General features: G+C 44.7%; 1 protein-coding gene and 2 long non-coding RNA genes across 12 annotated transcripts; 2 read left to right on the top strand and 1 right to left on the bottom strand.

The window, feature by feature from the left end:
* Window positions 1-1,916: 1,916 nt before the first annotated feature.
* On the bottom strand, window positions 1,917-52,233 carry LOC135910254 (uncharacterized). 5 transcript variants are annotated; one of them, XM_065442323.2, is made up of 12 exons: window positions 51,780-51,917; window positions 51,614-51,698; window positions 49,422-49,508; window positions 49,197-49,345; window positions 45,579-45,765; window positions 41,711-41,788; window positions 31,760-31,850; window positions 28,163-28,584; window positions 16,435-16,628; window positions 9,450-9,609; window positions 8,343-8,451; window positions 1,917-2,203 (listed from the first exon to the last, which is right to left on the bottom strand). In XM_065442323.2, the coding sequence occupies exons 2-12, from the start codon at window positions 51,618-51,620 to the stop codon at window positions 2,161-2,163; spliced, it is 1,527 nt and encodes a 508-aa protein (XP_065298395.1). In that variant the 5' UTR covers window positions 51,621-51,698; window positions 51,780-51,917; the 3' UTR covers window positions 1,917-2,160. The 5 variants fall into 5 exon arrangements, 4 of the variants coding, with proteins under 4 accessions (XP_065298395.1, XP_065298393.1, XP_065298392.1 ...); XM_065442321.2 differs by lacking the exon at window positions 51,614-51,698 and having other exon boundaries at window positions 41,717-41,788; window positions 51,780-52,231; XM_065442320.2 differs by lacking the exon at window positions 51,614-51,698 and having other exon boundaries at window positions 51,780-52,231.
* Window positions 52,234-70,502: 18,269 nt separating this feature from the next.
* LOC135910223 (uncharacterized) lies at window positions 70,503-71,716 on the top strand. Its single transcript, XR_010566947.1, has 2 exons — window positions 70,503-70,968; window positions 71,594-71,716. It is a non-coding gene; the product is annotated as an uncharacterized lncRNA (long non-coding RNA).
* A 6,547-nt stretch (window positions 71,717-78,263) lies between these two features.
* On the top strand, window positions 78,264-103,329 carry LOC135910252 (uncharacterized). 6 transcript variants are annotated; one of them, XR_011509176.1, is made up of 5 exons: window positions 78,264-78,637; window positions 86,097-86,351; window positions 91,664-91,750; window positions 96,949-96,980; window positions 102,426-103,329. It is a non-coding gene; the product is annotated as an uncharacterized lncRNA (long non-coding RNA). The 6 variants fall into 6 exon arrangements; XR_011509175.1 differs by lacking the exon at window positions 96,949-96,980 and having other exon boundaries at window positions 78,266-78,637; XR_011509174.1 differs by lacking the exon at window positions 91,664-91,750 and having other exon boundaries at window positions 78,269-78,637.
* The last annotated feature ends 40,850 nt before the right edge of the window (window positions 103,330-144,179 follow it).

A 144,179-nucleotide genomic window follows, 5' to 3' on the forward strand; every position in this document is an offset into this window, starting at 1 on the left:
TGTGCCATGTTAAGCTTGGCTGTGCGTTTAGATTTGAGGCAGAGATGTGCACAATGCAGGCTAGAACCCAGTTCCAGAAAAACACTAACAGGTGCAATGTTAGCGTGCAAATGCAGCACACACAAATATTACATAAATATTATACAGTATATAAAGTATATAGTGTACAGTATATGCATTAGCCCAAGCTCGCTCCCCTCCTCCCTGTTACATTGCTCATGGAGTGAGGCAGCACTTGTGTGTGAAGCCGCTATCTTTCTTACCCTCGCAGAATTTCACTCGCCCCTAAAGCGCCAGATGCGCAGGGTGTGACAGAATTTTATTGCACTGGGACTTTATACAGAACATGATGCAGTTTGACCTCGGCGGTCGCTCTTGTCATGCCGCGCACGATTTGGGAGGTGCGTTTTGTAGTTCAATCATTTGACCATCTGCATCCACGGAAGCTTAAATTTACTGTCTCGGCATTCCTTTGCTGCGGGAGCGAAATTTTGTTATACTGGGATTGCTTACAAACATACTTTGTTATACTGACGTTCTAATTACACAATATTCTATGGACAAGAGGTTATGAAGGGGAACGAAGTTAAATACTTCGTTATATTGAAGTATGTTATATCGAGGTTTATCTGTACCCTCACCTATTTCCGAATAAGTAGACTACATGCTTCACACATCCTTTTGTGTTGTGCCCATCTCACTATGCTGCATGGATATCACTTCTGGCGTAATTAACTCTTGCACTCAATACTATGGTGGTGCGAGTGAACAATTCCTCTTATATTATCTCCACTTCCTTCAGCCGTCACTTTTGCAACAACTTCTGGTACACCAAGCCTCTGGTATGCCTACAAACAATGTACTCCATGTATGGTTTACTGATTCTGTACAACACTTTTGCAAAATGGTTGATAACCAGGGTATGATGATATAGTTCTGCATTTTTGCCGTCTGCTTTTTCTTCTACATTTCATTTACATTTTCCTTTGGAAATTGGCCTCATGTCAGAACTGGCCTGCAGCTAAGTCTTCATCTTAACACAACTGTTCTCTACCATCAAAGAAAGACAGAAGGAAATGAAAATGGCAACTTTGAAACCAGTTGCTTAGGTGTTGGTCACCAGACAAGAGCTGCAACATGACCTGGAGGTGGCACTGCTATACCTAGTGTTGTTTAGCTGTTGCTTAGTGGCAACTGCTCCGGAGCGCATGGTTGCTTCTTGAACCATTTTACTGCACTCTATGAACAGAATTGCAACTGGCGGACAGAAAACAAATTCGCAGCTCTGCTTACTTTGGGACTACATGCAATAACTCCATCTGCTCATGACAGTCGATTTCTAACGGAATCGCCTCTGAAGTGAAGTGATGACGAATAGGCAGTCACCTAGCTTGCTTCAGGTTATCAAGTTTAACTATATCTGCTGCAGTCTCGCATTTTGCCTATCTCTTGAAGTTATCTGCGCCAGCAGTGACCCTGTTTTATCTCTTCCCTGCTTTTTCTTTTCTTTCAAATACTCTAAATGTGTCTTGACTACCTTGATTGCACTGATCAGTTAATGCTCCGATCAGCTCTGCACCCCATCATTAGTGGAAAGTGAATGTTCCTTAGGGTTCTCCTGCTCAATATTTTGACATTGCATTGCAGTGTGCCAAGTCTGGATATTTGCTGCAGCTTGCTTGATATGGTGGTGGTGCCATCTGGTGTGGCAAAGAATGATACTGATTTCTGTGAATGAACGAAGTTTACAGAGCATGATTATGTAGAAAAAAAAGGCTATCGTAACGACTGGCAGAGCACGGTTGGCATTGTTTCGTGCGACCGAAGCTTCGAGCTCTGTAGAACAGAGAAATGAAGCATTAGTGCCGTGAGTGCCCGGAAGCGGCAGCATTTCATATTCAATAACACCACTCGTAAAAGGCGCAATCTTTATTTGAAAACAATTTGCGAGAGTGCCTCCTTCATACCTAACACACTCCACATTTTTTTTTTTTTTCTACAGGCATTGTGGGGCCCCTATGAGGCGAAATGCATGCAAATGCACGGACAAATTTGCCTCAATACAGAATTGTGAAAGTGTGCTGTCAAAACTCTGAGCTATAGCACAGCCATAACTTTGAGAGTAGATGATAAAAAAAATTGAGTTGCTACTCTGAATGCTTAGTCACAGGAGCTTGAGTCATTGGGATCTTCGCCAAGTTTCCTGGAAGTTAAGAAAAAAAGATGGATTACAAAGTTTTCTAGCACAGTTGAGAAAAAATTATTACTTAAGAATTCTCTTTTATTTTCTATCAAATTCACAAGCTACATAGAAAAAGAAAAAGCTAGCAATAAAGGTACACTGCAACACTTTTGGAACATGTTCCAGATTAACCGATGGGAGCCGCGCGTCTTCCACAAAGTACTACACTATTCGCGTCGCGCATACATGCAATCAGATTACACAAGTTGCGGTGAAAGACAGTGGAGGGAACCATCGATAACATTCCAGAAATTTCTTTTACATGCAGGCGCGTCCTGCACTGCACGATAACATTTGTTAGGCAGCCAAACGTGGTCGCCCGATAAAGATAAGTATACGTGTCAATATTCCGCTGCACGCAGGAGGGAGCACCCATCACCTTGCATAGACGATTGGTCACTTTCTCCTGTGGCTTTCAAGGCTTTGTCTATTCTTTCTCTTCTACAGTGTCATAGACCTGCGTGACAGCCCACAGGTGCCAGTCATAGAGCAATTTGTTCAAGTTAGTGTGTTATTCCCACGCGCAAGCATGCACGCTTTTTTTTATCGACCTTGAAGTTTGCTGACATTGAAATGAGTGCTTTTGGAGTGTTTTGCTACATCAAGGACGATGGCAAATTTTTATTACCTAGATCTCCCACCTTGTAATTTCCACAATCCTTATCAGAAAAATTAACTGATTACTTTAACAATAGTTTAATCACGCTTACCAAGAGCACATAAAAGACCAACTACACAGGCCTATGCTCCATACATACCCAGGCCTATGGACCAGGGACATGACGTAATGTGAGCCAGCCTTTGCAACCCAACACTCCGTGAAACCACCCCCTTAACCTTTTCTCTTTTGCAAACCTCTAAAGGGCAACCAGACATGTGACCCTGTGCTCAGTGTACTTGACCCAGTGCGCTTTATTCCCAGCAGATTTTCATCAATGTACACCTTGTCCATCTTGCCACCTTGGTGGGTGCCTTGCCAACGACTCTGTGTGCATTTTCTCCCAATATGGTTGTGCCACTTCAGTAGTTTGTTGCAACATATTGCAGTCATTGCTTGCAATGGGCTCAGCTGCCAGTCATTTGGCAGAACATTGTAAAAAATGTGGTGGTAAGAGATATCTTGAAGACTGCGTGTTTTTGGAATGCTACAAAGAGCAACGTGCCTATTAGACTTAACGAAGCTTTTCACATATACCAACATGGCAGTTCTTGTCTTCACGTGCCTTCTGTATCTGTACATTGTAGTGAAATATGCTACTCCTCGAATGTGTGATAGCATGTCGACAAAACCGTGGTAAGTGATGAATTGATGTTCCTTTGATCTCTGCACAGATTCTCTTTTATAGCAATGCAGTTGATAAGCAATTAACACTGGTTGCTGGTCAGTGTTGTCTTCACTGTGTCCCGTCATTTGTGCTGTTCGATTCCCATCTCAACATAAACATTCGTCATCCACATCACTAGATGCGTGTGTGGCAACCGCACATTGCAGTCGTGCATGTTGTTTTTCCAGAACAGCGTGCTCTCAGTGCGGAGTTGGAAGACACTTAGTTTCACTCATACCTCAAGGGTCGCAGAGGGACATATTTACATGAGGGGTGGCCAATGAACACTGCAGTTCTCATTTAAAATGTTAAATTGGGTATGATCTGTTAACATGGCAATGTGTGTGGGAAGGTCGTCCCAGCCCTCTAGCAAATGTAGAAAAAGGACAACTGGAAAGTCTTTGTAAGGGCTCATTTGCAACATACAGAATTTGATTGGAAATGGAGTCTAGTCGGATGAATACATATCTCCTGATGACAAGGAATAGAAAAATTTATGGTAAAGACACAGACGTGCAATTGTACAATGGCAGACAATAGGGTGAAGGCCAAGCTGAGATTTTATTGCAGATAAACTAATGTTGTTAGAGTAATTAAAGTTAATGAATATGAAAGCATGGTTATGGCCGGATTCAAGCATATTTGTAAGGTTAGTTTGATGGTTCATAAAAGTGGCATTAGGAAAGTCAAGTTCAGGTCTCACAAGTGTTCTACAAGCTATTAGTTTTGTGGTGGTGGTTGCCAATGCTAGATTACGACGAAGGTAACCCAAGACTCAATTAGCAGAATTAGTAATGTTGATAACATGTTCCGACCATGTTATATCACAGGAAAATCTTGTTACAATGAAATTGAAGGGAAAGCCAGAGTCACTTTGCTATATTCATTGCTTTGTTATGTCCATTACTGTATGTACTGCAATATAAACCTCAATAAGGATAACGAGGGGAATTTTACTTCGTTACATCTATTATTTCATTATAGCAAGGTTTGGCTGTACCAACATATTTAATGGTGTTAGTAGTGGTTAAAAGAGCTTTATGGGAGTGTGTAAGTGGAGGCTGTGTAATTACGATGCCAATGAAAAGACATTACGAAGGTCTTGTTAATATTGATGGACATTGACTAGTTGCTGCAGCAGTCCTGTATTTTAACGTCATTCTTCAAGTGGGAAAGACTGAGACGGTAGAACCACGGGCTGCACAGAACAAAGCCGTTGGCAAAAAGTCTTATGTTAGAATTGATGTTGAGCGGGAAGTCATTAATATAAATTGAAAAGAGGAGGAGGGCCTAATGCAGTACTTTGGGAAAAGCCAGAGGCTACACAAGAGAATGGAGACCTACAAGAATTAGCAACAAAACCTGCTGCCTATCAGCTAAAGAGTTGAAAATCTAGTTGAACACAGGCAGGTCTAAGACATGATAGCTTGAGCAATAAGTGATGGTAAGGAACTTTATCAAGTGTCTTTTCAAAATCGAGAAACGAGTGAATTTCATGAAGTAAAATAGCAGGCCATGCTTACTTGGGTGACAAAAGTTGTTAGAAGACAGGAAATGCGTTACTTCAGAATGCACAATACTCTCCATTATTTTGCAGCGTACATTGCACTCTTGTTGCACCCTGTATATTTGCCACACAACAATAATCGTCATCTGTCTTGTCCGTATTTCCTTTGTTTAACGTGGTGACCCCGGTACTTTCCAGTAACGAACGGCATGCACATTATCAGCATGACATAGCATTCCCGACAGGAAGGTAACGAGCGCAGCGTTTTGAAGAAAGGAAACGCAGGCAAGACAGATGACGATTATTGTTGTGTGGCAAATATACACTACAAAGGGTGTAAACATTTCTTAGAATGTGGTGGTGGATATGGGGTGACAATTAACTGGTGATGTCCAGTTACCTTTCTTAAAGACAAGAATGACCTTCCCAATTGGCCAGTCAATGGGAACTGAAGCTCTATTGAGTGAGAAAATGAAACTAGTTATACTGTAGTGTTTTTTCAGTACTTTAGCATTTATACTGTCAATTACAGGTGATAACAACTTTTTAGTTTATCAATGTCATTAGCAATGCTAATCGGGCAAAAGATAATACAGCACATGAGGGAATGCACACAGGATGGCAAAAAAGAAAGGTTCTGAGTAGATTTGTGGGTGAAGACAGAGCTTAATTTAGTATTTGATATTTAGGTAGGGCAGAACTTAGTATTACATCAGGAAATTACGCTTGTGTCCTCAGGTTTAATGGTTTTCTAAAACCATTTGGGATTCCTGTAGCATAGATGATAGAGTGTTATAGTAAATGCTATTTTTGGCTTGCATAATTAATGCAATGTAGTCGTTTACGGCAGAGTAGTAATTAGTGCATGCGAAGTTGTATTTAAGATGTTTCGTTGAAATAAATAAAGTCAAACCCACTTATAACGATACTAATTTTAACAATATATTGTTTATAAAAATGAGAAGCTGCTGCACTGTCAACTTTTGTAGGTTTTCGATGGTGAAATAACCCACTTACTAAAATGCCCCCATGCCACATTATTGCTAATAACATTGAAGTCTGGCTTCTGGGTGTCCTTGCCAAAAGGGGATGAAATTCAAGATTTTTGAAAAAAGAAAAAAAAAATGAAAAAGAGAAATTCAATCTGTCGCACGATCGCCCACTGCCCCGATGGCAGCCGCGCACACCTCTGCCGTCGCCCTTCCACCCCTCCGAACAGGAATGGACTGTGCCACTGCACTGCTCTGCTCCTAGATTGCTCACTGGCCCCTTACTCTGCACAGTTCCGGCAACAGATTAAGTTACTTGTGCTTGTCTTTGTTGGTTGTGTCAAAGTCGATCCTGGCCATGTGGTTTTTTAGCCTCGTTTGACTCATCGTTGAAACAGAAGATGGCTGATGCACGACGTTGCTGGTGAAAAGAAAGTGCGCCGCTATAGACTTGGAAACGAAGTGCTTCCGAACGATGAGACAATTGTCGCAAACTAATTTGCATCAGATAGCGACAATGGTAGCGAAGATGCCGTAGGTCAGGCTGCCTAAAAATTGTCCTCGCAGGAGGCCTTGCACCAGATTCAGTCCCTCTGAGGCTCTGTTTTTGCGAGCGACCTTCCGCTGAACTATGTGGAACTTGGAGAAGGATGAAAGCAAACTTCGTGTAAAGCGAGCAAGGTTGGTGGACATGGGGTTTTCTAGTGCAAGCTCGTGAGAAGTACGTGGCAAGATGCTTGTGGCAATCTCACCCCAGCATTTCTTCTAGATTTCTCAAGCTGACAGGCTGCTGCGTAAACCTTCTTGCATATTTCAAAAGACCCCTTTGGGGCCACAAAAGCCATGCCCTGGTGAAGCTCGCATGTCGCTTGCCGCCTGTGATCCCTCTCTGCACTTGTTACAGCAGTGACATTCTTGAACGCTGACCGCCATGGCTTGTTAAAAGCGCTCGGAGTGTGCAGGAAAGAGAGTTAAACAGTTAAACAAGTGAACACGATCAGCAGCCAGATGGACGAAGGTGGTGGGGACAGTCACTGGCCTCCCCACCCTTAGAGTTTTCTCACAACAGCTAAGCCATCCCCCTATATTTTAGAGTGAATCTGTATACGGCGACGATCTTGAGATTCCTTTATGCCTGTCGACAGAAAACTTTCATCATCAATGGCTTATACCCCCATAATCAAGCTAAACATGGAAAGGCTTCTAGCCCCGTAAAGTAGAGGCTACAAGCACTGAGCCATGTAATAGTGGTTACATTCTGTGCAATCACGCATACAACATACAGAACAGCACGTCAAAAATTATCATCACCAATGGCTCAAAGCCCACTAAGCAAACAAAAAATGCAACGGCTCTTACCCTTGTATGGCAGACGCTCCACACACTCAGCAAAGTGCAGCGAACAGTGCATACATTCTTTTGAATCATGCATACAACATACAGAGCAAGCTCAAAACAAACATCCGAACCACATTATCGATAAGGTGCTCGTGATAGCAATGTGAAGCACGTAGCACTCCCCGCTTATATTTCCCTGTAAAGACTACTGCTGCACAAGCTTCTGCGGCGGCGCCAACTTGAGGCATGGGCCATGACGCCCCTAGCCCTTCGTATTTAAAATAACCAGCCTAGCTACTGCTTTCAGTGTTGTTGCAGCACTGCTGTGGACGGTGGTGCACTGTCAAAGTTATGATCACTCCCGTTCATACCATTACGCTAAAACTGCACCACTACCATTACTGTAAAGGCATAAAGCATTGCCTACCACGCTAAGCAGTTGTATTGGTGGTTTTCAGCAGCTTCAGTGGTCATTCACTTTCGCAGGGCCAGGACGGCGAGTTTTTCCTCTCTTTCTTCTTTTTTTCGTGCAGCCCAGTTATATTAATTATCAGGTATAACAATGCAATTTTCGTGGAACTTGAATATTGTTATAAGTGGGTTTGACTAGTTTTTGCTTATTAATTGGGTGTTTTCAGTTATCATTAAACCACAGAAACTATGCTTGCTCATTAACAGTATAATAACTGGAACAAATATTGCTGCGAGTGGTTGCATTTCATTTTTAAACAGCATCCACTTTGTCTCGATGGAGTGCGAGTGTGAAGATGAACAAAAATCTGTCGTAAAAACAGGTATTTCTACTGACATAGGAACTGTGACATGAACATGTGTTGGGCCAACTTATTCTGGCTTCACTTTCATCATGTGATGCTACCTGCTATTTTCTTGCTTTCCTTTCTCCAAAACTAAGGGACATCGATAACATGCATAAGAATTACTTTTTAGCAGCCATCATCCTCGAAGCGCAGTTCTTGAGCCAGGATCCCGCCGCAATACGAATCGCATAGGATGTTGCATTGTCATATGTAGAGTTGCTCCTAATGGCCTCTGAAACATTGGATCACCTTCTGAGTCTTGCATGTTGGAGCACCAAGAATTATTAATTAAGCATTGCATGCAATGAGGGGATGGGGAGCTTCGAAGATTTCTTGAAAAGCGGCATTTTAACATTATACAACATTTCAGAATCTGACACACTTAACAAAACCAAAGTGAGAAGCAACAAATTATGTGATCAGTACTATACATGTTTTAGCTGGTGCCACCGCCGACGGTGGTGCCAGCTTTTCCAGTGGTGGAGCTCGAGGCCAATAGCGATGAACTGCACCCACACTATGAGACAAGCCGCTAAGTTATCAAGGATGCTTTTGCATATTTGTCATGCATGTTCTGCGCATCCAGTATTTGCATCCAGTCAAGTTGCAACAGAGTTACGGGTGATTTTGTTGCATGGTGTTGGAAATCCTTATCGCTCAGAAATACTAAGTGGCTCATGATGGCGCCAACACTACCCTCGATGTCAGTGCCCACGTGGCCTGTGATGAAGCGAGCAAAGTGTAAGATATTTATTTGGCCAAGAGCATATTGTAGTCAACCTCTATTTAGTTACAAGGGCACACATTAACCATACTCTATTAGTAGTGACAGCATGAAAGTGGCCGCAATAGAGACTGACCATTTGACTCCTTCACGTGCTGTGTACGCAACTGTGGTACACAACATTTTACATGTCCTGTATCCACCCCCTTTTTCTTTCATGCCATGTTTTTTTCTTGCATTCCTCGCTTACGACAGAATGAACAGGTTGCAAGCAAGCATACATGCATGCAGCAATGTACTGAAAAGCTTGGCTTGTCATCTGTGGAATAAAGTCACTTCTGATGAATGCATTTCTTTAAACTCGCAATAATTCATACTTTTAAGTGGTCCCTGATATATCTGAAATATTGGTCGGCGACTGTAGCGAGGTGCTACTGAACATGAAAACTTGAGAAATGTAGCGTAGCTGTTTCTTCAAAATGACTGCTGCATGGATATAAACTTACGTTCAATGACGCTGTAAATAACCATATCTTTCAATCTTCTCTTCTTGCGTTGCCCAAGCATGCTGAACTGCTGCCCCACGGCATCACTGAACAGGAAGCGAAGGACACCGGCTACGAACGCCCGTAAATTGGAGCCTCCAACAAGTGAAAGTTGGTGTGTCTGAAAAAAGATACACGACAAAGAGAAAAGGAAAACATACTAGCAGAGCAAACCTGAAAGTACTGTTTGATGCATAACCCTAATGATTCATAAAGGATAATTCACTAGGCACATTTAGAAACATCACCATCATTATTCCTATTTTATGTCCACTGCCCAGGGCAACAGCTTTTCCCAGTAATCGTTACTTCACCTTGTCTTGTTTTAGCCGACTTTAGTTACCTAGCTGACTCTATTCCATGCCTGCGAATTCCATGCCTAATCACTTGCCACCGTCTAGTAAGATTGTCTTCCCTTGGCCCCTATTCTATTACTCTGATGGACCACCAGTTATTTGCCACATCCATCACATGACCTGCCCAACTCTGCTCCTTCCTCTTAACCTTATATAGAACACCACTGACTCACTTTTTCTTTTTAATCCATATCATATTATGCAGCTGAATCTAGTTAATAATGAAGTCGCACTCGACACCTAAAAATAGCTTCATATATTCCGTACTTACTCGATTCTAAGCACCCCCTTTTTTTCGCGATCGCAATGCCCAAAGTGAGGAAGGGTGCTTAGATTCGAAAAATCTAGAATGACCCCCCTCTTTTCGCTGCGACATCATGACGAGAGGGGTGCGAGAAATAACATTTTATTTTGCAAACATTCAAAAGAAAAATCGCTGCAGAGTGTGAAACCACCGCTTGTGTCGGATGCTCAGTCACTATTACTGCCACTCGAGTTCGTCGCACCGCTTGAACCGCCGCTCTCGGTATCCCGTAGCAGGTTATCTTCCATTCCGTCGAAGTGGTTTGTGATCGAGCACTTCTTAAATGATTTGACCACAACGTCCACTTGGACCCGCTTCCAAGCGTCCGAAATTCGCTTTGCGATGGTTGATGGGTATGCTTTCTGCAGCTTTCGCCGTACAGCCGTACAGTCCGGCTGTACGGCGTACATCGCGCCTACTCGCGCCGCGGCCGCTGTGCTACCTTGGGACTCCGACGGCTCCGGCTTGAGATAGAGTGAGCAAGCGCGCTTGGCGGCCTTGGCTACGCGCTCTTCCTAACAAATAGGGGGTGCTTAGATTCGCATGCAAACTTTATTCCCAATTTTCTCGCGAATATAGAGGGGGGGTGCTTAGAATCAGGGGGTGATTAGAATCGCGAAAATACGGTAAGTAAGCATTCCATAAGTAAGCATTCGTTACGCTCAAAGATTGAGAAGAAAGTGTGTAGATTTGCTTTTTTATATTCGAACTTGTTACGCAATAGAGGTCCAGTATAGAGTCTTTAGCAACCCTTGAATTTCATTGATATATATTGTCCAAGGTTTGGCCCCATGAGTTATTATTAGTAAGATAGAGTAATTATGCACTTTCTTTTGCTGACAGAAAACATTAAGGTGCATTCAAGGCTTGAGTGTGCTTGCAGAATGAACTTGTACCCATTTTTATCTTTCTGCAAATTTCACTCCCATGACTAGGGTGCATTGACTACTTGGCCAAGATAAATACATTCTTTCACAACTTTTACACTAAGACTGTGAGAGTCATGTCAAGCATAGGGACACATATTTAGTTGAACCTCCTTGGTATGAATTTATACAGTACTACAAAGAATAGACCGTTTTGAAAAGTGGTGTGCACCACCAAGTAGCTGCAGCAATGCATTTTGGGAATCTTTAGGGACAGTGGTTCATCATCTACTTCTCACATCACCCAGCACATAAGTGCAGTAGCAAGACCAGCTTTTCACCTACTATCATAATCGATCGTCCAGTAGTGACAGGATATGTGGTGACACATGCATAAAGGGCTCAAATGCATGCTTTTGGAATATGGAGAAAGTTTAATTGTCATAGTCTTTTCTTTCTCTTGCATGGCTTCTGCAATAATAAGTTGCCTGATGGTGCAGCCACCAGCCTGTAGCTGCATGCAAACAAAGTGCCTCTGCACCATCTCACTGTGGTATGCATACTTCCCCTACAAGTATGAGTTTTCTGTTTGAATGCTGCGGTATTGAAAACTTCTAATGGTGCGTCAGCACCGCATCAGGTCTGGCAGGGGCTGAGAAGCAGTAGAAAAACAATTTCACCAGAACTCGTCTCACGATGACTATCGATGGTAATCCAGTTAGCATTCGAGGAGTGTAGCGACCCACCGTATTTCTGAGGAGACGTTTATTTACCATCTGTAGTGGTCATTCACTGAAGTAATGAAAATTGTAAAAGGACAGCATAACAAAAACGGTACGACAACAAACGTGTGATGACGATGGCACAATGAGACACAGATTTCTATATTAGAATGACGACGATAGAATGACTGTGACGGTACAGTCGGCTCTTCTTATAACGGACCCTGATAATCAGACAAAAAAACGTAAGTTTTATCCAAAGTCCATAATATCCAAAACGCCTCACTTCCGAAACTTTGGTCGAGATGTCTAGCAACATTATTGCAAAGAGCGAGTGACAAACCTCCAAAAAAAAGTTCAAGTCACAGTTTTGCCCAAAAGGCGAAGCATCGATTGCGATAGCAAATTAGTAGACAGCTACGCGAAGTAATTTTATCTCACTCAATGACCGCAGAAAGTAGCTGTCAAAATGTTGGAGTAGAAGCGCAGTAACAGCAGCAAGTGAATTGACTTTCATGCTGTCTCTCGCATCAGTGCAAACTAAACATCAAAAGAACCGTGCATACGAAGCTACCGGCACTGGGTGCACTTTGTCCACATCGCAGATCGCTTGGGCTACCGAGTATGTGGCAATATGTTCATACATCCCACTCTTTAATGAACCTCTATTGCGCCGACATGGGTCACTGTAGATGCAGGAATGGTTATGCGCCACTCAGTCCGTGCTGGTCTTCAATGAACCTCTTTGATGCCAACTTTGGTCAGTGTATACGTACCAGTGAGTGTGTGCCACTCCTTATTGAACATATTTGATGCCAACTTGTGTAATTAGGTATGCGCCACTTGGAACGTGCCGCTCTGAAATGATGAAAAGATTCCTTAAGTTTTCTTTAATGTTGAACCAATGTAATGTACTCCAATGTAATGGACTCCATGTTGCAAGGGTTCCTCAATACATTAGCAGGCTGTGCCACGAATGTGCTGGGTATGTGCTGCTCTTCGATGAACCTCTCGCCAGCTTAAGCCACTGAGTATATGCCACTGTGTGCGCGGCAAGTAAGGGAACAATTCTCAGCATTCACAGGCATCGGTGTGCCATGCCTCTCGTCTTGGAGGCCACACGATGACTTCTCGACAGTGCCACTAGATGGTGCACTGTGTCCATAAAGAAGCACGAGAGAGGAGCCTGGTTGCCACATGATGCGTTTCTCAGTGTTCGCATGTGCTGGCGCGACATGCATTTCGGAGGTCAAGTGCAGGCTTTGTGGCGGCGGTGTCTCATGGCACTGAGTGTTTTTAGGGAAGTGTGAAAGCGGTCTCCCACTGCTGTACACACCTCATACACAACTTGTTTCGATAGCGACAATATATTGTGTCGCTATACTGATTCAATGCCAACCCATTACTGTAGATGGTCATTGTGAAATGGGTTCCGCCACTTTTATTTTGCATTCCAATAGCTGAAAGCCCTATGGCTTGAAAGAAAAGTTTTCCATACACCTGACCGTAGAATGAAGTTACGAAGGAGATCATTCCATGAACTTTCCTCCTTCTTGCAGGCTTCCTAGAACTGATATGCCATATTCAGCATCCCTGTTCTTCGCATTGTCAAGTAATCTGCCCTTGCTCTATGATCTACTGGTATCCTGATTAGCTCAGATGGTAGAAGTACTGCCCCAGAACAACATTGGTCCTGGGTTTGATCCCAGAATGAGGACAAATCTTTCAACACTGAAGCTTTCTTTCTAAGAAACCCATTTGGGTTTCCTTCGTAGCTTCATGGGACCCTGAAATGATTTTGCCGATGTTATACAAACGTACTGAGTCATTAGAGTAGGTCCTTCTGATCATTAATTGACGCATCTACGTGCTCCGCATAAAGCGTATAATTTATTATAAGGTTTCAAAAATGTACATCGCTGCCGATCCCAGCACACTGCTCAGTGGACTTTTCAGCCACCCCTACCCACATGATGTAAATCACCCAATTGACGTCAGTAGGGCAAGCTATCCGAATGGCTGCCCACGGCAAGTCATCGATAATTTTTCCACCTTTATAGCCAATAAGTGATGATCCTAATAGTTAGAATGTGAGTTAATTTGTTTCTATAAAAAGTAACAGAAAGAAAGCGCACAAGAATGAGTTCTTACTACTCACTACACTTAGGCACTTCCGGCACACAGCAAGCGTCGTCTGCTTGTGTTACAATGTGCTCCATTTTGACGAGAGCTCTGCGGTCAGAATTGGTCTCAGTATTTTCGCGAACACTATGATTCGACTGTTTCATTGTGGACTGCAAGCATAGCGACTAGAAATATGTCAAGCTGCGGCATTGTGTCCCTCTGAAAGGCAGCAGACGAGCGGACTGGCTGCAGCACATCGGACTGCCGCTATCCAGTCGGCGCCAGGATTTGCACATTTACGGCCGTCACATTACACAGGAAGCTTACTAACGCAATCGTGTTTCGCAAGTCCGGTATTAGGGTATATACAAACGCAAGGGAACAGGGCCTGGCAGTTCGACCGTGTTGTTCACGGGATGAGCAGAAGCGCAAACGTGAATGGTCTGCACAGTGCAGCCACCTGGTGGCACAGAGCTGAACCACATACAGTAGCAATAGCGAAATGTATTCTTCTTTGCTGCTGGTGTAAATTTTTCACAGGAGTGTAATCGTTAACACATTGTTTTTGTAAATGTTTAAGATGTTTTACACTTTGTTAGAACAATATTAGCTCATTGTTTGGTTGGTTAAGCTCTGCGCCAGCAGGTGGCTGGACCCTGAAGACTGATCAGGCAGCTCACGTACATCTACGTTAAAGTTCCTTCATCAGCTTCAGTTTATGCCTCCACCGTTCTGTCGAAATGCCCAGCTTGCCTGCGGTTACTGGAATGCCAGACACGTTCGGCGCTGTGACAGAATGCTCGCAACGCACGCTGCTTCGATAGCTCTCGCTTGGGGTCGACTGCCAAGCACCTGGCGCAGTGTTTGGAGAGGCTTTGCACGCTTGCTCCTAGTGAACCGGAAGTCGACGACACGACATGCCACCATGACGTGGAGCCAGTGAAGGCAGAGCTTAGCCCCGATCACTCAGCGAACGAGTTGAGGAGAAAATGCATCGCTATGAAGGAGGGTAACTTGTAATCGTCCGTAGCTCTCTTAATATGAGACGTTTCACACAAATTGTGGTGCGAATGATAAACTTTAGCTGTACCTTATGCACCTACAAAATTTGTCCGAACCGTTTAAGGAGCTCTTTCATGCTATATTTGGGTGGATGACAATTTTCCCTTTCATGAACCTCTTTCCCCCAATGGGCTTCTGCAGAATGGTTTGTTATGCCTTGAGACTTGTGTATACGCACAGAAACGAGCACACACTTTCTCTATCAATGACTTCGTTCTAACAAGCAAAGGGTAGTGCTCCCCTACCCTCTTCTCAAGCTGGACAACTGTCCACTCTCTGATCTCAAGATTCTTGAACATTGGCTTTGACTGAAATTAGCGCGAGCGGCTTCAAGGATACTGCTGTTCTCTTATACACGGGATGATGTGGAGAGACTGAAGGTGTTACTGTATTACTTCAAAGAGAACAGATTGTGCACCAGACTATGGCTACGTGATACTGTGCATTGTATGTCATAAGCAGCCAACAAACAGTGTCACGAAGGACAACATAGGGGAAATTACTTGTGGTTAATAATGAAATAAACAAAAGATAAATTAATGGAAATGAAAGTGGATGAAAAGACAACTTGTCGCAGGTGGGGAATGATCCCACAACCTTGGCATTTCGCGTGCTATGCTCTACCAATTGAGCTACCGCGGCACTGTTTCCCCTTCCACTTTCTTGGGTATTTATGTTTCTTATTGTAGAACCTTGGGAGTTTTAGCCAACGCCACCACTCACAAACCTTGGCGGCGGATGCAGAACATATTTTCTGGTGCAGGCGCCATGAGAACACGATCTTTTTGGGTGAAGGCATCAGTGTTGCCGGATTCGAGACCCTCGTTTCGGTCAGTGTTTGTTGGCCTCTTATGATATGACTAATAAAATCGGGCCCCTCGGTAAACCCCTTCTCGTTTTGTGCATTGTATGATAACATAGGCCTCTGTGTCACAAAACTATCACTGTATGGCTGTGTGACACTTTGACAGAGAATGTGTGACAGTGCTCGAACATAGTGTTAGCCAGTCCCTTGTGTGTACTCCTTTTTTCTTCTCTCATTTTTAGTACCATTTCCCAAAATAGGATAACCAACCAGAGGGACCTTCTGATTACATTGCAGCATACCTTTAAAGATGGTACGCTACAAATGTTTAACAGAGAAGGTATAGGCGCTCAATATACTGAAATGGCTTTTTTCTCTTGCTGGGAGAACTGCCATTTATTGTCTGGCGTCACTGCGGATGACACACAAGGACTTCAGATTTATTCTGAACAAAAAGGGCAGGCACTCTATATAAACCCACTTATAAACAAAATAGACTTCGAAATGCAAAGTATGAGCATGAATAAGGGAGTGGTTTAGTCAAAGTAGTCATATATACGTGTCTTCTTTATGTACGGCATCCTGTATGTTAAATGCTGGAAGCCTAGTTGGAACAAGCACACAATGTCCCAAGTGCTGCTGTTAAACAGGATCACAGTGCAGACTTGCTTGCTCAACATTGAAAATAATATGAACCATGTACTTACAAGGCAAGCCCGAAAGACTGGATCTGTTGCCAACTTTAATTCCAAGGCATCCAGGCTGTCTATGTCAGCTACAGGCAGCTTCATTTTGCCAAGTTCCATATTCTTGTTTTGGTTGGGTACACCAAGGGCTGCCAGGATTTGTTCATTTTGCTGCTTGATTGTCTTGAGCTCTCTCAATATCATACTTGCTATATCTGTAAAGAATGTACCGAACACACTTAAAGCAGATGACGCACGCTGCCTTATAAATTCATTATGTATGGGTCAAGGGCAAACAGATGTAGAACAAAGCTTGTCCTTGAACCCATACTAGCGGTAAAAGGCCATCTATTAGTACTACGCTATCAATGGTGCTTTAACAGTTACAGATGGCACCACTATTTCCTTGTTGAAAGAAAGCTTTTAGTATGGCTGTGCTACTGATGACGCACAGGTCATTATCATCATCAGCAGCAGACAATTTTTATGTTCACTGCAGCACCAAGGCGTTTCCCAGCGATCTCCAATTACCCTTGTCTTGTGCTAGCCAATTCTATCCGATGCCTACAAATTTACTAGATTTTTCGCATTGTCTAAGATTTTGTTTGTCATTGATCGCACTTCCGTTCTCTTGGTAATCATTCTGTAGCTCTAGCAGACCACTGGTTATCTGCCCGACACATTACATGACCTGCCCAGCTCCATCTCTGCCTCTTAATGTCAACTAGAATATATTCGCTCTAATCCACATCACTGTCTTCTTGCCTCTTAACATTATGCCTAGCATTTCTCGTTCCATTGCTTGTTGTACAGTCTAACTTCTTCTCAGGATTCTTCTCAGTTTCTGCAAGAACTGGTAGAATGGAATCATTGTACACTTTTATTTTCAAAGATAGTGGTAAGCTGCCAGTCATGATTTGGTAATGCCTGCTGTATGCATTCCAAATCATGATCAGAGTCCTGTGTGAGTAATTGACCTAGATAAATATAATTTTGCACAGATACTACACGCTCATCGCAAGTCATGAAAGACAATGAGTCTACTTGAGCAACACCTACTTTGTCTTCAATTAAGAATTGGGTTGGAGTGCATACGGCTGACACTTCCGGATCCTGACTGGAAGTTGACCAATATCATTGAAAAGAAAGGTTTACAATCAGTGCATTCTACCGGTGCTAACATATGGGGCAGAAACTAGGAGGTTGACAAAGAAGCTCGAGAAAAAGTTGAGAACTGTGCAAAGAGCGATCGAACGAGGAATTTTGAGCGTAACATTATGAGATGGGAAGAGAGCAGTCTTGATCAGAAAGCAAACGAGGATAGCTGATATTCTAATTGACATCAAGAGGAAAAAATGGAGCTGGGCAGACCATGTAATGTGTAGGTTAGATAACCAACCGGTGGACCATTCCAGTTACAGAACGGATGCCAAGAAAAGGGAAGCACAGTCGAGAATGGCAGAAAGCTACGTGGGGTGATGGAATTAGGAAACTCACAGGCACTAGTTGGAATTGATTGGTGCTGGACAGGGGTAATTGGAGATCGCAGGGAGAGGCCTTCATCCTACAGTGGACATAAAACAGGCTGATGATGATGAATTTACACGCAAGTTCTTGGCACAGCCATGTCTCAATTACCTGTGCCAACATAGCCCTGGAAACCGCAGAGAGCACAGCTGTGACTACATTTGGGCATCCACCGAAGTTCTCCGTATGCTGCGTAGATTACTGTTTTGGTGTGGTGCTCCGCTGTGACGCGTTGCCTTTCATTGATAGCCTAAACTCCATTCAACCAAGCATTCAGTTTATGTTCGAGGAGGAGGAGGGCAATGGTTGTATTATATTCCTGGACATTGCTTGTGGAGTACACACCAGCCATCTTTGGCACATCTGTGTACTGGAAGCGTAAGCACACAGGCAGAAACCTCAGCTTCAACTCGTAACAACCCATGGGCCACAAGCACACCGTGGCGGCGTTCTTATTTAACCAAGCATTTCGACTGTGCCCAAAGCATAATTCTCAGAAAAAAGAATTGCAGAGGATAAGGAAGGATCTCGCAGGCAGCGGTTACACCTGTCAACTTCTGGGGAAATAAGTATGCCAGTTAGCCCTCATTTAGGGAGACAAAGCCCTGGAAAAATAAAAAGAACAGCGTGTGCCCATTCCATACGCACCTGGAACAAGCAAAATGCTGGAAAGAATATTTAAAGATCCTTTTGTTCAAATTGCACATGTGCCTTCAAGTAAATTGAGGGCAGTCTTGCTTGCACAGACTATGATTTGGAACAGACACATTTCCCGGGAGTTGTTTACGAGATAGAGTGCAGAGACTGTAGGGCATCATAAATCGGTGAATCGGGAAATATAATGCTGTGTCTCAGACAACGCATTGGTTGAACATGTTGCTGACACGGGCTGCACCAGAGACTGGAAATCAGCACAAATCATTGCCACCGAAAAATCTAGAATCTAGATTGCCTTTTACTAGAACTCGTCTACATACCATCTACTGACCATACACTAAACCGGACATGTGGCTATATGTCAGAAGGAACATGCACATTCTTGTCACTACTTAAAGGACGGCATTCTGTGCTTTCACTCCATTGTGTACGAGACCCACATGGGTCTAGAAACGTCAACTTCTTGAAATGTTTCTTTTCTGCTTTTAGCAAGTGTTCATTTTTTCTGATTTGGAGCAAAAAATTTCTGTCACCGAAACATTCTCTAAAAACTTTCAGCAAGTTCTATCAGCACTGAGTTAAAAATAATTTATGTATGAGCTGATTGTGCTACAAATTGTGAATTAGATTTTTTTTCTTGTTTTATTGTGCAGCTTTGGCATGGCTACCAGTGCACCGCTGGTTCATAATGTGAAACAAGTAAAACTCTCAATGGCTGTTGGAAACTGCCAAGTGGCAGCAACACAGCTCCTTTGAGTTTAACAGAATTTGGTAGTTTCAAAGGCTTTCGACTCAAGGGCCTTTGAAACGTGCCCATGTGGCTCAGGTGTAAGGTCCTCAATAATTTGATGCAATTCATCCCTGGTGTTGCTAAACAGAACAATGTCATCTGCAAACTACAGGTTGCCGAGATATTTGCTGTTGATGCTAACTCCCAATCCTTCCCACCCTAACAGCTTGAATACTCCTGAGCATGTAGTGAATAGTGTTGGAGAGATTGTCTCTATCCTTGACCCCTTTCTTGATAGGTATTTTTTTACTTTTCTTGTGGAGAATTAAGGTAGCTCTGAAGATTTTGTAAATATTTGCTAACATATTCACGTATGCTCTGTGTACTCCTTGATTATGCAATGCCTCAATGACGGTTGGTACCTTTACTGAATCAAGTGCCTTTTTCATATTCTACGAAAGCCTGATAGAGAGGTTGCTTGTACGCTGTAGAATTCTCAGTCACCCGACTGATGACATGGTGGGAGCCGTCGCATGCAAACACTGTAGCATTAAACAAAATAGACACCTTGAAATTCTACCTGTGTGCTGAGATATTGGCACGAGTAAGCTAACGGTTTGGCTGAAGAAGACATTTATAGATGCCTTCGTTATTTATGCAGCATCCTGAATATTGTGCGCTGGCCAATCCACGAGCCGAAGCAATCCACAAGCCGAAGCAAGGAAAGCGCATCGCCTCTACACGTGCGGTGCCCAGCTGACCACCTTGTCACGACAGTGACTGGTCTGCTACGTCTGCCCTCTACCGGCCAAGCTCCCACATATAAGCAGGCATCGCTGACGCTGTCGCTCACTTTTGGCAGCGGCGGTTGCGGTCGCGAGCAAGTCGCTAATCTACTTCTACTTTTGCCACAGGTCGGTCTTTTTTTTTTCCTTTGCCTTCCAACCATATTTTTCTCTGTGTATACTGCTGCCGCTGCTGCCAAATTTCGTGTTGTTTACACAATGCCGACCAATGCTGAGTTGGCAAAAGAAATGGACGCTTTACGGGCTGAGGTTGCTGTGATGCGTGACAGCCTGAACATGTTTAATGAACTTTTCGAGACGGTTAAGAAGCAGAATATAGATCTTGCTGTTGAAAACAGGGCTCTGAAAGATGAAAATGTCGACTTGGCGCGCAGGGTTCCTGAACTGGAACAGTACTCCCGACTAAGTAACGTAGAAATAAAAGGTGTCCCTGCAACCAAAGGTGAAAGCTGTCTTGCGGTTGTTCAGTCTATGGGTGATGCTATAGGATGCAAAATCGCTCCTGAGGATGTCGATACTGCACATCGTGTACCAGCTAAAAAAGAAACAAATATTATTGCACGCTTTTGCTCCCGAGAAAAAAAAACTGAGTTCGTGAAAAAGGCACGCAAGGCTCGCTTGACCACTGTGAACCTTGGGTTTCCACAAAAGGATCAGAAGCCCTTATACGTAAATGAACATCTTACGCAAGAAAGAAAGCGGCTGTTTGCACAAACTCTTGAGCTGCAAAAGGCAAGAGGCTGGAAACACCTCTGGACAGACCACTGCGTAATCAAGGCGCAGAAGACAGACGACAGCCGTGTGTACCGGATCTCTAGTGCGGGTGATCTTACTGTTTTCACCTAGCTTACTAGTGTTTGCGACTGCGTATCTTAAACCTGCGCAAGAATGCTTTCTTGTCAGGATCTTAAAAAACATTTCAGTGATAAAACTCCCAAGTTATCGCTAATACATTTCAATATTCGTAGTCTACGAAAAAACTATGACAGCCTCATAGCATTTCTTTCCATAATTAATCACAACTTCTCTTTTATCTGTCTATCTGAGACATGGTTGTCACCGGACGATAGAAATTTATATGCGCTACCAGAGTACAATGCAGAGTACTGCTATCGTGCTACGCCACGTGGCGGCGGACCTGCCATATTTATTAAATCATCATTGCCATACAAACGCCGCAATATACTTGCCTTTTCTAATCTGATCTGCGAACCTATATGGTTAGAATTTGATCAGAGTGTTTTTTCAATTGATGGCCGGAACACAGTGTTAGCGTGCATTTATCGTTCGCCATCTTCGTCATACTCTGAGTTTTGTCTGCAGTTTGAAAAGTTGTTGCACACTGTTGCGAACGAAAACAAAAATGTCATTATCTGCGGAGACATCAACATAAACATTATCGACCCTAATAGTCCATCATGTTCTGATTATCTTGCGTCTTTTCTTAGCTATGGCCTTGCTTCTCTAATCACTTCTCCAACTAGATGTGAAATGACAGGATCTAATACGTTAATTGATCACATATTAACCAACTTTACTACAGATCATACGGCAGGAGTCATCGAGCACAGCATAACCGACCACTACCCTGTATTTTTGACTTTAGGTAGAGAAAATTCTAAAGCGATTGAAAAGAAAGAGAAAGCACATTTCGACTCTCAAAAATTTATCTCTGTGATACAGTCAAATGACTGGACTGCAGTACTCTGTGAATCTTCCGCGGAAGAGGCTTATCAGTTGTTCTTGGCTGAAGTTACACGCTGCATTCATGAATGCACTACTACATCTATCCTAACTCTTCAGTTCCCCTCGAAAACCTTGGGTCACGAAAGCGCTACTTCGATGTATATTGAAGAAAAATCGGCTCCACATAAAGGTAATTTGTGAACCATTTAACTGTGAACTTAAATCTCGTTTCAAAAAATATTCTAACACGCTTGCAGCAGAACTTAAATGTGCTAAACGAGATTACTTTCAGAACAAGATTTTGAATAATGGCAATAATACGAGGCGCAACTGGCAGGTCATTAACGAATTCTTAAATAATAAATGCCGTGAGCATTTAACAAAAATAAAAACTGAGACACATACATACTGCCACCCAGCTGATATGAATGCCTTCAGCGAGTATTTTAGCAGTACTTGCAATTCTCAAACAGATCCCCCATTACCGACATTGCCTCGTCATCTTCATTCTTTCTACTTGCGACCTACGAATGCAAAGGAAGTTCTTCATGTTATATCTTCGCTTAGGTCTACTGGACCTGGCCTAGACTCTGTTCACCCATCACGTATCAAGTTAGTTTCTAATGAACTGTCTCCTATCATAGCCAATATTGTTAACAAAATGTTTAAAGCAGGCATATTTCCCAGTTCTCTGAAAGTTGGTAAAATAACACCTGTTTACAAAAAAGGCAATCATGAACTTTTGAATAACTACAGGCCTATTTGTATTCTTTCATTTTTCAGTAAAATCATTGACCGACTAGTTCATACACGTTTATCATCCTACCTAGCAAAATTTAATCTACTATCGGCAGGGTTGCTCAACTGAGCTTACGCTTCTAACCTTTGCTGACAAAGTCAAGAAGGCAATCGACCAAGTCTTGCTGGTTGGAAGTGTATTCATAGATTTAACAAAAGCCTTTGACACCATTAATCACAAAATTCTAATACATAAACTTGAATCTTACGGCATTACTGGCCCAGCACTTCAGCTTATTTCTAGCTACCTAACTAATCGTACTCAAGTTGTTCAGATTGACGGCAAACTTTCATCTGCTAAGAACATATATCAAGGCGTTCCTCAGGGCTCGATCCTTGGCCCGCTGCTGTTTCTGCTATTTATCAACGACCTACCTAATGTTCTAACCACTACGGACTGTATATTATATGCAGATGACACCACTATTTTTACTTGTGCTAACGATGTCGACGAGCTACAGCAAAATGTTAACGTTGATCTGCATAACATAACTTCCTGGTGTCAAAAGAACATGTTGTGCATCAATTCTCTAAAAATGGTTTTTATGGTTTTTCATTCCTTCCCGACACTAATTTCGAACTCTATATCGGTGCGTCTTGAAAACAACTTAATACCAATATCTGTTAGCACTAAGTTTCTTGGCGTAGTTTTAGACAGGCATCTGAAATTCAATCTTCATGCGCAGTCACTTGTCCGTAAGATATCGTTTGGAATACGCGCCATAATCAAAACCCGCTCGTACTTTCAGCCACACATTATCCATTCCCTTTATCATGCACACATTCACAGCCATTTATCTTACTGCATATCAGCCTGGGGAAACACATACCTCGCTCACCTCAGCCAACTTCAACGCATGCAGAATCAGGCGATTCGCTTCATGACTTTCAGCCATTTCCTATCAAATGCAACGCCACTTTATTGCAGTTTAAACATTCATCCTCTTCATCAGCTCTTTCAGTTAAAGTTAACAATCGTGATCTATAAGTTATTTCGTAATATTGCACACATAGATGGCTTTGTTATTGAAACTTTTGTAAATACTAACACTACTAGGTTCTCTGAACTCGATAATCGTCTTTTGCCTAAAGTGCACACAAACTATGGTAGGTTCACTACCACATTTGCGGGAATAAAATTATGGAATTCTATTCCACATACCATTAAATCATCCCCCACAGAGCATATATTCAAGAATCAGGTTAAGAAATACTTTATGCAGCAACTCTCTTCATCCTAACCACTGCTTTTGTGATTGTAATCATAATTGACTTAGCTATTAGACTACACGTTTATTACTCATATTTTTATTGTATTTTACATTTGTATTGCTTGTTCACTACAGAAGTCTTCTTCGCAATTTTTTGTCTTACTAAACAGTTTTGAGTTCTTTTTTTCGCGCTGTTTCTTATTTAGTCTGTAATGCCACCGTAACCAATGCTTGATCTGTATTGTCTTTTTTTTATTTTTTCATGTATGGGAGTCCCCCTGACAGTTTGTAACTTTGGGACTCCCTGTGTAGTGCTCATTTTGCATACAATTCTTGTAAATCTGACATCGTTGATGAATAAACTTGAACTTTAACTTGAATAAGCCTGTGAAGTGCAGAGGCACGTACCCTGGTGGCGGTAATGCACCCCGTATGTCACCATATTCCACCTCTGGGCCCTGCGTACTGGCTAACCAGCTTACATTACTGTTAAAAGAAACAGTCAAGGCATAACTGTTCATAAATGAGCTTTGTCAACAGACTACCTAAATAGGTTGTACCTTTGGGCAAGTTGGTAACACATAAATAGCACAAGTTTCAGTGTAGAACAAGGAGAGTTGGGGACAAAGTCGAGAAGGCACGCAGGGACTTATACTATTTCACTGTTTATGAACAGATTATTTGGACTGATTGGTTGCTGGGGTTTGACAGCTCAAACCAACAGGTGCACAATGAGAGATGACGTAGAGGAGGGCTCCTGGTAGGTTTTGAACATCTGGCGTTCTTGAACACGTACAGAAGGTATGGCACACAAGCACATTTGCACACAAGCACATTTATACCCAAGCCCAGTTGAAACACAAGTTGCTCAGGGATCAGAATTGAACTCACGACATCATACTCAGCATCAAAGTGCCAGAGCCACGGAGGAACCTCGACATGTACCCTGCTTTCAGATGGCTCATGACAAAATGTCCATCATGCATCCTAATCCTATGTAGTACTATAGTAGCTCCCGGCTTCTGCAGCCTGCAGAAGCCTACAGAGTAACCAATAAATGAACATCTTTCTCTGATGTTGCAAGACCTGTGCCCGTTGATGCATTCATTAAATATGTATTAACACTATAGTTCTCCTTTGCAGTTAGATTTAGTGATACATTTACCTTTTCATTCATGTCTTATGTCTAGTATTCTGAAACATTCTGGCCTCAAGAGAGTTCGATCAGATTTAAATATAGTGCAGACGTATGGTCCTATATTCCCCTCCACCTAGGCCATGCACGAACCGCTCAATGAATGCGGACACTGATTCAACCGAATGGTCACAAATCCTACAATTATGTCTTACACAGAAAAAAGAACAAAAGCAGTGCACATCTCAGTGCATCTGCGTTCCTATAATTAAGCACAGAATTTATGTGCAGCTGACAGCCACTAAGGGTTTATCTTAATTATACCTGTTAGCAGAACTGAAAAACAATTCATCAGAGTTGCACTTGGCACTTCAACAGGTTCATTAGGTCGACAGCTTATCTAAATCGAGGCTTCCATCCTCCATGATTTACTTGTGCAAGTGATTTTCGAAGCTCCAGCAACATCCCAACCAGCGTGTTGTGAACAAAATGGCTTCAAGTAAGGACAACTTCAGCTCACAAACCTCAAGTAATTCTGAGTGCATGTAGGTGCTTTGTGGACAATTATATTCAATTATATCATCAAGAGCAACTGCACTGGTGAAAATAGTGATATTTTAAAAGTGTTGCATATATCTTCAAACACTTCTGATTGGACATGTGCTGCAAGTTTGAATAATATGTGTGAAGTCTTATAGCAAGGTGAGTTAGGTGCTAGATGGCTGGGTGTTTGATCACAGTGTGAGTACATCGCCACATAGTGGGTTCCTTTCCTTCATCGTTTTTAACAATGTTTTACATCAGGCATATTAGTCAAATGGCTGGACAGGGTCTTCCCAAGTATGCCAGCTACAAGATAGCAGCCGTTTTCATATCTGATGTTGCTGTGGAGAGTTCTCACATGTGAACATGTCATTTTGTGAACTTAAAAAAGCTCGCTAAAGAACTGAAAATTTCCAATCTGTTCAGCATAATCTGCAAGCTTGTCATGATCCTGAAGGTGTGTGAAATGTGATAAAACTAAATTTTCAATATACAGAATTAGCTGCCTGAATGGTTTTATTCTTTTAAGCTAATTTTGGGTATCGGTCATCGCATATCTTTTGCTCCCGATTGTCCATGCCTGTTATACTTGGCTGCGGACAAGAAAGGCTTACAGTAAGATGGAGACAATATGACCAAGAGTAGTCGAAGAAGAGATGTCGCGGACTGGAGCCAATGACCTGACGAAGAGAAGTCTGCATGCCGAAATGTTTGCTACAGATTGAGAAATCCTTTGTTTGAACACTATTGCCTTCTGTATATAGTGCTGGAAGTTATAGATGGATAAAAGATAAAATTAACATTAATGCTAGAGTAAATCCATTACAAGACAGCTGCTATAGCCTGTTGGAAGTTTGTTCATCTGGCAAAAATTTCGTCATCACCCAGTCTGGGGTGCAGTTGCTACGCCTTTCATTGGCTGAGCCCAGAGCGCAAGGTAACGAGTTCGAATCTGGACTATGGCCGCTGCATTTCAATGAAAGTAAAGCGCAAACACCCTCGCGCATTCAGACGCAGCTGCTCACGAAAGAAACCCAGTCAGTCATTCAATCAACAAGTCAACTATATCAGTAAAATTTCAAGCTTTACAGAAGACAACTGCAACTGAAGGAACACATACAAAGGTTTGAAAGCTGTGCAGCTCATATCAGAAATTGTCCTTAAAATTGGCTTTGGCCCTTATTTAGGCCACATGAAATGATGCAAATCCTACCAAATTGCCCAGAACGTTCTCAGACCTCTGGTGCATAGGCAGCCATCTTTAAATAGCCCCTTTACAGGCCCCATTGCAAATTTTGGTTACGCACTAGAAGCTGTAAAACGCCATCAAGAAATGTTTTACCACAACAATTTTTCAACTTCGTTCGTTACTGAAGAGATCGAAGACATTAACTGTCCTGTTAACCCGCTGTCAGAAGGCGGGCGTCACTGCCAACGGAGACACTCTCTCCCTCTCCCTCTGGTAATGTCCCAAGCAATGTTTCTTCCCTGCCTCCTCCCATACCCCGAAGCCGAGGAATGTACCGCGGTGTCAAGCCCCGCCTCATTTCTTGCGGAGTTGCACCTCCCGCATTGGATGATTAATCATAATCAGTGACGAAACAAGCACTATAAAGAGCCATTTGTGCATGTGACCATGACCCTCTGGTTGGGAGCAGGCTTCCTTGAGAGGAGAGGAGCGTGGTGTTCGGTTCTGAAATTTCGACTGTTTTCTGGGGGACACGCAATTCCGTAATACTTTGTAGACACAATCGACAGGGCGCCATGCGTTTGCTATGCTTGTTTGTTAAATAAAGCCAAACTTGGTAGAGGCCTTCTAATGCGTTGCATTCAAGCCACCCATAATAAAGAGAAAAACTATGCACACAATGCCACGAACACTGACAAGCACCACCAGTTAGTGTTGAAAACTACAAATATAAGCAAGCTGACGGATATACATCTCATCATCAGTTCACACTGCAAAGTGTTTTCTCATGACTTGTCATCGACTAATCAGTAGGAATTCCGGTGACAACTCTACTCTTCAGCGGCAAAGAAAGGGTCAAAAGAGACCTTGTACACGCTGCAAGGAGTGCAACCTTCTAAGTGTCACACTATAATACAGTAGTACAAGCCTGGCCGTCAATGTACACTCCTGGCAAAGCCCAAGATAATTTGTGAACCTTAGACATCTATACACTGGTTGCGACAATCTACTCAGAAGTTGATTTAAGCAAGATTTTATAGTTTTTTTTAAAACAAATGGCATGACAAAGCTTATTGTGTTTGTACTGCTTGAGTCTCTTATTTTTCAACATTGCAAACCAGTGCAAAGAGCCCGCGTGCTTTTTAAACGATGCAGAAACTTGAGAACTCCTAGTGAACTCTGATTTAGAAGACTTCAATGATGATGACAAGGCCTTAAGGGACAAATGATAATGATGAAGAGGCTATGCTTCCTGAGGAACATTAATAAGCCTATTTAAAGTTGTTACATTCCTTTTAGTTTCAGCATGAGATTTCATATGCAGAAACTGTGCAAGATGCTTAGCAACGTATCACCACTAACATTGCATTTGAAATTATAGCGTGCTAATGTGTTACTTAGACAGAAATTGAATTTGTGGCACCTAGAAAGAACACATGGCACCCAAAGGGGTAAAAAAGTGCAAACCTTGTTCTTCAAGACTGGAACTATTCGCTGTTTTGTCTGCTTCCTCAAGCTCCACACTTTCCACAGCCTCAAAGTTCCATATTGATTTTCGAGAACACCTGTCAACATTCTCTTCCAACCTTGGACTAGTGTCCTTGCTCAAGGTGGTGCTGGAGTCGTCAACACTTTCTGGCGATTGGACGCTTTCACTCTCACTGCACGCAACAATCCTCGACTTGCAGACGTTCAAAATGGATGGGCTGCGACAGCTCTGTGAATCCTCTTCGCGGGCATTTCCCGCAGTGTGGCTTCCTTCGACCACTGTGTCCATTTGTTGGCTACACCTGTCGTAGCCTGCCAGGCGGTGAAGCCTAACTGTGGGTTGGATATTCAAGGCTTTGTTCCTTGGGGTAGACGTGACACCCTGGGCAGTTTTCCCCGAGCTTCAAATTGGAATAATAGAGACAGTGACATGTAGTATCAAGTCACGAAAATGTATTGCAAAAGAATCGAGCAACAGTATGCAGTGTAACCTTGATTATACATCCCCCGGTCATGCGACGACCTTTCGAATTGTGACGAAGAATTGGTTTGGTCTTGGCAAAGCCCTTATAGAAATGATGTACTAAAAGCTTCGATTATACTAAGCAATTTTATGCCAACCCCGCCTCATACAACTGTCTGAGAAGAAAAAAAAAAGGGCCTAAGCAGATGCAGGCTGGCAAATGAGCACACGGCAGCTGGCTGATAACCGGTATACAATGCCATATTTAGTTTGTTGTAATGCGAGTTATTTTTTCATGATTTTCGTTGCTTGAGCTCGACCCATGTGTTACACTCGAATAACGTTAAAATTCACAATTTTAGAACAAATATTCTAAATACCACGGTTTTCAGCATAATGTTGGCAATCTCGTACCTTTACATCTTGATCTAATCCATAGACACTTTTAAAGAAGTCGAAACTTGTTTTGCAGCTGCTCCTATAATTAGATAACTGCAATGTCAGCCACGAACTGCCTGCCCTTCCCTTTCCCTTTCCGCCTTTCCAATTGGTAGGGCCACTAACGCCTCTTACGGTGGATGCTTGCCACACACCAGCCCCTGTGCTGCCGCTACCACTAAAATTCGAGCAGACGACGACCACACTTTGTGGTCTATGCATAAGTACACATAATTCATGCTACTCCTCGTTCACTCAGTTCACCACCGTACATTTTACTCAGTAATGTACTACTGCAGTGTGCTGCAATGCTCACACAGTCGGAGAAAAACAGACCCGGGTGTGTCTTTCCACGAGATACCTCCCACAGCAGTTTGAGTGACAAGTGACTAAGGCAATATTGAGTAAGGAGTGAGTGCTACCAAGTTAACCTGTAGTCCTCTGCAGTGTGCAGTCAGCACTTCCATACTGTAGACTTCAGGAAAAACTATTAAAGAGGCAGCTGAAGCCAGTTAATGTGCCCAGTGCTTTGACAGTTTTCGATCAACTCAGGCCTCACTAGACTGCGGCCTCTTATGTCGGCCATGAGCACAGAAGCTACCAATCTAAATGCGAGCGATTAAGCTGTTTGCGGAACTTCACCAAATGAGGAGGCAGCAAGCAATCTGGGAGCAGCGCAGTTGGCATGGTCCAGTTGGCAGCGTAGAGCTATGGGCACAGCCCATTCGTGTTTGGAGGGGCAGAAGGGCGACGGGAGAGAGGTGTGCGCAGAAGGCTGTAAAATGAGCGCACGGCGGCTGGCAGGGCCATTGTTCAGAGGCTCGAATTTCTCGTTCGTTCTTTCTTTTTTGAAGGATTTTGCATTTCAATACCTTTCGCACGGACACCCAGCAACCAGATTTCATCATTATAACCGATAACGCAGCATTGAGGTATTGTAGTAAGTGGGTTATTTCACCATGGAAAACATACAAAAGTTGACGGTGCAGCAGCTTCTCATTGTTATAACCAATATAATGTTAATACTGGTATCGTTATAAGTGAGTTCGACTGCATGTTAAAGATAATTTGTACATTATGTTTCATGGACATCATTACAGTCACAAGCAGCACTCTGAAAGGAAATATCTTCCTGGTTTTCCTCTTTAGTTCTATCTCTCTTGAAAGGATATGCTACCCATTAGAACAGTAGCACTCAGCTGGCAAGTATCTGGGCAATGTTGCCCAGATACTTCTGTATCTGGGCAACATTGTACAAAACTATTTAACCAAGGCTTTCCTTGCTTGATGCAAATATTTATGCAGTATGCTTTCATTGCTCCTGCACCACCTGAAAGGCATGCAGGCGTTACTGACTGCATCATTTCTCTCACATTTCACACTAAAACCTCAGCAAGCTTTTTGTTGTTGTTGTTGTTTGTTCATTGCCAAGGCCATCCAGGTCCATGTCTGAGGGTGGCTTGACCTATAAACAGTGAGGTATTTGTACGGTGCATTGAGAGGTGTATTGGTTATTTTTAGAACTGACAGTTCAAGGAAACTTGATCAGTTAAGCATCACTGTATGTTCCATGAAATTCAAATTCTGATGCACTGTAGCTTGTCTCGTCATGCTCTATCTCATTCTCTCGCTTATGCAATGTATGTAGACCACTTCCTGTAGACAGAACTGTCTATGACATCCCACACTGAGTGCTTACACAAAGTCCACACTTCGTACATGCTGTATGCATTAATGCAGTGAGGTAATGTTACTCCTGGAGCATGCTCGACCAGGATGCCAAGTGTGGTATATCCGCAAACGGCTGTGTGTAATTGAACTATTGGACTGACCACTAGTGTCCATGGTACCACTTCCATGGAATGCCTTGATCTTCTTTTGCAGCAGCAACAAAATTTCGTTACATTGAAATCATAGACAAATACACTGCATTACAATGCAGTTAAAAATAGATGCCGTTCTATGCTCATAAAGTTATGAATGGAGATCCTTTACACTTTGGATTTCATCACGTTGAAGATCATTATATGCATTAAGGTTTAATTATATTTGCTCCGGAAGAGTGTTGTTCATTCTTCAACGAAGCCCTCAAACACTAATTCACAAATTATATGTAGTTTCTCTGTGTATGTTACAGTACATACACAATGTTACACTGTTTGATTACACACTGTTTGAGTACACTGTTTTGATTGTGCCAAATGTTTGGTAGCTTTTGTTCCGATCAGGCAGCATTTTAGTTGCTGCAGGTCATATCCTAGGCAACAATAAGTGGTACTGGAGATGTGTATTTATAGTTTTGGCATTTTGCATTTTGTGGGCAAATAAGATGATCTCACATTTGAAAGTGTTTTCCAGGGAAGTTCTGGTGCCTGCAAGCACAAACCTACTGGACTCATCATTGCTCGATTTATGCCCCAGGTTTTGTACACAATTTTAGCTTACGTCTGATAGCCACGTCTGATAGACACCACACTTTTGCACATCGCTACAGATGAACATACCGGTGAAATGCCAAATGCACCTGTACACCCCATGTCGTTGCCTAAAAATCAGGCATACGAATACCACGTGTTGGTTTTGTTAACATGTTGACAACTTGCAATGGTGGCACTCAAGTGAGCCTTTGAAAGTGGCTACAGAGCACACTAACTATACTGCAACAAGACAGATACCTTGACTGCTTATGTGGCAAGTCTTTCAACCTGTGCTCTTCACCTCTGCCACCTGATAAGGCAATCCTGGGGTACTTGCTATGGCTCACACCTGCAAAACAGGACGATGAGAAATAATGATGAAAAATCAGCAGCAGTAACTCTGCCGCTACCAAGTGGAGAGAAGCTATAGAAACTTGAAGATATTTCAGGAATTTTCGTACTTTCAGTGCAATTTGCACTGCAGTACCAATCGCTACAACATTTACGAAAAAAATTGTTAGCATGCACACTATAAAAACAAAACATTAGGCCCTCTTTTTTCGTGCTGTTGGCATGGATAAAGAACTTGCAAGTGTTAGCCATGAGGTGATGACATGACGAAAACCTTGCAAAATTTGATGAGCACTTGATGAGCATTTGATAAGCATCTGCCAAGCACATTCGGCAAGCGTAAACAATGACATTAGAGTATGACACGCAAATTTCACACCTGCTGCTGCAGTTGTTTGTGGATGGTTAAGGAGACTCTCAGATGCTTGCTTAACGAGTTCTTCATACACCTCCCATCGCCACGTATCACAACCACTCTGTATCTATGTGTCTTACATATTGTAGGTGCCTATTTTTGTTCGTGTTGCTCTTCTTGGCATAGCAAAAACAGAGTTCATTGGAGAGGCTAAGGGAGGCCGTACAAGATCTTTCAAACTTTTCATCACAACAGTATTACTATAAAGGTAACATGTACAGTACTCAGTGGTTAAAATGTGACACACGAACTGCATGTCTGCTGGCAATTTTTTTGCGCCACCAGTGAGTGCTAGGCGATCGCTGAGGAGCTTAATGCCGTCACAATGCATTACGATGGTTCTTGCCCCGACGCCACCACGGCAGGTCGTGCTGACATTGTCACACCAGTATAGGCATTCCTTACCAGAGTGCACCTACTAGACCGTCACAGAAAAGGCTTGAATTTCAGCAGCAGCGCTAACAGAAAGATGGGCAAGGCAGCACCCGAAGGATGCAGTCACGGCTAAACCTGTTCGTCTTTTTCATGCAGGTCTTTGCCTCGTGCATCGACACTGCTTCTTTTCATCCCGTCGACTGTCAGTGTGCTGCGCCGTGGAATGAACGACATCACCATGTGCCAGTGACGATGCTCTTCCATGCCAACACTGGATTTCGCAACGAGACCGATGGCTGCTGCAATGAACGTTGTCGGCATTCGCCATGGCTATCCCAAGTAACATCGACATCATCAAATTTCATGGAAACCGCCCCTCAAGATTTCTTCGCCAGTGGGCAAGGCAGCACCCGAAGGATGCAGGCACGGCTAAACCTGTTCGTCTTTTTCATGCAGGTCTTTGCCTCGTGCATCGACACTGCTTCTTTTCATCCCGTCGACTGTCAGTGTGCTGCGCCGTGGAATGAACGACATCACCATGTGCCAGTGACGATGCTCTTCCATGCCAACACTGGATTTCGCAACGACACCGATGGCTGCTGCAATGAACGTTGTCGGCATTCGCCATGGCTATCCCAAGTAACATCGACATCATCAAATTTCATGGAAACCGCCCCTCAAGATTTCTTCACCAGTGGGCAAGGCAGCACCCGAAGGATGCAGGCACGGCTAAACCTGTTCGTCTTTTTCATGCAGGTCTTTGCCTCGTGCATCGACACTGCTTCTTTTCATCCCGTCGACTGTCAGTATGCTGCGCCGTGGAATGAACGACATCACCATGTGCCAGTGACGATGCTCTTCCATGCCAACACTGGATTTCGCAACGACACCGATGGCTGCTGCAATGAACGTTGTCGGCATTCGCCATGGCTATCCCAAGTACCATCGACATCATCAAATTTCATGGAAACCGCCCCTCAAGATTTCTTCGCCAGTGGGCAAGGCAGCACCCGAAGGATGCAGTCACGGCTAAACCTGTTCGTCTTTTTCATGCAGGTCTTTGCCTCGTGCATCGACACTGCTTCTTTTCATCCCGTCGACTGTCAGTGTGCTGCGCCGTGGAATGAACGACATCACCATGTGCCAGTGACGATGCTCTTCCATGCCAACACTGGATTTCGCAACGACACCGATGGCTGCTGCAATGAACGTTGTCGGCATTCGCCATGGCTATCCCAAGTAACATCGACATCATCAAATTTCATGGAAACCGCCCCTCAAGATTTCTTCGCCAGTGGGCAAGGCAGCACCCGAAGGATGCAGTCACGGCTAAACCTGTTCGTCTTTTTCATGCAGGTCTTTGCCTCGTGCATCGACACTGCTTCTTTTCATCCCGTCGACTGTCAGTGTGCTGCGCCGTGGAATGAACGGCATCACCATGTGCCAGTGACGATGCTCTTCCATGCCAACACTGGATTTCGCAACGACACCGATGGCTGCTGCAATGAACGTTGTCGGCATTCGCCATGGCTATCCCAAGTAACATCGACATCATCAAATTTCATGGAAACCGCCCCTCAAGATTTCTTCGCCAGTGGGCAAGGCAGCACCCGAAGGATGCAGTCACGGCTAAACCTGTTCGTCTTTTTCATGCAGGTTAGTAGATATCGCAATTCCTGTGAATTTAAAAGCGATTCCCTCTGTTTGGTTGTGCTGCCTTGCCGAGGCGTCTTGCTTGAATGTTTTGCTGAGTGTTTTGACTCATTTTGTCTGCTTGCACTGTTGTTAAGCGGGGACGTTGAGCTTAATCCAGGCCCAGGGATAGCAGATCAACTCGAAGAAATTCTCCGAAATCAAAAAGCTTCTTCATGTGAACTAAAGGCTATCGGAGTTAAGCTAGACTCGCACATTACCTCGACAAACGTGAGATTGTCTTCCATTGAAGGTAAACTGGAAGTGCTTTCACAGACAGCTAAAAGGATGGAGACATGCGAGCAAACGCTTGTGGAACTAAACGAAGAGATTGCTTCACTAAGGAGAAATGTGGACAACATTGAAAATTATTCTCGACGAAACAATCTGCTCGTGTATGGGATTCAGGAGTCTGAAGCAGAGACGGTAAATAGTCCTAAGGAACATATTCTAACAGAAATTTTTGAACGTAAACTTGAAATAAAAGTAGAGAGCCTAGAAAGTTTACACCGCCTAGGAAGAAAAGCGGTAGGGAAAGCGCGTCTGGTGATTATAAGGTTTTTTGACTTCACTGAAAAAGCGGAACTTCTCAGAAATGCTTCGAAGCTGAAGGGAACTCAAACGTACATTTCGGAAGACTTCTCACCTAGGCTAAGAACAATTAGAAAGCTGCTCTGGGCTACTGCTAAAGATAAGGCGCCTGAGGATAAAGTGTACCTTAAGTATGATAAATTAGTCATTAACAAAGAGGTCTACGCGTGGGACGAAAAGAAAAATCAAAGGTTTAAAGTACCTGAAGCCGCTTCACGCGGTATTGATCACAGTTATGAGAGCGGTGTAACGCAAGCCTCACAACCAGGGAAAAATGCAGGTCGTCCGCGAAGGAAACGCGCCAATGCTTCTAGTACTTGACAAGCCACAGGTTCAGAATCACTGTCTTTTTTTTACGCACATGGTTCTTCGAATCAAGCGAAGCATAAACCACCATCGATTAATATTAATGCCGGTAGTTGTCGTGACGTCAAGACGACCCCATCGCCAGATACGTGCCAGTTACGTGTGATATCCCTGAATGCTAGAAGCATTGTTAACAAAATAGATAGCCTTGAAGTTCTGCTCATTTCTTACGATCCTCACCTACTGGTGATTTCCGAGACATGGTTACATAGCGGTATTCTTGATGAAGAAATTGTGCCACCGGACTACGTCATATACAGACGCGATCGCGGCTCACGTGGTGGAGGCGTTGCTGTGATTGCGAAACGTGCAGTAAGCGTAACGCTGCTTGAACAAATTGATCAGCATGAAAGTTTGTTGTTGCACGTTACTGCGCATGGTCTCACTTTTCTTCTTTGTGCTGTGTATCGTGCCCCTGATGCAGCGGATTCTTTCATGTATAGTTTATTTGACCGCTTACTGCCTTACCAAAACAGGAACTTAATTATTACCGGTGATTTTAATTTCCCTGCTATTGATTGGGATAAACCGTATTATGGCCTGTCTGCCTTATGTGATATTATTCTTGATCTGATGTTTTCTTTAAACCTTAAGCAAACCGTTCATGCATACACCAGAGAGACATCTGTCTTAGACCTTTTCTTTGTTAGTCAAACCTTTTTTGATGGAGTGCTTAGTGTTGAAGCTGGAATCTCGGACCATCGTCTCTTGTTCTTCTGTTGTGTTTCGTCAGTTGTTGCCGGGATGCGACCGATTAAAATGATCAAGGACTACGCACGCGCTGACGATAACGCAATCATCGACTCTTTACAATCACAGTTAGATAACACTAGCAGCGATGACCTTCATAGTTTATGGCAGCACTTTAAGAATACAGTACAGTATACTATAGAACATTTTGTTCCCCTTAGAAAGGTTTGTATTAATCGCCGCAATCCTTGGATAAGTCGCGAAATTATTCAAATGAAACGTAAAGTAAGGCGCTGTAGGAAGAAAAAATTACCTTGTCCGCAACACTTCCAGGTTCTAAAAGAGGAACTTGCCTATAAGTTAAAACTAGCAAAGTCACGTTATTTTGACACGACGCTCCCCGAATTTATCAGAAGTGATCCCCAAAAATTTTGGAATTTCCTAGGTCGCAGGACTGACCACTTGACCAAAATTCAAGTTAATAACAGCGTTGTAACCGACTCCACGATCATAGCGCAAAGTTTTAACTCGTATTTTCAAAGCGTGTTCCTTGTGGAACGGGCAACCACAGCAAGAATTCCAGTTGAAGATCCTGGTGACGTACCAACTATCTCTGTGGACGGTGTTGTGTGTATGCTGCGTAAACTCGCAGATAAAAAATCCGCGGGTCCCGATGGGCTTCCAAATGCCTTTTTGAAGCGTTTTGCAGCACAGGTATCTGTTTTCTTAACGAGGATCTTTCAAGTCTCGTTACTATCGGGAGATGTACCGGAGGACTGGAGGATGGCCCGCGTTGTGCCAATTCTAAAAAAAGGGGACAAGCTAACCATTTCTAATTATCGGCCAATCTCAATCACTTCCTCTTGTTGCAAGCTGCTTGAACACATAGTATCGGGTTATCTTAACTCTTATCTTGCTGAAAATAACATTTTATCACCTGCACAACATGGCTTTCGGAAAGAAATGTCCACTGTGACACAGTTAGTTACAACAATTCATGATTTTTCTGTTGTGCTTGATAAATCGGGGCAGATTGATGTACTTATTTTAGATTTCCGCAAGGCATTTGACACAGTTCCCCACAGTAAACTTATTTATAAACTGGAAAGTATTGGCGTCCCTACTTACCTTGTTAATTGGATTAATGCTTATTTAAAACACAGGACACAGTACGTGGAGGTTAACGGTTGTAAATCTGAAGTGCTTCCAGTTACGTCAGGTGTACCCCAAGGAAGCGTTTTAGGCCCACTGCTATTCTTAATTTATATTAATGATTTGCCGGCTGCTATTTCCGAAAATGTCTCTGTCAAGCTTTTTGCAGATGACTGCATTCTCTTCAAGAGCATAAACGAGCGTAATGATCATTACCTCTTACAAAATTCACTATTAGCTGTTCATCAATGGTGCCTTAAATGGAATATGCAACTTAACCTAGATAAAACTGTCCTCTTGCGAATTTCGCGCAAAAAACAGGTTTCTCCTTTCTCTTACAGCCTTCTAAATCATTCTATTATGGAGGTCACACATCATAAATACTTAGGGGTTACAATAACAAACGATTTAACTTGGTCTGAGCATATTTCAGACATTTGTTCCTCATCATTTTCCAAGCTGTGCTTTCTGAGGCGGAAGCTTAGAGGCGCTCCAAGTAAGCTTAAACGTCTTGCATACATAACATTCATCAGATCAAAATTAGAGTACGCGTCGGTCTTATGGGACCCGTTCATAAAGAAGGACATTTACCAGCTTGAGATGGTGCAAAGGAAAGCGATTAGGTTTATTTATAACAAATACAGAAGGCTTGATTCACCTACGACACTAATGAAAACAAATAACATCCAACTACTTCAAGTACGTAGGAAAATGTCCCGTTTGTTGTTTTTGCATAACCTTTTAGCACATAAACTAAACATTTCGCATCCCACAGAACTTAAACAGTTATCGTCTAGACGAACACACCACACAGGAAGTCATTTACTGGAACCAATTTTTGCAAGAACTGAAACATTCAAACACAGTTTTTTTCCGAGGACCGTTTCCGACTGGAACTGTCTTCCAGGGGCCATCTTCCAGTCCGCTAATTTTGTTAAAGCTCTAGAAGAGCATTTGTTTGAGTGAATGAGAGCTGCATATGTGCGAAAGCATATATATATATGAATATGTACATGTGTATACATATTTTTCTGCTTGTCTGTTAGCGGCAATCTGTTAAACTGCCGTTCTTTCTTTTTATTTTTTGATGTTCCAGTGTATTTACATGCCTTGTATAGCCCCTCCTGCATGGGCCATAACTGTTGGCCTGCAGTATTCTGAAATAAATAAATAAATAAATAAATGGTATACAGATTGCACTTGTGGGAAACACGTGAGATCACAGGTTACCGAGAAAAATAAATAGTACTCATTAATGCAACAGATTACGTGTCGAGGATGGCACTTAGGGTCATAAATTCAGAGTTTGACACAAAGTATGCATCCCTACAAGAACCCTGTGCACTTCCAAATTCCCCCCTTTACCGGCATGGCATTGCCATTATGTCCAGTAATCTTTGCTGCGGGTGTACGTGCACTGTCAAGAGACCACAGATACAGAAAGACTGTTTGAAAAATTTCTACTTCCTTTCAAAGAAACCACTGGGGCTTTACATTGCGCTACAAAACATGAGATCCTAGAAAAAACGCCAGACAGTCTCTGTAAAGGGCCCCTCACCAGGTATGGCCATATTGAGCTGAGAAGCGCAGAGCATACAATGTGTGCTAACAACCATGTTTGCAAAGGATTACATCGCTATGCGCCGTGGAAGTACCCGATATTTCAATCCGAACATCGTTTTCCCTTTCCCTTGCAGCGACCGCACTCCAAGCTGGACGGTGACGTAGTCGTGTCTCTGCGCCTACGTAATCGTGTCCGCAGTGCGACATCGCTCGTGGTGACACGTGACTTCGAGAATTATTCAAGGCAACATCTGTTATTTGGGTGATCTGTTCCTTGAATTGACGAACTGAAGTTTAGAGAAATAATAAAACACATATATTGGAGAACACAGGGAAGAAATTTCACTTGCGGAGGCTAGACGGGTAAATGGAGAGTGTACTTCGCCATGCAGTGGAGCTCGCCTTATGAAATCATGGATTCGCGGCACTGAAATATTTCTACGTTGGCTATTAATGAGCCGATTTAAAGATATTTTTTCGGCAGAACACTTCCTAGAGGACACGTAACAACTTCCAGTGTATAACCAACATTTGCTATGGGGCCTGGTGAGGAGCCCTTTAGAGACACCTTGCGCCTAGCGAGGTCTCCTGCTTTGGTTGCGACCTTGTTTCCACATGCTGACTTCTTTTTTTTGTTCTTTCCCTACTTTTGTTGTTTTCAACTTTTGTGTTTTTTCAGGTTGCAGCTCGCAAGTATGAATGTTGCACACGGTAAACATAACAGGAAAGCACAGCAACAAATGGCAAGAAGAAAACAGTTCACCCCAAAACTTTGTGGACCACAAGCACTGAGAAAATGTTGAGTTTCTAAGCAGTTTGCGACTGTAGCCAATAAAACAGTGCAACAGTATGTTGTTTGCATTTACTAATTCGAATACTACTAGACTTTCTGCGCAGTCTGCAGAAATATACAGCTTTTCCTCCGTTGTCTGTAAACTTTACAAATGACTGATGTTGTTGCATGCTGATATGGTATTACGATGGAAGACAAAGTGTGCAACACGTGTGAGGAAACATCGAAATGGGATAGAGATGCACCAGCTGCGAGAACTGCTTGTGCACTACAGATGCATACACTACAGCATGACTCGATTGCACCGACTTGTACTCACTTCAACCTTTTCACACGTGTAACATAGAGAGTTGGTGAGTGATGAAGAGTGACAGTAGATGTGAGTACAGCATGAACGGGAGTGAGTGCCAGCTAATGCGAGTATGGACGAAAGTCACTGGATGCACGTTTGAGTGCATGCAAGCACGAACCTGAGTGACTGCCTGTGGGGGTGAAGGGACGCGAGTATTTATGAGAGTTAATGCCAGCAAGTGGATACGACTATGACTGAATGCGAGTGATGGTGAGAGCCTGAATGTGAGTAGGTACCAACGAGCATGAGTGAGTACATAGCCTGCATAAATATTGGTAAGTGAGAGCGAGTGGGTATCCACTTACTCTGATGACCTGTGGCGTAACGTGTCTTGTGCTGCCATAATACAGCTGCACAGCATGCACATCAATCATGGTTATAACAGACAAATCCCCACACAGGTCACAAAGTAAAAGCCTATAATTTTTAAAGCGGGGATTTTCTTGCCTCTTCCTTCGAGTTTCCGACTGCTGCTGCTGTCTGGCACATCGCGTTGGGGAGGTGGTCAGTGTGTGTATAGATGACAGGAACAAGTCAGAGAGGAAAGGCGATGCAAGAAACTCATTTTGACCCTACGGCGTCGAATGTGCACAATGCCCTCTGGAGCTCCCTGGGTGTCGCCACATTAGCCTCTTGACAGCTGTGACTATATGTAACCCCAATAAAACTTGGTGCTGGGCTAGTTGGTGATGCATTCTTTAAAACTAATGGTAGCGCTAAAAAGGAACGGACACACGAAGAAAAAAAGTTTCTTCGTCGTCGTGTCGTCTTTTCTTCGTGTGTCCGTTCCTTTTTAGCGCTACCATTAGTTTTATATGTAACCCCTTCTCAAAAGCATTGCAGAAATTTCAGTGCTCCCCTTTCCGCTAACGTACGAGTACAGAGGGCACGTAGATATAATTTTAGAGAGGAGGGGGGAGAAGAGGCAGTTTTCATACAAGGGGGGGGGGGGGGCGGCGGAATGTGACGTAAGGCACTACTATACAAGAGCAATTGCAGGGAAACTGGACAAGCTGAAGTTCAAGGTACGGTACAGTACGTTCCTGCGATTTCTGAAAAATAAACATTCAAATATGTCAATCGAACAAATTATGCAGGGCGTGCAGAAGCAGAGCCGCATGAATTAAAGTGCACCGCAGGGTCCAGGCGATACTACGGAAGCAGTCAACCACCAAATCAACACTTCTGTGCCCGCCGCAGTAGCTTTGCGGCTATGGCATTGCTAGAGGTCATGGATTTGGTCCCGACCGCGGCAGCCACATTTCGACAGGGGCGAAATAGAAAACTCACGTGCACTTAGATATTGGAACACGTTAAAGAACACCATGGTGTCAAAATTAATCCATAATCCGCCACTACAGCGTGTCTTATAAACTGATTGTTGTATTGGCACGTAAAGCCCCAATTCAAGTTTAGTACTTCCGCTATGATGCGATGTCCCATGTGATGCAATGACTCAACCTTCTCAGAGGTTATGAAATATGGCACAACACAATGCCTCAAGCAAACACCTCTCCCTGTGTATTCTGTGTACTACGCAGACAAACAGCAATGGTGCACGGAAGGTAACATTTAACATCAACTCGCCGCTCTCATGCTAGACTAAACATTGAAGGAAGTAAGCTTTCACCGTCAACATCACTGCTACTTATCATTAATCAAAGCAACCAGCACAGAAAGCTTTGCTTACATCGATTCCCACAGTTCACGGGATCTGCATAATTCTTTTTCTACTCCCAACTCCCACTGGCACATCGCTAGGCAAAAAAAAAAAAGTTATAGAAAAGAATAACCAAATTTATAATAAACAATCAATGGCGTTTTTCTTTCATTTCATAGCTATAACAGAAGTGTATAAAAAGTCAGTACCGTCACCTTTGTCAGTGGATGCTTCAACCTTGTCTGCGTCCTGCTCAGCCAACCAGGTGCGTGCCTTGTCATATGAAGCTGCACAATTGTTCAGGAAAACCATTGGGTAACACTAAACACATAGGTTCCCCCAAACAGCAAATGTGATGTGTTGAGGTGCATGTCTGAAGTAGACACACTGACAATTTGCCCACATTATCAACCTTCTTCACATGCATTAGTGCGACAACATGAATCATTATCCTCATCAGCCTATGCATTTTTGTCCACTGCTTGGTTATGAAGGCCTTTCCCAGTGAACTCAAATCACTCTTGTCCTACATCAGATGAATCCATGGTAGGCCTATAAATTTCCTTACCTACTGGCTCCACCTAACCCTCTTGCAGTCTTGACGGCAGTTCCCTTGCTCTTACACTCATTGCATTGAGAAATGACCAGCGATGTCTGATCTCCAGTAATACCTGATCATGTGACGTGCCAGGCTATTAACCTTTAATCTTGTCTAGGATATCAGTTGCTTGCATTAGCTATGTAATGCATTTTTGTCTTTCAGCTTGTCATTTTCTGTACCATCACTCAAAACATCTAATTAAATTGCGGAGTTTAACGTCTAAAATGAACTCGTGGATTAAAAGGAATGCAGCAGTTAGGGGGCACAAGATTAACTTTGAACACCTGGGGTTGCTTTTCTATTGTGCACCTAAACCTAAATAAAAGAAATACTGGGCAAGAACTTAGCATTGTTAACTCTCTAAGAATGTGACAGCATGTTTAGGTTGTGACATCTTGGCAGCCGCACCAACGTGCCTAACAAGCTACCTTGCACACTCATTTGTCAAAGTGGCGTTTATATACTTTGTACCTCTTACAAACTTGCGAGTCCATGTACACCATGATGTGCTTGTGTATGCTCAACACAGCTAGACTTTTCTGTTAGATACACAATCAAAACGGGGAAAGTCCGCCTTTCCCCGTTTGATTTGTCTTCCATCACAGCAGTTTGTCTTCCATCACAGCAGCCCAATGCTCTGTTAGTCCACGATCGCACGCATACTGCTCTCATGCCAAAGTTGCTCTTTAACACGTCTGGCGCGTGCCTCACCTGCCAGGTTGCCACATTATTCCCTTGTGATAGCTATCACTTTGAGACACTGCGTTAGACTGCAATGCCTTGAGATTCGACCCATATTTTTTAGTCAAAGGAATATGATACCTCCAAAACGGATGCAGTCCACCTATAGTGCTATTAGAAGAGCTTTTGCATTCTACTCCCATTGGAATATGGCTGCAGTGGCCGGGAATTGAACCCTCAACCTTGCGCTCAGCAGCATCACCATAGCCACCGAAATACCTTGTGGGGGCTTCATCATTTGCTGCACCGTCATTAGCTTTTTGAGTTTTATCTTTTGGTCCCGCAGATTAATACAGGCACAATGCAATGACTATATATTTTAACAGTACTTAGGCAGCCCTTTATGGTTAGGCAACGCCTTATCAACCCAGCTTTAGCTCCATCATTAAAAATGATGATGGCAGCTTTCTGAGTCACACATGCGCCATGTTATTGATGACTGTCTAGCTTTGTCAGTCTAGAAGGGACACCAAAGGCACACCTAATCTAAAGTAATGCTACAGTGACAAACTACTGCTCCAAAATGCCACTTCTGCAAAGAATGCATGCTTCGTATGCAAAGGAATGATGTTCATATGGGATGGGAAAGGCACTGGCGCTTTGAAAATAAGCTACCGGCTACCATGATCACGATTAGCAGTGACGAAACAAGGAATGCCTCAGGGAATAGAGCCAACATTTCAACGAGACCTGTCTTCGTTAGGATGAAGACAACAAGCCTTCTAACTGAAATATTGGCATTGGCGTGTGACACATATGCCTTGTCTGACCTCTGCTGACTACATGAAATCTCCATCATCCCATGAACCTGTCTCGTTCATGGGATGGTTCAAAGCTGGTCTGCCGACAATAAATGAGCGAAATCATTCTGCAAGACTTAAATTCATGTACCAATTAATTAAAGGACACTACAGAACTGAAATCACCAATTTAGTTCATTTTTCGTCAGGGTATGCGACCCGACAACGACATCAGCTAACTCCTTTTCGCATCCGTAATAACTGTTTTAAATACTCATTTCTTCCACGAACTATTACCGATTGGAATACCCTCACTAACATTGAAGTGTTGCAACCGTCACTGACGTTATTCGCTCAACATATTGCCTAGTCTGTGTTACTGCATTTCATCACTTTACTGTTCTATTGTGTATTTTATTTTTTTACTGTTTGATATCTCGTTCAAATGTATTGCTGATGCTGGCTGCAGAGCTCCAACTTGCACCCTTATCTCTTTCGTTTACATTTTGCTATTTTTGTGAAACTGCTTAATTCTTTTTCCCACCCTGCTATAATCCCGATACCGGGATTGCAGGATCAATAAATAAATAAATTTACAATTGGTAAACCATATTCCATATATGACTGGCGAATCGTTCTCAACCAAGTGATACAAAAGAAAATAATGTTTACTACAGCTTAACCCTTTAAGGATGGTGAAATTTTTTTAAAAAGACAACAACACCTTGCAATAAAGACGTTTTCTTTTTTCCTTTTGCAAACGATTTTTTTTATCATATAAAGCAAGAGCAAGTGATAAGTTTTTTGGCAGAAAGGCAAATTTTACAAGAGAAAAAGTGTTGTAGACTGAAACATACGTGGGCTTCGCTGCAGAAAGACAGGTTTCAATGCAAGTTGTGGCTTTTCTCGTTTACATGTTTCAACACAATGTACTGCATCGCAAGATCATTCTAATTTGAAGTAGCTAAGCTCTCCAAATCATCTGGCTGTGGTTTTTTTCCAACGTGACTCTAAGAATTTACTCATCACTTAGAAGACGCCATTTTGAAATGCATGGCTGGCAACACAACAGCTAAACAAACCAGGTCAATGTTCACAACTTCGCCCTTCAGCAGCTTCCTTGCACTATATGGTTTTGTCTACAACAAGCACAGAGCAACAAACGAGGTCAAATCATTGTGAGGGTTGGAGGAAAAATACATCAGACGAGTGCGGTTCGTCTGTCATTTTTGCACGTACATGCTTGACACATTCACGTCATCCTCCATATAGAAATGTTTAACAAGAGAAGTTAAATGCAGTGTGCCAAATACTCTTGGCTTTTTCTGCAAATACACTCGACATGACCACGTTGACACACAACAATGTTGGCACTATTTGCAGGAATGGGGTGCCCTCTGCGTGAAGCCGTCCGACCGAAAACAGTGGGCAGTGCTAAGCAGAGCATGAGCTCTGAAACTGCTAGTGAAGAACGGGCTTCTCATGTAAAGGACACCATGCATTGAACACAATTTGGGTTGCAGAAGAACTTGGCAACCTCTTCAGCTGCCATTTTCTCTGCAACAAAGTCGGCTCCACTGTCATGAAACAAACATTAAGAGGTTTTAGAACGGTGGTAATTTAGCAATCCAATTTGATTCTCTGTTTTCCTTTTAGTGTATCTTTAGGCTGAACTTGTGGACTAATGCATATCTACTCCTCTGTGCCCATCTTAAAGGTTTTCCAGTGTTTTAATAATTACTCTAAAACTGTACAATCCTTTATGACCACTTCAAAAAAATAGAAATTGCATAATTTGAAGTTACTGCTATCAGCAGCGTGTCAATAAAATTACTACTTTTGACAAGTACTGCAGACTTCAGGCTGCAGTGCAGTGTGGTAAGAGTGAAGTCAACACAGCCAGCATACTTATCTGATAGGAAATGAATCCTAATATGGTATTATCTAACAGGAATGCCACCCCCCTTTGAAAATCACCAAACCAAATGTACGTACACTCAATTCTAAGGATGTGGATGTTGCGGCGCATAAAAGAGGAATCTGGGATGTCGGCATGTTCAGCAGCCTCAGCAATGTCTTGAGGCGCCAGTAGGTGTGGCCACAAGCACTTGCTTCCGTCTATCCAGTCCACTGGAACCACAGCAACTGATTTGTCCTTTAAGAAGCGCACTGCTGCAAACATCTACAACATTGGAAGATAACACGCAGTTTGTAGAACTTTCTGTGGAACAAATTCGAGCGTGTTCACAGCCTTCGAAATTGATTACAAGCTACATTCAAGGGCTACAGACACTGCCTTCAACAATGAGTAAGCTATTTTTTATCATAAACAAGAGCAGCACAATAAAAATCTTTTGTGAAAGAACCAGCCATGACAAAGTTGGTAAACGAATTGGATTGGCTACTAAGAGTTAAAGAAAACTTAACTTTTAAAAAGATATCTCATAACAATTTCTGAAAATGTTCTAGAAGGCCCATGATTATTTTTATTATAACATTGCACTGTCAGAGCAGGGCTACACTTTAAAAGCTGGATAACAAACAATAAAACTTGGTACTGGGCTAGTTGGTGATAGCGCGAAAAGGGACGAACACACGGTGAAAAGACGACACAACGACGAGGGAACGCTAGCATACCCTCTTCGTCGTGTCACCTTTTTTACGCTACTATCAGTTTTAAAGAATGGATATCTAACTGATATCTAACTTAAAATGGCTTCAGGACAGGTTTTTCATGAGTAGACATTCACTAGACATACTTAGGTTCTTCAGTTGATGCTCCTAAATAATAAACTGAGGGTAAGGCGGCAGTAGAACATGCCATAGACTAGCATGCTTGTCTAAAAATAACTGTGCGGACACTTATCACAATATTACTTGATAGTTACAACACTGCACCGATTGCAACAAAACAAAGAAAGTGCGGCATCTGGTACGTATAAATGGCTGCCTAAATCCAGAGTGACCTCATGTCGTACGGGATTTTTATACAAGACAACAAAGCACCGTAGTTATAGCTGCTGTAGCACTACCTAATAATACATGACGTTGCAGTATTTTGAATGGCATAGACTGCTGCATTTTTAATGCCAGAGTCATAAGATAGCACATGTTTAGCAGCTCGAAATCTTGCTTCTGTAGACAAATGACAGTAGCAAACTACATAATATCGTCGCTCAATGTTTTTTTTTTTATATTGTCAGGCTCTGTGCACATCTAAAAGAGAAATGCTCTCACGTTCTGGGCATGCCATTTAAAAACAGGCTGCTACCATATTACAAAGTTCTTGAAATGCCTGATGAAAGAAAGTGCTGCAATGTAACTGTCACCTACGGAGCTGGTGAAGAAGCTGATGCCTGCATGTAGCAACATGTGGAGGAATATTAAGAACAGGCTAGTGCGCTCAGCCTGAGTGGCTGCGCTTATGTGTCTTTCTCGAGAGCCATCGGTACCATGGCTAGGTGGCTTAACTAAACCGTGGCCCCGGCAGCTGCCCCTTCATGCAGCCTCCCACAGCTGTGGTAGCAAATTTATTCAGTGTGTGTGCAGTATTCCCAGATGATGTGGCTGACTGTCTTCCACATGTGGTCACTGATAGCTGAATCTTGCAGCATTGGCATGAGTCCTCACCGATATATCATCTCAATATACCATTTTCCCCCACTTAGCTCACTATGTATAGCTGTGAATGAACTCTTAGGTAAAGATAGCAGTGGGTGCAGATTATCTGAGAAGACGAAATACAGCTGACAATGATAAACGCAGCATCTGTCACAGCTAATTCCCACTGAAACCCAGAAATAAAAATAACCTTAATAGAATCAGTATATTGCTGATTGCTGCGAGATGATGTAGGAAGATGCTAGTTTCTGTAATACTGTAACTATAGTTGCCGACAACTTTCTGTAGCAATGGAGGGAAAGCTACAGGGGTGTAGCTTCTGCCCCTGTATTATTGTGCCAAGTAGTGAGGCAGAGTTTGACACCATTATGCTGTCAGGTAGCGTGGAAGAGATAGTGAATCAGAGTAGCTTGCACAAGTGATGATTTTGCATATGCCCAATTGTGTCAGAGAAAAAAAAGATAAGTCAAATTTAACACTCAGTGGTGTACTGGGTACATGAGGTAGTTAAGGACATAATGACAACTTCACGATTAATTTACAATACTTTAAACAAAAAAAATCCATTAAAAATGTAAGATGTAAAAATTTTCACACTATTTTACCTCTATTTTCTAAGGGTGTTGTATAAACCCTTTTGACGCTCAATTGTTGACAGAATTCTGTTTCGATAACAGCTGTATGTTCGGATCAGATAGTATGTGTTGATGTTGAGTACTGCTTCTATAGTAGAAGCCTTTACAGAGTTTTCAGGACCCTGTGGGTGTTTGTTACGCTCCCTCTTAGTGACGGCCTACATACACATCGACGTAAAAGGTTTATATTCAGAATAAGGATGCCACATTGAGGGTGACGTGGCCAGAGACATTCACGGCCACCCACTCTTGGTTGGCATAGGCCATGTGGGAGCAAGCAAATCAATTACTTAGGAGTAGCACCTGGTGACATCGGGTACAGAAGTCATGGCTGTTGGCCTTGCCAAATTAAGCTGCTCTGCAATTATTTGATTTGGCTTTTCATGGTTCCCACTAATCATGGCCTCCATTTGCTGAAGAAACAGCTGCCTGAATGGCATCTGACCACTGGCAGCACTTAATTTCTCCCCTATTTCTCTTAGTCTTAGGTGATAATTGGCCGTAAACTGTTTCACCCCATAATGAAAGGACTTGGAAGCATCCACAAAGGCGACAGTCTCAGAGTTGCTGTGGTCAGCGAGAAAAGCAACTAGGACAGCATACGGATTCATCTCCTAGCTGTGTCCAGCTGGAAGCTCATACCCCGTATTTAGATGTGCTAGATTGGTGACAGAGGGGTTGTGGAAGACAAAGTCAAGCGTCTAGGCAGATAAAATGAGAATGTCAGTATCTGTGGCGATCCGAAGCTGTTCGCTCAAATACCCCATGCACCCGGTATATTGTCTCATTTCACTGTTGTAAACAAGATTATGTTTTCTCTGCCCCAGCTTAAACTATATATAGCATGAGTGAGAATGTGGGACATTTTCAAGGAACTTCCTTTCTTGTGCACATTTTGCTTCCCTAGCTTTCCCTCTGTTACCACAGAAAGCTGTCCGCCAGTGTACTTGCAGATAAAAGCTCTAACCTGTGACTTGCACAGTGCTTAGCGAATTCAATTTGATACTCAGAATGTGTGGCTGCCGTCACCTTTACCAGCACTGGTGGAGGCTGGAGATGATGAGCTGTTGCATTTTTGTACTACATATCACATGAAAGTGAGAGCCTTTGTGATGCAGCATGACTATGTTCACGCCCTCAGCGATCCCATAGCACTCATCGGTGGTGCAAAAAGAGGGCCACCTGGCATGCAGTTCGAGTAATGTGCTTGAATCGCTGCGCACTGTACATGCAATAAAGAGAACAGGAGACATGCCCAAGTTTTGTGACACGTAAAATTGAGAAAATGCAAGCCCGCAGCAAGTCAGAAAAAAATTGGGGGCAGCTATTTCAAGGTGAACTCCACTGGGCAGCTTACGTTCTGAGCACGTCTCTTCGAGGCCACCACCTGGCCTAGCCGTGGTTGCAGGATTTCTCTGGATACCATTCCTGGCTCTGTTTTAACGTTCTCAGCTTCCACTGCTGGTGCATCATCTGACACAGGCTGTTCCAGGAGACTCTCTACCCCTGAAATTTTTCATACAGCTAGGTAAGGCTGTGAGATGCGCACTCAGATAGGTGATGGTGATCTACAACTGCTTACCATCGATTGAAAACGGGAGAGACGATAGTGGTTGAGCAGCCTCCAAACTGATGTGAGCAGGCTCCACCTGACTACAGTCCATGCCATCTAGGTCAATCAGAATGCAATTCAAGTTTATTAGTTTCATAACAGAAAACAATATGCAAATGTATATACGAAAGAAGGTCCAAGGGTACACAGATGAAAGGGGTTTCCTGTGTCAAGCCTAATTGAGACAGCCAAAAAACAATAGTGCCCCAAATTATATGAACCATCTACAAAACAAGGTAGTCAATTCACTTTATATCTACAAAATCCAAGAGGAAGGCAACAGGACTACATGCTCAACAAGAAATGACTGCAACGTAGGCCTACAACTCGCCTGCCAAGACAGTTTCATGACGGCATCCTTTCACGGCGCTCAATTGCAGAGGTGCCAACTTGACAGTTCTCCCACTAAATTCGACAACCTCCCCCCCCCCCCTTCTTTTTGCAGGCTTTAATGAGAATGTTCTTTTGTGGGCAGTGGCTGTCTTGGATCTTTGCAGGCCATATTAGTTTCTCTTTTGGTGGTAAGGCAATTCTTTATACTTACTGATACTTCATATGTTGCAAAGATGCTGTTTCACTCATGCCCTCTTTAAAGTAATTGTCAATGTAGCCATTAAATAGTAATTTATTTGTCTCATTGCTTCCTCTATATGTCGACACATTACAAAAAGAAGTGCACCAGCTATTCCTGCAGTTTATAACGTTTAGGTCAGGAGCGCTTGCCCTTGCTGCTATTTCCAAACGCACACCCTATGCAATTCATCCTAACATCAGCATAAATGTGACAGTGACCCAGAGAAGAGAAACATATAGGACAAGTGCTTGACCTGTGTGTTTCTCCTCTCTGTTTCGCCATCCCAGTTTGCACTGACATTAAAATAAAGGTCAACCAAGTCAACCATTTGTATACTATACCTCAAGCAAGTTTCAAATGGAAGAATAAAGTGAAATACATACATAATTTAGAACAAGAATGACTGCAATAACACACTGGACACTGGTTCTTGGAAGCTCCAAGTGAACTGAGATGAGTCAAGTCATGCATTGTCAAGCAGAACATTTTGAAGAGCAAGGGATAACACGTTTTCGCGGCTTGTAGTGAGATGAAAAAGTATGCTTACTAACATTATTATTTTGTAAGATTACCATGTAACATGGTGACTGTGCAGGAATAAAGTCACACACATGAGAATATACATACAGCATATTTACACTTAAATAAGCACTGGCTAGAATAAGAAGGTCAGCTAGCATTAGGCTCAAGTACAGTACTTCGCCTTCTAGATGCTATAGAACATCCTTATTGTCGACTACGCCATGAAATATTCCTAGCCAAATTGCCATGCCTATTGCTTATTGTTTTCTGATGAGGAGACAGCTAGCTTCTGAGCATCACTTCTTCAGTTGCATGCTATGCATGTGCAATATCACAGCTTGAGTGCAGATTTCTTTTCTATATTAATATTTCGGGAGCCCCAAACTGTGAGCTTTAGCGGCCTTCACAGACTCAACATGCGTGTCTTAAAATTTTCTGTTGGCACTAAAGTTTATTTGAACAGCCTTAGACCCATATTCAGAAGCTGCTAACAAAGCTAGTTAGCAACTTGCCATAATGGTAGGGATGTGTAATGTGCTCCTAAAAGTTGGCTTCTATACAAATAAAGCAGCGCTGCAAATGAACACATTGATAAAACGTACGATTCCTGTGTTGGTCATGTATGTAACAGCAAGAGCCGAGTTTTATGTGAATGTGGAATAGGTATAGTTTTTCAAACTCCAACATCGAATGGATCATTTGCTCTGTCCACATACGGTACCTTAGGTGCAATAAAGTGCTCCTGAATACACCTCAATCTCCAGCGGATATACAAAAAGGAGGCACAGATGTTGGACTGCTAAGACATTGATTACCGTTTGAAACGCTGCCCTTTGGGCAAACTGTGCAACTAAGAAATTGCGCAATTGTGGAAGAACAGCATGCATCAAAAAAAGGTATCGTGAATCATGTGAAAGTGGGCACACATGGCATGAACAAAAATATTTTGTTGGTTAATTGCATAACAGATCCCATATGCAAGCAAAACTATACCTCTTTTCTGCCGTCGTAAATTATGAGCCAATTCAGCTTACATATTTGTGCAATGCAATTCAAAATTAGTTACCGGCCATTCCTTCAAAAGTTGAGTTGCCTATAAGCTATGCACACACGCTGCAGTGGTTCGATCCATCCAGTGCCTAGCTTAGCGCCTGCACATATATATAGTAAGTAACCAATTAGAACGCTGAACAGCTCTTGGGAATGAACAGGTTGTATAAAGGGCAACTCACCAATACGACTGTGGGAGACTGGCGGGTGGCTGCAGTAGCAGCACCAACCGCACTGGAGCGTCGCATTCTGCGAAGTGCACACCTCGGAGGACTGCGAGCGCGCGTAGCCATCGCACTCACAGTTACTGACGGAACACGGTCCCCGTGCCACGCCACGGAAGTCGAAGTTTGTGAACATTGTTCAGGCGAGCGCGAGTGCGAACCAAATCGTCACTGCGAGCGTCAGAGAACTATACATCAAATGCGCGCAAGTCTTCGTGAGCGTAAACCACACACGAAACCACACGCGCGCTTCACGAGCTAAGTAAGTGACCGAAAATCGTCCACACGATGTAGCTTTACACCGCTGCTTCACAACTTCTGGGGGACAACGCTATGCGCGGAGTACAAGACGTCCTCACGACGTAGCCATACTTGCGCGCGATCGAACGACCATGTGTTTTACGCCAGTGTTGCCAACTTCTATGCTACGCCTCTCCAGATTTGAGGCACTCGAATAAAAAAAAAAAAACAGCACAGTGCAGCCACAACATGCGTTTGTTTGCTGTGCACGTTATTATATTCTCGGATATACCCCCACGAAACACAATCACGACGCAGAGCGCGAAAGTGATTATTGTGAAAACGCAGGATTGGGAGAACAGTCGTCTAGAAGTCATCTTAGCTGAGGCACTATTTAGACGTCGCACTTCAGTTTCAATCGTTTGAATACATCCTGCGGATGCCTTGGTTTGTCATCTTTCCTTTACTAAAGCTGCCGTTTACTTGAGTCTTGCACTCTGTGTTCAGTTGAAGCTTAAGACTATGTGTGTTTTTTGCCATTACGTAATTTCTGCCGTCCGGGCAGGGGGTCGGCAGCAGGCGTGCGCGTTTTAGAAATATTGTTCGAGTAGAGGCTGAGAGTATGCCGCCTCCGCAATGACTTTGCTCTACATACGTGTACGACGTCTCTATATCTAATAAACTTTACTTTACTTTTGCACACATGCTGTTTAAGCAAGCGCGCAAATATTGGATAACACTCTTTGTACTTGCAAAAGCACTGACATTGCATTATGAACTTTGCACTGATTTTGCGGTAATGAACGCACGGCCACGAAACACTACAAAAATGTTTGGCAAGTTTCAGATCATCACAAACAATTTGCCATAATAGCGCTTTACGAACCAGTTTCGGTTTCATTTCCCATTATTTGCATGTCTCATGACGCCATGACGCATGACTGGTCACGTGAGAGTAGGAACTCCGACATTCGTTTCGGCAGGGCTCTAGTCACCCTAGCAGGGCCTCGAGCTCCACCACTGGAAAAGCTGGCGCCACCGTCGAAAGACGTGGAATTAGGGATCACGTGGCCATAGCGGCCGCGTCGGCTGCTTCGGGAGCGCCGAAGCGAGCTAAAAACGAGACTTTTAAGTTCCCTCGTACGCTGCAGTCCTCATTTAGTGGCGAGATTTTCCCGCTTGGAGTGTCTCCTTTACAACGCTTGAAAGCACTACGATATGTAGTGGCTGCCTCTGAAGGAGCGCAACATGGTAGGGTATACTGCTCGGTGCCGCAATGCCGGACGTATACGCAACGGAGCCCGATGTCAGCCTTATTCACACGTAGCCGCAGGACAAGAAGCTGCGTGAAGCTTGGCTCGCGAAACATGAAACCGGCAAACAGTCATCGGCTATAACTCGGGTATGCAGCAAGCACAGACGCGAGGAAGATTTCTACTACGGTGCCGGGTCTGCGATGTTCGGAAAACGCGCACTGAGACGCTCGCCCGAGTCCACTGCCCTACTAATGTCATGACGGTTTGGTCTATGAACTTGTCGATGCTATTGATACTGGCAAGTTCACTGGAGTGGGAGTGGAAAGAAGCACATTATAAAAAAGCATGACAGTGCGACGCAACTTGAGAAATAATATTGAAATGTCCAAGAATTTAGAAGAAAAAAAAAAGATTGAATCGTCGCGACGGCACATCACAGTCCCCGTAGGCGTCGACGTCTCTACAATGAAATGATTTTTGAACAGCTCTGATAGCGCTCATGCAACAATGGTTGCTTGTATACTGTCAAATTCTCGTATTCTGCGGGCTAAAACTCATGGCACGGTGCGAAAACGCGCACGCGGCGAAAGCGAAACAGTGCGCGGACAAGCATGCAGACGCGCAGTCGGTCGCTGCGAGTTTGTGCGATCGCTGCATTGAGGCTTCATTCTATTACGCTCCCTTTAGTTATACAAACACTATAAGAACATATTTCACATAGTTTGCTCTCAGCGTTTACCTACCTTTCACTCAAGAAGCCGGTTCGGGAGACTCCATCGCGGCGACCGCGCGCAGGTGCGTTCACTGTACGTATTCGGTAAAGAGATCGCATCTGTAAACGATTCTGTGCTTTCAGTTTGCCCAAGATTATTATTTAGACAGTAAAAACTTCTTTCCTTTTGAAAGTACTTACAGAAATGCCCGGGAGAGCTCGCGCGTGGTGTTTTCAGTGAGCGCTGACAGCAAAACCTATGAGGAGCGCGCCACGTGATCCCTCATACTACGCCAGCGAGGCGCTTCCGATAGATGGTGACACCGTAACTCCTCGCCGCACGCGGCGAGGAGTTACGCGCAGTTGCCACAGGATGAAGTAACCAGTAAATGGGAAATATACCGGGAGAAAAGTCTATGGTTCAAATACTGGTGCATGCAAAATTAAAAGGTGAAAGTGAACGTTGGTTGTCAGAAATACGTGAGAAAAAGAAGGCCGCACCTAGAATATTTTGGAATCACATAAAATTATTAGGCAGGAAGTCAGCAACAATACAACAACATATCCTAGACGAAGGTGAAAACAGACTGGAAGGAGAAGCGGCAATAAATTACATCCGAAACGCAACAGCCGAATCCTTCCAAGGCAATGACGAGGTTGTGTACAGTGTACTTGAGGAAAAAAATAGCATGAAAGAGACCCATGTGGAAAAGGAGCTGGTGCTGACAAATTTAAACTGGAAGAAAGCGGAAGAGAAAATTCCCAAGCGCACAGCCACAGGGCAAGACGAGGTTCCCGTTAGGCTGATAAATGAACTGGGACCAAAAAGTAAGGAAGCTCTCGTGAAAGCAGTGGAAAAAAATTTAAGAGATAAACGAATACCAGACAGTTGGCGACAAAGTAGAATGAATTTAATTTATAAAGGTAAGGAGGAGAAAGACAGAATTCATTCGTATAGACCGTTGACCATTACATCGGTAATATACAGGCTAGCAATGCAGGCAATCAAATTAAAGCTTCAAGCATGGGCAGAGAATAATGGCATTTTGGGAGAGCTTCAGAATGGCTTTAGAATAGGTAGGCGTTTGGATGATAACTTGTTTGTTCTTACTCAGTGTATCGAAATATCCAAAGCAGAAAGCAGACCGTTGTATGTAGCCTTTTTGGACATTACAGGAGCATACGACAACGTAGACCGCAACATTTTCTGGGATATTCTGGAAGAGGAAGGCTTAGGTAACGATTGTCTACAGCTTTTGAGAGAGATTTACCTAGAAAATACCGTTTGCGTTGAATGGGAAGGGATGATAAGCGCGGAGAATGTTCAAATCAACAAGGGACTGAGGCAGGGGTGCCCTTTATCGCCGCAGCTGTTTATGATGTACATGATGAGGATGGAGAGGGAGCTAGAAGGAAGTAATATCGGGTTTAATCTCTCATACAAACAGGCAGGTACAGTAATAGAGCAGCAACTCCCAGGTTTATTTTATGCGGACGACATTGTGTTGCTCGCTAACAATTAAGCAAAGTGATTTGCAACGTCTGGCTAATATCTGTGGACAGGAAGGCAACAATTTAGGTTTGAAATTTAGTGTTAGAAAATCAGGTGTTATGGTATTCAATGAAAACAGTGAACAGACAGTGGAGATACAGGGCCAAGAAATACCTCGGGTAACAGAATATAAATACCTTCGTATATGGATAAACGAAGGCAATGGATATATGGAAGCACAGGAAAAAATCATAAGAGTCAAGAGGAAGAGAAATGCAGCCATAATGAAGCACAGAGCGCTATGGGGATACAATAGGTACGAGGTCCTACGAGGTATGTGGAAAGGGGTAATGGTTCCAGAACTTACTTTTGGAAATGCGGTTGTTTGCTTTAAACCAGGGGTACAATCCGGGCTCGACGGGAACCAAAGGTCAGTGAGTCGCCTCGCATTGGGCGCTCACGGGAAGACTACAAATGAAGCTCTGCGGGGGGATATAGGCTGGACTAGTTTTGAAGTGAGGGAAGCTCGCAGTAAAATTGAGTATGAAGAACGGCTGAGGAATATGGAAGAAAGTAAATGGGCTGGGAGAGTGTTCAGGTATCTGTACAGGCAAAACATTGATTCACAGTGGAGGAAAAGAACTAGGAAGCTTACCAGCAAGTATGCGGCCTGTGGGGTGGGCAACACAGCCAAAGAAGGTCAAGCGGAAAGTTAGAGAGGCTAAATTAATCTCATGGGTGGCGGATTAATCTCATGAGTGGCGCAATGGAAAAGAAACCTGCCATGAGTAACTACTTAAGAGGAAAAAACGAAATCAGGAAAGAAACCATTTATGATAACTCAAAGGGAAGCTCATTACTTTTCGAAGCGAGATCGGGATGAACACGTACCTATAAAGCGAGATATAAGAAGGAAGAAGATACATGTGCTTGCTGCGGTAAAGCTAGGGAAACGACGGAGCATATTTTATTAGAATGTGAGGACGTCTACCCAGCGGTCGATTTAGGCACCACTGGTCTCCTTGAAACCCTTGGGTTCAGCGGGAGCAGTGGTAAAGCAAAAAGGTCCGCAATAGTATGAGGCGATTGGAGGATTGGTGGAAGAAAAGTAGGGAAACGACAAAATACGGAGACGTACAAAAACACAGTTCGCAATAGGGGATCAGAAAATTTGGACGTGTTAGTTCTTGATGTGTTTTTTTCTTTTCTTTTTTCATTCGTTAACCTAGGTAGGATATCAGGCAGCATAGTAGCAAGAGCTTGGTGACGCAACCCACCGCCCCGTTCCAAAGGGACGCTCATAACATTCATCCATCCAGCCGCCAATCTGGCCTCGAGCTCCACCACTGTATCCTTCTAGCCACCATAACCACTGGAAAGCTGGCGCCACCGTCGGCGTGACGTGCTAGGAGGGATCACGTGGGCATAGCGGCCGCGTCGGCTGCTTCGGGAGCGCCGAAGCGAGCTGAAAACGAGTTTAAATTCCCTCGTACGCTGCGGTACTCATTTAGTGGCGAAATTTTCCCGCTTTGAGTGTCCCCTTTACAACGCTTGTAAGCACTACAATAGGTAGTGGCTGCCTTTGAAGGCGCGCAACATGGTAGGCTACTGCTCGGTGCCGCAAGGCCGGACGCACGTAACGGAGGTCGATGTCAGCCTTGTTCACACGTAGCCGCAGAACAAGAAGCTGCGTGAAGCTTGGCTCGCGAAACATAAAACCGGCACACAGTCATCGGCTACAACTCGGGTATGCAGCAAGCACAGACGCGAGGAAGGTTTCTGCTACGGTGCCGGGTCTGCGATGTTTGGAAAACGCGCACTGAGACGCTCGCCCGATTCCGCTGCCCGACTAATGTCATAACGGTTTGGTCTATGAACTTGTCGATGCTATAGATACTGACAGCGCAGCCTTGCTGACCAGCGTCAATGCTCCACTTCCATTAAGGCCCGCCACAGATGCATGGCTTGGAAGAATGAAAATTCCGCAGAAACTGTGCTGGAAAGACCATGCCACCTCCTCCAGCACTAAGACCAAGCTCACTGAGTTGTGCTCTCTTGACTCCTTGTCAAAGTCCAAGTTCTCCCTTGTAGAGACAATGCGAAGATTATCTATCATTACATTAAAATGGGTCGGCGAATATTTCCCCTAGCTCTTTGCTAGGGCCTGTGGCTTTAGCATCTGGTGTATCAGCCTTGGGACCGAGAGAACAGCAAGCTCCCGAGCGTGCCAACACAGACAGGCCGCAATGAACTCTTCCAGATAATTCTTCCGCTTAGTCTGAGTACAAGCCATGTATGACACTTACTTTTAATTTTCTCACACCTTTCATTGGCAACGTGAATATCACAATAGAATGTTACAAGTCGGAAGTCTTTGTGAGACTTACCTCAACCTAAAACTTACTAATTTATTAAAAATTATCGCATCGCATGCCCATTCCACAGGTGGAGTGGCACAATTGCTCTATGAAGTTTTATATGTGAACCTCCATATGTCATTGTGCTATAGTAACTTGAGTGATTTTTGATAATGGTGATAACAGTGTGCTCGTTATTCTTTAGAAGAGTTAACTGCTGGGCTAGTTGGTGTTCTTGCATACTGGAAAGATACTGGAAGATGGTAAACATCAGACATCGCGTGAAACACTGGAAGCATTCTACATCAAGAAAGCGGGTCCTAACTGTGTTAGTGATACATCGGTTTTTCTTTACGAGGCTGAGCTGAAGTTTCTATCACGCCTACTTTGATAAAAAAATATGTACTCCATGTTGCCTTGTACGCATGCGCGGTGTTTTGGTTGGCTATATATGTCGAGTGCTTTCACTCTCATTAAACAGTTGAAGTAGCGCCCGTGGTGTTGTCTTCTTTCTTGTGTGTGTTGTGTTTTTTGGCGCAAAATCTTTCCAGTATGCTCGTTATTCATACCACCAGATCACCAGCTTGTAGGCTGTTTCGGAAACCACCTTGATTGGCTTCCTTCCCCATCTGTTCTTGTCAGAGTCGTAAACACTTGCATCTCGTAGGTTGGGTGAGCATTCGATACTAGAGGCAAATTTATTGAGACTTTTGAAATGTCCTCCTGTTCAAGAATATTTAATATAAAGGAGCCTAGTTTTGCATTGGCTGTATTTCTGTTTAGACAAAGACCTTTTCACTGTATCATAGTGTAAACGGTGTTGAAGGTCTCCTCTTGGAGAGAGATCTCTTAAACGGCAAAAACACCGACATTCTAGATACACTGCATGGCCAAGTGGGTACTGCCGTTTTGCGCATAACGATGAAAAGCCAAGAAAAAAATGAACACTACACGCAGTCCTCACATTTAACTGAATGTGTCTGTCCACGAAACACATTGGAGCATTCCTCAGCATTCAGTGACACTGGACATTTCAAACCCATGTTCCAAATCTCTACAGACTGTGCACAGCTCACATTCTTCTCATGGTAAACTAGCGTGTGTGCTAAGTGCAGTGAACATGAACACAACTCTCACAACTGTGCGATCGCATTCGTCAAGTGCCTTAACTCGCCGTGGTCCACATGCTGACTGATTCCGTACACTTGTCATTTTCAGAAAAGGAAAGGAGATAATCCAGGTACAAGTTTGAACAAAAAATATATTTCTACAAAGTGTGCACAAGGCACGTACAGTTTTCAGGAATTAACTGTGCCGATGTAGCTCGCAGGGTTGCGAGGTGCCATCTGGTGTCCACAGGATGACAGTGAAGCTTTGCTGACCTGGCCCAATTCTACAGCCACTGTAAGCCCCACTGCATATGCGTGGTTTCAAATAGCGAAAATTCGACAGAAACTGTTGTAGCCATTTCCCCCAGCTCCAAACTATGCAACTGGTCTACCCAAGTCCATGGAGGTAAGCTGTGTTGAGTAATGCGAAACCGCAAGACCCCTCTTGTAGAGATAAGGTGAAGATCATCTAGCACTGCCTATTGAAGTACAGTGAGACCTCGTTACTACGAACACCGCATCAGGAACTTTTCAAAAATCCCTTGCTGACTTTTCAGAATAACGATCGTTATTCAGTTTCCCTGTGATAACGACACCTCAGTACTACAAACTAATATTACGAAATCTGGGAATTCTTTGATTTCTATGTGTCTTTCACAGCAGCCAAAACCGTGAGCTATCAGACGACAAGGTGCAGAGAGCGAACGTCGTGTTGCATCAGGTTTTTCGTGTGCATGCTCCACCCAGAAAAATGGTCGCCTATCAATGGTGGCGCGTCTCTTCCTTTTTTCACCCTTCTTTCTGTGCATGCGAGTTTCTTTTGCGCTTCTTTCTTTGTCCGCTTTAGCTACGCGTGTGGGAAAACGTAACCTCCGTACTCGTGGGGATGCCATATGGTCGCACTTTGCACTTTTGCTAAACATTTTCTATAACAAATGTTTATCAGCAGTTTGCGTTTTGAACCAAGTGTTAAGGTCCATGTGCTTACTCCATTTCTACATTGGTACAACTACAGTACTGACAGTTCTGCTAGCACTAGCGCTTCAGCTTTCTCTAGTAATATTTCTTTGAAATGCCTCAAAGATACGTTTTTTATGAATAAATGTAATTAGATAGAATTCATGCACAAAAGAGAACTACTTTCCTCACTTTAAATATGTTATTAATTGCTGAATAGTTTTTCTGCTTATGTGTCTGCGCTCTCTGGAAATGGGAAAGTGTGCAACGCTGTGGCTCAACAAGAAGCCTACGAGGGATTTATAAAATCGGCTGTATACAGCATAAATATATATTAAAAATTTCAAAAAACTCCTTTTCTTCCAAGCTGTATTAAATAAAAGAGATAGACATAAGCGTAGTTATCAAGAGCATTGATAATGGTATCCTTAAATGCACATGAAGAAAATGGCTAAACTACAAATTACAAATGCCAGAACAATTATTTTAATATGAAGCCGCCAACTAAACGGACACACAACAGAAGAGAGCGGGACAGGGCGCCACTCACAACTGTTTTATTTACAGAACGCAGGCACATATATACCGCCAGTCACCACATGCGCACCGAGCAAACATTCATCCACGCATCTGACCAAACATTCATGACGCATCACGCTTAAGAAACCATCTCGGCCTTATATAATGATATCGAAGTATCGCTAACGCAGAAGCTGCCTTTCTTGCCTATGTGATAGTCTTCAACCAGTTCCCTTGCTCTGGTATCTTTACTTCGGGCAAGAATCCGCACATCTGAAAAACGTGGTTCACAAGAGCGTGAGACACAGGTCCCGATGTGCTTAGGCCCATTTGGGCCCTCTTTCATTTGCTCAACATTTCTTTCATGCTCCCTGACACGCTCATTAACACAGCGCCCGGTCTAACCTATATATAGGAACGACCGCACGAAAGGGGGATCTAGTAGACAACCCCATCGGCACACTTCATGAAAGGTCGCCCATATGTTTGGTTCCACAGCTTTTTTCAGTTCTTTTTTTTTCTTTTGGCGATTTAGGAGCAAAGGCTTCCGAGCTACCTTGGGGCTGAAAACACTAGCGGGACACGGCGCAAGGACATGTCATCTGGAACCATTGTGTCTTTCTCTAGCGAGAATGACCTAACGCTTCATCAAGCCGATAAGGAAGGCGGATTTGTTGGCATCCCTGATTCTCGTGAATCATGGGAAGATTCTCAGGCCCACATCATTAACGCACTAGCAACTACCATCGGCAGTCTACCCGACATGGCAATTGAACGCGCTCATCGTCTCGGTTCCTATTCACCCGATAAATGCCGTCCCATTACAGCGAAATTAAGTAACTACAAAGTTAAGGAAAAGGTGCTTTCCGCGCGTAAGCTCCTAAAAGAAAAAGACATCACGATCTGTGATGACTACTCACCTGCCACCCGCCATATCCGTAGTAAACTGATTTCCTTTGCAAAACAGTTACCGGGCAAACCCCTGTTTCATCTTCGATACAACAAATTACTTGTAAACAAGAAGCAGTACACGTACGATCCCGTTACAGACAGCGTGACAGAGTGCACGTCACAACACACGCGTGCTAACACCGAACCGCGTACTGCGCCACCTAATCTTTCATAGGGAAGCACGAGGGGCAGTGGAAGTCACTTATATCCCGTATCTGTCCTTTTCACTAACATTCGAAGCATCAACAAACACCACTCATTCACTTCCACCGTCGACACAATTAACCCAGATATTATTGCACTTACCGAAACTTGGCTGCACCCACATATTAGAGACCACGAAATCTTCTCTACCGCCCATGGCTTCTCAGTTTATCGCTGCGACTGTACGTTGCGTCAAGGTGGTGGTGTTATCCTGGCAATTAATAAACACCTACACTGTCAACCCATTACTATTGCTACTAACTTGGAGATAGTCTGGGCAATTATCGAAATAAACTTCGTAAAAATTATAATGGGCGTATGTTATCGCGCTCCTACTGACGTTGCCTCCTTTGCTAACGAATTACAAGACACAATTAATATCGTCGTAACACGCTATCCTTCCTCACCCTTGTTTCTACTGGGTGACTTCAACATTCCAAACATAGTCTGGCATAGTGAACCTATCGTGATACAACCGTTCTCCGCGTTAGCAAAAGATTTTCTTGACTTGTGCGCACTGTTCTCTTTCAATCAACTGATAACCCAGTCCACCAGAATCACACCACAAGTCGCTAACACCCTTGACCTTCTGTTAACAACACGACCCGATTTTATTTCGAACATTACTTACACACCATCCTTAAGCGATCACTCCCTTATCCATTTCAACATCAACATTTCACGTCCGAAATCAGAAAAAAAGATCAAGACAATTCACGACTATAAGAAAGCTGACTTTGAATCGATTAACAACGAGCTCTGTATATTCCTTGATACTTTCCTGACTGATTTCGATAACCGCAGTGTTCAATTGAACTGGAATATGTTTGTTACTAAAATTCGTGAACTAACAAGAAAATTTATCCCTACCTACACTCTTTCCTGTAATGATAACGCTCCCTGGTACAACACCCACATTAAGCGCCTTTCAAACAAACAGAAACGTTCGTACAGACTAGCCAAAGCCTCTGGAAACGCTCAAAGATGGGCAGCTTACAAACACGCTACATATAACTACAGAACAGCGCTTAAACAAGCTAAAGATTACTTTTTAAATAACACATTGCCTTCCATGCTAACTACTCATACGAAAAAGTTCTGGCGCACTATTAACCCAAAACATGACGACGCCTTAACCCTTGTTGATAGCACCGATACCGCAATTGCCCCTGCCGATTGCGCATCTGTATTAAATGACGTTTTTGCGCGTAACTTTTCTAAACACGCTCATGTAACACGCCCAACTACACTATCTTACGACTACGCCGCAATGCACCCTTTAATAATCGAACCCGCTGGCATGGAAAAAATAATCGCCTCATTGAAACTCTCATCCGCTCCTGGCTGTGACTTAATTAACGCTAAGTTTCTAAAAAACACTAGCACATATTGTTCCATTATTCTTGCAAAGATTTTCCAGCAATCACACGACAATGGTTCACTGCGTGCTGATTGGAAGGTGGGGAAGGTGATTCCACTCTACAAAGCGGGTACTAAACATTCCCCACTGAACTATTGGCCTATTTCCTTAACGAGTATACCATGCAAAATTATCGAGCATGTCCTGTCTTCTCATATTGCCAACTTCTTAGAAGAAAACTCCTTTTTTTCTGAGTTTCAACACGGCTTTCGCAAAACATACTCATGTGACACCCAACTAGTATCATTCATCATTATCATCATCAGCCTGGTTACGCCCACTGCAGGGCAAAGGCCTCTCCCATATTTCTCCAACAGCCCCGGTCATGTACTAATTGTGGCCATGCCGTCCCTGCAAACTTCTTCCGCCCACCTAACTTTCTGCCGTCCCCTGCTACGCTTCCCTTCCCTTGGAATCCAGTCCGTAACCCTTAATGACCATCGGTTATCTTCCCTCCTCATTACATGTCCTGCCCATGCCCATTTCTTTTTCTTGATTTCAACTAAGATGTCATTAACTCGCGTTTGTTCCCTGACCCAATCTGCTCTTTTCTTATCCCTTAACGTTACACCTATCATTCTTCTTTCCATAGCTCGTTGCGTCGTCCTCAATTTGAGTAGAACCCTTTTCGTAAGCCTCCAGGTTTCTGCCCCCTAGGTGAGTACTGGTAAGACACAGCTATTATATACTTTTCTCTTGAGGGATAATGGCAACCTGCTGTTCATGATCTGAGAATGCCTGCCAAACGTACCCCAGCCCATTCTTATTCTTCTGATTATTTCTGTCTCATGATCCGGATCCGCAGTCACTACCTGCCCTAAGTAGAAGTATTCCCTTACGACTTCCAGTGCCTCGCTGCCTATTGTAAACTGCTGTTCTCTTCCGAGACTGTTAAACATTACTTTAGTTTTCTGCAGATTAATTTTTAGACCCACTCTTCTGCTTTGCCTCTCCAGGTCAGTGAGCATGCATTGCAGTTGGTCGCCTGAGTTACTAAGCAAGGCAATATCATCAGCGAATCGCAAGTTACTAAGGTATTCTCCATTAACTTTTATCCCCATTTCTTCCCAATCCAGGTCTCTGAATACCTCCTGTAAACACGCTGTGAATAGCATGGGAGAGATCGTATCTCCCTGCCTGACGCCTTTCTTTATAGGGATTTTGTTGCTTTCTTTATGGAGGACTATGGTGGCTGTGGAGCCGCTATAGATATTTTTCAGTATTTTTACATATGGCTCGTCTACACCCTGATTCCGTAATGCCTCCATGACTACTGAGGTTTCGACAGAATCAAATGCTTTCTCGTAATCAATGAAAGCTAGCTATATATAATGGTTGGTTATATTCCGCACATTTCTCTATCACCTGATTGATAGTGTGTATATGATCTATTGTTGAGTAGCCTTTACGGAATCCTGCCTGGTCCTTTGCTTGACAGAAGTCTAAGGTGTTCCTGATTCTATTTGCGATTACCTTAGTAAATAGTTTGTAGGCAACGGACAGTAAGCTGATTGGTCTATAATTTTTCAAGTCTTTGGCGTCCCCTTTCTTATGAATTAGGATTATGTTAGCATTTTTCCAAGATTCCGGTACGCTCGACGTTATGAGGCATTGTGTATACAGGGTGGCCAGTTTCTCTAGAACAATCTGCCCACCATCCTTCAACAAATCTGCTGTTACCTGATCCTCCCCAGCTGCCTTCCCCCTTTGCATATCTCCCAAGGCTTTCTTTACTTCTTCCGGCGTTACTTGTGGGATTTCGAATTCCTCTAGACTATTTTATCTTCCATTATCGTCGTGGGTGGCATTGGTACTGTACAAATCTCTATAGAACTCCTCAGCCACTTGTACTATCTCATCCATATTAGTAATGATATTGCCAGCTTTGTCTCTTAACGCATACATCTGATTCTTGCCAATTCCTAGTTTCTTCTTCACTGCTTTTATGCTTCCTCCGTTGCATGTTCAATTCTATCCATATTATACTTCCTTATTTCAGCTGTCTTACGCTTGTTGATTAACTTCGAAAGTTCTGCCAGTTCTATTCTAGCTGTAGGGTTAGAGGCTTTCATACATTGGTGTTTCTTGATCAGATCTTTCGTCTCCTGCGATAGTTTACTGGTATCCTGCCTAACGGAGTTACCACTGACTTCCATTGCACACTCCTTAATGATGTCCACAAGATTGTCGTTCATTGCTTCAACGCTAAGGTCCTCTTCCTGAGTTAAAGCCGAATACCTGTTCTGTAGCTTGATCTGGAATTGCTCTATTTTCCCCCTAACCGCTAACTCATTGATCGGCTTCTTATGTACCAGTTTCTTCCGTTCCCTTCTCAGGTCTAGGCTAATTCGAGTTCTTACCATCCTGTGGTCACTGCAGCGCACCTTGCCGAGCACGTCCACATCTTTTATGATGCCAGGGTTAGCGCAGAGTATGAAGTCTATTTCATATCTAGTCTCGCCGTTCGGGTCCCTCCACGTCCACTTTCGGCTATCCCGTTTGCGGAAGAAGGTATTCATTATCCTCATATTATTCTGTTCCGCAAACTCTACCAATAACTCCTCCCTGATATTCCTAATAATAATATATGGGGTTTTACGTGCCAAAACCACTTTCTGATTATGAGGCACGCCGTAGTGGAGGACTCCGGAAATTTTGACCACCTGGGGTTCTTTAACGTGCACCTAAATCTAAGCACACGGGTGTTTTCGCATTTCGCCCCCATCGCTGATATTCCTAGTGCCTATGCCATATTCCCCCACTGCCTTGTCTCTAGCCTACTTTTTGCCTACCTTGGCATTAAAGTCACCCATTAGTATAGTGTATTTAGTTTTCACTCTACCCATCGCCGATTCCACGTCTTCATAGAAGCTTTCGACTTCCTGGTCATCATGACTAGATGTAGGGGCGTAGACCTGTACAATCTTCATTTTGTACCTCTTATTACAAGACGTGCCACCCTCTCGTTAATGCTATAGAATTCCTGTATTTTACCAGCTATATTCTTATTAAAACAAAAAGAAACGTTTATACAGGGCAGCCAAAAGCGTCAACACGTTAGGTTCGTGGAATAAACATAAAGCCTGCGAAAAAGCCTACTGCAGTTCCCTTCGTCGTGCAAAACATAAATTCTTTTCCGATGACCTTCAGTCAATGATAAAAAATAATCCTAAAAAATTTTGGAAAACGATATCTCCTTCAAACAGCACTGACACTCCCACTCTCGTGGATAGCACTGGCCTTCCCATACCGCGAGAGCGCTGCGCATCTATATTTAACAACTACTTTCTTTCCACGTTCACAAAGGAAGACCTTTCCAATATGCCAAAGATGGCAGACTCTGATTACCAATATATGACTCCTATTACCGTAACAGCCGCTGGAATCGCTACTTTGATTAATAATCTCAAATTATCGAGTAGTTCCGGATTTGATGGCATCAACACGAAAATCCTAAAGAATACAGTAGTCCCTTCCAGTACAATCCTTAGTCATATATTTCAGCAGTCACTGTCAACAGGGGAGCTGCCGAATGATTGGAAAGTTGGCAAAATCATACCCATTTTCAAGTCAGGTGACAAGAGCGATGTGAGTAATTACCGTCCAATATCACTAACCAGCGTTCCCTGCAAGTTACTCGAACACATCATTTTTACTAATGTCGTTCATCACTTAGAACGTAATAACTTCTTTTTTAAACATCATCATGGATTCAGAAAAGGCCTTTCATGTGAGACACAACTAATTGAATTCACTACGGATCTTTTTCAAAATATGGATGACAATGCTCAGACTGACTCAATATTCATCGACTTCTCTAAAGCATTTGATCGCGTGGCCCACTGTCGCCTCATTTCTAAACTATCATGCTTAAACCTTGACGACCTAACAATTTCTTGGATAAGAAACTTTTTGTCTTTTCGAAAGCAGTCCACTGTCATTGACCAGTACTCTTCCCCTTTCAGTAACGTAACATCAGGCGTACCTCAGGGAAGTGTCCTTGGACCCTTACTCTTCCTGATTTTCATCAATGACTTGCCATTAAACATTACATCCAGTGTTCGACTATTCGCAGATGACTGCGTTATCTACCGTCAAATCCGCTCCCCCGCTGATCATATTGCTCTTCAACGTGACCTTCAATGTGTCACTAACTGGTGTATGGATTGGCAAATGACCCTAAACACTAACAAATGCAAACTGATGACATTTACTCGCAAAAAGTCCTACTCCATTTTCAGTTACTCACTTGACAATAGTATCGTCGCTCGCACGTCTTCATACAAGTACCTTGGAATTATTCTAACACCTAGCCTTTCATGGTCATCCCACATTGAGAAAATAACGGCTAAAGCATCGCGCACTCTCGGATATTTAAAACGTAACCTTCGCAGCGCTCCTTCCCCCACAAGAAAGATAGCCTACCAAACATTAGTGCACCGCAGCTCGAATTCGCAGCTTCTATATGGTCACCTCATCAGGCATATCTAATCCATCTTCTCGAGTCGATCCAAAACCGTGCTGCACGTTTCATTGCCAGAGATTATAGCCCATTTTCGAGCGTAACTAACATCAAGCTGTCGTTGTCGCTTTCATCTTTGGAATCGCGCAGGAATATAGCACTACTTTGTCTTCTGCACAAAATCATGCATAATGTACGCCCATCTACTTTACCACTCGTTCGTCCCTCCCGCACATCTAGACGCCTGCATAATCATCTCAGTTCCCAACGCATCTTCGGTCACACCAACGCATTCAACTGCTCAGCTTTGCCACGTGCGATTGCACTGTGGAATGGTCTTCCTGATAACCTCGCTGACATTAATGACCCATTAACCTTCAGACAAAAAATCACTGCATATTTGGCTAGTACTTACTAAAAACTAGTATCTGTTCAGTTTTGGAACTTTTAACTTCATTGTTATTTATTTATGTAAGCATTTGTTCTAAGGTTGTTTGCTTTACTGTATAATGAAAAGCTAACACCTGTTCGTTTATCTTTCCTGCTTTTTATCTTTGTTTACTTTGTGTTCTTTGTTTATTATTTGATTCTCTTTTTTTTGTTCATACTTATGTAACAAAAGCTATGTTTTTGCTCCGCATTTGTTATCTGTACCGCCCCCCTCACGCAATACTCCTTCTGGAGCCTGTGAGGTATATGAAATAAATAAATAAATAAATCAGGAATCCGACGCCTAGTTCCCTTCTCTCTGCTAAGCCACGGTAGCACAGGACGTGCCCGCTTTTTAGCACTGTATATGCTTCTTTTGGCCTCCTAACTTCGCTGAGCCCTATTATATCCCATTTACTGCCCTCTAATTCCTCCAATAGCACTGCTAGACTCGCCTCACTAGATAACGTTATAGCGTTAAACGTTGCCAGGTTCATATTCATATTCCAGTATCATTCACGCATAAACTAAACCTATTGCTTGACCACTCTTCAGTTGCAGATCTAATTTTTTTTTGGACTTCGCAAAAGCGTTCGATAAAGTGTGCCATAGCTTATTAATCTACAAACTGCAACAACTAAACCTTGAGCCTAAAATTCTGTACTGGCTTGAAGTTTTCCTCACTAACCATTCACAGTTCGTTTCAGCTAACGAAGTAACATCTAATCTGAGTCCTGTTTATTCAGGTGTACCACAAGGCTCCGTGCTTGGACCCCTCCTATTTCTCATATATATTAACAACTTATTACCTTCCTGTGTTTCATCTCAAATTCACCTATTTGCTGACGACTGCGTAATTTACACCGAAATAACTCGCGACGAGGATGTTACCAGGCTTCAAGCTGACCTTAACGCCGTTTCTGCATGGTGCAATTCATGGTTAATGGAACTAAATGTTAACAAGTGTAAATTCATGTGTGTATCTCGAACTACCAGTGAGCCACCTGTGTACTACCTTAATAACACTCCATTAGAATTGGTAACAACTTACAAGTACCTTGGCCTTCACATCACCTCTGATCTTACTTGGAATACCCACATCACCCATATAATAAGTAACGCTAACAGAATGCTAGGTTACTTACGACGCAACTTTTCCAAAGCACCTTCTTCCTTAAAATTAATCCTCTATAAAACTCTAATACGACCTAAACTTGAATACGCTGCTTCAATCTGGGATTCAGGTCAAGTAAACCTAATACACTCACTGGAAATGGTTCAGAATAACTCTACTCGTTTCATTCTTTCTAACTATAATAGAACCGCGAGTATCAGTGCCATGAAATCTAGCCTTAACCTACCGTCCTTGTTATCACGTCGAAAATTGTGTGCCTTTTTCATAAATTATTTCATCACCCGCTGCTACGCAACAAACTTATTTCTCCGCCTCCGTATGTATCACCCAGACTAGACCACATTCATAAGGTTGACATTTCATTTTGCAGATCGAACGCTTTTTTGCAGTCATTTGTACCACGCACTTCCAATGAGTGGAATCACCTCCCCGCCTCGATAGCCACTATCCCAGGTGAAAATATTCAACTGGAATCCAACTGGTTCCAACTGGTATTAACTGGGAACAACTGGTTCCAGTAGGAAACCAACCGGTCCCAGTTACAGGTCAACTGGTCCCAGTTAGAAACCAACTGGGATGAAACTGGTTCCAGTTGGGATCCAACTGGAACCATCTCCAGTTGTACTGGGAGCAAATGGTCCCAGTTGGTATGCAACTGGAACGCAACTGGAACCATTACCAGTTGTACTGGAAGCAAATGGTCCCAGTTGGGATCCAACTGGAACCTGAACCAGCTGTACTGGAAGCAACTGGTTCCATTTGGATTCCAACTGGAACTTTGACCAGTTGTATAGTAGCAACTGGTTAGTAGTTGGGATCTGTACTCGTACAACTGTTAACATAAAAAAGTTGAGTTAAGCGATATGCTGCAACGAGTGCGACATTAGAGATGGGTTTTATCCGACACAAGATTTATTTATATGGATAACTGAATCATGCAGGATCCTCTTGCGTAAATGTGGAGCACATTGCCTTGACACGTACGCGTGCTTTAGTTTCAACGCACTAAATTTGTGAATGTTGGCCCTAGTCTTTAGTTGTCTAATGAGGCATTGGTTCGTCTCATGACGTTACCGTTGCGTGCCTGACCGACATCGCGGTGTTATGGTAATGTTGCACCAACTTTGTGCCGCTGACGTCGTTGCCTAGCTAAGCGCTAGTGAGCTGTATGGCATTTGGTGGAAACAACTGGTGTTTGCAGCACGGCGATATTACTTCCCTACGACAAAAAAAGAGAGAAAAAGGAAAAGAAAATGCTGAGCAGCGCATAGAGCTACACAACGCACGCTTACTACGCGTCCATGGCTAGTCTAGTACAGTCTTCCACACGGTGAAAGAATATTATGATGCTTACACCGACAGTGCTCTACCATGACTAGCCACTGTACGCACTGTAACTGTACTATGACCACAACAACCGCCATTTTGAAAAAAAAAAGAAACATTAGTTGCGTATCTTCTCATGATCGGCTGAAACCTCTATGGCTCAAACAATAATAATGATATAGCAATAAATTTAAATTATGTCAAATAAAAGTGAAATAAAATTCTTACCTCACATAGATAGCGTAATATTTATTAATAGCGAGAAACTTCATCACAAATACGAAACTGTGTAAACGTGCGGCGTAGTTCGGCAGCCATATTAACAGCAAGCTATTCGAGCGAGACATGGAGCGAGGCGTGCGCAGCTGAAAAGATTTTTCTAGAGGAACCTGTGGTGTCATTGCCTGTGTAACCTCATTTAAGTAGTATTAGTGTTGGACATTTTCACCTTTGGAAGACGGCATGATTACAGGCCAACGGATGACACCTGTTTTAACACCGACTACGCGGCTTTGTGGACCCATCGTGTTTGGATTGACGTGCGCACTTTTCCCTGCTCTTGATTCTGCCATTTGGAGGTAATTATATATTGAACTTATTTATGTTTCGAGTGCAAGTGGTTCTTTATCACAAAGGTGTCAATACTGCAGCACATTGTCGTTGACTCGAGTGTTCTACTACGTGACGTTTGTACACATCAATGCTTGCGAGCTTGGTGCTTGTTTTTGAGCCCCATTATCTGCGAGTCAGACGCGTCGTTTTTTTTTTGTTTTTTTTCACGTAACTTGCCGTAGGTTCCGGCGTAAACGATGGTGCCCGCATTACTTCCAGAAAGTACTACACAGTTCGTGTCGCGCATACAATCTGATTACTCTAGGTTCAGCGATAACATATATACACAACAAATAGTCAACAATAGCATTCGAGTAAGCTACAGCCATGCAGGTGCGTCTTGTGCAGAGCGATAAACTTAAGTGGCCAGTGGGTGAGTGCAGTTACCGAGAAAAGTTCACGTGTCAATACGAACCAGTGTCGTGCAAGACTTGTGCTTTGAATAGCACACAGAAGTATCTGTAGCTCTGCATAATAACGTGTAGCAGAAGTGCATACACTACTGATACACATGTCTGTATGATGTATAAGTAGAATTGCTTGTACGAAGTGGTTGCCTTTTTACTGAATGCATATAAATATTTCTTTCAGATGGTGATGTGCAAGAGTTACGAAATGTGTAAACGTGTGCAAGGTCATCAAGGGAGCATTCAAGATGTTTCATCGCTAAACACAAGCTCAAGTGTCCCAATAAATGTCCAATTTCAACACCAAGCTGCTTCGGCTGCATAAAGTTCACTGAATTGGCTGGTTCTTTGCGACACGCGATGGCAACCACAAAAGGCATACAAGCTATGGCCAGCTTGAATCCCACTTGTGTGTAAACGTTTACCAGTGGTTCCTGCTGGCGATGGCTCACTACCTCTATTGCACAATCGATGCCAGTTGCAATAGGAACTGGAACCTGTTCCGATGTGGACCAACTGGGACCAGTTGCAAAGGGGCCAACTGGGACCAGTTGCAATGGGAATCAACTGGGACCAGTTGCAATGGGGACCAACTGGGACCAGTTGCAATGGGGACCAACTGGGACCAGTTGCAATGGGGATCAACTGGGACCAGTTGCAATGGGGACCAACTGGGAATTGTTCCATAAACCAGTTGAACTGGAACCAGTTGCATTCCCAGTTGGAAATTTTCACCTGGGATCGCATATCACCAATTATTCAAGGATGTCATAGCTAGCACTGTATAACTAGGAACCTTTTTTTTTCATATTGTTCAACCTGTACTCACAAATGCCTTAGCTAACATTGTATACCTAGGTGCCATTTGTTAATTAAATAGTTTTGTTTACACATATTTATATACATAATTTTCTGCACTAGTAACTCCTGTTTGTTGAATTTACCTGTTTTTTCTTGTAACCACTTCCCTCTAAAATGCCGTAATGGCCCTGAGGGTATGATAAATAAATAAATAAATGAATAAATAAATAAATCATTATATAAGGCCGAGGTGAGGTTTCTTAAGCGTGGTGCGTCATGAATGTTTGGTCAGATGCGTGGATGAATGTTTGCTCTGAGCGCATGTGTTGACTGACGCTTATATATGTGCCTGCGTTCTGTAAATAGAACAGTTGCGAGTGGCGCCCCGTCCCGTTCTCTTCTCTTGTGTGTGTCCGTTTAGATGTTTTATAATGAACAGCTACCAACTAGCTCAACGAGAAGTACCAAAACAATTGTATCCTCTAAATTCTTGTACATGTACACACAAAATTTGGCTTAGATTGAGCCACACAAACAATTAACATTTTTTTTTGTACAAAATCTAGTAAAAACCCTATAAGATTCAAGAGAAGGAGAAAAACTAAGTTTAAAGTTCATAAAAATTTTATTACTGTTGCATATGATCCATTTGCATGAAATTTGCCGAGAATGCAGAACAGTCTCTTCCAGTTTAACATTTTCCTGCTGCGGCAGTCCTATCCTGATAACCCTTCTGAGCTTCCCTTTCCAGCCGGGCTTTCCTTGCTGTTCTTTGATGAAAAAATTTACCTTCAGCTCTCTGTGTTCCACAGAATTATTTCATCCTTCTCTTTTCTCTTTGGTTTCCCATAGCTAACAATTGCTTAGTTGGCGTGATAATCAACTCCTGTAGAACCTCCTCGTAACCTATGTCGTACAACAGTGTCGCTTTACAAGTGCCTATCCCCACGGCCTAAAGCCCATTGTTTGTCGCTGAAATACTTAGCCCTGTTTTGGAGTTTGCCCTATATTAATTGAAACAGCACATTTCCCGCATAAGCCTCTCGTGTAGGAAGCACAGCCTTCGCCTGAGCACTGCTGAGAAGTGAAGAATCAGCGAGTGTCGACTCGACCAGGGCCAGTGCTCGTTTGTTGTTGCACCAGGGAAGCTCCTGATGTCGCCAATAGCTGTGGTTCTTGCGAACCCTATCTGTAGAGAATGAATGGAATTATGAAGCTCCTACAGCTACCATGTCCCCATTAGATTCATTTTTGCGATATTCTGGTTGGAGAAATGTGTTAGCATTCTTGCATGTTGAAGCGTAAATATAGAATCAAAATAGAGAAATGTCATTTTTTAAAACGAAAATAATTTTTCGGCTTGTACCTCTCCTTAATCAGATAAGTCACACAATGGGATAGTCGATGGAGTTCCAGACAAACACCTCACACATAGCTTACGTTAGGCTCTACAATGCCTGTGCTCTTGGCAATTGATAGTATATTACTATGGCAGGTTATTAGTTGCATTGCCCAGAATTAACCGAGTGCGGTGCTTGCACAGAGGTGACCCAGCTCATACACTGCAAGAAGGCATTTTGGGCGTAGTTTCTATGTAAAGTTAGCGTAATATTTTTCTTAGGTTTACATTATTTATGAATGCATTTGTTAGCGTCATTGAGATCTTTTGGGCATAGCAATACAAAATGTCTTGTACTGAAACAGCTCAAATTATGAAAATATACACTAACAGTGTTGGAGCAGCATCTAACCATTGAGCTTTGTTTTGTGTTTACATTTTGGGCACAGATGTGTACAGTGCAAGAAGAACCCTGTGAATAGTAACCATATTTTCCAGGCAAAAATTTTAGTTTGCTGTGCGATGTATAGTAATTAGCTCAGAAAACTGCTATATGACCACCAATAAACCATGAAGTATTTGTAACGAAGTATTACGCTCAACATTAAAATGCAGCTCACAACTGCATTGCGTGTTAGCTTTCTATTGTTTTAGTACTGAGGGATTAATTGCAGATTGAAGACATCATTTATTTTGTCTCTGTCGCACTGGACATAGTATGTTTTGGTTTTATGAGACACGTTTTTATGTACATACTAAAAATGCCTTTTACATAAGGTATATTCATTGTTGAGACGGCAGTGTTGGGGCATTGGCAGCAATTAAAGCCGTTTTATGCCAACTGGTTCCAGCTTTAATTCTGTAGATTACCTTTTCCGTTTTGATGTTTTTTTTGGGAATTTCAACGTTTCTTGCATTTGTTGGTGCAGAACAGCCATGTTTTTTAGACAGCAGTCATTGAGGCTGGGTGTTTCGTACCTTGCTGTTTTCATTTTTAGTGTTTTGCATAATCCGTGTGGTTTCTTTTCTTGCACACACACGCATCTGCATGGCTATTTCCTGCTCATCAGCAATTTAGTGTTGCAAGCTTCTGATTATTGTGTTCATTTGTTGCACTGCTTGTCTTGAGCTAAACTGGTTCCTGCACAGCAAAACAACGCATCTGGATCAGCCTCCTTGCAAAGTTAACATCATCAGCTTGCAGTAATACTACACTCCCTGCCCTCTCACTTTATGATGTTATGACAATTCAAAATTTTTTCTAGGCAAAAATATGTGTGAATTTTACCGACAGATCGAGCAATCACACGTAAATATATCAGGCAAATCATGAATGGTCGCCCAGCTGTGCTCTGTTCGGTCTCATCTGAAATTACCTTCAATACTTCTTCAATGAAGAAAAAAGCAATCATTAGTATTAGTGTCTATCTTGTGTCATTTCGCTGGCGTTTCATAACTACAATTTTGTTTTCAAATGAAAAGCATTACTACGGTAACCTGCTCTAATTTATTTATGCAGCACTGAGGCCTTGCAGCTTTCAAGCTGCAACTACAATAAGTGAGAAGTCACGTAAGGGACGCCGCTACCACTGTAACTTCTGGGACTGTAACAGTGATAGAGTGTCTCATCTGAAAGCACACACCATAGTCAATACAGGCGAGCATGCAGCCGTTTGAATGCCATTTGTACCCTCAGAGATTCTCACTACAGAGCAATCTCAAGGTACAGCTGCGCACTCACAATGGGGAGAGGTTATTTCAGTGCCCTTCATGCCCTCAGAGCTTCTAACAAAACAGTCAAGACACACCTGTGCACTCATACAGGCAAGAGGCCATTTCAGTGCCCTTCATGCCTCTAGAGCTTCCATCGAAAGAGTAACCTCACCGTACACCTGCGCACTCACACAGACGAGAGGCCATATTTCAGTGCTCTTGATACCCTCAGAGCTTCCAACAAAAGAGTAATCTCAATGCACACCTGCGCGCTCATATAGATGAGAGGCCATATCAGTGCTGCCCGTGTACTTGAGGCCTTTTCACATAGAAAACAGCTAAGTAGGCACCTGCGCCACCACGAGTGAAAGGGACTATCAGAGTGGTAGATCTTGTGTTAACGCTTTTTCTAACAGCTCATTCCACTGCTCCTTTCAGAGCACCTTTAGAGTGCAAAGAAAGTCATGTAAGGTAACTCTAAAGCTGTAGGTCTAGTATTATAATGATATGGCTTCATCATTACTGCTGAAGACTTCTATGCTTCTAATCAACTGCTGCAAAGTAGATTGTGCTGTCAGTGCGCTTGTCTATACTTGCATGGAGTTTTACTTGATTTTACTTGTTTGTCTGATTTCGACTGTGCTTGTTCTCTGACGGGTTTTAGAAGATTGCTGCCACGAAATAAAAGATTCTCGTTCTGGCATTCTACGTTTGGTGTGTCTTGGTTACTGCGTTCTCAGCCCTCGGCATGGTGTAGCAATGACGATGAGAAACGTACCCACAATTTGAAAAGCAAGTTTTTTACTGCTTGTTCAATGTTGTGCCAAATTCCACCGTTTGACTATGGTAATGGCAAGTATACTTCAGTTAATTGTCATTAGACTTGAGTCCTCCTTCTAAGGTAACAGCATTGCGGAGGATGCACCGAACAGAACGCATCTTGTTTTGGCTCTCTTGGTCAAAGTGAATTGAAGTCCCCAGTAGGTGATGTTCTTCTTATAAAATGAACCAGTTCGCCTACAAGGTGGCGGTTGACATTCTGGAAGGCTTCTAGCACCCAAACCCCAACATGCTTTTCCTGCTGTGTTGGTGGTAACCTGATATCCCTTATGAGCTTCCCTCTCCAGCCGGGCTTTCTTTGCTGCACTCTGATAAACGGATTTAGCTTCAGCCGTCTGGGAGATTGTTTTGATCCTTCTCTGTTTGCTCTGAGATCAGAATTACTCAGTTAGCAGGACAGCCAACTCCTATATTACCTCCTCAAAGCCCATGGCCTTTGCTGAACAGTATGGCTGTAGGAGTTTCCATGTACACAGAAAGAGGCAAATTGTTGTGTGGCACAGCGACCAAATCTTGCTGCCGAAATGCTCAGCTGTGTTTTGGAGTTTGCCTTGAATGCAGCGAAGCAGCACATTTTTGCTCATCAGTCTTTCGGTGTAGGAAGCACAGCTTTTGCCTGAGCACTGGTAAAAAGTGAAGAATCAGCTGCAGTAGACTCAGCCAGGGCTAGTGCTCGTTCGTTGTTACACCAGAAAGCTCGGAATGTGAGCAATAGTTGTGGTATTTGTGTGCCTCATCTGTAGAGTACAAATGGAAAAATAATGACTCTGCAGCTACCTATGCCCCAATTATTCTTCACAATCTTCTGGCTAGAGAAATGTGTCGACCTTCTTGCACATAGAAGTAGGTTGTTGAAGCATAATTATGGACTCAATTAAAATCTAGAAACATAATTTTTAGAACAAAAATTTCATTCTTTGGCCTGCATATCCCCTTAATAAGCCCAGTTACACAATGAGATGGACGATGGAATTCCACACGAACACGTTACAGACAGGTTACATATAGGCTAGTACACAATGCCCGTTTTCTTGTATTTTTTGGTGGGTAAGAGTGAACTATGGCAGGTTCTTAGTTGCAATACTACGGTAGTTATTGACCGCTTTGCTTGTACTGAGCTAAGCCAGCTATTTCACTGCAAGAAGACATTTTGGGCTTAGCTTCACTAAAATGTACCACCATAAGTTATCTTTTTCTTCAGTTTAAAGTATATCAGTTAGCTTTTTCAGTTTCCTTTGTGATATTTATTGTAGTTATTCGTCAGCTGAGTTTATGACATTTTCTGTGCTTAGCAAAAGAAAATTTGTCATTGTGAAACAACTCGAAGTAGGAAAATGTACACAAACTATGCTGCAGCAGCCTCTAACCATCGAATTGTTGTGTGTGATAGGTTAATTTGCGGCACAGGTATCGATGTGTACCATACGCGATAGAACCCACTCTCAGAAAAACACTGACAATTTCGCCATATGTTGGACACAAAACGTACCGTTGTCAGATGGGAGGAGGACTTGGCACCTTTGAAGGCACCGCGTCCATGAGCATACATATCTCATCAACCCATCATCATCCGATACGTCGACCCCGGTACTCCCCCACAACCCGGGTTGACTGGGTGGGGGGACTTGGTTCGGGCCAACGGTCCTTCCCGGACAAGGGGGCTGTTGTGGTGCAGCAACACAAAGTTACCGCACGCAACACACAAACAGCCATGCTGGTCGTACAGGACTCGAGCCTGACTGACCTTCGGACTGCCTCGGCGCAAAAGAGGCCAAGGCATACAACCATGCAGACCACCAAAGCCGTCCACGGAGCAGCGCGACCAACCAAGGGTGCGCCGCCACCGGTTCTAGCTCTGGGTTCCACTGAACCAAACAAAACCCCGTAGATCGACTAAACGTTTACTTTGCTTTGTGGTTATATAGTAAATAGCTCAGAAAACAACTACTCCCCTCCCCACTTTCCCTCTCGAGACATTTGAAATTGGCGCTAACTACCGAGCAAGTGCCCCCTTCCCCCCTTGATCATTTTCACCGCTTTATCATTTTCACCGAACCTCCTGGATACAGTTTATTTCTGCCAAATTTTTAGGAACTTGCATAGTAAATTACATAACGTGAGGCAATTTAGTGAGATAGGAATTTATTGTTTAGCTGCATTTCTGCCGAGGCCCGCCGGGTACCTGCAGAGCCATCGCCATAGGCATAGCTTGTGTTGTCGCCGCCGGGCGGCTTGGTCAAACGGGTGTATTCTGTCTGGTGTCACATGTGAATTTAGCGCGAGATACGTGTTGTGATTTTACGTGCGATCCGTCGTACGACGCGTTGGAGTTTGACTTGCTGCATACGACGATTCGGGACACATGGTAAGAAGATCGCCCCCGCCATTTTTGGATGCCAGTGCCATGGCTCGCTTGGTGGGCCTTAATTCTGTGAGTTCGTACTAAAGCCTAAAGCCCTTTAGGTACAGCAGGAACGACGAGGGCACGGGACGAGGGTGCCTGAATGGTCTCTCCCTCGCCGACTCTGCGCACAGGTTAGAGCCAACCGCGATGTCTTGCTCTCTACCCAGCGACCTTCGCATCTGGTGGTCGCGGCCGTGATCATTGAGTAGGGACCAAGCGTGCCGGTAGAGGCCGCCAGTGCTCACCCTCACAGCCATCACAGCAATGCCCGAAACTCTCCGGCACTGCCTTCAGGTGTACGGCGATGACGGTAAAAATTCGCAGAGGAGCTGCAGTAAACTCGGCATTTCACATTTGTGGCAGGGTGCGGCTAGAAAAATGCGCGTTGATACATGCGATACATGCCCCAGATATTTGGTATCTTCGCTGTGTAGTGCAATGAAATTTGAAACTACTTTGAAGGCGCGGCCGCGCGGCTGCTAGGATTGAAATAGTGTAATCCCTTAGAGCTTTTTTTTTTCCCTCGTTGTCTGCTAAAATGTTGGTTAGTCCTGTGGTGCCAATATGGTCTGGTGTGCATTTTCCGCTCTAGCCGAGGCCTGAGCGCGTCCGCACTTCATTCACCCGTAGGTTTCGCTAGTCCCGAGCCGGACGCAATGAACGCACTACGTACCGCTTTGCAGGGGCCCACGCGTTCCCTTGCTGCATTCGGCACGTTCACTGAAGTGACGTGCCGTTGAGAGCGCGGCAGAACGTGAGTAGCTTTATTTTTCAGTGCATGCCACATTCGTAAAAATCTGCTGTTATTGCCGTACTCATTTGCGCCGCTTTACCAAATGATAACGAAAGTCTAGCTTGAAAAATACCAAGGGCGCTTTATTGTGCCATCACACAGATAGTCACTACACTTTCAGCACTTTTTTGGAGTTGGGCTTTTGAAACGAAAAGCTTCACTACGCAAGTCAACACCGCGCTTCGCGCGAGCCGGCGTATGACGGAATTGGCTCCGTAAGCGTGTTTGGAGTCGGCGCAGGTGGCCACTGCCGCGCGCTGTGCGTCGTCGTTTGACGTTCGCCGCAAGGGCGTGTTTATCGCGGAAGCCGACTATATAACCGCTTGCCAGAGAACAGGCGTGGGCATTCACCATGGAAGGAGAAGAGAGTGATACTACCGATACAGAGAGCTGTGTTTATGGCTGTACAGAAATCGCAAGACAATGTGCCCAACAATGATGAATAAAGAAGATTAATAATCCTGCATAACTTATGGTAGAGATCATTGATAAGCAATTTGCATAACTACACAAGGTACACGTATAGCATAACCATAGGCTAAATCATAAAGCATAACCATAAGCTAAACCGTAAGAATAACCATAGGCTAAATCATAAAGCATAACTATAAGCTAAACCATAAGCATCACCGAACCTTTTCGCTTCGAGATATCCAGGCTTAACCTTACCTAAGCCCCAGGCAATTTTTTTTGTTCGGGTTTCTACCATTGGTTCCTAATATTGGTCACGGGGAACTCATGAAATGAAATTCCTCTTGATGCTCGCCTGCTTGACTTTCACAACGGTATGCAGAAGTAAACCATCGTGCATGAAGAAGGCGCAAACGCGAAAGCCGGCGCCCACGGGGCTGAGAATCACAGTGTCACTGAAATAGAATCTGGTAATCAAGATCTAGCGACACCAACAGATAACCAAGCACTCAGCTAATTGATTGTATCGCGCGCGTGCGTTTGCGTCTTTCCGTGCTCTCGCTGAAAATGCGTGCTGCCCGTGCGTGCGGCCGGCCACGGGGTTGGGGTAGGTGGGGGTGAGCACTAGCGCCACTGATCGCGGCGGCGGTTTGGAAAACTAAATAAAACCACACAAGCAAAAGCAAATCAGCGCCGCACGCGCAGGTTGCCCCTTATACAGTAGGTCGTGTCCCTACCATAGCCTCCTTTACTTTTTTCTGAGGAGGCTATGGTCTTTATGGAGTGCACCGGCGCTTATAGCATGAGTTTTTTGCAGCCAAAGCCATTTGGTGCAAAAGAGGCTACTCATAACAGGAATGTCTGTGCTCATACACTGTTTGCAGGCTTAAATTACAATAATTTAGCTCTCGCACACGGTCTCCTGTCACTGCAACTTCTCGGCGGTCGTGCCCGGGACGTGTGCCCTGTCAGCCGCTTGGTGCAGTTTTAACCCAATAGCGTTAAGAGGCCTGTGTCGCAGAAAATCCGGTGTCCACGTTGGACTTCCCATCAGGAAGAGGAGGAATAAACGTTTATTTTTGAAACAGTATTCTGGGGTAAGCCCCGGTTCTACTCTAGGTGGGAGTTCTCCTTACTCCAGGAACCCTCTGGCTTTCGCTGCCTCCTTGGCCCTGGCAACGAAGCGACGTTGTTGTTCCAGGCCCTCGGAGACTAGCTTGGTCTCCCACATTTCAATGAGATCTTCGCTTTCTTGTCTGACATTATATTCTTTCGGTAAGGTGATGCATCTGTATCTAGATGCCATGGACATTCAGGATCAGGTTCAAGGCCAAGGGCCAAGGTGTCCGGTATGCCGCAAATTGGGCAGTGGTATCCGTGTAGCGTTGGGTATAGTCTGTGCTTGAGCATTCAATCGATGTAAGTGTTACTCTCTTGTCTTCGGAGTGTGGTACTTTCCTCCTTCGTGAGCTTTGGGTGAGGTGGTGGGTACACCCTGCGTTCCAGCCTGTGATGTTGAAGGATCACTGAGTAGGCGATGGGTACGGTCTCTGCCCCCGCTCACGCAGACCGAGCATCTCGAGAGTAGGAAGGGTTGGCACGGCAGGTGTGGCCTCGGGCCGCGGCATGTGCTGCTTCGTTCCCCTCTAGCCCCTCGTGCCCAAGAAGCCACGTTATGCAGGTGTAGGGGATCAGAGCGCTGAGGTGCTTCAATATCTTCAGCACTTCTGTCGACACACGGCCCTTATCGTAGTTCCTGACAGCTACTTCAGAATCGGAAAAGACAACAGCTGCGTCCATACACGTGGTAGTTGCTAGGGCAATCGCTGTCTCTTCTGCGATTTCAGGGTTTTGTGCACGGACTGTGGCAGACGCTAGCTCTCTGCCCTGAGAATCTATGACGCTCAGGGTGTAAGCGTTTCTTTGCAGGTATTTGGCTGCGTTGGTGTATCTGGCATCCGGATCTTTGTGTCTTCGCTGTATGGCATCCACTCGGGCTTGTCTTCTTTCCTTGTGGTGCGTGGGGTGCATGTTGTGTGGAATTGGTGCTATGCACAGGGATTCGCGGTTGTTTGGAGGAATTTTTTCCTTTTGGTCCATGGTGGCTATAAAGGTTTTACTGTAGCTCAGGCGTTGCAGCACTGATGTTCCGGTGGGCGTGAGCTTCAGTCGTTCCAACTGACTGCTTTATGAGCTTCAGCATGTTCTTGCCATTTGTTGTGTACATCCATCTTGAGAAGTCTCGTAGTCGAAGCCGTAGATGGTAGGCCCAAGGTGATATTGATGGCTTTGCGTATTTCAGTGTTAATTTCTTGTACCTCTGCATTCTTCAGCGCGAGGTGGGGCATGCCGTATGTTATTCGACTGGTGAGGAGTGCTTGCATCGTGCGTTGTGTGTCACATTCTTTAAGTCCGCTTCTATGGCTTGCAACTCTCCTAACGAGATGTGTGAGCTGGGATAGCGTTCGCTGTAGGCGCGGGAGGGTGGCCACCCCGGACTCGTCTTTGTGGATGTACAGCCCTAATCCTCGTAGGGTTTTCACTTATGGAATAAGCGTTCCATTGAGGGTGATGTTGGGATCGGGTTCATCATAGCCGGGTGGTCGGCCTCTCATTCTTGACTTAAGAATGACGTGTTCTGACTTCTCGGGAGCACAGCAGAAGCCACATTTGTGCAAGTAGCTCTCGATTGTATCTAGTGCTTCCTGTAGGCATGTTTATTCCATTTCAGTGTTTGAGGCCCTTGTCCATAATGTGATATCATCTGCATAAAAAGCATGTCCTAGGTCTGGTATTGTGTCGAGGAGGCTGGGTAGCTTGATTATAGCGACATTAAGAGCAATGGCGATATGACCGAATCCTGCGGGGTGCCTTTGCTCGGTAGTCGGAAGCTGTCGCTGCGCAGGGTGTATATTCCAGAAGCGTACGGTGAGGGTCTAGTTGGTATGACATTATGAGAACAAAGAAAAGACTGCGCAAAAAAGAACAAGACAGAGAAAGAACCACAAGGTGCAGTCTATCTGAGCATTAAACCAGTTGTTAGTCTGCGCCTGTGTCGTGTGGTTCTTTCTCTGTCTTGTTTTTTTTTTGTGCAGTTTTTTCTTTGTTCTCATAATGTATATTCCAACTGTGGCCATGTGGCCCGTGACGAAAGTCCTGACTTAGTCATATGTCCGAGATTCACAGCCCAGGTCTTCGAGGTTGCAGAGGATAGCTTCGTGACTGACATTGTCGAAAGCTCCCTTTATGTCTATGGCTAAAATCGATGATTTGCTTCTGGTGCTCAGGTGGTCGGTGAGGTCTTATATGAGTAGAAGGAAGACATCTTGCGTTAACAGGTTCTGCCTGAAACCGAACAGAATGTTTTGAAAATATCCATTGTCTTCGAGGTATGAGTTTAGCCGATTGTCTATCATATGCTTGAAAAGTTTCCCTACCCACAAGGTAAGGGAAATTTGGAAATTCTCAAGGCTGAGATGTGTATTCCAGGCAGCCAGTAGCTCTCCTTTCTCCCAGCATGCATTGAAGTACTAGAGCAGGGTTGCAGTAGCCTGCTGTGAAAGGTTCCGGAGATGCTTGTTGATGATCCGATCTTTGCCAGTTCTGGTGTTTCTAGTGAGCGTCGATAGTGCTGCAGAGAGTTCAATATGTTAAAGGTTTGGTCAAGTTCGGGGTTTGGTTTCCGACCGTAGACTTTGTCATGTGCCGTCATATTAATGGGTGGGCTGCCGCAGAGCTTCTGAATTTCTCGTAGGAGGTTCTCTTCTAATCCAGCATGGTTGTGCACGAGGCTACAGAGGTGCTGTCTCTGCCCGCTCTTTGTAGGGCCGCTGTCAAAAAGGGCGCAGGAGATGCCACGTCATCTTTGAGCTCATGGTTCCCTGGAGTTTGTCGCAAAATGCGTGCCAGTGCTGTCTTCCTAATCTCTCTACCTATGCCTGTGCTTGCTCGGTGGGGAGGGGAAATTTGCTTCTTCAATTTCTTGTTTAGTATCTGTCTCTTCCATCTTTTGAGGAGAGCTCTTCTGGCTGCTCAGAGGTGGAGAAGTCGCGTGTTGATGGCTGGCACTACTTCATTCAGCTGTATTGTTTTGGTGTGACGATCTGCTGTGTTTAGGACTTTGCTCAGCCGGTCATCTATGTTCTCGATGGCGGTCTCGACATTTAGCTCGTCTCTAAATTACTTCTACTCCGTTACCCGGGCCGGTCCTACCCTTGCGGACTTGGGAGTGTGAGCCACGGTTAGTTCGAGGATGTGGCGATCGCTGCCCATTGTTTCTGGGAGTCGGCTCCATTTCCTAGCGTCTTCCCAGTTGGCTGTGCTTGGAATAATCAGGTTCTCGATTCTCTGCACTTGAACACACTTTTTCGCCAAAGTCTCGCTACGAGAAACCGCTGGCTCTTCCCATGGCTTGCATGATGACGACATTGTTCCACTTTGCAAGCTCGAAGCCTGCTTGTGGGCTGAATACAACCTTGTAGTCATCGACTGGTGGCATTCGGCGCTTTTGCTGTTGCGGTGGTGGTGGCTTTTTATTCAATTGTTGCTTGGTTGGGCTGCTTTCTTGTGTCGTTTGATTCTCTGTGTCCTTCTTGCCTTTTCTGCCCCTTGTAATCCAGATGCTCTCGCGTTCAATAGATCTTCCGCTGCTTGCATCATAATTCCAGGCAGTTTCTGCATTGTTTACTTCAGCCGGGTCCATCTGCATTGTGTTCACACCTTCTAGCTGTTTTCTTGATATTTTGATTGGTTCTACTGCTGCTTCGCTGATCTCGAGTGCTCTTAGTTGCTGCATGGGCAGGCGTCCGTGCTATGCCCTCAGATACGCTTGAGTGGCGCCAGCACGCACCACGCGGTTGCAGTAGCTCGTTCGGCATCTGCTTTAGCCAGGCGGGTGTGCAGCCATTGCAGAAATAAGTAAATGGGGCACTCACTTGTTGGTAGCCAGTGTCCGCTGATTCCTCTCGTCTTGCCAGTTATGCAGTTGGCAAAATTAGGTTGTTCGCAGGCCGTGATCCTGCTTGAGAAGCACGAGAAGCGGGAGCCCATGGGAAGCGCGTCTATTCTCCACGGCCCCATAGCGGCTTTTTCCGACGTCCCATCAGCAGAAATATTTTTGAACCGCACATACCCAGGCCCTCCATATGCCGGAAGGAATTTACTGAACTAATTGAATTTTGCAAAAGTACGTGGGAAAATAGTAAACTACACCTTACACACAACCTACAGACATGATAGACTGTTAGATTATAATGTGACTATACGAGAAAATGTAATTCCGTTACGCGAAAATTCAGACCCCTTTTCCAGCGTTTCTACAATTCATAGACTGCCGACGGCGTCCACCATTTGCACGCACCGGTGCGGGGATCTCAAGGAGTCCACGTAGCAGTGCGCTCGCTTCCTTGAAACACTTACAGATGGCGCTTGCCTGTGCCAATATTTAAAGCCCCTTAAAACTTCGTAAAGTAACGACACTCTTCTCCTCCGCCTTCACTCCTCCTTGTCTCTCCTCCCTCCATCCTCGATCATGGCACCACCTACACCGCTCGAGCATAGCAGACAGTCCTTCGCACAGTTGACTGCACGCATCTCAAGGCAGTGCGCTTTAAGCGTTGGCGTTGGCTTCTAGCTCCGAGTAACTTCATGTACAGCATAGCATGACATAACTATCCTGAAATCATGGGTTCGTGGCACTGAAGTATTTCCATCTCGGCTTTTAATGCAATGGTGTTAAGGGCACCATGCCACAGAAAATCCGGCATCAAACATTGTTTCGGCAAAAAGATTCTCAAACCACACATACCGAGGCCCTCCATGTGGCCCATGGAAGCTACTGAACTAATTGAATTTCTCAAGGTAAAAGACAGAAAAATCATAAAGTATGGCTTACACACAATGTATAGACGTGGTAGCGTTGGATTACAATTTGACTACACTAGAAAAGATAATTCTGTTAGGCGAAAATTCAAAGAAACCCCCCTTTTCCTGTGTTTCTGCCATTAATAGACCGGCCACAGCATCTGCCATGTGCGCGCGACAGTGTGGCTGGCTTTGCTTAATTTGTACCGCTCACATGAAGATGTCGTCGTCGCATGAAACCGTATCATTCGTCACAGACTCTCAAATTCATCAAAATTCGCTCGTCCCTGTCTTTCCTTGGCATTGTTGCGTCTCTGTGCAAACTTTTTCAGTATTCATTTACTTTTTTCGTTTGCCTGATAACACACATAATTCTGCGCCCCCTTTCTGTGTAAGAAAAGTCGATCGGTGACTGTACTTATTTGCATAAAAAGTCCAGTTTCAGTACAACAAAATTTCAGTATAATGAAGCAAATTGCAAATTTTGCTGGCTTCATTATATTGAGGTTTAAATATCTTTCCAGACTGCGCAAGGCATGTACAGTTTTCAAGCATTAACTGTGCCAATACAGCTCACGGGGTAGCGAGGCAGCATATGGTGGGTCCACAGGAGGACAGTATAGCTTTGCTGACCTCACCCTATTGTCCACCGACGGTAAGCCCCACCGCATATGCATGGTTTGGAACTGTAAAAATTCCACAGGAACTGTAGTGGAGCGGCCAGCCATCTCCTCCTCCAACTCGCCAATGCTCCCAGTGCTCCGCCGAAGTCCATGGAGGTAAGCTGTTTTGACTCATGCCAAATCACAAGACCGCTCTTGTAGAGATGAGGTGAAGGTCACCTAGCATTACCTACTCAAGTACAGTTAAACCTCGTTACTATGAACACCACATTAACAAAGTTTTCAGAAATCCCCTCCTGACTTCCTATAGTTTCGATGTAAAAGTATTTCAGTACTCCAAACTTCAGAATACTGAACTTTTCAGAATTACGGTCATTATTCAGTTTCCTTGTGAGGTTAATGCCTCAGTACCATAAGCTAATATTTAAAAATTTGAGGATTCTTGATTTCTTGATTCTTGGTAATGGAAGAGGGAATAGTCCAGAGGAGTTTGACGTCCCACAAGTAACGCCGGAAGAAGTAAAGAAAGCTTTGGGAGCTTTACAAAGGAGGAAGGCAGCTGGGGAGGATCAGGTAACAGCAGATTTGTTGGACTGTGGGCAGATTTTTCTAGAAAAGCTGGCCACCCTGTATACGCAATGCCTCATGACCTCGAGCGTATTGGAATCTTGGAAGAATGCCAACATAATCTTAATCCATAAAAGAGGAGACGCCAAAGACTTGAAAAATTATAGGCTGATCGTCTTACTGTCCGTTGGCTACAAAGTACTTACTAAGGTAATTGCAAACGGAATCAGGAACACCTTAGACTTCTGTCAACCAAAGGACCAGGCAGGATTTTGTAAGGACTACTCAACAATAGACCATATTCACACTCAGGCACGTACCCAAGGACCCCCCCCCCCGAAATTAAGCGGCATACCCCCCCCCCCCCTATCCGCTCAAGGCACCACTCCTCACACACATTCCTAAAGCTTTGACAAATCAATCTACTCGGTGGTCAACACTTTGCTGCCTTTTACAGCGAAAGCAGTGTATGACTAAGTTCCATAGTTTTTCCAGCGTCCGTGAACAGAAAAAATCATGATGTGGGCCAATCCTGGTGATAGTGCAAAAAGGGTCGAAGATCAATGGCACATACACCTGTGGACTCGGGAACCTATAACGCACCCTTCGGAATCTTCGGGATCGGCCTACGTGTGTAGAGTTCTTAATGCCTGCTTCACCTCCACCGCAGGGCCGCCAGCTATTGCACTTTGGGATGGACACATGTGTGGGCAGCGCTTAATGCCTGCTTCACCCCCGCTGCTGGTGGGCCCGATATTGCAATATCTTCGGGATTGGCCTACGTATGGGGAGTTCTTAGTGCCTGCTTCACCTCCACTGCGGGTCGGCCCGGCATTGTACTACCTTAGGGATGGACCACGTATGCGGGGTGCTTAACACCTGCTTCACTCCGCCGCGGGTCGGCCTGATATTACACTATATTCAGGCCGACCGGCAGCGGATGTGAAACACTTTGCTTTTCGTTTGAGAGCTTTGACTGTCATCAGCTTTTGCTGCTATTCCATCTTCACGGAGTGGAATAGTTGCCAATTTTTTCACTCCTTTTGGAGGGTGGTAGTTATCGGCATCTCCTGGGGTGTGAAGCCAGTCCTGTCATTGATTCGGTGCCTGCACGATGAACTCAAGATGAATTCAATTGTCACCATCTATTAAGCCTGTCATACTTAGTGGTACAGGCCGGAGCACTTTTCTTTTATATTTCTCTTTTAGCTCCCAAATAATTTATGTCACCATCTATTGAACCATCTATTTATTGTTTTAATTATACTATCTTACTTATTTATAATGCGCAACACAATTTTTATGTCACCATCGATTCAACGATCACGTGCATCCCTGTTGCTTCGTTAGTTCTATGTTCTTTGTTTATACTAATCCAGGGGCCACGAAAGGGATTCGGTTCAGAGTCGGCTGGTCTGTAAGCTCGTGGAACGAGTTGTGGCCGGAGAAAACGCCAGTTGCGTTTAACTTTTCCTTTTGCTTCATTATTTCCTCGCGTGACACCTCGCCGCGACGCTGGCAGATCTTCGGAACCATATATCCACGATATGGGTTAGATAAGGTGGAAAATAAGATATTGCGAAAACGCGTTCATTATCAGACCCTGCAATAACCCTTAAACCCATAAGCAATATGACTGTCACCTGTTACCCCGTGGGGTTTTTCCCTTTTTGTACAGCACGTTTCAGCCAAAATTGGCAACTGGAAACAAGAGTCGCAAGGAGATGAGAAATTAAGTGATCTACTAAGCGAGAAAGCCAAACAACAGCCAAACAGGGAGGAAAAGCAAAAATTGTTTGTGAAAATATTTATGGATTAAGATCTTATTTAAAAAGGAAGTAGAGAAAACGCCGCCAGAACTGCAGAATAATTCTGTGTATTTTGATTTACGCTTCTACAGTTATCAATCGAGCCACCTGACGTAGCCACTTCCCTGCTGTGCTAAAAGGGAGGGGGGGGAGGGGGCGTTATAACCTTCTGCGGTGGGCGCAGTACGTCTAGAACCGCAGCGTCTTGCGCTCTATGCGGTTGTACGGGACTGGTGACCACGCATCGTTACACAACTTCCCAAATAACGACACGAGTTGGTTTTGACACTTGGTATAGCAGTAAACGAGGGATGCAAAAAACTGTGACTGTGGCACAAATATTCATTTATCTGAAGTTCTTCCAGAGCTAATGCAAAAAGCGTTACTAGAAATCTTTATTTTGCACTATCGCTGGTCAACTTGTTCTGGGCAAGATTCTTCCTGCGCACCTTTCATTCGCGAGTCCATTATATGTGGTTCTTTGTTTGCCAAGTAAAGAAGTGTATCTCACAGGCGTACCTGTGACATACACGTTATTTCAATTTTTTTTTTAGGCTTTACGCATCGTTATGGCAAATGGTGGGCATTATTCACATTTGTACTAGTAAAAGTACCCTCCACCTCATTTGCATAGAAAAGTTACCTTGGGTTGCCCCCCCCCCCCTTCCCCGAAAAAAAATCCTGCCTGTTCGTACTATCAATCATGTGATAGAGCAATGTGCGGAATATAACCAACTCTTATATAATGCTTTCATTGATTACGAAAAAGCATTTGATTCAATTGAAACTTCAGCAGTCATTCAGGCATTACGGAATCAAGGTGTAGACGAGCCGTATGTAGAAACACTGAAAGATATCTATAGCAGCTCCATAGCCACCGTAGTCCTCCCTAAAAGAAGCAGTGAAATCCCAATAAAGAAAGGCATCAGGCAGTAGGATACGATCTCTCCAGTGCTATTCACAGTGCGTTTGCACGAGGTATTCTGACCTGCATTGGGAAGAATAGGGATAAGAGTTAATTGAGAATTCTTTAGTAACTTGGGATTACCTGATGATATTCCCTTGCTTAGTAACTCAGGGGACCAATTGCAATGCATGCTCACTGAATTTACAGGCAAAGTAGAAGGGTGGGTCTAAAAATTAATCTGCAGAAAACTAAAGTAATGTTTAACAGTCTCAGAAGAGAACAGCAATTTACAATAGGTAGTGAGGCACTGGAAGTGGTAAGGGAATACATCTGCTTAGGGCAGGTAGTGACCGCAGATCCGGATCATGAGACTGAAATAATCAGAAGAATAAGAATGGGCTGGGGTGCGTTTGACAGGCATTCTCAGATCATAAACAGCAGGTTGCCATTATCCCTCAAGAGATCTGTATAACAGCTGTGTCTTACCAGTACTTGCATATAGGGCAGAAACCTGGAGGCTTACGAAAAGGATTCTACTTAAATTGAGGATGACGTAATGAGCTATGGAAAGAATGATGGGTGTGGGGATAAGAAGAGAGCAGATTGGGTGAGGAAAGAAATGTGAGTTAATGACATCTTAGTTGAAATCAAGAAAATGAAATGGGCAGGGCATGTAATGAGGGGGGAAGATAACCGATGGACTTCAAGAGAAGGGAAGCGTACCAGGGGGCGGCAGTTTGCAGGGACAACATAGCCACAATTAGCACAAGAGCGGCGTAGTTGGAGAAGTTCAGGAGAGGCCTTTGCCCTGCAGTGGGCGTAGCCAGGCTGATGATGATGACGATTTTCCTATATCCTTCACAGCAGCCAAAGCAGTAGGCTAGCAAACAAGGCGCACAGAGAGGACAATGGCGCATGAGTTCGGAAAACCTGAGAGGGTGCCTTAGAAAAAAAGAATGTGGGCGAGCGGAGGCGACTACACATTAGGTTTTGCAAGCGCTTGCTCCACCCAGAAAAGTGTTACCTAGCAATAGAACAGTGTCTCTTTTTTCTTTCACCCTTCTTTCTATGCACACTTCTTTCTTGCTTCTTTCGGTAGCAATGCTAGCTATGCACGCGGTGAAATGTAATCTCCGTGTATTCGCGGAGATGCCACACAGTCACACTTTGCACTTTCCAGACGTGCTTGTGCTTTGACATAGTTCAGGTGTCTGCCTTGAGCTAGAAAGACGCGGTATCCACCGCAAGAATTGTCAAATATAAGCAAAAAGCGAGGAACATTCCACTTCGGAGGTGACATGAAGCTACCTTTTTGTTGGTAGTTCTCTCAACGTCAGCATCTGTTTTGCGCTCGTCACTCTTATTATACGGAGCTTCGGTGTTGCGTGGCGGCGGAGTCCATGGAAAATTGCAACAGCGCATGTTGAGACCCAACAGCGAAGTTTTCGTGGATAGCTCATATGCTGACACCTTATGAACTGATGGGCTGATGGGCGGAATGGTTAATTTTGGGGCTTTCACTATAACAGTCTTTCAGAATAATGAAAAATTTATCACAGTCCCCTGAAGTTCAAAATCCTAGATGTCTCTTATGAAATACTGACAACATTGAAGGGCTTTTATTTCACATTCCTCAGATGGAATGGCAATTGCTGTACACTCAACATGGGAGTATCCATATGTCACTTGAAGCTGTATCCATACAAGTGATTTTATTTAACAAGACAATAACTGTGTGTTCTCTATATACACCACAGATCCCCAACTTAGAGGCCATTTTGAAAGCCTGGTTTGTCGGCGTCCTTCCCCATACATCCTTGTTGAGACCTGCACTTAAAACTCACTGTGGGGCAGGTCGGCATGTGGTATTATTGGTGAAATTATTGAGAATTTTCAGATGTCCTATGGGACAAGTATAAGTAATACAGAGTAGCCTGCTTTTTTCTAGCATTGTATATAATAGTTTTTTCTTGAGTAGTCACATCCTCTGCATGCTCACTTCCTTGCATGCAATGGCTGATGACTGAAAAGCCTCTTCAGAAGTGGTAATGTTCCACTGTTACTAGAGGGAATGGAAGAGTATGCGTGTCCCTTATGTTTAGAGCGATGGTGTCTGTGTGTTGCAAACTGGGATAAATTCAAGCAGCTTTCCAGCCTGACAACTCCATGAACATGACTCTTCATAGGTGAAATGGCATGCGGTATACTTTGAGCTGCACGCAAAATCCCCCCTCCATCTTCAAGCACTGAAGTCAACCCAAATCCGATGTAAGGTGAGGAATGCAAATTGGCATCACAAAGAGTGGAATAAGACCTGGGTTTTAATTTAGTGTACCCAACATTTAAAATTCCAATTCCTTTTAAACAATGCAGAGCAACTTGGAGATGGGTGTGTCCAAAAGTAAAAAAGGAGTAATTGGTCAAGGTGCATTTTGTCCATAAACTTGCACACATTCTACAAAATCTATAGCACGCTGTGTAGAGTAATAGAGCTAACACCCTCACCCTTGTTTATTGCACGGGCTATAGACTACGACGGCAAGGCTAGATATTTGGCGCACATTTGGGTTGATATCTAGTTGACAACAGTACTGGAAAAAATTTCTTGCACACAAGCATGATTGCTGAATTAAGATCACTTTGACCATTGCCTAAGGTAGGACCAGTGAATGTTTCTTTGTCATTGCAATTGTATTTGTTTTAACCTTGGGACATACACATTTTGTCCCCAAGAGTGTTTTAAGAAAATTTTTGTCGTCTTTTTCTTTTACAGTGAAGCTGGTAGCATCTCGGTGTCTGTCCTTGAGCGTAAATTGTCATCGGCGATGGCTCATCCCCCTCGTAATGCAGAGGCTACAAGCACTCGGCAAAGTGAAGCGATCAGTGCAAAGAATCACTGAAATATCTTGTGCAACAAACACAACAGCATACGTTTAAATAAAGTACAAGCGCAAAAAAAATACCTCAACCATAAATTAAGCATTGCATAGTGCCATTAGCAGTTGTAGCGGTTGTTTTTTTAAGAGTTTCGCTGGGCATCGACTTTCTCGGGGCTTCGATAGTGAGTCAATTTTTTTAAATTCTGGACTTATACACCAGCATGTTTAGTCTGCTTTACTACATGGATTATCTGTTCGTTTCTTATCATTATCTTGAGCCAACCAGTCACTATTATCTTGGCCCGCTATGGCCTTAGTAGGATTTTGTCATGAATTCCCTAAATCATTATCAACATTTAATGAACAATATTTGCTGGCAGATTATTCATGCCTGAAAAGGGTCATGAAAATATTCGTATATTTAGGAGTCTGAAAAATGTTTATACAAAAACCCTGTACATACCTTGCTGCACATAGACAGCTAAACTTGTCGTTATGATGGTCTGTACACCTACAATTTCAAAATGGAGGTTGCCGTGCTTCAGGCTATGTCAAGATGAAAATAGTCACAGCCAGCACTGAATATGCATTTGGCAACTTTCATACGAGTGGTATGCCATGCTTGCAGTCCACCTCAGCAACGAAGTTTAGTTACAGCAGACAGTTCTCAAAAATTGCCCGTGATGTATAGTCTGAGGATTTATAGGGAAGGAGGACTCGCTCTTTCATGGTCAACGCAAGATGGGCACCTTCTGTACATGTTTATGGGGCTCCTAATTATGTGATTCAGAGGCTTTTGTCGTATCGCACTCGCATTCAAGGTCATTTGTCGTATCGCACTGACTTTGAAACGCTACTTGATCCACTGCGGAGAGGTGTCGCAACTGCGCTCGCACGGAGCCTAGCTGCTGCAAGCGTAGTAGGAGAAGGTCAAAGTGCTAATATAGTCTGGCACACCGTGAGCACGCGGTCATGTTATGTCACGTTGCAAGAGCATCAACGTCTATGGTTCGACAGTTCGACAGGTGCTTCGATGCACTGTCGCTTTGAATACGCTTTGAAGCACCCGGCATCGAGCGACGCTGGCCCTCGCGCCAGTTAGGTCATAGTGTAAATGCTCCGTTAACAGCTGCTTCGCTGGCGCTTGGACGCTCAGTCTTGCCATGGATGGCACGCCAGCTGGGCTGTCTGTGTTTGTGCTTCAGTGCAAGGAACAGGCTGAATCCAGTGATCCAGTAGAGATAGCTAGAGGGCATGCTGCGAAATCCCGAGCAAAGGCTATCTTGCCTGCTGAAACTGGTGCAAAAAAAAGCCTGAGTAGCTTGTTATAGAGAATCTGGCCAAGCCCATAAGCATGCCAAGATCAAAGGTACTATAATTTCTGCCATAGTTCAGCAACACAACAAAAAATAAGGAGAAGGAGATGAAGCCGTCAATATAAGCAACGGCACCCAGGAAGTTTGACTGCGATTGCCAGATTTCACCGTGACTTTACGGACAACCTGTTCCGCAATGTGTGTAACGTGTGTGAAATACTGCGGCCCAACTTTACTAAAACACTATGTGCATAGTCTTGCAAAACCAAGCCAAACAGATGTTTTGCTGGTGATGACTACATTTACAAGAGCTGAACCTTAGCCAATGTTTTTGAAATGTACAGCCAAAACCCATTGTAGTGAACAACCTTGTGGGCTGAGGAATAGCTTGATCTATCAGGTGATTTGATATACACAAACTCGCCTATAATGTACCCAGATAAGCTTTTCTTGTTGTGCAATTCTAAAATGCCAACTTGTTCCCAGTGGCTGCAATCGCCAAACGTACTCAAACTCTTATCCAACCAGCACTTGGGCAATGGCTGGATGTGCATGGAATAGATGTTTCATTTGTACTTCACCGAGACCGATTGGCTCATTTTAGGGAACTCTACTCGCACCATATACAACACCCCCCCCCCTCATCCCTCGATGTTCTTATCAGACTATGCACTTTTTAATGTTAAGAGTGCTCAATTACCTTGCATAAGTTAACTTTCTCGACATCATCTCGTACCATCCTAACCTTCAGATTGTGCCTCACAGGTGAGATACAATCTGATGCACAAAACTATGTCTGAGCTCTTGCACTTCTTGCGTAAGCAAGAATTGTACAACAAGGGATTCGGACATCCCAGAATAATTTAACATGTGTACCTTTAGCAAATGCATTTAAGTCCTTATATTTATCTTAGTAATTATTTTACAATGCATCCACTAGTATTTAAAGATATATCTTACTTGTAGGCCTCTACACAGCCTTTATTTTAAATCATAGTCCTAAACTCACAATTTTACTAAACCATAACACATGTCCTACCGCTCTTTGGCCTTAGATGCCCTTGCGCCAATAAACATCAATCATCAATCAGATGTTTCATTTGGTTGCCCTTTCTAGACTGGACTGTGCCAGTGTAATCAATGGATCAGCACTTTCTTTCACATTCTATATACCTGACACTGTGCAGCAGTTTGGCTTCAAAATGGGAGAATACTTCAAAGATATTTATTACTCCCATGCAAATATTCAAAATTTTTTAATGCAAATCAAATAGTTGCTTCCTTTCTTTTGTATTGTTTGAGAAGTCACTATCTGAAAATTTGAATATTCACTTCTCTGGAATATCTGGGGAACAACATTACTTTTTGGAGTCTTAATCGATAGAAAACAACGAAATTGAATAGTGTTCCTAATGATGCTTCTGTAGGGGAGCTGCAGTTGCTGTACCAGTTCCTGAGTGAATGCACGTTGCAGATGTAATTTCTGCTGAATTGTTCCCGGTGGTTCATTATGCACGCCTCACTTTTAGGCAGCCTGTATGCGAATTTGTGGTCTCGTCGTGGGCAAAACAATTTATTATTTGCCCAATCGCATGATGGTCTTGCCCCTTTAAAACAATATGCAGTGCTATAGCATTGCTCCTGTCTTCTCGAAGGAATTCGAAATTCTATGTGCATTCGATGACATGCTGTTCTATTATTCATTCCTGGCACAGTTGCAGTGCACAATATAACTTAAAGCAGTTGGTTTCCATTTACAAGATCTGCAGTGGAATGTATGTCAGTTTGCAAACAATGTTGCATGCATTTAGATATGTCTGTAGTTGAGCCATGTAAATACAATGTATAAGCCTTTTTTTTGCCCGAGCTCAAAGCAAGGTATATTTCATTGTGTTTAGAAATAAAATCTTAGATTTAATTTCTTGAGATTGGCCTCTTGAACACAATGGACGTGCGTAATTCTTCTCTAGTTAATTTGATTTTTAGTTATTTTTATCCCTGCGGAGAGTCCTCACCAGTGCCCATGCATTTCTATGCTCCCAATGTTCCGGTATTTCGATGCTTAGGTTAGCTTTTGCCGGATAATTCAAACTTGACAAGTGAACAGGTAGGTGACTGACCCCTACTGAGGCCCCAATAATGGCCCCTTTAGTAGCAGCTCTGTCTTGGCAGAGCTTAGGAAGAAGTGGTTGCTTTGAACGCACCTAATTGTTAGTTGAAAGCGCCGCTTTTGTTTTCTGTCTAGGAAAATTTTCAAGCAATAAGCCAAGCTCACAATGTCCTAATATAGTAATTAGCCGATTCTGATGCATGCCTGCCTTTATTCTTGAGAATAAAATTGAGCCGAAAATTGCCTGCACGCTGCAATCGCACAATAAACCAAAACTGCATTTGCAACATTTGTATGCTTTACCACAAAACGCGGCCGTATCGCTGCGAAGATAACTGTATGAAACTGCATGGCGAAGCCCACTTTAAAAAAACCGGCGCCATTGTGCACCAATATTTCTTACCAAAAAATTGGGCACGCATTAGATTTCTACTTTCTTAAGGAGCTTTAGTGTAATTTCTATGTCTGTGTTCTACTTTGCAAACATGGAAAGTGTGCATGCATTTGAAAGTCTGAACGCATAGTCTACATTAAGCTGTACAATGCCTTCCATCTTGTACTTTTTGACGGGTAACAGGACAATAGCATACTATGCCAGATGATTAGTTGCATTCTCCAGGATTTACTGATCGCGGTGCTTGCACTAGGCTACGCCAGGTCATGCAATGCAAGAAGACATGTTGAACTTAGCTTCTCTGCGAGGTTAGCATAATTTTTTTCTTCAATGTACCTCATTTATGAATGCATCTGTTAACATCATTGACATTTTTTGTACTTAGCAATACAAAATGTCTCGTGTTGAAACAGCTCAAGTTACGAAAATGTACATGAACAGTGTTGCAGCAGCATATTGCCATTGAACTTGGTCGTGCGTTTAGATTTGGGGTGTGTGCAGCGCAAGTAGAAACCAGTTTCAGAAAAACGCTGTGACAGGTTACCATGTGTTGCATACAGAAATTTACTTTGCTATGTGTTATATAGTAAATAGCTCAGGAAACAACTATTTAACCACCATTAAACCATGAACTAGTTGTAATGATGTCTTGCTCTCAAAATTAGAATGCAGCTCACAACTGCATTGTTTGTTGTAATGTTTGTTGGCCTAGTAACTATGGTTGAGCTTCTCTTCATTGTTGATAACACTTTGCCATCCTCTGTCTCTCTAGGTGTATGTCACTGATGGATGAAGAGCATCATGGTGTGCCCCCACCGTCAACTTCTTGATACTATGCGATGTTACTTTTTATTCGTGTCTGTACATTGTAAACCTTCCTGCATCTTCGTGACTGGTGCCTCCAGTAGTGTTACTGATTTACACAATACAATTTGATATTTTTCTGCTACGCTCACATATTTCTTTCCTGTAGCTTCTTCCTTGGTGTTTTGTTTCGTTATTATTCTTTTTCAGCCTTTTCATTATGTTTGCATGTAAGCATTTTCTTTAGTAGTATTCACTGTTTAATGTTGATTAGAAATTCCGTTTGCTCAATTTGCCTCAGTTCAAAAGTTGCAGTGGTTGTTGAATGCATGTGCATTTTTAATTTTTGTTGATGTTTTAATTTTTGCACTTGTAAGATGTAATCTGTTGGCATCTTTTGCATTTGTCTTGTGCTCCAAGGCAAGTTGAGTGATCGCACTTGCAAGTTGACCTAATACAGGCAGTAGGTCTTAATTACACCACTGTTTGAAGAAACAAATTCACTGAAATTGGTCTGTGATCCTGCTAGATATATTTTATATCTGTATTTTGTACTTTTATTGCGATAGCAATTATATGGGCACTCCAGGCGCATTGCTGACCTCAGTCAATGTCGCCATGAGTTTCGTGTAAAGTCCAAGGACGATAAAATCGTCGACACGCACTTTGTGCTGCATGTGCGATTGAAAGCGTGCAAGGATGAGCCAGCAAATGCGCCTCAATCTCTCGTGCTTGGGTGAGGAAGGTTGTGCAGAAGCGTGTCCTCTTCTGTCCTATGTGACGTACAGAGGTGAGGCGAGGGTCTACACCGGTGGCAGGTGCTTGCCACTGGTGTAGACCCTCGGTGTGGCCATGCTGCTGCTGTAACTCAAAGCCAGCCTGCAACATGACCAATGTGCGTGCCCGCAATGACCTCGCCTTCATATGGATCTGCGATGTTCCAGTAGTTTCATATGCACTGTGCTTTTGATCTTTCATTCGCATTCAAACGAGAGATGCATGAAGGTCAATTCGCATGTTCATGTTCCTGCTGCCATGATTCCTCACTCCAGCATTTTCACAGCAAGTTTCTGCGGTCATCAAGCGAGATGTGGAAGGTCATGTTTACCTCTGTACACATGGCATCGTGCTTGTTAATTTAACAAGGGAAGGTTTAGAAGTTTGTATGGCCGGTAAATCTACTATCCTTACTTCATATAGCTATCTACTAATTTACTATCGCAATCAATGCTGCAGCATTCGGGCGAAACTGTGACTTTTTTGCAGCATGTCTTCTTTGGTACGTTTACAAGAATCATCCCCCTGTTTCTACAGTTTCAGCACTGAAGTAATTATTACATATTCAAGACATTGTTTCTTTTCTCTCTTGTGTACTCAATATAGTATCTTTTGCTATTGCGTTGTTTTATGAGACATGTTTATATAGATATATACTAAAAGTGTGGTATAAATAAAATATATTTATTATTGAGGCCACTGTGCTAGGGCTACGGTAGCAAAGCATTTCTTATGGTGACTGGTTGCTTCTTTCCATAGATTACCTTTTCTATTCTTGAGTCTTTTGAAATTTCAAATTTCATTGCATTTGTTGATGCAGAAGCTTTTGCACAGGAGTCGGTAAAACTGGGTTTTCCCCACTTTGTCATTTTCATTTTCAGTGTGTTGTATAATCTGTCTGGTTTCTTTTCTTGTACATACATGCGTGTGCATGGCTATTTCCTGCTCATCAGCAACCAAAGTATTACAAGGTTCTGATTTTTGTGCTCATTTTGTGCACCACTTGTCTTGAGTTAAACGAGTTCCTGCACAGTAAAACAATCAAACTCCTTGCAAAGTTAGATATTTGTTGTCTTAATTGGACACTTTTTTTGTCTGCGTACCTGTTAAGGTTGCTCAGATCTCTTATGCTTAACAAAAGAAAGTATGACACAATAATGCAGCTTGAAAATAATGCTTGGAAACAAGAGCATTGCTGTAGTAACATCTAGATCACTGTATGCACTTATGGCCAGTGAACACTGGCGTGTTTTCTAGATCTTCCAGTTATCAAGCACAGGCCTGTACAGTCTACTGCTTAACCCTGTTGTAGTTATGTGGACAGCCACCACCCAAGAAGCACTCTACCAAGATAAATTTTATTTTTTTGTAGAGTGTTATGCGGTAATAGCGGAGACAATAAATACCTTCCATAAAAAACAAAATATAGTCATAATGTAGCACATTCGACTAAATATAACTGGTACCAGTTCAAAGCTGCATCCTACTAGTATTCTCATCACCCGGGGAACCATGTACTGGGTTGCTTCTTGCATTTAAAAAGCAGTTGTTGCTCTTGTATGGTCCTATTTTAAATGGTCGGCTCAAGTGTATATATTAGTGAAGCCAGTAACTATGTTTCTTACTGATGTGCTTATGTACCAGACTGCTTGCTTTGCCATTTAACTTCGGGTCTCTTTGAGAGAAAAACTGAAAACCCTGTAGGACCAGCTTTCAATAATACAACAATCCCCGTGCTCTTCTCACTTTATGATGTTTTTACAATTCAAAATTTTTCTTGGCAGAAATGTGTTTGAATTTTTCCGACTGGGTTATTGAGCAATCACACATAACATATATCCCAGTCTATAATTCGTTTTTTTTTTTCTGAAATTTTCGTTGATGCGTCCTATACATTGGTGCCACTTGCATGCGGCTCTTTCCTCTTACTTTCTCTCTTCTTTTTTTTTTTGAGGTAAACAGTTGTCAATATCGTATTGGATGCTATGGCCTCCAGCAACCCGCTGAGTTGACCTCCCCTGGCCGTTGCAACAGGTTGTGTGCGCGCTATGGCGGTACCGGGTTCTTTTTGCGATAGTCGGGAACCACACAGTGCGAGAAGAATGGAGCAGCAACGTGAGTGGTGGACGGCCACGAGTCTACCGACTCCGAAGTCGGCGCATATCAGATCGCTTTCAAGATATGCGCATGCCTTTGCGCAAACTACGCAGTTGCTACCAACGTTACTAGACTAGCTTCAGTTGTAAAACTCCCCGCCCGCGCGCTTACAGCCGCTGTCGCCACTTCTGTGACAGCCGCCAGGTGGCAACGCTGTTCCATCGGGCTCCACAGCAGACGCCTCGGCGCAGCCTTGAGCTCGAGCGGATAGGCAGTTTGCGCGTGTTTCACGCTCGCTGGCGTTTTCCCTTGTCCAAATTAGTGATACCACGAGAAAGCGGTATTCACCTACAGCAAGAAGATTTATCGCGAGAGTTCGTTAATACTGAAAGAAGGGTAAACTGTACGAAAAGAAGAAACGCATACAGCGAAGCGCAGAAGCTGCGTTTCTAAATGTCGTGTGTTTCTTCCTGTCGTCTTAACATTTCGCGCAGTTTAGGCTCACGAGCCTGAATATCTGGCCAAAGTGCGTGATTGTAGGATGATCTTCATCCCCACCGAAGCTTCTCACCACGCCAAAGAAGCGCTGCAAAAAGAAAGATGAGTTCGGTCTTGGTGCAGACAAGCCACAAATAAATAAATAAATAAAGAAGTTGGATTTTTCATTCCGGGAAGATGCTTAATCAGCGGAGCTAAAACGTGCGGCCCCTGTGTTTATCACTGGGTTAATCCCGCTGGTTCATTGAAGTATTTCTCAGTCATGAGGTTACACACGCAATCGGCTGCGACGGAGAGAACGACGTTACTGACGGTATGCCCGCAGTCCGCAGTTGTAGCTTGCGTTCGATGTCTCGAGTTTGCTCGGCGGCGTGGTTAGCAGCCTTCGTCTGCGATTTGCCGCTTGCGATTCTTCGAAGTTATTTCTTCAAAATTAAATCGTTCTGTTACGTAAGAACATGGGTGGCTCATACTCCCTTAAGCAATGGCTCATACCCCCGTAAACGCGGCCTCCCCATTACGACGACAGAAGTGAAGTGAAATTCTACGGTGGAAAGATGAACGGCCACGCAGCCAGCAGTGGAAGATGATGACGAACGCGGGAGCAGTGGCACGAGCACGTGCCGTGGATTTCGCAGAAAGTTCGCGGTCGGCACGAGGAATCGCTCTGTTCCACGCCGAGCGAAGCGTCGCATTGCTGAGAGCACAGAAAAAGTGGTGCGCCGCACTGTCGACATAATAATAATAATAATAATAATAATAATAATAATAATAATAATAATAATAATAATAATAATAATAATGCCTTTATTTTCCATCCCAAGGATGTGGGAGGGGGAGAGAAAAAGCTACATATCCAGCTTGACGGGCTCTCGCCTCCCCGATACAAAACATGATGTTTAGAAAAAAAAAGGCAAACAGTACAAGCATATGAGTACAGACAAAAAGGAATATCACAAATGACAATTTTTACAAAAATGTACAATTCCAAAAAACATAGTGATGTGCATAATATCATGTCGTACATTTCAAACAGAAAGTGCCGCCCTTTCACTTATAAGTGAAACAAAATGACGCAAATCTTTTGACCGGGTGCGTTGGAGGTTTAAATTGTAATGTTGGCACAGGTTTAGGAGATGTGGAAGAGTGTTTCTGAGCATATGTTGTCCGTAACCTGTTCTGAATGAATGTATGTGCCAAATGTCGGTGTTTCTGGTACATCGTTCCGATAGCGGCCTATGCAGCCAGGCACGCAGCACTTCGGCATCGTCTGCTGATATTCTTAAGAAACTCGGCGAAGGCTACGGTTCCACGGATGACATGCTTGCTGAAATTCGCTGTCAACAACGAACCACAGAATGCACAAACGCTGCACCGCGTGCTTAGTCCGGCCTGCCCGCGTAGCCGGCTAGTGAGGAAGTGGAGCCGGGCGCGACTGCAGCGCCACAAAGGCGCGGGCAGGTGGCGGTTCCGCGCAACGGCGCCGAGTTTTAAAACTGAAGCTAGTCTAGTAACGTTGGTTGCTACCACAGTACAAGCCTTCCTACAGTGTTCGCTTTCCACCTTTGTGCACGATTTGGCTTACAGTTGCACACTTTAAATCACACATACAGCATAGATGGCGCATGGGGACGATGTTATTGCCCTTGGAATTCATGCAGTATATAGCAGCGGCCATGATGGCAGAAGTACACAATATGACCACGACCTGCGTTCACGAAGTGAAATGTCACTGTATTTTAAGTCGCTTACCGACTGAACAGCTGCGTCTTATACACTGGTGCGACTTATATACCATATTGTTCTGAAAAACTGCAGTTCTGAGGGGGGTGCGATCTGTAGAAGAGGGACTTATACACTGGAAAATTCATATACCGCAAATCAAAAATAATAGATGAGCCGTACTTTGTTTGTCTAATCTGAAATTACCATCAATATTTCTTCAATAAAGAAAACAGCAATTCTCAGTATTGGTATCTACGTTGTGTTTTTTGCATTGGCATTTCATAATTTCAATTTTGTTTTTAAATCAAAAGCGTTGGTATGGTAACCTGTTATAATTTGTTTATGCAGCATCGAGGCCTTCCAGCTGTCAAGCTGCCACTACGGAAAGTGCCAAGTCACATCAGGGACGCCGCCACCTCTGTAACTTCTGTGACTATAAGACTGATAATGTATGTCATCTGAAAAGACACACCATGTGCCATACAGGCGAGCGGCCGTTTGAATGCCATTTGTGCCCTCAGAGCTTCTCACGAAAGTACGATCTCAAGGTACACCTGCATACTCACAGAGGGGAGAGGCCATTTCAGTGCCCTTCATGCCTTCGGAGCTTCCAACAAAAGACTCATCTCAATGTACACCTCCGCATTCACACAGGGGAGAGGCCATTTCAGTGCCCTTCATGCCTTCGGAGCTTCCAACAAAAGACTCATCTCAATGTACACCTCCGCATTCACACAGGGGAGAGGCCATTTCAGTGCCCTTCATGCCCTCGAGGCTTCTCACTTAAGAGCACTCTTACTGATCACCTCCGCACTCACACAGGTGAGAGGCCATTTCAGTGCCACTTATGCCTTAAGACGTTTACATTGAGAGGCAACCTTAATAAGCACCTGCGCCGTCACAAGGGCAAGTGACCCTTTCAATGCTAATTCTGTTTTAAGAGCTTTTTCATTAACTCCATATTTACTTGTCAGAACTGTGAAAGTGTTAATGAAGCTCTGTAAGACATATAAAGCTTTGGGTCTAGTATCAAAGATATGCCTTCATCCTTACTACTTGTGTATTCGTATGCATATAGGAAACTTCTGTAAAGTAGACTGCTATCAGTGCGCGTGCATAGCTTCCTGCCATCCAGTGATAGTGCTTGTTTATGCTTGCAGCAAGTTTTACTTGATTGTATCTGTTTGTCTGATCTTGATGGCTGGCAATTAAAAGACACCTGCGACAAAATAAATAATTCTTGTTTTCACAGCGTTCGTCTGCTGTGTCTTGACTACTGCATTCTGAGCCTGCCAGCATGGTGTAGCAATGGCAACAAAAAATGTAATCACATATTGGAATGCAAAGGCTTTGCTGCTTGAGCATTGTCTTAACAAGTACCACCATTTGATGAGGTAACAGCATTGCAAAGGATGCTCAGAAGACAATGCTTCTTGTCTTGGCCCTCGAATCAAAGTGAATTGAAATTTTCTGTAGGTAATGTTCTTGTAAGGTGAACCAGTTCACCATCAACGAGATGGTTGAAATTCTGGAGGGATTCAGGAATCCCAAACCCAGCAAGGTTGGGGAAAGCTTCAGATTTTTACTCGTGTCCAAAATGAAGACAAATCAGTGCAGCAGTTGATTGTCGAGCTCAGACAACTAGCTGATAAATGCAACTTTGGCGACTGTTCACAATCGCCAAAAGCCAAGCGTCGGTGCTGAGTAATGAAGTCATCCGTCCCGTGCAACACGTTCTGTGAAGGCGTTAATGGTAATGGACATTGGCACCCTGTAATGCGTCATTCCTTGCAACGTCTACAACATACACTGCACAAAGTGGCTTAAAACCAAGAAGACAGACTTGAGGTTGTCCTGCTACCTGGGAGCTCTGGCTATGGCTGGCAAGGTTACATTGATAGTTTGCTACGAGTGCAAGTCACTGACTGCTTCCATGACCATAATTCATCATTCAGAGCCATGTTTATGTGGTCGCAACCTTATTTGAGTCCTGAAAAATTCCAGGTGCCACAGTCCCAAGCCTCAGTAGTACCAGCAGACGACATGACAAGGACCTTGAAGAAATGTTGCAGTATCAACATCTTCAAGCCAGAACTAGGCCTGTTCAAGGCTCTGCCCATTCACCTGTATGTCAAAGGGGGAGTCGTTCTGTAGTTTGTCAAGGCGAGGCCACTGTCGTGTGCAATGCGAGACAAGGTGACTGAAAAGCTTGAAAGGCTAGTCCTGTCGGGCGTGCTTTCTCCTGTGACTCACTGAGGATAGGTTACGCCAATTGTGCTGGTGTGGTAGAAAGATGGATCTGTTGGGATCTGTGTTTACTACAAGCCAACTGTAAATGCAGCATGTGTCACAACATAATCTGCTTCCAGTCATCGATAATTTTTCAGCAGTGCACAATGGAGACATCTACAGCACCTTCGATTTGTAGGATACCTATAACCATACTCCAATGTATGAAATGTGAAAGAAGTTGAAGAGCATCAGCACCCACATAGGGTTGCTTTTCTTCAACTCCCTACATTTTGGAGTGTCGTAAGCGCCAGCTATCTGTCAACGCATCATGAAAAATATGCTTGGCGGTCTAATAGGCATACAGGCATGTATGGATAAGTTGCTGGTTTTCAGAGGGAAAATTCAACAGTGGATCAATCTCAAGGGAGTCCTCCAGCATTTTCATGAATCTGGTATCAAAATGCGGGCGGATGAGTGTTCATGAATGTGAGCAAGCTGTATCCTTACATAGGTCTGCTCACTTATTAGAGCAGTTTACCTGCTGAGCATGGCAATGATGCTTGCTTCGTTGTGCGACCTGTTGAAGGATTGTCGTTGACAATTCTCGTCGAAGAAGCAACAGTCCTTGGAACAATATGAAAGCCCTCCAATATGCCGGAATGCTCACGTATTTTGACGCAACGAAGTTGTTGCGCCTCAAGTGCAGCACATCTGTGCACTAGTAGTAGCGGTACCCCATCGTGTACAGTGCCCAATAATATCAAAAGCAGCTCCATCCTTTGAAGATTACCACCGTCCTTCACGGTGCCAAACATTGCGAGCGGCGTATGCAGGCACCACAGTTCACACCTCCATTGTGCTTTTGTAGCGTGGTTGTATGTTTGCAATGCCGTGTTGCTGTGCTTTCGGGTGCAGCACAAGTGAAAGGGATGGCATGGTACTATTCTGTATTCCATCTGCCAAGCAAGACACGGCACGGAGGAAGGTCTGACTTCAAAGAATTAGGCGGCCTGATTTCAACCCAACGCAATGGTCCTGGCTCTGTGAGGTAAGCAAGCAATTCTTTACTCATCACTAATCTCGTATGCTGCCATTTGTTGTATGCGGCTACATTAGCTTTTTCTTCTCCCAAGTGCCGCATGTTTCCGCTGCATATGCAACTTTCTTGCCCGACTTTAATCAAGTAGTCTTCAAACGCACATGCTTTTTGTCGACTCAGTCATACATTTCATGTGCAGTCTTTGCTTGGCCTGAATGTATGCTAGCAGAATATTTTGAGTGTATCGCCGTTCGTTAAAAATCGGTGACGGTACGTAGGCGCACAGGTGCGCTTATTACGTTTGAATCATTATAAGCCGTTATTTCTCTTTAGTACCTTATTCATCCACGTGGAACTGTTATGAAGTGTGACCAAAGGTACTCCGGCGGTGGCAGCACTGCGCGGACCCTACCTTGAAAACAATCTGCAATGCCGACAAAGAGTGCCGAATGATGATATAGCTTTGTGCTTTGTGGTCCCACTGCTGAGCGTTGGACAGAGATGCATGGAGCAGCATCTGCTAGGTCAGCACTGTGTAGGGGGAGCCATGGTCGGCAGAAAAGAGAGTGAAGGCCAGTGCAGGAGGAAGAGGTAGCACTACCTTTATTTCATGTAGGGGCTTTACCATCGTGTTGCCGGCATTACGTCTCCAAACACTGATCCAAGCCGAACGCAGTTCACACATGTAGCAGAAGGTCTTAGCATTTTGTTTTGGCATAACCAAGTTATGCGAAGCCAAGTTATGTGCTGTAGGTTTGTTTCATCATTGTATAGTGGCACACACCTACTGGCACATACAGAGTGAACCAAGTTGGCATCAAAGAGACTCATTCACGAGCAGTACCGAGCTAGTAGTACATACCCAGTGCTCCAAGTTGTGATCAAGGTGTTTCTTCAAACAGCAGTACCTACCCAGTCACGTACCTGCAGTGACTCGGGACATCATGAAAGAGGTTCATTCAAGAGCTGCATGTACGTATTGTTAGTGTGCAGGAAGTGACCTTCCAGCCTGTCCTGCCCTACTATGGTGAATCGCATTTTGACGTTCACAATACATTCCCTCGGACAGACCAGCGGCGACACCAAGGAAAAATTCACTTTACAGCTATATGAGGTTGATTAATTGCACGACACTGAGATCAAGGAACTCCTGGAAAAATCCATTACACGCAGCTTCATTATGGTCACTACTGGGCCATACCAAGAGCCAAGACGCCCAATTGGAGTCAAGTGTGGCTACCCTGTCTACAAGGATCCATTTCTTTAGGACAGTGAGCCATGCGCGCCTGGTTGTAATTATGTGATGATGTTCAGGGAACAAATGTTCTGGAGCTATTGTGTGCACTCGTGCCCTCAAGGCGACTACGAGCACTCTGATTTGATGATGGTGTTATAGCGAATTTCACTGGCCTATGGATCTAGGGAGGACAGAAAGGCTAAAAGCAGACACCTGTGCTCTTCTATGTGCTCTGATGTGTGCTCACCAAGATGTACCCTTCTCACCTGTAGCTCATGCTGTGAGAATGATATACTGCACTCCGTGCTCCAGCCACTTTGAGTACCCCTTGTTCTATGTAAATAAGTTTGCCTTTCCAATGTAAATAAACATACTGTTCCGTTCTTAATCCTCTCCACCTCGTACTCTTCACTAAAGAAGCAATAATCGTGATGAGAACTTGGACAAAGACGTGAGCCCGCTTGGCCTCCTTGTGACTCCCTGGTGTGACGCCCCACTTATGTGATTGATATGACGATGCCAGAGGAATTCAGGTCAGAAAAGCGTACTCGCCAACTCATTAATCAGAGTCGTCAGCCCTTCCTTGTAAAGCTTTTATGAACTCGTCTCTGTATGTAACCCGCATGTGCAAGTGATCGCAGGTGCTGGAAGTCTTATTAATGTAATTCTGCAAAACACTAAAATTATCTGTCTTCATAATTATCTTCTACGGCACACAAGTGCCAGCATATAGTGTCATATATGATATAATTTTTCTAAATATATCTCATGTCAATAACAGCCGTGGTACAAACATTCAAGCTTGCAGTACACCTGGAATCACTTCGACTTCTTTAGCATGGCAGGTGTGCATAATGACCCTCTGAACCCTAGGTGCAAATATTCTTTAATCCATGCAGTTACTTAAATTTGTTATACAATTGCATTTTTTGTGTCAGATGACAGTGTAAAAGGCGTTTTTAAAGTTGTATAACTATTCAATGAACCGAGAAACACTTAAGCAATGCATTTGCTAAATCATGCGAGTTCAGTGAATTGTGTTATGCAGGAATATCCTTGCAAAAGCCATTGTGTTCAATACTGAGTAAAAAATATCTGTTCAAGTGATCCATAATAGTAGAAAAAAGATGTGTTTGTGATCCATAATAGTAGAAAAAAGACAAGAGTCCTACATATTGCACTTGTTAATAAAACTGCGTGGTAATTCATAACAATGCTACAAAGGTTAGATTTTATCAGCAGCGCAACATTTGCGGTTTTCCAGTCTTCAGGTGGGGCTATTTCTTCTAGTGACCTTGTAAAAACAAATATTTTTTGACAGTGAGAATGCACTTGAAAAAAGCAAAATGCTTTTTGTGTCGTCAACCCTGCAGCTGTTACTCGCTTAAGGTTGCCGAGTACTTTTGGTCGATTACAATGATAAGGAGCTTGCGTTCCCTGGGTTTGCGATCCATTTCACGATGCCAAGGACCAAAGTTGTCATTTTGTGTGCATACTTGAACACCAAGCTGAAAAAAGAATTTAAGCAAGCGGCTTTTGCGAGATTGTTGTCTATTCACCGTCATGATTGAGGGCTGGAATCAATGATATACTCTCGACCGTTGCCTTTAATGTACGTCCATAAAGCTTTTGGATTGTATTTTATGGGTCGGTAGCATGTGTCCAGGAACATGTTCTTTGCTTTTATTTGTGCATCCTGCATTCTGAAGGATTGAAGTTCCTGGGATTCTAATGCATCCTTACAGGGACACTAAAGCGAAACCATAGATCAGTTGAGACTAATAAAGCATTGTTTGAGAAACCTGCAGGCAGTCATTTCAAAATAGTAGTTTGATTATTAGATGAGTAAATGAAAGTAGAAGTATCAGTATTTGAATTTCACACCGTAATCTCGATGCTGGTACGTCAATGTAATGTCAGGGATACCAAAGTATGTTTTCGCATTAGGGCCGCGTTGGCTGGTTAAAGGTTCCTGAAACTTGCCATGTTTAATATTTCTTTCCTTTAGAACACAATGTAGTCAATCTGTACCGCTATATAATGAAGTAGGCTGTAGAAGGTGCCATCAAAATCCATGGCGTTACAGTGAGCAGGTGCGAGAACTTCAATGAGGCATAGCTACCAGTCTTTCGTTCTTGCGCTGTTTCTGGTTTACCAAGTGTCTTATAGTGATCAGAGTGCTGTTTTTGGTGTCATAAAAAGGTAATTTACCGATGCAGAAGAATTCGTTCTTTTTAGTGCCCCTTAAAACCAATATTTTCTCATGATTAGCCGTAGCTTGACAGGAGCGCTTTCAGTAATCAAAGTGTTCATGTTTTGCACCCCCCAATGTGCACATTGAACTCTCACAACCAAAAGCTTAAGCTGTACCGTGGCAATGCGTCGAAAGGTGGGGGGTAACAAACGCCAAACGATGTCGGTTGGAGCCTTGGCCATTATGTTCTTTGTCTCCCTGCCAAGCAGAGGGCTATGGGACATCGCGGAAATTATGGGAGTGAACCTCGGCTTACCTTGTTGCAGATTCTCAAGCCTATAGTATGGATCAGACTTTCAGCTAGAAAAAGATGATAGGCCCCAAGAAGGGGTTCCACCGGAGAAACTTCAGAAGGAAGAACACATTATTTATTAAAAATTCCTAGTGAATTATTGCAATGACAATGCACCAATCACCACAAAACCTGTTATTGCCATTGCACGGTGCATTAAGAGTGCGGTCAACACTGATTACAAAGCCAGCATCAGGGGCCATGCTTTTCCAAGCACACAGCCTAAAATACAATCCAAAAATCTCCAGAAATGGAATGTAATCACAGATCAGACAGAGACTATTACACTGTACTGCAGTATAAACGCTATGTAAGGCCTCTTTTCATTAAAAGATATTACACAAGAAAGGTATTCTAGATGCCCAGCATGACCGAGTGGTTACTGCCACTTGGCACCTAATAGTGAAAAGGGGAAGCAAAGGTATAAGTGCCCTACACCTGGTCCTCATAGATAACTGAATATCCGCCTGAGAAAGGCAGTGTAGCTTTTCACAGTGTTTCAGTCAAGCTATAGATGTAAACCGCAAGAAGATGTTTCAAATGCCAGTGGTGTCGTCATTTCACTATTTGTTCATGGGAAACTTGCACCTGCAAAGTGTAGTGAACGTAAACACATCTCGAACAACTGTGCAAACTTTCAGGAAGTGCCGCAACTGCCGTGGTTAACACGCTGCCGGTTCTCAGTCGCTTGTTATTTTCAAAAAAGAAAGGTGATCCAGCTAAAGGTTCAAGAAAACACATTTCCCCAAAGAGTGCAAAATGCTCAGTTTTCAAACGTGAACTGTGCCATGCAGTTTTGCAGGGTTGCGGGGCACCCCGTAGGGGTGTCTGCATCAGCAGGCGTTTGGCGAGTTGCGCCACCATGTACCTGAGCACATGAGTGTTTGACCCACCCACTTGTAGTTGTGCGTGGCTTAGCCGTGTCCGGGGAAGGGGGGATCCTAGGGGTGTAGCCGATGCTGAGCATATGGCAGAGCCAACACACCTGTTTGGCCATGGCATCACGTAGACAGCACCTCCAGATTGACCCTCCTGGAGGAAATCGGCAGTTGCCTTTTCCTGTCCTTGTGTTCAGTCGTTTTCTTTCTCTCTCATCTTTTCATCTTTCCTGTCTTCTTTTCACTTGTCATTTCCATATTTCTCAGCGGCAAGAACTAGCCTGGTGTAGTTACCCAACCTTGGGTATATTAGGTAATAGTGGCAATGCATGACTGGTATCTGCAGGTTGTCTTCCAACCTTGTTAGGCTTGGCGGTGGGTGGCTACCATTGCTGCTGAATTTTCCAATTTTATATGGCAAATGCTTTTCCACCACTACGTGATCGCTCCCTGAAGAGGGGGCGCATTGATAAAACATTCAATTTTTTTATGCAACCAAAAGTCTTTTCCCCATGTACCATGTTGTTCACATTCAGTATGAAAGTAAGACAGTACGAATGATCTCACCATTTCTTGTAGCCAAATCTCTTACTGATGCTGTAGGCCCATGTTATAAGGTAGCAAAAGTTGGAACTGGCAGTCTTCTCGAAGTTCGTGACAAACCACAGTACGACAAGCGCTCGAAACTTGTAGTGCTGCCAAGCCCTGTGGGCATGGCAGCAGCACTTTGGGAACGAGGCTTTAAAATCCGTCGTGCTTCTCGGTGCAGGTTCTTGCTGCCCTGATCACAGTATGGTCACCGCACCGTACTTATACGTGAAAAAAGAATGTCAGCCTGTTAAGCTGCATTTTTTGCTTGACAGTCATGAGGCCAGCTCTATTTCTACGTTCGGTGACGGACTGGGTTCTATGGTATGTGTTAAAAATAAACCTCAAGGCCCTGATGCGCTCACATTTTAGTGCATTTTGTTGAGTGTACGGCTCCCAAACATGGCTTGCATAAGTCAGTACAGGAAGTACAGTCATTTTGTAGGCCATTGTTTTTACCCCTGGGGTGGTGTCGTGAAGTTTTCGTCGTAATGACCAAAGTGTGCACGTGGCCTTATTACAGATGTTGTCGACATGTATCAACCAGTTCAAATTACGTGCGAGATGAATTTCTAGATATTTAAATTCTTTAACCTCAGCTGATTTGGCTCCGCTAATGCTGTAGGGTAAAATTGGAGGATCTTTTTTATGTGTCATACGCACACAAACAGTTTTTGAGGCATTCAATTCCGTTTGCCATTCATCACACCAGAGACTGACGTTTTGTAAATGGTTACTAAGCTACTGTTGATCATTAGGAGTGCACATTTTAGCATAAATAATGGTGTCATCTGCATAATGCTTGATGGATATTTGCTGAGGAAAACCTGCTCCCATATCACTAATATAAATGGAAAAAAGTAAGGGGCCTATAACAGATCCTTGTGGCACACACGGTCGAACTGGTTTATTGGTACCGCAAAACGAATTTAATTAAACAAATTCTTCCCTTTCTGACAAATATGCTTACATCCATTTTAATAGCTCGGTATTGCCCAAGAAATGAGACGGCTTCATAAGCAGCTTTCTGTGGCATATTCTGTCAAATGCTTTGCGGAAATCGATAAAGATCATATCTATTTGACCCCTTCCATCACTACATTGACCGATTTCATGTGTAACTTCAGTGAGAATAGTGACTGTGGAGTACCCTCGGTGAAAGCCATGCTAGTTTTTACCCAAAATGTTGTTCTCTTCCACAAATTTAGTTAAGTGGGTAGTTAGGATGTGTTCTAGCGTTTTGCAACATGTACTCGTCAAAGAGATTGGTCGGTAATTAGTGACGTCCTGTTTGGAACCCTATTTGTGAATTGGTACTACCTTAGCCCGCACTCCAGTCTCTCGAAACGTCGCCAGATTCTAGAGATTTAGTATAGATATCCGAAAGGAAACATGAGCACCACGCGGCGTATCTCTTTAAAAAAGCATTGGGAATTTAATCAGGGCCAGGACATTTTTTCTCACCCAGGTTAAGGAGCAGGTTCATCATGCCATCTTGTCTAATAGTTGGTTCAGATACACATTGCCTAATGGAATTGAATGTTTGGGGTGTAGAACCATCATCCCGTGTGAAGACTGATTCAAAATATTCATTGAAGAGGCAAGCCATTCCAGAGCTGTTCGTGATAGTCTTATTTTCACTTGTCAGAAATTGAATGCCGGATTTGGGCCCTGAAATGTACCTCCAAAATTTTCCCGGAGAGGACTTAATAAAATTGGTAAGTGTTTTATTCATGTAACAATGTTTTGCTTTAATAATTTCCATTTTAAGTGCCTGTGAAGCGGAATGAATACAATGACGTGTTCTTGTAGAGAATTTTCTAGACCTCATTCATTTCAGGAGACGCTTTTTATGAATTATTCTCCGTGTAATCCATGGGTTTTTTTCTGTTAACTTTCTTGGGGGGCTTGAGAACAAATAGTGCTATTGATTTCAATACCACACTTTTAAACTTCTCCCAAGCATCATTTACTGACGTTGTATTTAGCGAAATAAATTGGTGGAAATCGTCATAACCTTCCTCTAAATGGTCCAATACTGCAACATCATCTGCTTTAGAGAAATCCGAGACTAGCAAAGTTTTATTCTTTTCTGCTCAAGTATATGTGGTAGAAACATGGTAATTATAAACATGGGCGGTAATTTATAAGCTGAGATTTTATTAGCAGCACAACATTTGCAGTTTTCCAGTCTTGAGGTAGGACTATTCCAGCGACCTTATAAAGAAGAAATTACATATTTTTGACAGTGAGAATGCATTGAAAAAAGCAAGATCCTTGTGTCATTTTACCCTGAAGCTATTAATTGCTTAAGTTTGCCGAGTACTTTTGGAAGACTACGCTAATCAAAAAGCTTGCATTCTGTGGGTTTGCTATCTATTTCACGATAGCAAGGACCAAAGGTACCATCTTTTGTGCATACTTGAACATCAAGCTGAAAAAAGAATTGCAGCAAATGGCTTTCGTGATATTGTTGTCTATTCACCTTCATGATCAAGGGGTGGAATCAATGACATGCTCTTAATCATTGCCCGTCTGGTACGTCCATAAAGCTTTTGGATTATACTTTATGTGCTGGTGGAGTGTCTCCAAGTATGTGTCCTTTGCTTTTATTAGTGCGTCCTGCATTTTCTTGGTAACCTGTTTTCTTTCTTTCCAGCTATGGGATTATTTAGAGCCTGGACAAGCTCATTGTCTATGTTGAACCATTTTGCACATGTCTTGCATGAACCGTGGCTTGCTACTACTTCGCTGTGATCTCATTATCCATGGACGCACGTGCACATGATGCAACTAAAAAATTCTGTCCATGAATGTCGTTCATGATTTTGGCATATTAAGCACTTCTGATAAAGTTTTTAAAATATCCTAGTACGATTGAGCACAAGCATTATTTCTTCAGTATATAGGCTTTTTTATAATGGTACAGTGCTGTTAGCCCTGCAGCCAACTATTGCATTCTGTTCATTTTGCAACACACAGAACAGTACATCATCACTTACACTGGGTAACACAAACGTAGACTGAACACATCTACATAAATTTAATATTAAACATTTATTCTAGTATTTTGTTCTCGCAGGTTCGTGTCTCTACCATTTGATAAAAGAAGAAAAAATCCCAAATCTGTAACATTTCTTTACCTGATGCACCGATGTGATAACAAAGTTTTCACTGATACTAGTTGTCTATTGGCAAATAACGTCTTCAGAGACAACCATAAACTCTTTACATAAAGTTTATATTGCAGCCTGCAAGTCCATGTTAATGCTTACCTTACTGCTTGGCAGCCATTAAAAAGAACACATGAACAAGGATTTGCCATTTTGAACACAAATATGAACTTATACAGCTTCAGATGACCAGACATCAACTTGAACAGCAAGAGAAGCAATACATTTTTGTGAACCTGTATGGAAATATGACAGGCCTTAGCATATTAAGTTATGATGCGGGTGTTGTGGCCCATAGACTTTTGTGATTCCTACTGTGATTCAACAATTGTTTTGGTGGCACCGCAGTCATCGGGAGGGAATTTTTTTTTGCTACAATATTCACTGGAGACCTTCTGAAACCTAAAAATTTGATAACCCTAAAACCACATTCTCAAGGATTGAAGTACCTAGAATTTTAATGCATCCTTAAAAATACCAAATTTTCTCATGAAGAACCACAGCTCCACAGGGAGCACCTTCAGTGATCAAAGCGTTGATATTTTGCACCAACACGCACTCCGAGCTCTCACGAACAAAGGCATAAGCTGTACCGTGGCGATCAATTGAGAGCTGGAGGTTACACGGCAAGCAGCGGTAGGAACCTTGGCCAAGGCTTGGCCAACGTGTGCTCTATCTCCCTGACAAGCAGAGGGCTCTGTGACTTCGTGACAGTTATGAGTGAACTTTGGCTTACTTTGTTACAGATTCTCAAGCTTCCTGTATGGACCATACTTTTAACTTGAAAAATGATGATTGCCCCCAGGAAGGGATTCCACCATAGAAACTTCAGAAAGAAAAAAGAATGCACAATTTATTGAAACATTTATGGTGATTAATTGCGATGACAATGCAGCAACCAGAATAAAACCTGTTATTGCCATAGCAAGCTGCATTAAGAGTGCAGTCAACACGGATTACAAAGGCAGAAAGCAAGCATCAGGGGCCATTCTGTTCCAAGCACGCAGCCTAAAAGACAATGTGAGAATGTCCGGAAACTAAATCTGATTGCAAATTAGTCTGAGACAATTACACTGCACTGCAGTACAAATGCTAAGGCCTCATATCGGAAAAAAATTTGTTGAACAATGAAGATATTCTAGATTCCCAGCATGACTAAGTGGTTATTGACATTTGGCACATAACAGTGAAAAAGGCAAGCAAAGATATAAATACCCTAAACTTATTCCTCACATTTAACTGACTATCTCTGCCTGAGAAAGACGCTGCAGCTCTTCCCAGTGTTCCAGTCAGACTGTACTTTACAAACCCAAGAAGATGCTTTAAATGCTTGTGGTATTGGCAAAGTTCACTATTTTGCCATGGGAAACTCGCATGTGAAAACTGTAGTGAACATGAACACATCTGGAAGAACTGTGCCAATACGTTCACACAGTGCCACAATTGCAGTGGTTCACACGCTGCCTGTTCTCAATGGTGTGTTATCTTCAAAAAAGAAAAAGAGGTAATCCAGCTAAAGGTGCGGAAAACATATTTCGCCAAATTGTGCAACAGGCTTTCAAACTTCAAGTGTGCCATGCATTTCGCAGGGTTGCGGAGTGGCATCTGCTGTTGACGGGATGACAGTACAGCCTTGCTAACCAGGGCTACTCCCAATAAGCCGCATCACAGATGCATGGCTTGGAAGAGTAAATATTCCAAAGAAACTATTCCGGAAGGACCATGCCACCTTCTCCAGCACTGAAACCAAGCTCACTGAGGTGTTCTATTTTTACTCCTCAAACGCCAAGTTCTCCCTTGTAGGGACGATGCAAAGATCATCTATCATTACATTAAGATAGGTCGGGCAGGAATCGTCCTCCTTTGACTAGCCTTCAATTTTTGCTAGAGCCTGTTGTGGTACGTTTGACTTATCCTTCTGAGCACTGAGAGAACAGCATCCTCCGGAGAGCGTAAAGAAAGATAGGCAGCGTATAACTCCTTCAAATAGATCTGCTGCTAAGTTTGAGTACCACACATGCAGAACACTTGCTTTTAATTCTCTTATACTTTTTGGTGGCAACACGAATATCACAATAGAATGTTGGAAGTCAGAGATACTTTGTATTCAAGACACTCACCTTGTCCTGAAACATGCAAATTTCTTAAAATCAATATGTCACATGCCCATCCGACAGATGGAGTGGCACTTACTATAGAAAGTTCCATCGTATGTCAACATGTGAACCTCTATACGTCACTTGAAGCTGTAGTAATTCGAGCGATTCTTTATATCAAGGTTAAAATAGTGTAGTCTTTATACATACTACCAGATCACCTACTTGGAGGCTGTTTTGATAGCCAGGTTCACTGGCTTCCTTCCCAATGCGTTCTTGTGAGATGCCTAAACACTTACAACTCATTGTGGGTAGGGTGAACATGCGATACTAAAGGCAAACTTATTGAGAATTTTGAAACGTCCTCTGGTTCAAGTATATTTAGTACAACAAGCCCACTATTGTGTTCGCTGCAATTCCTGATCAGACCATTTCACTGCACCGCATTCTAAATGCTATCCAAGGTCTTCTCTTGGGGAGAGATTTCGTAACCGTCAAAAAGACGGATATTCTAGAAATGCTGCATGGCCAAGTGCATACTGACATTCTGCGCACAATGATAAAAAGCCAAGAGAAATATGAATACGACACCTAGGCCTCACATTTAGCAGAATATGTCTGTCTACAAAAGACACTAGCTTTCCTCAGCATTCAGTAGCACTGGACATTTCAAACCCAAAATACTCCAAATGCCAACAGTCTGGGAAAATCACGTGCGCTAAATGCAGTGAACATGAATGCAACTTGGACAACTGTGCGAATGCATTTGTGAAGGGCCTTAACTTGCAGTGGTGCTGATGATAAGTGCCCTCATGTGTGTGTCATTTTCAGAAGAAGAGATAATCCAGGTACAAGTGTCAGAAAACGCATAATTCTCCAAACTGTGCACGGGGCACATGCTGTGTTTAGGCATTAATTGTGCTGACGCAGCTCGCAGGATTGCGAGACGGAATTGTGGTTTCCACAGGATGACAGTAGAGCCTTGCTAATCTGGGCCTATCTTCCACCCACCATAAGCTCCACCGCATATAGGTTGTTTGGAGCACTGAAATTTTCACTGTAGTGGGGCGACTGTAGTGGAGGGACCACCAATCTCCTCCTCAAGCCCCAAACATTTCCAGTGCTCAGCCCAAGTCCATGAAGGTAAGCTGTCTCGATCCATACCTAACTCCAAAACACCTCTTGTAAGGACTCAAGTCAACCGAAAGCCTTTGTAAGGTGATGAATACAATCTAGCATCAAATAGAGCAGACTAACACCTGGCTTTTATTTTTAATGTTCTGAGCGTTTAAAAACCTAGTAGCCTTTAAACGATGCAAAGCAACATGTGTCTCAGACAACAAAAAGGAATAATTGGTTAAGGTGCATTTTGTCCATAAAGTCGCGCATATTCGAGAAGCTCTAAACGGGGTGTGCAGGTTAAAAATGCTGGCCCCCTAACCCTTGTATGTGTCACGGGCAATACAATACAAGAGCAAGGTTATACACTTGGCATACATTTTGAGTGAATATCTAGTTTTCAACGCTAATGAAATAAGTTTCTTGCGTACGAACGTGATTGCTCTGTAGATGTCATCACCATTTAATGAACCATATTTGCTGATAAGTTATTCAGGCCTGAAAAGAGCTGTAGAAATGTTGGATTAATTGCCAGTCTGTGAAAGAAGTGTCTACAAAAACCGTCTACATACCTTGCTGCATGTGGCCAGCGAAACTTGTGATTGTGATGGTCTGTACAGCTACACTTTCAAAGTGTAGCTTGCTGTGTTTCAGGCTATATCAGGATGAAATTACAGTCACTGCCAGTCACAGATGACATGGGACAGTGACGGGGGCTGCCTAATTAACCTGTACGGGAACCTCATATGCTCACATCTGGACTATAGTTCTGCGGTATATCAATCTGCTGCTCCAAGTGCATTGAAGATTTTGCATCCCATTCACCATTTAGGTATTCGCCGGGCCACGGCCATCTTCAGAACTAGTCTTATACTGAATTTATGCATAGAATCTAATGAATGGTCACTGCACCTGTAAAGAACGTAGATAGGATTCACATACTTCCTCAAAGTGAAATCTAATCCTGAACACCGTTGTTATAAAACCATCAATAATTTGACATCTGCCGCACTACTTCAAAACCAACCTTCAATGAAAAAACCTTTTTCACTACACATGAGGAAGCTGAGCGAGGAAATAAACAACCCACTACATGTGCACCCAACAAGACTGTTGCCACGGTGGCTGTGGCAACTGATAGAATGCGACACGTGCTTTGTCAAACTTACAAAGCATGCTCCAGAGATGCATATCCGTAGGCACTTTCTGGAACTCCAGTCAAAGTATTCCTGTCCATTATTTTATACCGCCGCATAAAAGTCGCCTAATTGTATATCTCACATGCAATCGGGCCATCCTTCTCGGAGTTCAATAATTCTAATGAGCATCTTTACGGCAGAGGCTTACACATTCCTCTCGGCTGTAAAACAAATAAAGGCATTAAAGCTACAAAAAGCTGTAATATTTACAGACTTCTTAAGTGGAGTAAGAGCTTTGTGTCTTTACAGAAATATAAGAATCCAGTAATCAATGACCTTCACTCATGTCTGAGTACTATGTATGCATCTAACCAAACACATCATAGCATGTTAGGTGCCAGGCCACAGAGGCATGGTGGGCAATATGCTTGCAGATGAATTTGCTACATCCATAACAATGAGAGCCTGTAACAGTACCATAGCTATCCCTTCTACAGACTTCAAGCCTTTCTTGCGCAGAACGCTGCGAAACTTTCGGCAATTCATCTCGGACCGTGAAACCCCTTATAGACTTTGTTTAATTAAGCTGCACATACAAAATTGGCCTTCTGTAACAAAAGTACGACAAACTGATGTCATGTTCTGTCGACTGAGAATAGGACACGCATATGGTACTCATTTTTGCCTGCTGACTGGTAGTCAAGCTTCCCTCTGTAGTAGGTGTGGTGAGAGGTTGACCGTTCTCAACGTCTTGATGGTGTGTTGCGAAGCAGAATCTCTACGAAAATAGCACTTTCGTCTAGTATACAGATTCCACATTCCCTTTCATCCGGTATTGTTTCTTCGAGCAGAACCAATTTTTGTAATAGATAATTTTCGAATTTTTTCACACTGTCGATTTCTTGTCCATTATAAACCCACAATATTTGTAGCACACCCTCTTACTAGAGGCTGATGCTGCGAACAGTAGCGACCTGTATGTAACATGAATCCAGGCCCTCATGATTAACTGCCTTGGTGAGGTAGTTGTGCCCCTTGTAGCAACATATTTTAGCACATCACCTCTTCGTAGTACATCATTTACACATAGCATATGTATCGTTATCTGGTTTTATTGCGAACATATTTACGTACTTTCTAACAAATATTTTTAGGCCTCTATACAGCCGTGTTTCATCTACGTCTTGATATTCATTAATCATTTACCAATGGAAGTCTATTATTATAGCCTTGGTGCTCCTAGGCCACTTCTAGCTCTTGCACCAATAAACTGCAATCACCCACTGCCACTACTAAATATGCGTTTTGCAGCTGTCATATAAGTCGTGTGTCGTCCTTGCAGTCCACCTCGGCAACAAAAATTAGTAACAGCAGACAATACTTGGAGATTGCCCGGGATGCATAATATCACATTTTCTGTGGAAGGAGGACTCACTCGTGCATGGTAAAGGCAAAGCGGGCACCTTGTGTATATATTTGTGGGGGCCCATAACTATGTTATTCAGAGGCTTACGCTTGAAAAGTGCTTGTTTTACTGTTGTGTTGGGAACGCTGGCTGCTGTGTGCTTCCGATAAGGGCACTTTCTGTTATATTGCTGTTGCCCTGTGGAATTCGTTGTCCTGAGGACCACAAAGCGATGAAATATAGGCATGGGCATAAACTACATAAAACATGTGCAAAAATGGCCTCCTTGCAATGTTGGAAGAAGCTTGAGATATAAGAAAATAAATATGTTAAGTAAGTGACAGCAATGTAAATTACTTTGTTGCAATTTGTTTAGAAGCATACCTTTATCTGGAAAATATCGTTACATGTGGGAAGACACAAATGAAAGAGGCTATATACAGGCTATTTACACTGGAGCCAGACTGCCAGGCAGACACTCGCTCGCACCAAGGGCACCGACCCACTTCATCGCCGTTCTCGCGGCAGCTCGTCTCTTGAGCATCGCTCGATGATATCGTAATACTACCCCCCGGCAGCAAAAGCGCCGTCACGATGCTGTTAAATATCCAAGGTGCGTGGATAGTTGTAGAGTTTGAGTCGGGCGACTTGGACAATGTCACTGGTTGTCACAGTGGAGGACATAGTGGGCGTGACTAGACGATTTCGTAGGTGACATCAGTCACTTGTCGAAGCACACGATATGGGCCTGTGTAGCAGGAAAGCAGTTTTTCACAAAGGCCCACTTTACGCGATGATGACCAAAGCAACACGAGGATGCTGGGCACAAAATGGACATCACGGTGACGGAGGTAGTAGTGTTGCTTTTGTTTGCCTTGAGAGACTTGTAGATGAGCGCGCGCAAGTTGGCGAGCATGGACAGCATGGGCGATAGCATCACGGGCATAAGCGCTAGTTAAAGCTGTGGTGGACGGAACCACAATGTCCAGTGGTAGCGTTGGTTCACGGCCATACAAGAGGTAAAAAGGCGAAAAGCCAGCAGTTTCGAGACGGGAAGAGTTGTACGCAAAGGTAATGTAAGGTAGAGTCTGGTCTCTGACACGGTGATCGTCTGAAACGTATTTGGATAGCATGTCTGTAAGGGTGTGGTTCAAATGCTCAGTGAGGCCGTTCATTTGAGGGTGGTAGGAGGTGGTAAATTTATGCTGTATTGAGCAGGCACGCCTGATATCGTCAATGACTTTGGCTAAGAACGTACAGCCACGGTCTGGTAGCAATTGACGAGGAGCACCATGAATCAAAATGATATCATGTAGGAGGAAGTCCGCAACATTAGTTGCGCAACTGGTCGGAAGAGCGAATAGCGGGTCGCGTAGTCCGCCGCAACTGCAACCCAATTGCTTCCTGATGTAGATTCCGGAAATGGGCCGAGAAGGTCTAAGCCGACACGATGAAAGGGCTCGGCAGGGATGTCGAGCGGCTGCAGGTAACCAGTGGGGAGCTGGGAAGGTTTCTTGCGTCGTTGGCAAAGTTCACAAGCGGCGAAGTAACGTCGTACAGAATGGGCTAGGCCCGGCCAGAAAAAACGGCGACGTACACGGTCATAGGTTCAAGATACACCGAGGTGTCCAGCCGTTGGTGCGTCGTGAAGCTCTTCTAGAACGGTTGAGCAGGTGTTTAGGTATGACAAGTAGGAACTCGGAGCCGTCCGGATGAAGGTTACGACGGTACAGAGTACCGTCGCGGAGGACGAAGAGGCATAGAGTGGCGTCGGCCGGAGAGTGTTCAAAGCGGTCGATGAGTGCTTTGATGTAGGCGTCACGATGTTGCTTGTCGGGAAAATGAAGCAGCTGCGACACAGAGAATTTGCAAGCAGCACTGGTAATATTGGAGGAGTCAGGGTCGTCAACAGGGTAACACGACAAGCTGTCAGCGTCTTGGTGCAGGCAGCCAGACTTGTACACCACGGAATATGAAAATTCTCGTAGCCTCAAAGCCCATCGACCAAGCCGGCCTGTAGGATCTTTTAGCGATGAGAGCCAGCAGAGAGCATGATGGTCAGTGACTAAGGAAAAAGGGCGACCGTAAAGGTAAGGACGGATCTTCGCAACCGCCCAGACTACAGCAAGGCATTCTCAATCCGTAATGGAATAGTTGCGCTCCGATGGCGTGAGGAGGCGGCTCGCATAAGCAATAACGCGATCCTGGCCACGCTGACGCTGGGCTAAGACGGCACCTACGTCATGACCGCTGGCATCTTTACGCAATTCTGTAGGGGCATCAGGGTCGAAGTGGGCGAGAATGGGTGGTAAGGAGAGAAGTGACGAGACGAGAGAAGGCGGCGGCTTCTGCAGTACCCCACAAGAATTGTACGCCTTTCTTCAAAAGATTAGTGAGGGGTCTAGCAATTGCCGCAAAATCTTGGAACAAAACGACAAAAGTACGAGCATAGCCCTACAAAACTTCGAACGTCTGCGGCTGTCTTCGGAACTGGAAAGTCTCGGACAGCGCGAGTTTTGTCGGGATCAGGCTGTACTCCGGAAGCGTCAACAAGGTGGCCCAGAACAGTAATTTGGCGGCGGCTGAAACGACATTTGAACGAGTTCAGTTGCAGCTTCGCCTTTCAAAATACATGAAGTATTGCTGTTAGACGCTCAAGGTGAGTGTCGAACGTGGGCGAGAAGACGATGACGTCGTCGAGGTAGCAGAGACATGTGGACCATTTGAAACCTCGGAGCAAGGAGTCCATCATACGCTCAAAGGGGGCTGGGGCGTTGCATCATCCAAACGGCATTACTTTAATTGTAATAGGCCATCAGGTGTGATGAACGCGGTTTTTTCTCTGTCCATATTGTCAACAGCAATCTGCCAATATCCCGAACGAAGATCAATAGACGAGAAATAGCTGGAACCGTGCAGGCAGTGAAGGGCGTCGTCTATACGTGGGAGTAGGTAGACGTCCTTAGTAATGTTGTTCAGATGACAGTAGTCTACACAGAAGCGCCACGTGCCATCCTTCTTAACCAACACTACAGGTGACGCCCAGGGACTCGAAGAAGGCTCAATGATGTTTTTGTCTAGCATTTAGTTCACTTCACTTTGAATTACTTGGCGTTCCTACACAGAAACTCAATACGGTCGTCGGTGAATACGAGTAGCATCGCCAGTAAAAATCCAATGCTTGACCGCGAGCGTCTGGCCTAACGGGCAGTCGTCGAAGTCGAAAATAGCTCTGTAGGACGATAATACTTGGTAAAGGTCTTCAGCCTGCGCAGAAGACAGGTCCATCGCAACCATTTTCTGTATCTTGGGATCAGCGGCCGAGGCTGGCACGATGGGCCTGCTAAGCTTGCAAGAAGCATGGGTCGATAAAGTTGTCACGTGGTGTTAGCCGAGACAATCAACGTTGGCAAGGCAAATGCCTTGCAGCAGAATTTGCTTTGCCAATACAAAGTTAAAGATAGGCATGAAAGTGCGGTTCGCAGTAATAGTAAGTATACTGTGAGGCACGGTAATGTCATACTGTAGTGGAATGTCGGGCAAAGGAGTGACGAGGTACTCGCCATGAGGGACTGGTGGGAAAGACAAGAGTTCAATATAGGCTATTGATTTTGGTGGCAGGCGAATAAAGCTGGTGGGGCGTAGCGCCACTGGGGTGCATCAGAAGGTTCTGCGAGAATCGGCAACTCAAGGCGAAGGGTACTGCCAGAGCAATCAATAAGAGCAAAATGCGCAGAGAGAAAATCGAGGCCGAGAACGAGGTCGTGGGGGCAATGAGCAATCACGGTGAAGGGGGCTGGAGTGTGGCGGCCGGCGATGTTAACACGTGCCGTACACATGCCGATGATAGGCACAGTACCGCCATGCGCAATGCAGGCGACGCGTGCCGACGCTGGGGTGAGGAGCTTGTTCAGTCGTCGTCGGAAGGCAGCACTCATAATAGAAAGATGTGCACCTGTATCGATGAGTGCCGTGACAGGATAGCCATCAATGTCAACGTCAAGAAGGTTTTGGTTCGTGTGTAACGTGAGCTGAGGATCTGAGGGTAGGGTGGACAACGCAGCTTCACCTCCAGAAGCTGCAGTGCCTTGTTTTCCGGCTGGATCCGGGAGGCGATAGGCGACGGAGAGAAGCGACGGGGTTGGGGCGAACAAGACTGATGGCGTCGAGGTGAGGGCGAGCGGCTGTAGCGAAGGTTCGGGGCAGGAGCATCAGCGGCAATGGGTTCATGGCAGGTGGCATAGGGAACAAAAGGTCCAAAGGGGTGGGAATGAGTGGTGGTGTATGTCCGAGGTGGTGGTGGCCATCGGTTGCGGCAGTGACGAGCTACGTGGCCGATGCGACAGCAGTGGAAGCAGATCGGCCTGTCATCAGGGGTACGCCATTTGGACGGGTTGCGGTGAGATGTGGCAGAGAAGGACTGCCGGGGACGAGGAGGGCTGCTAGAGAACTGGGGAACTGTGGGTGAAGACGATGAACACACGGGGTTGAGACCCATGTTCTCAAATTACTGTGTCACGACGGCCTGAATCATCGCAATCGTGGTTGCCGGTGGATAGGGAGGCGTCGCGGAGAAAGCTGGCAAACAGGCGACCTCGAGCTCGCGGCGAACAATACGGGTTACGTCGTCACAGGGGGTGGTCTGACGCGGTCGACCCTCACATGTCGATGTAGCAGCAGTGTTGGGTTGCCGCATGATCTGATGTGTGATACAGCGGCTCTTAGCTTGTTCAAGGCGACGGCAGTCTTTGATGATGGCATCGATAGTTGAGACGTGGCCGAAAACAAGCAAATTGAAAGCATCGTCGGCAATGCATTTTAGCACATGCGACACTTTATCTGCTTCAGACATGGTATCGTCAGCTTTGCGGTAGAGAGCCAAAACGTCGAGGATGTATGAAACATACGGCTCTGTAGATCGATGTCTGAACACGAGACGCAAGAGCCTTTCTAGTGGCAGCCTTGCGCCCAATGGGGTCGCCGAACAGTTCTCTGAGCTTTTCTTTGAAACTGTCCCAACTGTTTATCTCGTCGTCATGCGTTTGGTGCCACTAGGGTGCCTCGATGCCTGCCCGCCGCGCCGCCGTTCAGGGTGGTGACAGCCCCGCGGCGCCGCCATATTGGTTTGAAGAAGCGCCTCGCGCGCCCGCCGAGCTATCGTTGCAGAGGGCAGGATTCTCACCAATCGCATCGGAAGCTGAAAATTTCTGGCATGTGTGGAATTATGCTTTCGTGCTGAAATACAGAGCTCATATTCTGTTGTAAAAAAGCACAGTAGTCATGTTGGCAGAGCGCTGCGGTGTTACAAGGAGAGGCGATTGGCGAGTCGGAATGTTAATTGAGTTTTCACTGTCGCAATATTATTTCGTTTGGACGGTGGAAAATTTTTTGACAAAACCGTTTGAGAAATTACACAACGCTTATCTGTTCACGTGTTGGTAGGCTCCCTCGAAACTTTGAAGCACATGTTTCGTTTGCTGCGTTTAACAGCAGTTCACGGCCTTATATCACAGAGTTCCAGCCGTATTTTTATTTCACAGTGATCCTGTACACGATGAGTCTAGATTACACATGAGCTACAATTTTGAGCTTCCAATTAGGGTATTGGTGGCATAATAGCACTCTGCATAAGCATATCTCTAAAGCAAATGCGGAGGTTTAAATGTGTTTTTAATGACAGCGGTCGTTTCATGCACTCAGTGAGGTTTACAGAAAACAGGTAGCTTGCGAAAATGTATATAGACTTTGCAACATAAATTTTATTCAAGGTTAGCACCAGCGACTGTCTTGCTGCCATATCCGTCACATGAATCATCAGGCTGCATCAGCCAATGCAAATAGATGCGTAGCCTCAGCGTTACAAAGCGCTCAAGTAGTCTTTTGTTCAGAGTGGGGTGGTCACTGCAGTGCACCGAAAAAGGAGGTACACATTCTTCCAGGATGCGCCTCAAAGTTTTCATGGGGCTTTTCAATCGGCATATGTCACTTTCCTCAGAAAACTTTTTGAAGGCACTCTCCCAGCTTTCAACGAGGCTCAGTACTCCTCGACTAACGTAAGGTTCCTTCCACCACTCACATATTCCTTCATTTGTACAAGAGCATGGTCCTCTCCTACTTCTTCTGCAGTAAGCGCATTTGTGCACACAGCACAAGAAGTTACAGATGACAGCAGTGGCCTCACCAGAAACCCTGCTAGATGGGCCACAATGTTGCTTTCAATATGAGAAAGAGGCTCAAGATCTTCAAAATCAAAATCATTTACGTCAACTGGGACTTCTTGCTGTACGTGCCTAATTTCCGCAGAAAAAATGTCTACGAGGTACTCACTGTCATCAATGTCATAACTGGTGGATTTTGGCACTTTCAAGAACTGGCTCACGGAAAGAATCTTTATGGCATTTTTCACGTCATATGGACTCGGGACTGGTTTCAGCATTCTTATAACAGAGAATAAGTTCTCCAGGCAGTCCTGTGCAAACCGTCCTGCTAATACAAACTTGTATCCACATTCCTTCAGGAGAAAAATGTGCAGCTGCAAAATAACATTCGTCGACATAACAACACCTGCCTGGCATGGCTTCCATACCTTCTTCACACCAATGCTTAGGCTATTAATGACCTCAACAGTGAGGTTTAGCACTGAAATTGCTTCCCTGTATTTCTCTTCATTCATGAAGCTAAGAGCCACAACTGGGTGGCGAGCTGTCATCAGGGAGTACCACTTTGAGATCAGTTCAAGGAACCACGCAGTTGTCTCAGCTTCAGGTGGTAGTAGCCGCTGCTCGATATAATACCGAATAGCTGCAGGCGACTCTCTAAATAATTGTACAGCTATTCCTACTTTCATTTTTGTAAAGTGCCCAGTGGACACATGCACATGGGTTAAATTAGGTGCAACTTGTAGCTGATCGCTATCTAAGTTCAAAAGAGCCTCAACGTGTTCGACTGTTATTTCAGTTGTCGGTAAGTTGAACCGTGAAACTATCTCGCTACTCAGGTGCATCGGATCTTTCCGAACAAAATGTCCCCTCACGTTCTTCAGCACATGGGCAGGGTCTGGCATAAAATGTAGTGTCTCGTTGCTTATGAAGGGATGCGGCACACTGGACACTGTAACACCGTTGCGAGAGCTGCTTAAGTTCAGTGACCTCCACATCGCGCGGTTGGAGCTTCCCATGTCAGAAGTGACACACCGCACACGAAGGCCAATGTCTGTGCAGAGCTTGATAAGGTGGAATACGAAGTCCTTGAGCACATCTCCACTGACGTAAGCACCTGTGTAATGAAAAGCAATTACTTGTTTCCAACGGGTATTTGTGCCACCCACCATAAAGACAAGCGCATGCTTTGCTGGCTGGTCAGATGAAGGCAATGTTATCATTCCAAGCAGAGTATCGTTGCCACGGTCAAGTTCTATCCCACTCCGGATTTCCATCTCATCAAGAAATAGTATGCAATCTTTTTCAATATCTTTCATTGAAGACATTTTTGTTTGCATTGCAGACAATATTTCATGCAGCACGCCAGGCTTGAAAGACAGATGCTGCAATCTTCTACATAGTGTGCGCCGTGATGGCAGGGGGTAGCCTTGCTCTATGAGGAGGTCATAACCTGTACTTCCACAGGCGAACTTGAGTTGCAGTGCCTTTTTTACTGTGTCGGCACTCCACGTGCGACATGTTCTATCCTGCCTTTCTAGAGCTGTCTTCTGGTCTTCGTTCAGATAGTTCAAGTTGGCAGTCAACATTGTGACCTTTGTTTCCAGCTTGGCTGCTTGCCTCGTAGCAGTCCTCATCTTCTTTTTAGCGACAGACAGACTTTCCTTAAGCTGAGAGTTTTTCTTCTGCATGTCCCGGAGAGCTTTCCGCATTTCGCTTGTTGACAGTGAGTCAACGTCCAGGATGTCACAGTGCTCCTCCTGTTCCTCTTCTTCTGTGCTATCACTGATGCAGAGTTTACCTGTGTCTAGCTCCTGATCGTTGGGAGATGAAGGTCCGGGTGAGGCAATATCTGTCGACTGAAATGATTCGGTAGCTGAAGTTGCAGAATCAGCTAAACTTCGTCGCCTCACAGGAGGTTTCCTGCATTTCGGTTGCGCTGCATGGAGAAATAAAGGCATTCATATACAATACGCATAACGCTTGTAATTGGAAGTAACACAGTGACTCACAAGAAATCATTACTTACGTCTAAAATCAAAGAGAGTCGGAACTGCAGTAGACTTCAGCAGCCGCCGCCCGTCTTGTCTGGCATTTTCGTACTGGTCAGGCTCAAAGTGACGCTAGAAAATGTTAACACGGAAGCAATCTTAGAGACAAGCAGACCACACATGCAAGCACACAGAGTAAGCGGGACAGGCTCTTCATGCAGAGGCACTTATATTCACGAAAGTGTCATATTGACACCACCGAGCTGATCACTGCTAACATTTTGGTTATTTACTGGGATGCTGAAACAAATTCGCATCATCGAACTTTCGGCTTATTCACGTACCGCTATCAGGATAGCAGTGAAGGTGCACTGAGTCGCGACACGTTGCGCGCACAAAGTAGAGCGACATAAGCATGCGCACCTGCAGCTGCAAACAAACAAGACAGAACAGTAGAGGGAAAACTACCGAAGGCACCTAAGTCTCCCTACATAGGCTTTCCAAAAATATATGACTAAATAATGCAGCGTAATCAGCAATTTAATTACAATTAACTAACAGTAATTAATTGAAACCTCTAATGATCGCAGCGTAGTTATACTGGACATAAGCTATCCAACGATATAACACTTGCGGCTGTATACTAAACATAGGCTGCACAGCCACCGTGGACACCTTCTGTACACGTCACGTATGAAGAGGAAATGCTACGCGTTAAACGACGGCCGACCAACTTAGACAACTTCCCTATCAAACTCCGAGGCACAAGCAAGCTTCGATCACATACCTCGCATATCTTAGATGTGTCACTCGCTTTCCACTTCTCCCGCTTCACTTGAGCCTCCCACTTCTTTCTTCTCTCAGGGTCTCAGGGAAACCGAAAAGTCCGCAGTCCTTTTTTCCATGAGCCGGTGCACAGCGGAACGCAGCAACCCGTCATTCTCTTATCTTGTTCACCCACCCACGGGTGAACGATAAGAATACTGTTACACTGCAAGAGCGTGTGCGAAAATGTTTTCAATGTCGGTTGCTCACGAGAGCACGAAAATGCCGCCTCACCAACTCGTCGACCGCACGGGAGACACGAGCAGCGGGCAGCAACGTCGAACCAATATGGCGGCGCGTCTGCCGAACGGCGGCGCGGAGCGGTACAAAGGCTGTCACCACCCTGGAACGGCGGCGCGGCGGGCAGGCATCGAGGCACCCTAGGTGCCACACGCGTGGGGTGCCGCCAAGATAAAAGATGACATCGGCGAGCATGATCGTTGGGTCCCACCTGTTATTAGCACTGGCGTGTTCATAGAGCTTGATCCATTCGTCAACGTCCTCTTCCTCCAGGCCAGAGAACACACCAGGGTCGCGATGTTGGGCAGCCGTGATGATTGGAGCAGTCAGATAAGCCGCAGCCATTGCAGAGGCGGTCTCGTCACTGGGAGGCATGGTGACAAGATGATGTACCAACCACTCCGGAGTTCCGTGGTGAGGACGGGGATCGCAGACCTCCACCAGAAGGTTACGTGTGGGAAGACACAGATCATCATCATCATCATCATCAGCCATGGAAGAGGCTATATACAGGTTATTTGCACTGGAGTCAGGCCGACACTCGCTCGCACCAAGGGCACCGACCCACTTCGTTGTCGTTCTCGCGATGGCTCGTCCTTCGAGCATCGCTCAATGATATTGTAATATCAACCACGTCATGAAAACATTACCGGAAACATTACACCTAGCAGTAGTGGCAGTACGCATGAACGGTACACACCACCTTATCTCACTTTGCGATTTTTAACCTATACAGTCAGATCCAATTATAGCAAATAACCTTGTGGGCTAAAAATAGCTTGTGAGTGAGGAAAAGCCAGACAGATGCTGATGCCTGGTGTCCATGAATTCTATCTTTAGTTGAACTCGCTCAATCAAGCGGAAGCCTTAATCTGCAGATTCCACTGCTCGCGCACCGTCAGCAAACTGGGCGTGTCCTCGTTGTCTTTTGTGACCGGACCTTTGTGGCAGGTAGTAGTGCACTACAGGGCCCACCTTCAAGTGAGGAAGCCGTAAGCTTGGACGAATAGCCAAGCGCAGATGGCGGTGGTGTAAAATGCACGTGGAAAGTAGGACTGGGCTGGTTGGGAGAAAATGTGACAGCAGAAGTGGCTAAAGCATCAGAGTCCAAGTAGGCAGGCTTCAGACGGTTGATGGAGACCGCATCTTCCAGGTCATTGACGAGCGAAAGAAAGTGTTTAGGTGCACGCTTGAGTACTTTGAACGGACCATCACACGGATGCCGTAAGGGAGGGTGGTGTGCGTCGCGGCGCACAAAGATGTGCGTGCAGTTCTCAAGGCCAGTGTTGACGTATACACGTCAGGAATAACTTTGTTATAGGGGGGGGGGGGAGGAAAGTACGCATAGCGCTGCGTAGACTGTAGGTATAGTCTGAAACGTCAGCAGGTGCAGTGGGTGAATGGCTGAAGAATTCGCCAGGGACACAGAGTTGTGCCAAACGTAAGCTCGACTGCATTGGTGGAAGAACCACTGCGAAGAGCAGTGCAAATGCCAAGCATAACAAAAGGAAGGTGCCCGATCCATGATAAACGAGAAGTTGAAGCCATAAGCAAAGCGATGACAAGCGAGTTAGCGGTGAAAACGTTCGATGATCACATTGTATAACGGGTGACAGTTGATTATCTTGATGTGATTGACGCTGAGTAGGTGAGATAGAGTGGCAAATAAGGTTGAGTCACATTGATGACCACGGTCACTCATAATGGTGGGAGGGACACAGTAGCGTCTAATTCAGAGTGTAAATAGTGCTCGAGCTATTCACTCGGCCGTTATGTCCAGTAGGGGCATTGCTTCAGGCCATCTGGTGAATCTGTCAAAGCAGGTTAACAGGTAGCAATGGTTCCCACAGGGAGGAAGAGGGCCAACAATATCGACATCAACAATATCGGCTGAAGCGGGCGTCTGGGGGCGGGAGTGTGCCCATAGGAGTTGCAGTGTGGTGATGCACTTTGTAGTGTTGGCAGCTGAGGCACACGCAAGACCACCCACGAACGTCTACGTTGACACTGGGCAACACTTAAAGAGAAGTGACAAGTCGATGAGTTGCTCAAAGGCCAGGATGAGCCAAAGAATGGATGGCATCAAAGATGGCCTGTTGGTATGGGCGAGGCACGTAATCACAAACACGTCCGGTCCACGTATCACAAACAAGGAGCACGACGCAGTGACGAAGCAGATATCTCGTGTGAAGCAGCTGGAGCTCGGTGTCGACGCTCTGGGCGGTAGCCATGGCCTAAAGGTCGTTTACCGGTCGGCCGTGGTCCGTTGCATGGAGGGCGGTGCGAGCTAGAAAGTGCGTCGCCAATGGCGTTGGATTTTCCACTGACGTGATGAATGACGCTGGTGAATTCAGAAATTTAGGCGAGCTGTCTGATATTTCGGGGAGTGTAGGAGTTCCTTCTGGAAGCTAGAGCGGAAGTCAGTGGTGTATTTATGGTCGGTAAGGACATGGAAGAAGCGTCCCTCAGGAGTGTGTTAAGAATGCTTCACAGCCAAACAGACGGCGTGCAACTGTCGGGCGAATGTGCTGTAGTGGCGCTCAGGGGGTGCAAGCATTTTGGTAAAGAAGGCAATGGGCTGCCAAGCACTAGCAACGAACTGCTGCAAGACTGCATTGACTGCAGTGCCTGATGCGTCAACCTGAAAGATGTTGGGGCGTCGCATTTTGGGGTGGACGAGAAGCGTCGCACCGGCAATGGCTTCTTTCATGCCTCTGAACGTGCATTCAACAGTGTTGTTCCAGGCCACGGGTGTATTTGGTGTTTTGAGGCCCAAGAAAAGGTCTTGTAGAGGTTGCAGTATATTGGCACAGAGGAATGAAGCCGCGTAATAGTTCGCGAGGCCAAGGAATTTGCGCAGTTGCCTGGTGGTGGATGGCTGAGGAAACTCACGGGTGGATGTGATGCGGGTCGGGAGTGGACAAATGCTGTGTGCGTTGATGCGATGGCTGAAGAAATCCAACTCTTAATGCCGAACTTGCTCTTTGGAGTTTAATGACAAGAGTAAAGTTGGTGTGTATTGCGAGCCCTTGATGCAGATGGAGCTTATGAACTTCGGCAGGGGTGCTGTAGACGAGGATGTCGTGAAGATAGGCAGAGCAGCCCGTCAAGCCATGTGACGCTTGGTCAACGAAATGCTGAAAGGTCTGGGCTACATTAGGAAGACCGAAAGGCATGCAAAGATATTCGAACAGGCTTAAGGTTGTTCTAATTGTGGTCTTGTGAATACTCGAGGGTTCCGCAAGATTCATGTGGTATGCTCTCACCTGGTTGACCTTGCTAAAAATGGCGCAACCATGCAGTGCCGACATAAAGCCCTGAGTGTGAGGTATATGGTACTGGTGCGGGACAGTGGCCTTGTTGAGAGCACGGTAATTACCACAGGGGCACCAATCACAGGTATCCTTGGCCACCATATGGAGTGGCAAGGCCCAAGGACTGGAGGAGTGACGAACGAAGCCAAGGTGAAGCACGTGTTCAAACTCCTCTTTGGCAATAGTTAGACGATCTGGCAAGAGGCGACGAGCCCGAGGAGACATGGGAGGGCCAGTCATGACGATATTGCTACGGAACAGTATTTGCGATGACAAAAAGGCGAGCAGGGTGAAGACGACGACGACGATTAGAGGCTAGCGCGGGCTGTTGCCTCTTGGCCATGTGCGGCATATTGCCTAGTAAATATACTTGCACGTATCCTTTCGTCGACGTCTTCTTATGTAACATATCTGGTGGAGGTGGACGTTCTTTGTACCTCGTCACGGAGCTTTGCAGTGGACGGTCATCGAGCCTTCCTTCATGGCTCCCAGCGACGACAGCTCGACTCCGCCGGCTCCGACACCTGCCGCCACTTCGACAACCTACATCACTCTCCCCGCTCCCCATAATACTGGAGTACTCTCGGGCAAAGATAGGGAAGACGTCGAGGACTGGATCAGCCTGTACGAACACGTCATCCGCAATAACCGGTGGGATCCTACTATCATGCTCGGCAATGTAGTCTTTACCTCGATGGCACACCTCGAGTTTGGTTTTGGACGCACGAAGATGAGCTCACCAGGTGAGATTCGCTTAAGCAAAAGCTCCGAGACTTGTTCGGTAACCCCTACGGTCACCAACTTGCCCTACGTCAGGTACATTCAGGACGCCTTGGCTCTGTGCCGCAAAGTTGATGCACACATGACTGAGTCCGACAAGGTCTCCCACATCCTCAAAGGCATTGTTGATGACGCCTTCAACTTGCTCATTTTTAACAATGTGGCAACGGTAGATGCAGTTATAAAAGAGTGCCGCCGCCTGTAACTCGCTAAAAGCCGACGTATCGACCAGCAGTTTGCCCGTCTGCCCAACACCGCAGCGACATCTTCCTGTCCCGACGCTCCTTGTCCCAACTACACTGGAGATGTTACCAGAATCGTCCGGCGTGAGATGGCGGCTACCTATCCGGCTGCCTTTGACTCCAGCCCCTCCAGTGCACCTGCAGGCACGGTTTCCCTGATCCAGGCAGTTCACCAGGAGTTCGCAAACATGGGTCTTCACACCATCTGCTCGGCCCATCGCCCTGATACCTACCCGGCTTCCTCGATTCCGCCCCGTCCCGCATCTTCTTACCCACCACGTTTCTGCAACCCATCTGAATGGCGCACAGCAGACGACAAGCCCATTTGTTTTCACTGCCATCGAATCGGGCATATTTCTCGGCACTGTGGCAGTCACTGGAGTTCCCCGAGTCGGTCTCCTTATACTGCCTACTCTCGCCCCCCAGGTGGCCCTTGTCGTCCCTATGCTGCCTGCTCCGGTAATGCCGCCACTGATTCTCCTGTGCTGAACCACCCCTATTCTCGTTCGCCTTCGCCCCAACGATGACAATCTCACTCCCCCAGCCCCGTCGCTCCTACTTGCCGACTCTCAGCCGGAAAACTAGACCATACGGCACCTTGCTGTGACGCTGCATTGCTCCCTACGCCACCAAATCCTTTACTGACCTTGCCCACTCATCTGAACCTTCTTGACGTGCAAGTCGATGGTGTTTCTGTATCTGCTCTCATAGACACTGCGGCGCATTTGTCGGTAATGAGTGCTGACCTTCGTAACCGGCTGAGGAAAATAATCACCCCCGCCACGACGCCTGTTGTCCGTGTTGCCGATGGCAGAACAGCCCCTGTAGTTGGTATGTGTGCCGCCCGCGTCTCCTTCGCCGATCGCTCCACTATCGTGCTATTCACAGTCATCGCCCACTGTCCCCACGACATCATCCTCGGCTTAGACGTCCTCTCCGCACATTCTGCTCTCATCGATTGTTCCGCCAGTACTCTTCGCCTTGACCTGCCTGTTCTGGATCCCGCTGAACCACACCCCAGTCGCCTCAGTTCCCTCGACTTCGTTCGCTTGCCACCTTCGGTACTGACTCACGTTGACTTCGTGTCATCCCCACCAGTCCCTGACGGTCATTACATCGCGGCTCCTATGCAAGACGTACACACACTCCTTACACACTAGATCACAGTAGCTCATACAGTTTTATCTATTACGGCGAATTGTGTCTGCCTGCCAGTGGTCAATTTTGGCTTGACGACACAAGTGCTGCCACGCCGGATGTCTCTGGCCCAGCTTTGCTCATTCGAGGATCACGCAGTAGTATCTATTGCAGTAGACGACAATTCAGCCGATCCTTCTCTACCATCGCAGTCGGCAACTTGTACCATTGCTGACTTACAGAAAATGATTGCGCTTGACATGCCGTCCGAGCACGCTCGTGAGCTCTACCGCGTTCTGTTTTCCTACCAGGATATTTTTTACTTTAATGATCGTCCTTTGGCCCAAACTACAGCTGTTAAACATCGCAATAATACCAGCGATGCGCCTCCTATTCATCGCTGCCCGTATTGCGTATCACCGGCTGAGTGTCAAGTTATTCACCCCCGCAGGGGCGTCTGCGCAAGCAGGCGTTTGGTGTGTAGCGACACCACGTACCCGAGCACACGAGGGTTAGACTCTCCCGCGTGTAGCCGTGCGCAGGTTAGCCGTGTCTGGGGAAAGGGGGATCCTGGAGGTTGAGCCGATGCTGGGTGTTTGGACCTTTAAGGCCCCCCGGCGGAGGCAACACACCTCTTTGGCCTCCGCTTCACATAGACAGCACCTCCAGACTGACCCACATGGAGGAAATCGGCAGTCGCCTTTTCCTGTCCCTCTATTCAATCTTTTGCTTTCCCTCTCGCTATCTCTTTTTTCCTGTCTTCTTATCACTTCTCACTTCCGAATTTCTTGGCGGCAAGGGTTAACCTGGTGTATGTATCCTACCTTGGGTATGTTATATTAGGTTATAGTGGCTACGTACAGCTGGCGTCTGCGTTTCCTCCCGGACTCGTGGCGTCCCCTTGTTGGGCTCGGTGGTGGGCGGCTGGCGTAGCTACCGAAATAAATGAATTCTGCATGGCTAATACATCATTCCCCTCACTTTCCTATCGTCCTCTTTCAAAAAGAGGGCACACCGAATAAACTTTTCAACTATTCAGCCAGCGCAAAGAAACTTTCCCCTGCTACCATGTAATACACACTCAAGATCCTGAAAAGACAGTCAGAACTATCTCACCTTTCATCGTAGCTAAATGCCTTACCGACACACTAGGTGCTGGCTACAAAGTGACGAAACTGAGCAGTGGCGACCTTCTTGAGGTCCGCAATACTCTACAGCATGGTAAACTCTCCAATCTTTAAGCATTCCGTAATGTGAAAATCGCTGTTAGCCCCCACCGATCACTGAACACGTCTAAAGGAGTCATCTCTGATGAAGATCCGTTGAGCCTAAGCGAGGAAGAGCTCCTGGAAGGCTGGAAGGAACACAATGTGATTCAGGTCCAAAGAGTATAGATCAAGCGAGACAACCAAGATATCCCGACTAAACATCTCATCCTCACCTTTGCGTCCAGCGTTCTACTAGAAACCATTGAAACAGGATATACCAAACTTCGAGTCCGGCCTCACACCCCAAACCCCGAAGATGCTTCAAGTGTCAGAGATATGGCCATGGTTTGCAAAGCTGCCGTGGCCGACTGACCTGTGCAAGGTGTGGCGAACACGAACACGAATCCAACAACTGTAATGGCACACCCCACTGTCCCAATTGTGACGGTGGACACACAGCATACTCTCGAACCTGCCCCACATGGAAAAAAGAAAAAGACATAATCACAATGAAAATCAAAGAAAACATCTCATTTCAAGAAGCGCGGAAACGGGTTTCATTTTTCCATACCTCAGGGTATGCTGGTGCGGCGCGCAAGGGGGCAATGTCGCAGCAAACTCCGGCTCCGGCCCAATCCACAACAAGTGCGGTTGTGGCCTTGCCACTAGCCCCCCTGGCGCCAGCAGCCAGTGCTGCTGCGCCGTCCCTGAAGGAGGGCCCATCGACCTCTGGGTTGGTGGCCTCCAAGACCCTGCTTTTCGAGGCAAGGCCTAAGATGAAAACACCCCGCTCGTGTGAGCGGAAGTCCAGCGGCTCCCAAGAGTCGATGGACACAACGCCGAGCCAGAAGGTGCATCCAGCGCCTTGGGAGCAGCGCGAGTCTCGCGACCGCGCCAAAAAAGACAAAACCCATACCATAATCACGGGGCCTGAAACGGCTCCGTAAGTCACCTCTCTATATTAACTTGTAGCGGCAGCAGCATCGGCGTCGCACGAGAGTTGACGCAAACGCTCGCGTCTACACGAGGCTCGAGCGGCTGGCGCGTTCCGGCGCGGGCTAGCGTTCCGAAGATCATTAAAAAGAATGCTACGCTAAGCGACGGAGTGTTGGTTTTTCCTCTCCTGCGAGAGCCCGATACTTTGACGGTCTACGTGGTCGCTCGTCGCCACAGTTTGGTGACCCCGGACGTGATATTGCCATATGCTCCTGTGGTAGAGACGACCATGGACCAGACCGACGCTACGAGAGCTCAAGGCCAGAACCCTTCCGAGGAACGCGGTGAGCCCTCCTGTTCCGCCATCGCTGTCCGCCTCCCACAGTACTGGGACCAGCATCCTTCGGCGTGGTTTCTTCAGGCCGAAGCGCAATTTCAAGTCGCTGGTATCCGCTCTCAAGCCTCGAAGTTCCATTACGCCGTCGCAGCGCTCTCGCCCGCCGCCATTGACGAGGTAGCAGATTTGTTGAACTCCCCATTGTCTGCCGCCGCCTATGACGATCTCAAGGCAGCACTGCTACAGCGCACAGCAGCTTCACAGCGTTCTCGCATCCAGCAGCTTCTGTCCGCTGAAGAACTCGGCGACCGACGCCCTAGTCAACTTCTTCGCCGAATGAGCCAGCTGCTCGGAAACAACGCGAGATCCATCGACGACACGCTGTTGCGCGAACTGTTTTTGCAACGACTCCCGGCTAACGTGCAGATGGTCCTGGCGACAGCCTCTACCATGGACCTTACCGGACTTGCCGCTTTGGCCGACAAAGTCATGGAAGTAGCCACCCCAACCATCGCAGCCACGTCACCGTCTCCGGGTGACAATACAACCGCTCTGCAAACTCTTCCCTGCTCTTCCGCAGTGCAATCTCCGCTCGACTCCTTGTGTGAGCGCCTGGAACGCATCATCTGTGGAGCGGAGCATCGCCGCGCGTCTCGTCGCCCACGCAGCCGTAGTTCCAGCAGATCAAGACGCACGGGCACTCGCAATGAAGCCTCAACTACAACGCCTGGCGTTTGCTACTACCACCGCCGTTTTGGAAACGACGCTCGTCACTGTCCGCGTCCCTGCGCTTGGCAGGGAAACAGGCCGGCCGACCTCTAACGGCGACGAGTGGTCCGGCCCAGCACACAAGTCGCCTTTTCTACGTGATGGACAGAGTTACGGGACAACGATTCTTGGTCGACACAGGTGCTGACGTCAGCATTCTACCCGCCCAGCGCTCCGACCGAAAAGCGACTCCTGTGTCGTTTTTGCAAGCCGTCAACGGCACCAGGATTCCAGTTTTCTCGTCACGCTCCGTAATGCTAAACCTTGGCCTTCGACGAGCGTTCCGCTGGATTTTCCTGGTTGCAGACGTCCGTCATGCAGTCATTGGAGCAGACTTCTTGCATAACTACGGACTCCTTGTCGACATCCAACGACGCCGTCTCATCGACTCCGTGACCCAGCTATCCGTTCCCGGCGTCCCATCATCAGGCACATCGCCCATAGCGCCTATTTCTGCCATGTTGGACGAACCTTTCACCGCACTCCTACGCGAGTTTCCCACTTTGACGCGCCTGCCGGACTGGACGCAACCAGTACAACATGACGTGTGCCATCACATCGCCACCTCCGGCCCACCAGTCTACTTCCGACCCCGGCGTTTGTCCCCGGAGAAACTCAAGATCGCTCGCGCGGAGTTCGAACACATGCTGAAACTTGGCATCATCCGCCCTTCTTCCAGTAACTGGGCATCACCACTTCACATGGTGCCTAAGAAGACGGGCGACTGGCGCCCCTGCGGCGATTACCGGGCACTAAACAACGTCACAGTTCCTGATCGCTACCCTCTACCGAACATTCAGGACTTCACGGTAGCGTTGCACGGTGCGACGATCTTTTCTAAGATCGATCTCGTTCGCGCCTACCATCAACTACCGGTCGCTGAAGAAGACATTCCCAAGACCGCCATCACCACGCCCTTCGGTCTTTTCGAATTTCTCCGCATGCCTTTCGGTTTACGGAACGCGGGCCAATCCTTTCAGCTTTCATCGATTCCGTCACCCGAGGTCTGCCTTTCGTTTTTGCATACATTGACGACCTCCTCGTGGCAAGCTCTTCGGCCGAAGAACATCTTCACCACTTGCGGTTGTTGTTTTCACGCCTTGCCAGTAAAGGAATTGTCATCAACGCCGCCAAGAGTGAATTCGGTCAAACCGAACTCGAGTTTCTCGGTCATATCGTCGACGCTAACGGCATTCGACCTCTGCCGTCCAAGATTCGCGTCATCGAAAACTTTCCCCGACCGACCGCACTCACCAAGCTTCGCCAATTTCTCGGATTCGTCAATTTCTACCGCCGATTCATTCCCGAGTGCGCACGACTTATAGCTCCGCTAGACGCTCTCCTGGTAAACAAGCGCAAACAAGTGCTTCAGTGGACTGAAGAGGCCGCAGACGCTTTCGCAAAAGTCAAGTCTGCCCTCGCCGACGCCACGCTGCTTAGACACCCAAAGCCAGACGCACCCACTGCCATCATGACCGACGCTTCAAATACCGCCGTTGGTGCCGTTCTGCAGCAATTCATCGACAATGAGTGGCATCCACTCGCTTTTTTCTCCAAGAAACTGAAGCCTGCGCAGTCCCGCTACAGCGTTTTCGGCCGTGAATTACTCGCTGTTTACCTGGCTATCAAGCATTTTCGCCATTTCCTCGAAGGCCGTGCATTCACTGTCTTGACGGACCACAAGCCCCTTGTGCACGCAGCGAATCGTTCGGCGTCCTGTTACTCGCCCCGCGAGATTCGACACCTTTCCTACATCTCCGAGTTTACAACAACGTTCCGCCACATCAAGGGCACCGACAACATTCCAGCTGACGTTCTGAGTCGTGTCAATGTCGTTTCCACGTTGACATCGGAACCTTTCATCATCGCGGCCGACTTACTCGCCAGTCAACAGCGTGACGACACTGAACTTCGTACACTCCGGAATTCGCCAACGTCCCTGCAATTGGAAGACGTCGTTGTGACCCCAGATGGTACGTCCATCGTCTGCGACACTTCTAACGACACACCTAGACCGTACATTCCGGCATCCCTTCGCAGACGCCTATTTGAAACCGTGCACAACTTGTCGCACCCTGGCATACGCGCGACACAGAAGCTTCTTTCCAGTCGTTTCGTTTGGCCTCGGCTAAACGCGCAAGTTCGCGATTGGGTTCGCTGCTGTTTGTCGTGTCAACGTTCGAAGATCCAGCGTCACCCCATTCCGCCTGCCAAGTCTTTTCTTCCACCGGATGCTCGTTTTGACACCGTACACCTGGACCTCGTCGGCCCTCTTCCACCTTCGAAAGGATACTGCTACATACTGACATGCATCGACCGTTACAAACGGTGGCCAGAAGCTACACCTATATCTGATATCTCAGCGCCCACTGTTGCAGCAGCGTTCGTGTCTACGTGGATAGCAAGGTTCGGCTGCCCATCCACAATAATCACAGATCGCGGTCGACAGTTTGACTCAGCGCTCTTCAACGAGCTACTCAAACTTCTCGGAACGACACGTTTTCGCACAACTGCTTACCACCCGCAGTCCAACGGACTAGTTGAACGTTTTCACCGGCATCTCAAGGCCTCCCTTATGGCCCATGAATCGCCGGAGAAGTGGGTCCTGCATTTGCCTCTCGTCTTACTTGGCATCAGAGCTGCACTCAAGAGCGACCTAGGTTGCTCCTGTGCTGAGCTAGTCTACGGCACCCACCTACGCCTTCCGTGCGATTTCTTTGTCGCCACCCCCCAAACGCCTATGCCATCCCCTGCCGACTACGTAGCCGAACTGCAAGCTTTCTTCAGCCAGATGCGCCCCGTGCCTACACGTTCACAAGAAGCAAGGTCCCCGTACGTTTCTCCCGCACTCAGCTCTGCTACCCACGTTTTCGTGCGTAACTGTGCCGTGCGGAAGCCTCTACAACCACACTACTCCGGGCCATATTGTGTTCTAGAGCGTCGTCCGACGACGTTTGTTGTGAATGTCAACGGCCGATCAGACACATTTGCCCTGGAACGTCTCAAACCCGCCTACATCGAAGCACCCGCGCCATCAGCTCCACCTGTATGCGACGCGACCCTGCTGCATCCTTCGTCGCCGCCTGCGCACGTGACACCCAAGACCAACGCGAAGACACGCCGTGTCACGTGGACTTTCCATCGTTCGTCGAACTTTCCTCCTCTCTAGGGGGGGAGCCCTCTGTAGCGGCAGCAGCATCGGCGTCGCACGAGAGTTGACGCAAACGCTCGCGTCTACACGAGGCTCGAGCAGCTGGCGCGTTCCGGCGCGGGCTAGCGTTCCGAAGATCATTAAAAAGAATGGTACGCTAAGCGACGGAGTGTTGGTTTTTCCTCTCCTGCGAGAGCCCGATACTTTGACGGTCTACGTGGTCGCTCGTCGCCACAAACTACTCTTGACACACAGCATAAAAACACGAACAATACGGCTACACAAATAATACACTGGAACGTTGGAGGTCTTATCCACAACCTCAAAGACATTAAAGAAGTCTTAAACAAATATAACCCAAAGGTGCTGTGTGTTCAGGAGACACATCTTAAATGTACACAAAGAAACTTTCTTCGTCAGTACTTCTTATACCCCAAAGACCGCAACGAGGCGAATACCTCGTCTGGCGGTGAAGCAATAGTTGTGGAGAAGCCCATAGCTTGTCACCATGTCACCCTTCAGACGCCCCTTGAGGCAGTGTCAATTCGGGCGATTCTATTTAATAAGTTGATTACTGTGTGTTGCTTATACATACCCCCCCAATTTTCATCTGGAAAAAAGTTATTTTTATAACCTAATCGATCAGCTTCCGGACCCTTACATACTCGCAGGCGATTTTAATACCCACCACACCATGTGGGGAGACTCGCGATGTGACGCAAGAGGTCGTTTCATTGAAAATTATCTTGTGAACTCTGGTGCATGGAGCCAACAAGGAGTCAACTTATTATAATATTCATAATCATTCATATTCATCAATAGACCTGTCTATTGGCTCGGCTTCAATTTTCCCGGACTTGCAATGGCATGTAATCAAAAATCCCTATAGAATGACCACTTGCCTGTAATGTTAAATTCAATGCCTCAACATGAATGCCCCCTACATACATCCCGGTGGAAACTAGCCTCCGCCGAACGGAACGATTTTAAGGAAGCAACTTACTTATCACGGGATCTTATCACTGATTTTAACATAGACAATGCAGTAGCATATTTTACTTGTTTTATAATCGACACAGCTGAAAAGTTCATTCCCCAAACACAAGGTCTCTCTTGTAAAAGACGGGTACCCTGGTGGAATGAACAGTGCAGACTGACACGAAAGAAACAGAACAAAGCGTGGGGTTTGCTGCGTCACTTCCCGACTGCAGAAAACCTAATTGAATTTAAACTGGCCAAATTGCAAGGAAGGCGCACCCGGAGACAGGCAAGGAGGGCTAGCTGGGAGAGGTTTCTCTCGAGCACCACATCCTACACTCAAGAGTTTAAAGCTTGGGATGGCGTACGAAAGCTAAAGGGGCAGCAAATCCACCCATTGCCCTTAGTTGACCCCCAAGGGACCACCTTGGAAGACCAGGCCAACTTTCAGCGAACACTTCGAGCATGTTTCGAGTTCCACACACTACACAAGATCATTCCTCAAGTATAAACAAATAGCTGAACTTAAGATACTTGATCGTAAATGCCGTCCGGATGAACCATATAACTGTCCTTTTAATATTGCCGAGCTTAAAGCTGCATTGAGCACATGTAGAAGCTCTGCACCGGGAGCTGATAGAATCATCTGTGACATGATTAAGAACTTACACAAAGACACACAAATGACACTTCTGGCACTTTTCAATTCTATCTTGGCTGCCAGATACCTCCCATCCTCATGGAAGGAAGCTATTGTTATTCCTGTCTTGAAGCTGGGCAAAGACCCTTCCTTGGCGGCAAGTTATCGCCCGATAGCTCTTACAAGTTGTCTCTGTAAGCTATTCGAAAAAATGATTAATTGTAGACTAATACATTTCCTTGAACTGAACAATATGCTTGATCCCTATCAGTGTGGCTTCAGAGAAGGGCGGTCCATAACTGATAATCTTGTACGCATTGAAGCAAATATCCGCGATGCATTTGTACATAAACAGTTCTTCTTATCGATATTCCTCGATATGGAGGAGGCGTACGACACAACGTGGCGATACGGGATCTTGCGAGACTTGTCGGGGATGGGCATCCGCGGAAATATGCTAAACATAATAGAAAGCTATCTGTCCAAACGTGCCTTCCACGTGAAAATCGGCAATGTATTGTCGCGACCTTTTATACAAGAAAATGGTGTACCTCAAGGAGGTGTGCTTAGCTGCACACTCTTTATCGTGAAAATGAACACCCTTCGTGCTTCATTACCGCCAGCCATTTTTTTATTCTGTTTACGTAGATGATATACAAATAGGTTTCAAATCCTGCAACCTTGCAGTGTGTGAGAGGCAAGTACAACAGGGCTTGAACAAAATATCTAAATGGGCAGACCAAAACGGATTTAAAGTGAACCCGAACAAAAGTTCTTGTGTGCTTTTCACAAGAAAGAGAGGCCTCATTGCATATCCCAATATCAAAATGTATGGCCAGCAAATCCCTTTGAACAAAGAGCACAAGTTCTTAGGTATCATACTTGACTCTAAACTAACATTTATTCCACACATAAAGTATCTCAAGGTGAAATGCTTAAAAACAATGAACTTACTGAAAATTTTATCCCATACAACATGGGGCAGCGACAGAAAATGTTTGATGAATCTTCACAAAAGCCTCATCCGATCACGATTGGACTGTGGTGCCGTGGTTTATCATTCTGCAGCCCCGAGCGCGCTAAAGATGCTAGATCCGGTTCACCGTTTAGGAATTCGACTGGCCACTGGCAGTTTCAGAACAAGTCCCATTGAAAGTTTGTATGTCGAATCAAATGAGTGGTCACTCCATCTCCAGAGAACATACATCAGCCAAACATATTTCCTGAAAGTCCACTCTAATCCTAAACATCCGTGTTTTAATACCCTTAACGATATGACATATGATACCCTCTTTTGTAATCGTTCCTCTGTAAGACAGCCCTTCTCACTTCGTGTGAGGGAGATTAGTGTTGAAATGGATGTCCCAATCCTCAAACATCGCCTAATGCCTCCAGCTAAGCTGCTACCACCTTAGGAGTGGCAGATGATACAATGCGATATATCTTTCATGCAAGTTACAAAACACGCTCCAGAGATTGAAATCCAAATGCATTTCCGGGAACTCCAATACAAACACTCCTGCACGGAGTTCTACACAGACGCATCGAAGTCACGCGAGGGGGTGCCCTATGCAGCCGTCGGCCCATCCTTCTCGGAATCCGATGTACTGCATCCGGAAACAAGCATCTTTACGGCTGATGCCTACGCACTACTGTCGGCTGTAAAGCATATAAGGAAAACTAAACTCAAAAAATCTGTTATATATATGGACTCCCTAAGTGCTGTGAAGGCTTTGATGTCATTTTGTAAGCACAAAAAATCCATCAATGAACTATATTCCGAACATATATGAACATATATATGTTCATATATATATACATATATGAACTATATATGTAAAGCATATATATGTAACCAGCATGTCATCATATGCTGGGTGCCGGGTCATAGGGGCATCGAAGGTAACGTTCTGGCGGACCAGATGGCCACATCAATTGCATCGTA

This window comes from Dermacentor albipictus, chromosome 10 (genome assembly GCF_038994185.2).
Source record: "Dermacentor albipictus isolate Rhodes 1998 colony chromosome 10, USDA_Dalb.pri_finalv2, whole genome shotgun sequence".
Classification (NCBI taxonomy): Eukaryota; Metazoa; Arthropoda; class Arachnida; order Ixodida; family Ixodidae; genus Dermacentor; species Dermacentor albipictus.

What these genes read in the sequence shown, in the direction of transcription:
- LOC135910254 (XM_065442320.2), bottom strand. Translation starts at nt 51,957, where the DNA reads ATGTTCACAAACTTCGACTTCCGTGGCGTGGCACGGGGACCGTGTTCC. An exon ending in TTCCAGTCTTGAAGAACAAG is followed by an intron (nt 16,629 to 28,162) that starts GTTTGCACTTTT and finishes CATTCTTTACAG; the next exon opens with ATATAGCAAGTATGATATTG. An exon ending in AGGATGATGGCTGCTAAAAA is followed by an intron (nt 2,204 to 8,342) that starts GTAATTCTTATG and finishes CTTAACTTCCAG; the next exon opens with GAAACTTGGCGAAGATCCCA.